The following is a 138,812-nucleotide window of genomic DNA, read 5'->3' as shown; positions in this document are numbered from 1 at the left end:
ATCCTGTGTGATACTGTCAGCTGAGCTGTGTATCTAATCCTATCGTGTAATACTGTCTGCAGGGCTGTGTATCTAATCCTATCCTGTGTGATACTGTCTGCTGATCTGTGTATCTAATCCTCTCCTGTGTGATACTGTCTGCTGAGCTGTGTATCTAATCCTATCCTTTGTGATTCTGTCTGCTGAGCTGTGTATCTAATCCTATCCTGTGATACTGTCTTCTGAGCTGTGTATCTAATCCTATCCTGTGTGATACTGTCTGCAGAGCCGTGTATCCAATCCTATCGTGTCATACTGTCTGCTGAGCTGTGTATCTAATCATGTCCGGTGTGATACTATCTGCTGAGCTGTGTAACTAATCCTATCCTGTGATACTGTCTGCACAGCTGTGTATCTAATCCTATCCTGTGATACTGTCTGCAGGGCTGTGTATCTAATCCTATCCTGTTTGATACTGTCTGCTGAGCTGTGTATCTAATACTAACCTTTGTGATTCTGTCTGCTGAGCTGTGTATCTAATCCTATCCTGTGTGATACTGTCTGCTGAGCTGTGTATCTAATCCTCTCTTGTGATACTGTCTGCTGAGTTGTGTATCTAATCCTATCCTATGTGATACTGTCTGCTGAGCTGTGTATCTAATCCTATCCTGTGTGATACTGTCTGCTGAGCTGTGTATCTAATCCTATCGTGTAATACTGTCTGCAGGGCTGTGTATCTAATCCTATCGTGTGATACTGTCTGCAGGGCTGTGTATCTAATCCTATCGTGTGATACTGTCTGCAGGGCTGTGTATCTAATCCTATTGTGTGATACTGTCTGCTCAGCTATGTATCTAATCCTATCCTGTGTGATACTGTCTGCTGAGCTGTGTATCTAATCCTCTGCTGTGTGATATGGTCTGCACGGCTGTGTATCTAATCCTATCCTGTGTGATACTGTCTGCAGAGCCGTGTATCCAATCCTATCGTGTCATACTGTCTGCTGAGCTGTGTATCTAATCATGTCCGGTGTGATACTGTCTGCTGAGCTGTGTATCTAATCCTCTCCTGTGTGATACTGTCTTCTGAGCTGTGTATCTAATCCTATCCTTTGTTATTCTGTCTGCTGAGCTGTGTATCTAATCCTATCCTTTGTGATTCTGTCTGCTGAGCTGTGTATCTAATCCTATCCTGTGTGATACTGTCTGCTGATCTGTGTATCTAATCCTCTCCTGTGTGATACTGTCTGCTGAGCTGTGTATCTAATCCTATCCTTTGTGATTCTGTCTGCTGAGCTGTGTATCTAATCCTATCCTTTGTGATTCTGTCTGCTGAGCTGTGTATCTAATCCTATCCTGTGTGATACTGTCTGCTGAGCTGTGTATCTAATCCTCTCCTGTGTGATACTTTCTGCAGAGCCGTGTATCTAATCCTATCCTGTGTGATACTGTCTGCAGAGCCATGTATCTAATCCTATCCTGTGTGATACTGTCTGCAGAGCCGTGTATCTAATCCTATCCTGTGTGATACTGTCTGCTGAGCTGTGTATCTAATCCTATCCTGTGTGATACTGTCTGCAGAGCCGTGTATCTAATCCTATCCTGTGTGATACTCCTGTTGTCCTTGGTGACACTTTAGACATTTCTGGTCACCAGGAAAATGGCTGTGCATTGTGTCCTTACATGTCATTCTCTGTTATATGTTGTAAACACTCAGATTAGGAGGGGGGAGGCATGCCATCACACACAGGAGAGCAGACTCCTCCCACTTTATGGCAGGCTGTAATATGAGCTTTTTATACAGTGGAAATTCAGTAGGATTTCAGCAGCTGCTCCCCCTAGTGTTTAACAGTGGAAAATATCACACTTTTTAATTTTTTTTTTATATTTTGCACAATTAAAAAAAAAAAATAACATTTAAACAAAACATTTAAACATTAGTACTTTACATTTTTTCAGTTATTTTAATTTTTTTTTCTTTTGACGATACCTTCCCTTTAAGAGGAAAACATTGGACTATTTTGAAGTTGCTTCTATGAGCCCTGACCTAAATCCTGTTGAGCATCTTTGGAAAGAGCTGAAAGGTGCCATCTGGAAAAGGCAAACTTCAGACACGAGATAGCTGGAGCAGTTTGCTCTTGAGGAGTCGCCAAAATACCTGTCGAGAGAAGCAGAAGTCTCATTGACAGTTACAGGAATCGTTTGATTGCAGTGATTGCCTCAAAAGGTTTTTCAGAAAGAATTGGAAACAGGAGTTTTAGGGCTGAATGTAAAATATAACAACTTTATTGGATATGAAAAAGTTAAAAAAAATTTAGTTTATATAATTACAACATCAAGGTGCAAAGAGATGGGTGAAAAACCCACATGCTAGTGAGAAAGCCCAGGCAAAAGCACCCAAGGAATGGGAAGTCCAGAAAAATAAGTCCAATGGAGGGTCATTTTGCTGCTGTGAGACGTCTAGACAACCAACCTAGCCATGTGTAAGTCCTAGGACCTCATTATTTATAACTCTATGCTGACTCACTTTGCTGCCTTCTGCATACAAATAGTCTGACACTCTTCAGTGGTAACTTATTCTACCTGTTATTCTTCTGAATATGCATTCAGGGCTCATTACTTGTCAGCTATTATAGGATTATACCTTTTTATTGAGTCACTTTTTCTGGACTTCCCATTCCTTGGGTGTTTTTGCCTGGGCTTTCTCACTAGCATGTGGGGTTTTCACCCATCTCTTTGCACCTTGATGTTGTAATTATATAAACTAAATTTTTTTAACTTTTTCATATCCAATAAAGTTGTTATATTTTACATTCAGCCCTAAAACTCCTGTTTTCAATTCTTTCTGAAAGTCCTTTATGGAGTGGCATATGCATTAAACACAAGATGTGCATTGCTCAATTATTTATGTGCCTGAAAAGGTTGTGCAACCAAATATTAAGTTAAGGAGGGAACCATCATTTCTGTCCAGGCAGATTTCAGGAGTTTTGTAGCACCCTTTAACCCATCAGGGTGCTACAAGGTTTTGCATCCCCAAAAGGGTGCAGGGCCTATCCCCTTAGGAACCCAGAACTCCAGTGCCGGTAACACCAAGAACCCAGGTAATCACAGTTTTTCCCCAACAATCCTCCATACAATGGTACTTAGCTAGGGTGGAACCAATGGTTTGCCGCCTAGAGGTGGAGCCACTACAGTCCACTAGTTGACCAGGTGGGAGAGGCAGACTGTGGAGAGTAGTCAAGGACACAGGAAGCCAGTAGCGAGAAGGAAGTCTGCAGTGAAAGGGAGCAAACATAGTCAGAACGTGTGTGACTGTGGAAGTGTGAAGGTGGAAGTGAAGTGACACCCTGACTCGGGTTGACGGTGACCTGGTACCCAGGAGAAGTGGTTGCCGGGGGAGTACAGTGGTGTACTCCCGGAACTACACACCGACGGGGTACAGGACCCTAGGACAGGAAAGAGCTTCAAGCCGACCTGTTAACACCAGCACAGCAACGGGGACCATCAAGGACCTTGCTGACCCTAAAGAATCCAAAGACTCAGTAGCAAAGGGAGAGCCGGGGACTGGACCAGACACTTCAACCCCACAGGGTTCATGCTACCGTCAGGCGGACAGAGGTGGACAAACCACAAACCGGGGACCCCCAGTGTTCCATACCATGGGGACCCACTTACCAGAGACAGGTGAAGGGGAAAAAGGTACCAGAGAAACCAGACTGGCACTGGGACGAAGGGGACCTGGAGGCGAAACCAGCCGGCCTCGGGCAACCAGTTAACACCTGAAAAGTGAGTAAACCAGTTGCACTACCTGTCTGGACTCCTTCTTCCGACGCCCACTGCACCATACACCCGCTGGGGCAATACCCTACTTGCGGATGGACTACCATACTAGCTACTCATACCATCAGCTCCAGTAGAGACATTCTGCAGCGGCGGCTCCCTACACTTAGCCGCAACACCGCAAGTGGAGTCACGAATAACTTTATTCACAAATCCCCTGTAAATATCCCCATTACAAAAAGGGTCCAGGGCACGGAACTGGGTAACGGCCACCATCGTGACATCCCCAGGACGTACACTAACCAGAACAGAGTACCCCATATCTCTGGGTGCTGCACTTTCAATTGTTCATTTTCATAGATTTTTTATTTATTATTCCTTTTGTCAGATTCAAGTTATTTCTGTGACCATTGTGGGTTTTTCTTTCATCAAATGAGAAGTACCAACAATTTTGACCACGTGTGTAAAAGCTTAGACTCACCTTACACATCAGTACCGTTCCAGCGATGTCATATGTAACGTCCTGTGAAATATTAATGGGGGGCATTACTGGAAGTCTTAGGAAACAGATGTGCCTAGACAAACTCTGAGGCTAACTTATGAACTCCCTGCAATCTTACCTGCAGACATTTGATCCAACACGTAGAGTGCCATAATCAACCCTTTTGGTCTGTGATTAGTCTTTAAAGCCCTCTCTTACGTGTCTATGCCGCCAATGCAGAATGAGGCCCACTAATTGACTGTCCGCCTCGGACTTTCCTGATGAGTACTGCACACCTTGGGCCTTGGGACTGCTCAGCCTTTCTCTATGCAGCAGTGCTGAAGGGGATGTTGGGGCCCTGACACTTCGGGAGCGCTTATGCCATCTTTGTAGGAGGCCCTCCACCTTTTCACGGCCCAATGGTGCCAGGCCCGACTCCTTTACAAACACTGTTGTCCACGCGGCCTGCACTGGACACAGACAGATATCCAGTGGTGAATTCACTCTTATTAGCCATCAGTAAATCATGCCGAGGATCTCCACATTCAGCATCTGCTGACAGTAACGATCCTCTGCTATGGTGTTTGTGGGTCCTGGTGGTGTTCTTGTTGGATGCCTCAGTTCAGCGCAGATCACAGGGTCTGCCATCTTTCCACAGAGCCTCCACTGGCAGTGCTCAGTATCCATGCTGCCCTTACTCTCTATAGGCCTGCCTGAGCTCTCCAGTCACCAGGACAACTTGAAAAGTTTCATCACAAAGATCAAAAGAGTTTTGCTGCCATCTTGTGTTTTTTTTGTAGTATTACATGCTCAAATATAAGTCAACCTAAAATAAACGCTTTCTTATGCTACCTGAATTCAATTTAATTACTGTGGAGATCACATCAGTACAGATACTAATCCACACTAATTTGCATTAAACACATTTGTTTTTCTTTTTTTTTCCTGTTTACACTGCATTTTACTCTTAAAAGAAACCTGATCAACTACCTCAGTGCATGGACGTCTGGCCTCTCAACAATGACTTAACCCACTTCTTTCTGTCTTGTTGAACGCAATGCATAACACGCTTCCCTTTTGACCCTCTTGTCATTACGACCTGAAACCCTAGTAATCCTACGCCACAGTAAGCAGCCTTACTGCTACAATTTCAGTTTATTCTACTCTCAAAATTGTGTAAAATATCATGCAAGATAACCAAAGATCCCTCAAAAAAATTGGAGAGCTCTGTTCTCATACATATGCCCTAGAAGTCAAAATATATACCACCATACCACCATTTTGGCTCTCATTGCTCATGAAAAAGAGATGGAGATGCTTCAAGAAGAAATCCACGCTCTTAATAAGAAATTGAAACACTTTGAAAATCCTGCTTGTAAAAGCAATATCCGTATATGGGGCCTCCTGGAAAAAAAATCACAGATTTACAATCAACTGTAACAGCGCTATCCCAAAAAGTCTATCAGCAATACCAATCGAGCACCTGGAGATGGACGGTATGCATAGGGTCCCAAGAAAACATAAATGTAATCGTCCTGACAGTGACATAATCCTGAAACTCCACTTCTACAGGACAAAATAACAACTATTAACAAAGAATTTCTCGTCTCTAGTGTTCCAAGGTTAATCCTATGAACTAATCCCTGATCTGGCTCCTATTACCATTGCCAAAAGACAAGCCATGAAACCGTATTTAGAAAGTATTTGATGTAAAAATAGTAAGTACCTCTGGGGATTTCTATTTAAACTGATCTAAACCGAACTTGATGTGGTCCACATTGTCCATTTAACAGAGGGCTCACACTCTGCCTCACCAGTCTGAGTACTTAATCAGACTCCTTCATAATCAAGTTCTTCACCCTCTCAACAACACAGCAGCTGTTGCTGCAGACCCAAGAACTCCCATACCCAACCCTGAACCTTAAAGGGACAGTATCGCGTTTTTTTATATTTTTATTAAAATAAGTGATTCTGAAATGAAGTATTTGTAATTCAAATTGAAATTCGTAGCTTATTTAGTTTTTATGTAATTCTAATTTTACTGTATGCACTGGGGGCCATGTTGGATTTCTGTGTCTGTAACGACAGTTACACACTCCTTTATGGCAGCCCCTGTACATAGAGAATAGTGGTCGCCATCCGACCCTATGTGTATCGTTACAGTGGGTATGGTGCTGTGATCTGGACGCGCCCCCTGGGCTGTCCATATCACAGCAAAGGGCAGATTTCAGCGCCATTTTTGTGGAGATTCAATCCATGCTCCTTGCGCCACTTTACACCTGTCAACCGCCGGGATGTAAGTCCGTGACGCCTCCCCTCCCCCCGTTACCGATCATACAACCCTCCCTCCCTCCGTTCTCACCAGCCCCCGCCCCCTGCCGTTAACGTATGTTATGAAATCACGTCCCTCCGCTGTCCCCAGCCCCATTCTGGCGGCCGCCGGTGTGTGTGTGTGTCCTCCCTGTGCTTTCAGCAGCCCCCTGCCGTTACCGTGTTATTAAATCACGTCCCTCCGCTGTCCCCAGCCCCGTCCTGTCGGCCTCCGGTGTGTGTGTCCTCTCTGTGCTCTCAGCAGCCCCCTGCAGTTACCGTCTGGTCCCTCCGCTGTCCCCAGCCCCGTCCTGTCGGCCTCCGGTGTGTGTGTCCTCGCTGTGCTCTCAGCAGCCCCCTGCAGTTACCGTCTGTAATGAAACCCCCTCCCTCCCCCAGCTGTCCTCAGCCCCGTCCATGTGTGTGTGTGTGTGTCAGTGTCAACTCTTCCGCTTACTACCCTATGTGATACTGTCTGCATAGTTGTTTATCTAATCCTCCCCTGTGTGATACTGTGTGCTGAGTAGAGATGAGCGAACTGGTCACGGTTCGGCTCGAGGTCGGTTCGCCGAACGGAGCTCCCGTTCGAGTTCGGTTCGTCGAACGTTCGACGAACCGAACTCGAACTGCATAGGAAACAATGGCAGGCAATCACAAACACATAAAAACACCTAGAAAACACCCTCAAAGGTGTCCAAAAGGTGACAAACAACTCACAACACAAACACATGGGAAAGTGACAAGGACAAATTCTCATGTGAAAACAAAACAGCGTTACGAGGAAAAAGAGGACGAGACACAGATATAGGCATGGCATGCCCTTCTAAAATCATGTAAAACACCGCAAGGTGACTCCAAGCGGAGTCTCCCTTTTTTCCAAAAATTGGGCCACACAGATACCCCTTCAGTGGCAGCACTTGTGCCCCAGTTGTACACTTCACAGCTAGATTTGCATCAAGCACATTCAAAAATACGCCATACTTAACCGTCCCCAGGATGACACCGGGGTAGGTAGCAAAGTCTTTCCTGATCCCAGCTCTGTTCATCTTGGATCATTTTTAAAAAACACAGCAAGCAAGGGTTACTCCAAGCGGAGTCTCCCTTTTTTTCAAAAAATTGTGCCCCACACACACCCACCCATTCAGTGGCAGCACTTGTGCCCTAGTTGCAAACAGGATGTTTTGATTTGCATCAATCACATTCCAAATCCACAAGCATTTACTCTCCCCAGGATGACACAGGGGTAGTAAATTCCTTGTGGATCCATGACTTGTTCATTTTGATGAACGTTAGTCTGTCCACATTGTCACTGGACAGACGCGTGCGCTTATCTGTCAGCACACACCCAGCAGCACTGAAGACACGTTCAGAGACAACGCTGGCAGCTGGACACGACAAAATCTCCAAGGCGTAACTGGAGAGCTCTGGCCATTTTTCTAGATTTGAAGCCCAAAATGAGCAAGGCTCCATTTGCAAAGTCATGGCATCGATGTTCATTTGGAGATACTCCTGTATCATCCTCTCCAGCCGTTGACTATGTGTCACACTTGTTGTCTCTGGTGGCCTTGCAAAGGACGGTCTAAAAAAATTATGAAAAGATTCCATAAAATTGCTGTTACCAGCACCAGATACGGTGCTACTGGGATGGGTAGACTGTTGAAGATGACGAGACCGTCCCATGTTTGTCAAGTTACAACTGGGAGAATCACTCCCTGCACCTGCACGGTTGTTTGGTGGAAAAGCTGAGCTAAGATCGAGTAACAGCTTCTGCTGATACTCCTGCATACGTGCGTCCCTTTCTATGGCTGGAATTATGTCACAAAATTTGGACTTGTACCGGGGATCTAATAGTGTGGCAATCCAGTAGTCATCATCACTTCTAATTTTGACAATACGAGGGTCATGTTGGAGGTAGTACAACAAGAAGGCACTCATGTGTCTTGCGCAGCCATGCGGACCAAGTCCACGCTGTGTTTGTGGCATAGAGGTGCTACCCGTTCTTTCTTCCTCTGACATCTCCCCCCAACCTCTTTCAACTGAAATTTGACCAAGGTCTCCCTCATCTGCTGAGTCTTCCATGTCCATGGACAGTTCGTCCTCCATTTCTTCATGTTCTCCTGCACCTTCCTCAACATTTCGCCTGCTACTATGCGCCCTTGTTGATCCCTGTCCCCCATGGTCCCATGCCTGCTGCGTTGGTGATGATGAACGTCTGGACCTTGGTGATGTTGTTGTCCCTTGCGCATATGAATCCTCCTGTAGTTCCTCCCCTTCCTGTTGTCCCACCCCCTGACTCCGAATAGTGTTTAGCGTGTGCTCCAGGATGTAAATGACTGGAATTGTCATGCTGATAATGGCATTGTCAGCGCTAAACATATTCGTCGCCATGTCGAAACTGTGCAGAAGGGTGCATAGGTCCTTGATCTGAGACCACTCCATCAGGGTGATCTGCCCCACCTCTGCATCTCGTTGGCCCAGGCTATACATCATGACGTATTGCACCAGGGCTCGGCGGTGCTGCTACAGTCGCTGTAACATGTGGAGAGTCGAATTCCAGCGTGTCGCTACATCGCATTTCAGGTGATGAACCGGCAGGCCGAAAGACTTCTGGAGAGATGCAAGTCGCTCAGCTGCGGCGGTTGAACGGCGGAAGTGAGCAGACAGTTTTCGTGCCCTGGTCAGAAGGCCATCTAGGCCGGGATAGTGTGTTAAGAATTGCTGGACGACAAGGTTCAACACGTGAGCCATACAAGGCACGTGTGTCACCTTGCCCAGGCGAAGGGCCGCACCCAGGTTTGCAGCATTGTCGCACATGGCCTTACCAGGCTGCAGGTTGAGTGGAGACAACCATTTATTAAACTCTGACCGCAGAGCTGACCACAACTCCTCAGCTGTGTGACTCCTATTCCCAAGACATGTCAAGCTAAAGACCGCCTGATGCCGTTGCGCTCTGCTGCCAGCATAGTAATGAGGGGTGCGTGATTCCTTCTGCGCAGTGAGAACGCTGGTGGCCTGACCAGGCAGGCTTGGGGCGGAGGTGGAGGACCCAGATGAGGTGGAGGAGGCAGAAGCAGTGGCGGAACTTGGACAGACAGAGGATTGACACACAAGTCGTGGGGACGGCAAGACTTGTGCAGCAGACCCTTCACCATCTATCACCATAGTTACCCAGTGCCCAGTCAGCGACATGTAACGTCCCTGTCCATGCTTACTGGTCCAAGTATCGGTGGTGAAATGCACCCGTTCACACACAGAGTTTCTCAAGGAAGCGGTGATGTTGTGTGCGACATGCTGGTGTAGCGCGGGCACACGTTTCTTAGAGAAGTAGTGGCGACTAGGCATCTGGTACTGGGGCACAGTGACAGACATAAGGTCTCTAAAATCCTGTGTGTCCACTAGGCGGAAAGGCAGCATTTCAGTAGCCAAGAGCTTACAGAGGGATAGAGTCAACCTCTTAGCTTTGTCATGGGTCGCAGGAAATTGCCTTTTATTTGACCACATCTGAGGGACAGAGATCTGGCTGCTGTGTGTAGCCGGTGTTGAGTAGGGTGTCCCTGGAAAAATGCAGGTTTGTGAGGAAAGTGCAGGCGGAGACATGATGTTGCCTTCATCCAACGATGGTGCTATCGATGTCTGAGAGAGCTGTACACACTCACTTGTTTCTCCTTCCAAACCAACTGACGACCTACCAAGCAAAGTGCCTGTTGTGGTTACAGTGGTGGAAGTTGTGCGTGGAAAACCAGGTGTGACAGCTGTCCCCACAGTCCTAGAAGATGAAGAGCACGCAGATGCACTGGAAGGGGCAGGCCGTGGATGGTTCGCTCCGCTAGGCCGCATTGCAGCACAGTGAGCTTCCCACCAGGACCTATGATATTTATTCATGTGACGATTCATGAACGAAGTTGTCAAACTGCTGAGGTTTTGACCTCTACTAACAGAATCACGACAAATTTTACACATCACATAATTTGGGCGATCTTTTTCTATGTCAAAAAAGGACCAGGCTAGGCAAGGCTTAGAGGGCCTGCGACCTGCTGAGCCCCCCCGACTAGTGCTCAGAGGCAGAGTGGTGGCTGATGATGCAATTGTAGACGTGCTATCAGTGCTCCGACTCTGTCCAGGAAGGCGCAAGGTAACTTCGTCGTCGGTTGCATCCTCCTCCACCGCCTCTGTTGACCTCCTCGAGTGCCTGACTGGGGGTTGACAGTAGGTGGGATCTAAAACTTCATCATCAATTGTTGTGTTTGCACTCCCCTCCCCCTCAGAACGAGCCTCTTCTTGCCCTGACCGAATATTTAAGTTGTCATCCCAATCGGGTATCTGCGTCTCATCTTCATCAGTATGTTCCTCATTGTCTATAACCACAGGTGTTACAGTTTGTGACAAAGGGTCAACATTATGCTCAGAAACCTGGTCCTCACGGCCTGAATCAGAGTCACAAAGGTTCTGGGCATCACTGCAGACCATTTCCTGGTCTGTACTCACTGTAGCTTGGGAGCAGACCTCTGATTCCCAGGCTATAGTGTGACTGAACAGCTCTGCAGACTCAGCCATCTCAGTTCCACCATACTGTGCAGGGCTGATGGAGACTTCAGAGCTGGGAGAAAGCAAGTTTGATTGGGATGACAACTCAGAGGACTGGTGTTTTTTGGATGCGGTACTTGAAGTGGCTGAGAGGGCACTTGTTGGACCACTTGAGATCCATTCAAGCATTTTCCTTTTTTGGCCATCATCTACCTTTGTTCCTGTTGTTCGTGTCCGTAAAAAAGGGAGCACATCGGATTGTCCACGGTAAGTAGTAGACATCTTACTTTTGCTGGTAGATGGTCTATCTTCAGCAGATGATAATGGAGCTTTGCCACCTTCCCCACGGACAAACCCTTTTTTTCCATTTCCAGCATGCCTCTTCCCCTTTCCACCAGCATCTGTCATTTTGCCACTCATGTTGATTGCGACAAGATTGTGCAGTGAAAATGTGGTAGTAAAAATTGAGAGGTGGTGTAGATTGCAGCGGTGGTCTAGCTTTATTAACAGCAGAACAATAAAGAATAAATATCCCTGACAATGCAACTACGGCCCTTAAACTGGCAGCATAAATTGCTAGTATAATGGCTTAGTAACTATCAGTTTGAGTGTGCAATGCAGGCAGACGTGCTGCAAATATCTGTGCACTACTGGAACTATACAGAAGTCCAATAGCCACGTTTAGGGGCACTTTGCACACTGCGACATCGCAGGTGCGATGTCGGTGGGGTCAAATTGAAAATGACGCACTTCCGGCATCGCATGCGACATCGCAGTGTGTAAAGGCTGGATGATACGATTAACGAGCGCAAAAGCGTCGTAATCGTGTCATCGGTATAGCGTCGGCGTAATTCATAATTATGCTGACGCAATGGTCCGATGTTGTTCCTCGCTCCTGCGGCAGCACACATCGCTGTGTGTGAAGTCGCAGGAGCGAGGAACGTCTCCTACCGGCCTCACTGCGGCTTCCGTAGGATATGCGGAAGGAAGGAGGTGGACAGGATGTTTACATCCTGCTCATCTCCGCCCCTCCGCTCTGATTGGCCGCCTGCCGTGTGATGTCGCAGTGACGCCGCACGACCCGCCCCCTTAACAAGGAGGCGGGTCGCCGGCCACATGGACGTCGCACGGCAGGTGAGTGTGTGTGTGAAGCTGGCGTAGCGATAACTTTCGCTACGCCAGCTATCACCACATATCGCTGCTGCGACGGGGGCGGGCACTATCGCACTCGGCATCGCAGCATCGGCCTGCGATGTCGTAGTGTGCAAAGCCCGCCTTAGGGTGACACTAGGTTCACTCAGTGTTTGCTAGTATAATGGCTTAGTAACAATGAGTTGGAGTGTGCAATGCAGGCAGACGTGCTGCAAATATCTTTGCACTAGTGGGACAATACAGAAGTCCAATAGCCACGTTTAGGATGCCACTAGGTACACTCAGTGTTTGCTAGTATAATGGCTTAGTTATAATGAATTGGAGTGTGCAATGCAGGCAGACGTGCTGCAAATATCTGTGCACTACTGGGACTATACAGAAGTCCAACAGCCACGTTTAGGATGCCACTAAGTTCACTCAGTGTTTGCTAGTATAATGGCTTAGTTATAATGAGTTGGAGTGTGCAATGCAGGCAGAGGTGCTGCAAATATCTGTGCACTACTGGGACTATACAGAAGTCCAATAGCTACGTTTAGGATGCCACTAGGTTCACTCAGTGTTTGCTAGTATAATGGCTTAGTTATAATGAGTTGGAGTGTGCAATGCAGGCAGAGGTGCTGCAAATATCTGTGCACTAGTGGCTCTATACAGAAGTCCAATAGCCACGTTTATGATGCCACTAGGTACACTCAGTGTTTGCTAGTATAATGGCTTAGTTATAATGAGTTGGAGTGTGCAATGCAGGCAGACGTGCTGCAAATATCTGTGCACTACTGGGACTATACAGAAGTCCAATAGCCACGTTTAGGATGACACTAGGTTCACTCAGTGTTTGCTAGTATAATGGCTTAGTAACAATGAGTTGGAGTGTGCAATGCAGGCAGACGTGCTGCAAATATCTTTGCACTAGTGGGACAATACAGAAGTCCAATAGCAACGTTTGGGATGCCACTAAGTTCACTCAGTGTTTGCTAGTATAATGGCTTAGTAACTATCAGTTTGAGTGTGCAATGCAGGCAGATGTGCTGCAAATATCTGTGCACTACTGGGACTATACAAAAGTCCAATAGCCACGTTTAGGATGCCACTAGGTTCACTCAGTGTTTGCTAGTATAATGGCTTAGTTATAATGAGTTGGAGTGTGCAATGCAGGCAGACGTGCTGCAAATATCTGTGCACTACTGGGACTATACAGAAGTCCAACAGCCACGTTTAGGATGCCACTAGGTTCACTCAGTGTTTGCTAGTATAATGGCTTAGTAACAATGAGTTTGAGTGTGCAATGCAGGCAGACGTGCTGCAAATATCTTTGCACTAGTGGGACAATACAGAAGTCCAACAGCCACGTTTAGGATGCCACTAAGTTCACTCAGTGTTTGCTAGTATAATGGCTTAGTAACTATCAGTTTGAGTGTGCAATGCAGGCAGACGTGCTGCAAATATCTGTGCACTACTGGGACTATACAGAAGTCCAATAGCCACGTTTAGGATGCCACTAGGTACACTCAGTGTTTGCTAGTATAATGGCTTAGTTATAATGAGTTGGAGTGTGCAGAGGACAGGAGGGTACAGTGCCAGGATTGTGGGGCTCTGGGTAGAGGAATGGAAGCCTGCCTTTCTATTCCCTCCTAATGGGGAAATGCAGCGAGGAAATCCCTGACCTTAGCTACACAGACGCTGTCATCTTGTGTAGCTGTTAAACTCTGTTTTCAGGACCTGTCACCTATGGCTCTGACCCTGCCGGTACGAGCCCTTAAAAGGACTGATAGAAAGTGCTCTCCCTAAGCTGTCCAGCGCTGTGTATGGAGCGCATACAGCAGTATCGGCGATAGGACTCAGGACGGAGCTGCGCCAGTGATGTCTGACACCAAGGAATAACGTTTGGAACACCATTCTAAGGGGCACTTTGCACACTGCGACATCGCAGGTGCGATGTCGGTGGGGTCAAATTGAAAATGACGCACTTCCGGCATCGCATGCGACATCGCAGTGTGTAAAGGCTGGATGATACGATTAACGAGCGCAAAAGCGTCGTAATCGTATCATCGGTGCAGCGTCGGCGTAATCCATGATTACGCTGACGCGACGGTCCGATGTTGTTCCTCGCTCCTGCGGCAGCACACATCGCTGTGTGTGAAGTCGCAGGAGCGAGGAACGTCTCCTACCGGCCTCACTGCGGCTTCCGTAGGATATGCGGAAGGAAGGAGGTGGGCAGGATGTTTACATCCTGCTCATCTCCGCCCCTCCGCTCTGATTGGCCGCCTGCCGTGTGACGTCGCAGTGACGCCGCACGACCCGCCCCCTTAACAAGGAGGCGGGTCGCCGGCCACAGGGACGTCGCACGGCAGGTGAGTGTGTGTGTGAAGCTGGCGTAGCGATAACTTTCGCTACGCCAGCTATCACCACATATCGCTGCTGCGACGGGGGCGGGCACTATCGCACTCGGCATCGCAGCATCGGCCTGCGATGTCGTAGTGTGCAAAGCCCGCCTTAGTCTGAACTGGGTGCAAAAACCTAAAAAAAATCACTATGGGGAGATAAGGTATGCACACCAGTGACTATGTAAGGGGAATACATGAAATAGCAGAAACTGCTGTGTGAATACTGACTTGAAAAATCCAATAGCTATATGTAAGAATGAAAATGTGAAAAATGGAATCTGCATTACTGCCATGAAAATATGAATCAAGAGAAATTTAGCTACTGAATTGATCAATGCAATAGAGCCCCAACACTCCGCCAAAGTATTTCTCTACGTTGGGGTCCCTAGCTTGTGTGTGTCCTCTCATGCAGTTAAAAAACTTACCGTGTATGGGAAGCTGAGACCCAGGCTATTTATGCGTATGATATGGATTGGCAATAGGTGTGGTTGGGGAGGGTTCATGAGAGGATTTTTCAAGTCAGTATTCACACAGCAGTTTCTGCTATTTCATGTATTCCCCTTACATAGTCACTGGTGTGCATACCTTATCTCCCCATAGTGATGTTTTTTTAGGTTTTTGCACCCAGTGTATCTAATCCTGTCCTGGGTGATGCTGTGTGCACGGCCGTGTATCTAATCCTGTCCTGGGTGATGCGGTCTGCACGGCCGTGTATCTAATCCTGTCCTGGTTGATGCGGTCTGCACGGCCGTGTATCTAATCCTGTCCTGGGTGATGCTGTGTGCACGGCCGTGTATCTAATCCTGTCCTGGGTGATGCTGTGTGCACGGCTGTGTATCTAATCCTGTCCTGGGTGATGCGGTCTGCACGGCCGTGTATCTAATCCTGTCCTGGGTGATGCTGTGTGCACGGCCGTGTATCTAATCCTGTCCTGGGTGATGCTGTGTGCACGGCCGTGTATCTAATCCTCTCCTGTGTGATACTGTCTGCAGAGCCGTGTATCTAATCCTGTCCTGTGTGATACTGTCTGCTGAGCCGTGTATCTAATCCTATCCTGTGTGATACTCCTGCTGTCCTTGGTGACACTAGACATTTGTGGTCACCAACAAAATGGCTGTGCATTGTGTCCCTACATGTCATTCTCTGTTATCCTTTGTAAACACTCAGATTGGGAGGTGGAGGCGTGCCACCACACACAGGAGAGCAGACTCCACCCACTTTACTGCAGGCTGTAACGTGAGCTTTTTCCTACAGTGGGATTTCTGTAGGATTTCAGAAGCTGCTCCCCCTAGTGTTTAACAGTGGAAACAGTGGAAAAAATTTTTTTACATTTTGCTCAATTAAAAAAGAAAATAATATTTAAACAAAACATTAAAATAATATTAGTTTACATTTTTTCACGTATTTAATTTTTTTTTTTTCTGACGATAAAGTCCCTTTAAGCATGTCAACTGTTCAATGCATTCATACAGACAATAATTACCAACCACCATTCTTCACTCTTAACTCATTCCCTTCATCTACTTACCAGAAATGTAGTCCCAGATCACTGGCAATCATATCATTTGCTCGGTGATGCTTTGCCTTATATTTCTGTGCTCTGTTTGTTGATCTATTGTTGCCTGACTTCGTTCTGACCATCCGTTTCTCTAGACTCTTTCTCTGTTCTGCTGTCTTCCTGGTATTCTGACCTCAGACCATTACCTGACTACGCCTATGACTTTCACCTTTTGTTTCCTTCGAGTTCTCTTAGTATCTGACCTCAGAATGTTTGGCTACTCAGCATCATGGCTTGTCTGTGAGCAGTGACTAGCATCATCTTATGATTACACAAATATTTTTTTTCCTCACCTACTGACCCAGTTCTTACACTGTGACAAGGAGGCGAATCTTACCCAGATGGTTCAGGATCTGACCAGGGAACACCAGAAGCTGGAAGCCTCACAGTCTCACTGCAGGGTTAGTTTTCTAATACTATGGGTGCATCCCAAAGTTCTCCACTACCTACAGTAGTTATAACTTCTGTACCTTCTAACGTGCAATTGGTCTTGCCCAAATCAGTAGTGAGTTTTCTGATAATTTTTTGGGAGAAAGACCAATTTAGAGTATTCAGGATGAGCTGTAAACTATTTTTTTTACCATGAAACACTGGTCGTTTGGGAATGAAAGTCAATAATGTCCCTATTGAAGAGGTGTCTTTAGACTTGGGCATTTTCTTTGTCTCCTCTAGCCCCAGAACGATCTTCTTTTGACACCTTTTGTGACCCATTAGGGATGACCTATGATGAACCTGAGAGGGGTTGGATACTCCACCTTGTTCCTTGGCGAAGACCATGACATATCGTTCAAATGGATGGAAGAATTTTGGAGAGACACGATGAATGAGAGGGGGTTCTTGGTCATCCTTCCCAAGTTGGTCCACTTACCTGAGGCGGAACCAATGGAGATAGGAACAGCCAGGGCCGTTAAAAAAGAAGGTGCAATCTCTCACTCTGGCTCTATTTTGGTCGTGCTAGAAATTTGCTATAGTACTGCTCAACACAATCTCAAGCAAGCAAGCTATTGAGAAATGCCCAAGTCTGGGTGATTGTCAAGAAAGTCACCCAGACTTCAAAGTACTTTTTACTGTTCATATAAAGTACTACTAAACGTGAAACTACTATTCCAAAATTAGTAATTATCAGCATTTGCTTTCATTGACTGTGGATCTGCAACTTCATTGATTCAGGACTAGTTCTGAGACTAGGATTAGGGACAGTAAGGTTGGAAGGACCCATTGAAATTGTTTCCATTGACAAGATGCTATTACTCCAGAACCTTGTCCAGTTGGTAAGGGTGGAAATCACACTTCGGGTTTGAACACTACACTCTCCTGTTGTGTATTGGATAACTTACCTGCTGGGTTGGTATTGGGATTGGTGTCAGAAGAATATTAACTTGAGCCCCAGTTGTCTAAGAGATGTCTTTTAATTCTGTACTTTTGTTATCTCCGATAATCTGGAGGGTCTGCTGGGATACCTGAATGACTTCAAAAGCTTCCCTGTTTAATTTATCATGTCCTGAATGCACTAACATGAAAGACTATGTAATAAAAGTTTATGGAAGGGTCATATGCATCATTCCTCCTCACCTGCTAGGTTTTTCTTAAAAAGAAAAGAAAAAGAAAGACCGGAGTCTCCATCCTTACCTCAATTTCCATGAATTAAACAAAATTATGGTTAAGAATACCAAATGTTTTTTTATAAGTGATCTTAGAGTGGTTTATTATTTAATATGCATTCGGAAGTGTGATGAGTGGAAGGCAGTGTTTTTAATGTCTAAGGGACTATTTGAAAAATGTATCATGCTTTTGGGTTACAATGCAGCAGCAGTTTTTCATAACTTTATGAATATTTTTTCTGATTGTATTGCAAGGTTTATCGTAGTATATCTTAGTGAAATTCTAGTTCTTTTTATCTGATCTGGATTCACACTATGAGCATGTCCATTTTGTTTTAGAAAAGCTTAAGGAAAACTCTTTGTCTCTATGTAGGAGAAATGTATTTTGTCAAAGGTCATGCTTGTTTGCGAGCGGCCTCTGATAGGTCGGCGGCCATGAAACGTCACTGCTATGTGCCTGGAACTGCCAACAGCACGCATTGCATAACAGTGATGTTTAATGACCATCACTGCTTACCGCTGTGCAGCAGAGGCTCCAAACGACTTGGCGTCAGACTGCAGAGAGAGTCTTTCATTCAAGCATAGGTCAGGGAAAGAGTAAGAACAGAGATGTTCGAAGTGCGTATATTGCAAAGATTTTCATGATGATGGACTTTTTTAATCGTTTGGAATAAAATTTTTCTACATATTTTAACCTTGGACATTGTGCTGGACCATTTTTGGATATTTGCTGAGACTGTGAGTACACAGTGAGGGACAGTGTGAGAGAGAGAGCATTGTGGGGTGGGTGGACGTGGACGACATGGAAAATGTGGGCACAGTATTAAGAAGTGAAGGAACAATATAAAGAAGGGAGGAACAGTATGGAGAGGTAAGAACTGGGGGGAACGTTATGGAGAAGTGGGACCAAAGGGGGCAATATAAATACGTGATAGTCTAGGGGGAACAATATGGATAAGTCAGAGCATAGGGGGGCAGTATGGATAAGTGGGAGCATAGAGGTGTAGTATGGATGAGTTTGAGCGTAGGAGGGACAGTATGGAGAAATTGGAGCCTAGGGGGATTGTATAGAGAAATGGGAGCATAGGGTGATCAGTATGGATACGTGGGAGCATAGGGGGCAGTATGGATAAATGGGAGCATAGGGGCAGTATGGATAAATGGAAGCATAGGGGGAACAGTATAGATATGTGGGAGCATGGAGGGATTGTGTGGATTAATGGTAGTATAGGGGAAAAGTATGGATAAGTGGGAGCATTTGAGGGATTGTATGGATAAGTGGAAGCATAGGGGAATCAATATGGATAAGTGGGAGCATAGGGGATCAGTATAGATAAGTGGGAGCATAGAGGGATCAGTATAGATAAGTGGAAGCATAGGGGGGCAGTATGGATAAGTGGGAGCATAGGGGTATAGTATGGATAAGTGGGAGCATAGGGGCATTGTATGGAGAAGTTGGAGTATAAGGGGACAGAATGGATAAGTGAGAGCATTGGGAGGATTGTATTTTTAAGTGGGAGTGTGGCACCCCAGGGTTGCCACAGTAACAACACAAAGGGTTAACTCCCCACACACAACACCAAGACCTCCTGGCCAGAAGGGGGAGACCAAGCTGCTTCCCTGTATATTCTGGTGGGGGGGAGGAAATGGTCAGAAGTAGTTTCAGTTTGGAAGTTCAGTGCAGAGGACTGAGGAGACAGGATCTCTGCAGGTTGGAGGCTGGCTTTAGCTCACCTCAGGATCCACTGACCAATTCCAGGCCTAGCTGAGGGTCTGAGGAAAGGAGACAGATTACACAAAGGAACATTCCTGGGAGACAGAGCATTGCTGAGTTCATCCCAGTGGAGCACACAGAACGGATGCTGGATCCGAGACTGCAGGTTACATACTGCACAGTTACCACCAGAGAAGTGAAGATTCCAGATCTTTCACCTGTACCACAGACACAAGCAACATAGGAGAGTTCAGGAACATACTAGGAAGGACTCGAGTTGCCTGTCAGGTCGGTACCTAGGAGCAGAGCAGAGCAGAGCCAGCTGCATAGTTCACTCAGCAGCGGGGCCACAGACACACAGTGCAGGCAAGGAAGCCAAAACGGCCCGGCTGGGTGGGAGAAACCCTGAACCCCTCACAGACTCCGTGGACAGTACTTTGCTGAATACCATCACCAGTAAAAGACAAAGAAACTGCAAAACCGTGAGTCTGCCTGTTTATTGTGCTCGTGTCCTGCACTCCCCCCATAGACTAACATACTGCCCCGGGGAAAAGGCTCTACCCGTGGGGAGCCGTCCCATCTCAAGCTGCCTTCCATCACCCCGGAGGTTCTGCAGCAGCGGTGGTCATCTCTGATCACATTCCACGGGTGGCGTCACGAACATAACCCCCCCCTTTTATTGTGGAACCAGGGAGCACGGACCGGGTCACGACACCGTGATCCCCTTTCCAGAAGCGACCCCTTGGCCCGGTTCTGGGTATCCCCTTAACCCCTGGCGAGACAACTTTGGCGTCACGAACAGGATGCGGACTGGACCCGGCTGCAACCCGGGTGACGTGTGCCTGTAAAGACTTATTGCATCGCATAAAAGACTTGCACTGTGAATTTTTGCAACAAAGAACGGACTTTAAACTTTGCAAAGATACCTGGAAAAATCCAAAAACATCATTGGTAACATTTTCCAGGCGCCATCTTTAATCGCGCCATTAGCTGCTACGCGCGGGAGAACAGCGCGCCTAAACTAAGACTCCGCCCACCGCTTGCAGAGGAGGTGCGCTCGGTGCTGCGACCCGAACGAAAACGCAGAAAAGTGTCCCAGGCTTGCTGTCAAGAAGACTGGTGAAATTAACTAAGGGGGCGCAAAGATGTCGCAGCAGGGAGACGCTGTTGTACCCGGCGGTGCAGCGGCACCTATCATGCCGTTCCTGATGCCGTACACCCCGGGTGCAGTGTGGCTGCCGCAGTACTCAGGTGAGCCCAACACACTTAATGACTTTATCGGAAAGCTAAAAATCTACTACAGCATGTACCCCCTGACAGAAGCTCAGCGTGTTGGTATGCTTATGGGACAGTTAACTGGCAATGCCCAGCGGGAGGCTACATCCTGGCCGGACGATGCAAAGGACACTGTAGAGCATATAATAGCTGGACTAAAAGCAGCTTTTGAATCCACTGCTGGCAGCCGGGCTAAAATGAGGTTCTTTGGATGCAAGCAAAAACCTAGAGAGAGCGCAAGAGACTTTGCCTTAAACTTGCAGGAGGCGCTCAGAGCACTTAAATTAGCAGAACCTGCCTTAGCCCCTGGAGCAGATAAGCTGCTGATAGACCAATTCCTGGATGGACTCTCATCCCCTTCCCACCGGGGACAACTGAGCATGATGGTGATCCAGGATCCAGGACTAACATTTGCCCAGCTAAAGGATAGAGCCATCCGCCTCCAGCAGGTGGAGGAGCCGCAGGATATAGACTCTGTTCAACACCTTACAGTGGCACCCCAGCAGCCAGTAGTGCCAGTGACATCGGCCATGTCAGCCGCTGCTGCTAACCACCTGGAGCCGATCACTAATGAGGCTCTACATCAAAAGCTTGAAGCCCTTACAGACACTGTTGCTTCCATGGCTAGAATCGTCCAGGAGCTGCGTGGATCCAAGTCTGCACCCAAGATTGAGCTGGCGACCAGCAAGGAGGATGTCCCATGGATGAGGCCTAGGAGATACCAAGCGACGAGAGGATGACCCAGCGACCGCTACCAGCCGGATGGACAGCCCATTTGCCGCCGTTGCAAGGAACCAGGTCACTTTGCCCGTGAATGTGCTTTAAATGGGGATCCCCTGGGGAGGCGGGCCGCTCCTCAGGAATGAACTCTCAAGGTCCCTCACCCTGGCACGACAAGTATGTGGGAGGACGTCCAGTCATCCCCATCGTGCTGGATGGCATTCCGCTCAACGCCTTGCTGGACACTGGTTCCCAAATATCATCAATTCCGCATGTCCTTTATAAGAGGTACTGGGCTGATTCAGACGTTAGCAGTGGTCCATCTAATGTTGCATTGAATATATGGGCTAGCAATGGTGAATTAGTACCACAGGTTGGTTTCAGAGAAATGACCATTAAGATTGGGAGAGTAGAATTGCAGAATCAGGGTATTATCATTGTTGATGTTGACCGACGAGAACGTGAACCAACTATGCTGCTAGGAATGAATGTAATTGAAAATTGTTTTGCAGAGGTAATTACTGTCTTGCAGCAGATCGTCGAGACTGCCAAACCTGGGCAACAGAGACTCCTGCAGAAGGAAATTAAAGCCTTGATGCTGAAGCAGCAGGTAGAAATGTCAGGAGGTGAAATTGGCAGTGCAAGGGTAAGTGACCCAATACCTATTGTAATTCCTCCCAAAACAGAAATGCTGGTCTGGTGTAGAGCTGCAATAGGCATCAGAGGGCGAGACTATCAGGCCCTGGTAGAACCTGTGTACTCAGACAGTAGGCCCACTGTATTGACGGCCAGAGGAATAGTTGAGGTACATCGGGGAAGAGTGCCAATACGCCTTCTAAATTGTGGGGAAGATGAGGTCACCCTACCAAAGTATGCTACCATGGCTAAGCTATATACGGTTGATAACAACGCCATCACCACCGTTGAGCCCTTGAAGCCGTCAAATCAGGCGGAGGACAATGGCTCAGAGGGAAAGCTGGAGGATTGGTGCCAAAAGCTACATGTAGGTACCGATTCTACACCCTCCCATCAAAAGCATGGAGTATACAGGGTAGTGAAGGAATATGAACAAATATTCAGCAAACACCCATTAGACTTTGGGCAGATCAAAGGGGTAGAGCACACTATACCCACAGGTAACCATCCACCCATAAAGGAGAGGTATAGACCAGTACCACCGGCTCACTACCAATGCGCCAAAGACATGCTCAAAGAAATGAAAGAAGCAGGAGTAATAAGAGACAGTTGTAGCCCCTGGGCAGCCCCACTAGTGCTAGTTAAGAAAAAAGATGGGACCATGAGGATGTGTGTAGACTACAGACGGATCAACCGCATTACACACAAGGATGCATACCCATTACCTAGGATAGAAGAGTCATTGGCTGCATTAAAATCCGCTACTTACTTTTCCACCCTAGATCTGACTAGTGGGTATTGGCAAGTTCCTGTGGCAGAGGCTGATAAGGAGAAGACAGCGTTCACCACACCGATGGGCCTCTGTGAGTTCAATCGTATGCCGTTTGGACTCTGCAACGCGCCTGGTACCTTCCAGCGACTGATGGAGTGCTGCCTAGGACATAAGAACTTCGAAACTGTCCTCTTGTACCTGGATGACGTCATAGTCTACTCCAAGACCTATGAACAGCATCTACAAGACCTGGCAGAAGTGTTTGAAGCCTTATCCGGATACGGCATGAAAATCAAGCCATCCAAGTGTCACCTTCTAAAGCCAAGGGTACAGTACCTGGGACATGTCGTGAGCTCAGAAGGGGTAGCACCAGATCCTGAAAAAGTTACCGTGATAAGAGATTGGCCGAGACCCACCAGCGTGAAAGAGGTGAGGCAATTCCTGGGACTGGTGGGCTACTATAGAAGATTTATAAAAGGGTTCACGAAGCTAGCAGCTCCCCTTCAAGACATCCTGGTAGGACAGTCAAAGAAGTCTGCAGCCCGAAATCCTCCTTTCCAGTGGAGTGATGAGAGAGAAGAGTCCTTTAAGAAGTTGAAGTGGGCACTGACAGGAGAAGAGATCCTGGCATATCCAGATTACCATCAACCCTTCATTTTGTACACAGATGCCAGCAACGTAGGACTGGGAGCGGTATTGTCTCAAAAGCAGGAAGGCAAGGAGAAAGTTATTGCCTTTGCAAGCAGGAAGCTCCGGCCTACAGAAAGAAACCCAGAGAATTACAGCTCCTTCAAGTTAGAACTACTGGCAGTAGTTTGGGCTGTAACAGAGCGTTTCAAACACTACCTGGCAGCTGCAGAATTTACCATCTTTACTGACAACAATCCGTTGACCCACCTGGACTCTGCAAAACTAGGTGCGCTGGTACAGCGATGGATAGCCCGACTGTCAAACTACAACTTTGTCATCAAGTACAGGGCAGGCCACAAGAATGGGAATGCAGATGCCTTATCCCGGATGCCACACTCGGGGAACATGGAAGAGGAACCGGAGGGACTGGAAGAAATTAAGCTGCCGGCCTTTCACCGTCCTAAGATGGGACAGTATCAACCGAGTGTCTACCAAAAACAACAGCAGGCAACTCTCAACCCATTAGCACACCACGGATGGGCTGACACACAAGACAGCGATCCAGCTGTGAAGCTAGTGAAAGAACTACTTACACAACAAGGTGCATACCCTAATCAGAATGCCCCAGCTGAGACACAACATCTCTGGAAAGAGAGAGGTAAATTGTTCCTGTACCAAGGGAAGCTCTGTAGAAGGCACACCAATCCAAAAACGCATGAGTTGGTCTGGCAGATCATCGTGCCCAAGAGAGACGTCACGATGGTTCTGGAAGCTTACCACAACGGTGCTGGTCATTTTGGTTGGAAAAAGTTGGAAGTGCTCTTAAGAGAAAGATTCTACTGGGTTGGCATGAGAAAATCAATTGAAGATTGGTGTAGAAAATGCGGACCGTGCAACCTCAGAAGAAAGGATCAACAGAACCAGAGAGCTCCACTCCAGTCCATAGTAACCAAGCAACCACTCGAGCTAGTCGCATTAGACCACGTCAAGTTGTCACCAAGCTGGTCCGGCTATGTTTATGCCTTAACCATCGTGGACCATTACTCACGCTTCTTAGTGGTGGTACCCGTGAAAGACCTTACAGCTAGAACAGCAGCTAAAGCATTCCAGACGTACTTTTGCAGACCCCATGGTTACCCAGAACAAGTCCTTGCAGATCAAGGTCCAGCTTTCGAATCACAGATCTTCCAAGAATTCTGCAACATGTATGGCTGTAAAAAGATCCGCACAACAGCATACCATCCCCAAACAAATGGCTTATGTGAGAAGATGAACCATATTGTGATTGACCTGTTGAAGACCTTACCAGAGTCAGAAAGAAATCAATGGCCAGAGAAATTGCCAGACTTGGTGGACTTGTACAATCATGTCCCGGTGAGTTCTACAAACTGCACCCCCGCTTACCTTATGCGTGCAAGGCCCGGTAAACTGCCAATTGATTTAGATATGGGAATTCTGAAGCCAGATGCAGAAGTTCAAGAATCCAATTGGGATACCCTACGTCAGCAGCAGTATCGCCAAGTACAAGAGTGCGTAGAGAAAAGTCTCCAACAAGCTAGGGGAAGACAGGAGAGAACCTTCAACCAGCATGCTCTAGCAACCCCATTGCAACCTGGTGACCAAGTTCTCAAGAGGAAACGGCGCACAAACAAATTGGATAATCAGTGGGAAACCACCCCATATACAGTCTTACCATCCAGTATGGATAATCCCAAAGTGTGTCTAATCAGTAAGGATGAAGGAAGGACATCAGCTGTCGTGTCAAGAGATCAACTCAAACCGTGTCCTGAAACCCTGAAGACACCAGAAGTCACCTTACCCATACAGGTACAACCTGTCAAGAAGGAAGAAGATGTATTCCATACAGTCTTAGGAGATTTTCCAAAAACATGGCCAAATTACTATGGAGCAGTAGTAGTCCCAATGATCGCCTTCCCTCAAGTGGTGGAACCAACATCAGAATCCATACCACAAGAAGTCCCAAGACATGAAGAACTGGAAGTTGAAACCGTAGAGGAAGAACAGATTACTGGTCCCAGTGGGCTTGCCAGTCCTACAGTCAGTACCCCATCCTCACAAGTACCAGAAACACCAAATAGGTACACTTCCACCCACACCATTATGCTAAGTACACCCAGTACACCAGCAGTACGCAGATCACAGCGTAGTACTCAGGGTCATATACCAGCAAGATATAAAGACTAATGTGGAATTGCATATAAAATGTACATATGTTATAATGTTTATATGAAAAACCGTAACAGTTTAGTGTACAGAAAAGGTGAGAGAAGAGTGGTGTAAGGTGGCAGCACGGAGAGTTACAACTTGATCACATTGTTGGTGGCCCGAGGGCCGTGAGGTCTACTGCACTTACGACCAGAGTAGAGACACCTTTAAGAAGTGTTTGTTGATTGAAATGTTTATTTAATTGCAACGTTAAGACCAAAAGCCCAGTACCTACAGAGACTATACTGTATGAACACTTATATATTTTTGAACATTTTGGACTCTTTTTGAGCTTTAAGGTTTTTGTATTTTTTCCTTTTGAGACTCTGTATATATATAATTGTTGTGATAACTTGTTTGTTTGTTTCACAGTCCCGGAGTACTGTTCTTCACTAAGGGGGAATGTGGCACCCCAGGGTTGCCACAGTAACAACACAAAGGGTTAACTCCCCACACACAACACCAAGACCTCCTGGCCAGAAGGGGGAGACCAAGCTGCTTCCCTGTATATTCTGGTGGGGGGGAGGAAATGGTCAGAAGTAGTTTCAGTTTGGAAGTTCAGTGCAGAGGACTGAGGAGACAGGATCTCTGCAGGTTGGAGGCTGGCTTTAGCTCACCTCAGGATCCACTGACCAATTCCAGGCCTAGCTGAGGGTCTGAGGAAAGGAGACAGATTACACAAAGGAACATTCCTGGGAGACAGAGCATTGCTGAGTTCATCCCAGTGGAGCACACAGAACGGATGCTGGATCCGAGACTGCAGGTTACATACTGCACAGTTACCACCAGAGAAGTGAAGATTCCAGATCTTTCACCTGTACCACAGACACAAGCAACATAGGAGAGTTCAGGAACATACTAGGAAGGACTCGAGTTGCCTGTCAGGTCGGTACCTAGGAGCAGAGCAGAGCAGAGCCAGCTGCATAGTTCACTCAGCAGCGGGGCCACAGACACACAGTGCAGGCAAGGAAGCCAAAACGGCCCGGCTGGGTGGGAGAAACCCTGAACCCCTCACAGACTCCGTGGACAGTACTTTGCTGAATACCATCACCGGTAAAAGACAAAGAAACTGCAAAACCGTGAGTCTGCCTGTTTATTGTGCTCGTGTCCTGCACTCCCCCCATAGACTAACATACTGCCCCGGGGAAAAGGCTCTACCCGTGGGGAGGCGTCCCATCTCAAGCTGCCTTCCATCACCCCGGAGGTTCTGCAGCAGCGGTGGTCATCTCTGATCACATTCCACGGGTGGCGTCACGAACATAACCCCCCCCTTTTATTGTGGAACCAGGGAGCACGGACCGGGTCACGACACCGTGATCCCCTTTCCAGAAGCGACCCCTTGGCCCGGTTCTGGGTATCCCCTTAACCCCTGGCGACACAGGAGCATAGAGGGAACAGTGTGGATAAGTGGGAGCATAGGAAGTATTGTATGGAGAAGTGGGAGAATAGGGGGGATAGTATGGAGAAGTAGGGGAACTATATGTTGAAGTGGGAGCGTGGGTGAACAGTGTGGAGAGGTAGACCTGTTTTCTGGTAACAACCTTGCCATTGTATTAAATTTTGTATTCACTAAATGTGTTTATATGCATGTAATGTGTGAGTGTGATAATATACTCACCTACTGCTGCTCTCACTGGTGTCCTGCGCTGGCCTCCTTTTGTCACTGACGCCGCTGCACTACAGACTCTCTGTGACAGGCTGCTCTGCATGCCCAGAGCTGACTTTTTTCCTCGGGGAGGAGGTGGGGAGGACCCATACACAATTCTTGCACAGGGATCAACTGAAGGATTTAAGATGGATCCAGAAAGGGCACAGACCATAATTGATTGGCCGTGGGATCTTAAAGCAGTGCAATGATTTCTAAGATTCGCCAATTACTACAGAAAATGTATTACGGGGTTTTCTTAGATCGTCAAACTTCTTACTGATTTATGAAGAGATATGTAGATGTACAGCCAAATAAAACAACTAGGGTTCTACCACTACAAAGAACCACTAATAATCAAAAAAGAGAGAAAAAATTAATGAAAAAAAAAGATGCATACACAGAGATACAGGGCAATACATTTTATTAACACCATATAACTCCAAAATTATTAACAATTAAAACCATTACCTCATAAATATATGTAAATCACTATACAACAATGCTATGCAACAATAAAGGCCACTTCACACATAACGAGATCGCTAACGACATCGTTGCTACGTCACAGTTTCTGTTACGAAACAACGACTTCACCAGCGATCTCGTTATGTTTGACACATACCAACGATCCACCCCCTGCTGTGAGATCGTTGGTGGTTGCTGAATGTCCTGGGCCGATCTCGTTAATGACCTAGATGAGAACTTAAAGTGTGACACGTAGGCGTGTAGTTGCGTCACCTTTTCCGCGCCCCATCTGCACCGATTGGTTGGCGCTGAGAACAGGAAGCAAACACTTGGGAACGAAGGAGGGATGAATCCGGGAGCAGATGCAGCTTCGATCCGAAAAGCAAGCAAGCAACCGGGAACAAAGTACGAATGAATCCGGGTGGAGTCGCAGGTTCTATCCTCAAAGCAAGGATCAAAAAGGGACAAAGGATGAAGCAATACAAAGTTGTCTTCTAGGCCAGCCGCCTAATCAGAACGCAGTATTGTCCACCAATCGGAGCGGAGGGGTGTGGAAAAGGCGACGCATATGCACGCCTACGTGGCTTACAGTGTCAAACACTATGCCCCTATTCAAGGTCGGAATCGTTACATAGCTGCTGTGTGACAGGATCCCAACGATCAACGTGATCATTATACAGGTCGCTGCATTGTTACTAAAGTCATTGGGAAAATGACTGTGTGACATCTCACCAACGGATCTCACCAACGATTTAACAACGATCCAGAAACTGTGCCGTAGTAACAATCTCGTTATGTGTCTCTGGACCCTAAGACATATATAACATTTGTTATAAGATTCCTCTAGATTAAAATATATACAATCAATAACATATCAATATGACCATAAAGCCACTAATGGGTCTTAGAGTGAAATAGGTAATAATAAGGTCAAATATGTAATAAGTACTCAAACTATATGGAAAGAAGTGAAATCAGTTGGGGAGTATATATGCAACCATGAAAATGTATGCATAAAGAATAATGCAAATAAGAGTTAGTATCCAAATCACATGAAAAATAATCAATTAAAGTGTATATTACAAAACCCATGGCTCCAAAGGGTCCAATGAGGGAACACCAGGTGTATCGTTGCAAAACAGAGGAGCTTCCTCAGGGGAGCAAAGAGTTAGAAACAGGTGCAATGCTTTTAGTTAACCCCTTCACCCCCGGGCAATTTTCGTTTTTTTTTTCCTCCCCTTCTTCCGAGAGCAGTAACTTTTTTATTTTTCCGTCTATCTTGCCATATGTATGAGGGCTTATTTTTTACAGGACGAGTTGTACTTTTGAATGAAAACCATTAGTTTTACCATATAGTGAGCTGGAAAATGGCAAAAAAAATTCCAAGTGTGAAAAAATTGCAAAAAAAAAATGTGTGACTGCCTGATAGTTTTTGGGATATTTTATTCACCGTGTTCACTACATGGTAAAACAGATGTGTCTGTGTGATTCATCAGGTCAGTGTGAGTTCATAGACACCAAACATGTATAGGCTTACTTTTATCTAAGGGGTTAAAAAAATTCACAAGTTTGTCCAAAAAGATAGCGCACCTTTTGTGCCATTTTCCACTATCTGTAGTGTTCTCATTTTTCGGGATCTATGGCTCAGTGACAGCTTATTTTTTGCGTCTCGAGCTGTTGATTTTAACGGTACCATTTTTGCACACATGCTACGTTTTGATCGCCTGTTATCGCATCTTCCACAAAATACTTGGCAACCAAAAAACGTAATTTTGGCATTTGGAATTTTTTTGCTGCTACGCCGTTTACCGATTGGGTTAATTGATTTTATATTTTGATAGATCGGGCGTTTCTGAATGTGGTGATACCAAATGTGTGTATATTTTTTATATTTTAACCCTTTAATTTTCAATATATAGAAAAACAAAAAGGAAACAATCACCACTCAGAAGGTTTGCCTGTATACACCCTTAGGCGGGGTTTGCACACTAAGACATCGCAGGCCGATGCTGCGATGCCGAGTGCGATAGTGCCCGCCCCCGTCGCAGCAGCGATATGTGGTGATAGCTGGCGTAGCGAAACTTATCGCTACGCCAGCTTCACACACACACTCACCTGCCGTGCGACGTCCCTGTGGCCGGCGACCCGCCTCCTTGTTAAGGGGGCGGGTCGTGCGGCGTCACTGCGACGTCACACGGCAGGCGGCCAATCAGAGCGGAGGGGCGGAGATGAGCAGGATGTAAACATCCTGCCCACCTCCTTCCTTCCGCATATCCTACGGAAGCCGCAGTGAGGCTGGTAGGAGACGTTCCTCGCTCCTGCGACTTCACACACAGCGATGTGTGCTGCCGCAGGAGCGAGGAACAACATCGGACCATTGCGTCAGCGTAATTATGGATTACGCCGACGCTGTACCGATGATACGATTACGACGCTTTTGCGCTCGTTAATCGTATCATCCAGTCTTTACACACTGCGATGTCGCATGCGATGCCGGAAGTGCGTCATTTTCAATTTGACCCCACCGACATCGCACCTGCGATGTCGCAGTGTGCAAAGTGCCCCTTAGAGTGAAGGGCAGCCAACCACACAGTATTTCAATTCACAAAAAGAATATCCACTGGGATTCCGTTGGAAAAATAAAAATTAGCTTTTACTGACTCATTAAAAAAATCCATTACACTGGCATCTGACATATGTCAATGTTGAAGATGCCAGTGTAATGGATTTTCTAATGAATTAGTAAAAGCTAATTTTTACTTTTCCAACGGATTCCCAGCAGATATTCTTTTTGTCATTTAATTTTCAATGGGGTGAATGGGGGGTGATTTAAACTTTTACGTTTTTTAATTTTTTTTTTTCACTTTTTAAAACTTTTTCCTTTTTTTAAAATTTTACTAGTACCCCTAGGGGATTAAAAGCAGCTCTCCTATTACAAACGTCAGTCTGAGAGTGTAACAGGAAGTGACTCATGATAGCTACAGGAGTCATCATATGACACTTTGTTACCATGGCAACTATCAGATCCACATGATCCAATTCAATGCTTACCACGGCGCGCTGTTTCATCTCACTGTCATATTTTGACAGCGAGATGCAAGGGGTTAACAGGCGCGAGTCGAGAGCAGATCCACTCCTGCTTGATAGCCGCACATGTCTGCTGTTCAAATCAGCTGACATGTGCAGGGATCGCTGCCGACTGCCCACGGCAGCTGGCAGGGATTAACCTCACACAATCCATAACGTACCCAATACGTCAAGAGTCGTGAAGAGGTTAAATAGTCAGTAGTTTATTAGCGGAAGTAAAAGTAGGTGTATGGCAATACCCAGGAATGAGACCACAATACACACAGTAGAGTGACTGTCGGTATAATCATAATTGAAGGCAGTCGAACACCCAGGGCCATATTTGTTGTTTATGCTTCCTACGCATTTTACGTTATCATTCCCCTAGTGGTACATCATGTTAAGAGTATGTGCACACAACATTTTTTCTCAGGCAGATCTGCTCCGTAATCTGCCTGAAAAAGCACTAAATAAACTCTAAAAAGTCTGGTTATGTGCCCTGCAGTGTAAAAATAACGTGCAGATCAAATGTTCAGTGTTTTGAGCTTCTTTAACCACTTCAAATTTCCAAAGATGCAAAGCAGTTTAACAAAGGGACTCAACCATTCCATTTAAGCTGCTCACTAGTTTATTTAATACAATTTAATTATTATTATTTATTATTACAGCGCTATTTATTCCATGGCGCTTTACATGTGAAAAAGGGTATACATAGTAGGGACAAGTACAATAATCATGAACAATACAAGGTACCGACTGGTATAAGAGGAGAGAGGACCCTGCCCGTGAGGGCTTACAGTCTACAAGGGATGCGTGAGGATACAGTAGATGAGGGTAGAGATGGTCTTATGGTGCTATAGCGGACTAAAGGCCGCTTTACACGCTGCGACATCGCTCAAGCGATCTCGTTGGGGTCACGGAATTTCTGACGCCCATCCCGCCGCTTTAGCGATGTCGTTGCGTGTGACACCTATGAGCGATTTTGAATCGTCGCAAAAACTTTCAAAATCGCTCATCGGTGACATGCCCCCCTATTCTCGATTATCGCTGCTGCAGCTAGCGATGTAGTACCTCGTTGCTGCGGCAGCACACATCACCATGAAGTGTAGAGGTCGGGATCCCATCCAGGGTGATGGAAACAATGGGCCGTCCCCCCACATACCGCTCTTTCTAGTCTGCTGGGCCTTAGTAATTTATTCCTGGGGATTGGCCCTTGGCCCCAGGGGTTGCCCGTTTAAAGGACAGCTCCTAGCGTAGTGGCCGGTCTTGTTACATTTATAACAGACAGGTGGTCCATACCGGTCACTGCTCCGTCCTTTATATGCCGAGGTCCTCTTCCTCATCCAGGGGACGTCCTCCGGGCAGTCAGCCAGTTGGATTTCACTTGACGGGAGGGTCCTCGACTTGAGCTGCATCACCTCCAGAATTCTTGCGACGCCATTACTCAGTTGCTGGACTTGGGCAGATGTCGCGGGCGGAGGAGGGGACGCTGCGCTCTCCCACTGCTCGGGTCCGGCCGCCGCTGCTGCTGCGGCTGCTGCTGCTCGGTGGTGGCTCGAGCAGTGGGCCGGATCCCGGGGACTCGAGCGGCGCTCCTCGACCGTGAGTGAAAAGGGGATTTGGATTTATTCGGGGGATTTATTGTCCGTGACGCCACCCACGGCTGTAGTGATAATGGTGACACCAACGCTGCTCTGGACGGGGATCCCGGGAGCGGTGACAGGGAGCAGCTTTGTTGTTAGTTCTCCCCTCCGTGGGTAGGGGGTTGGTTGTCCCGGGGCCCGGTGATGGGGTAGGGATGGATGGCAGGCGGGTTACGGGGCCTGGCGAGGTGCAGGGTCGCAGGGGCAGCGCTGTGCCGCACAGCACGGTGGTACTCACTCAGCCCAATGATGAAGACACAGTTCTCGGTAAAACACTCGGCTGGATGGATGGGTCCCACAGACGGCTGCGGTGTTGTTTCTCCCGGCAGGTTGATGGTGACTGCCTTTCCCTGCACCTAAGTACGGTTGATGGTTCCGATGGGTTCCCACCGGTAACCCGCTCCCCAGCTTGGATATGGGCTGGAGGAGCCCCTCTTTGCCCGCAGGCTCTGGCCCTGAGAAACTGTTGCCTTGGCAGTGGCGGTGTCTCCCTCTGTTGGTTGGACTGTTGCCTTCTGTCGGGACTTGACTGTTTGGAAACCCAGGAGGTCCCCTTCACTAACGGATTCGGCAAATTCACGGCGACTCCTAGCCTTGCCGGGGTCCGAAAAGCCCCTGCCAGATGGTGCTGGCTTCTCTTTGTGTACCGGTCCGGTACCGCCGGGCCACCGCCCGTCCACGTTCCTTACGGTAACTCAGATAGGCCACCGTCTGCCAACCTTGCTGTTCCGCCCGGGCCACACACCCGGACGCTGTCAGTCAGTTGCTCCACTACCACACTTTCCTCCTTCCACTTTCACTGTCAAAACTAGACTGTCTGTTTTCCCGCCTCCAGGACTGTGAACTCCTCGGTGGGTGGGACCAACCGCCTGGCCCACCCCCTGGTGTGATCATCAGCCCCTGGAGGAAGGCAACAAGGGTTTTGTGTTTGACTTCGGTGTGCCTGCTGGGAGTGTGGGGTGTGTTGATGTTGTGCTCTTTTGCCCCTGGCTTGTCCAGGGCGCCACACAGACAGATCACTTGCTCCACTCCCGGACGTTGTTAAAGGAGTGGGCTCCGGCAGTGCCAGGGTAGGGGGCTTCACTTGCATCAGAGACATTCCAGCTTGCCAGGGCGAGAGTGGAGAGTCAGGGGCCTCTGGGGGCTGCAGGGCTTTGATGGCCCGCTAAGCCCGCTCTTTCAGAGTAGCAAAGTCTAAGGCAGAATGTTCCAGGGCCCACAGCCGGAGCTGCTTGCGGTCCTCTACTGACTCTAAAGGTGGCTTTATACACTACGAGATAGCTAAAGCGATCTCGTTGGGGTCACGGATTTTGTGACGCACATCCGGCCGCTTTAGCGATGTCATTGCGTGTGATACATATGAGCGTTTTTGAATCATCGCAAAAACGTTCAAAATCGCTCATCGGTGACATGCCCCCCTATTCTCGATTATCGCTGCTGCTGCAGCTAGCGATGTAGTTCCTCGTTGCTGCGGCAGCACACATCGCTGTGTGACACCGCAGGAACGAGGAACCTCACCTTACCTGCGTCCGCCCGCAATGAGGAAGGAAGATGGTGGGCGGGATGTTACGTCCCGCTCATCTCCGCTCCTCCACTTCTATTGGGCGGCAGTTTAGTGACGCTGCTGTGATGTCGCTGTGATGCTGAACGAACCGCCCCCTTAGAAAGGAGGCGGTTCGCCGGTCACAGCGACATCGCTAGGCAGGTATGTAGTGTGACGGGTCCGCGCGATGTTGTGCGCCACGGGCAGCGATTTGCCCATGTTGCACAACCGATGGGGGCGGGTATGCACGCTAGCGATATCGGTCACGATATCGCAGCGTGTAAAGCGGCCTTAAGGGGCATTCCAGAGTATGGGGGAGGGTGGGAGAAATCTTGGATGCAATGGTGGGAAGAGGAGATAAGAGGGGCGTAGAGAAGGAGATCTCGTGAGGATCGAAGGTTACGTGCGGGTAAGTACTGGGAGACTGTAAGGAGGAGACAAGTTGTGAATGGCTTTGTAAGTCATGGTTAGGGTTTTGAACTGGAGTCTTTGGGCAATGGGAAACCAGTAAAGGAATTGGCAGAGAGGAGAGGTCGGGAAGTAGCGGGGGGACAGGTGGATTAGTCGGGCAGAATAGTGTAGAATAGATTGTAGGGGTGCGAGACTGTTAGAAGGGAGGCCAGAGAGAAAGAGGTTGCAGTAGTCCAGGCGGGAGATAATAAGGGCATGCACTAGGGTTTTTGCAACTTCTTGGGAAAGGAATTTTTGAATCCGGAAATATTTTTGAGTTGGGGGTGGCAGGAGGTGAAGAAGGCTTGGATGTGTGGCTTGAAAGAGAGAGCAGAGTCTAGAGTTAAAAACGGTCTACAAAAGATGTAAAAAAAATATGAAAGAAGCAAAAAAGTAGCTTTAACTCAAAAATTGCTGGTGTGTCTTGAAGCATCTTCTGCCTGAAAAACCCATGGAATTTATAGACTTCTAAAAGATATTGTGTGCCCATATCCTGAACATGCCCATACCCTTTGGATAGTATAATGTGTATAGAAGGAGTTGACTACTAAAAATGTTAAAATCAGCCTATAGTGACAGACTTGACCAACAGTCTAATTTGTATGTGTACCTCTGACTGATGAGATGTCCAGGGAGATAAAGATACAGAATGTTAGATTATTCTCTAAATAATAAACCTTCCAGAGATGTCTGGCAGCAGCACTCTTATAGAGAACGTAGGAGTACTCAGTAAAGTGAGTAGTCTTATGTCTGGAATCTTGAGGGGAACACCTGGCTGTGGACAGTTTATGGTAAAATTGTGTTCTTTCCAATTCAGGATTATAGCCACAACAGTGCTCACTGAAACCTTTAGTAGTTTAGAAATTCTTCTAAAAACAATGACATCAGTTTATTTGCAAGTTGTGAATGTCTTGAAATAGCTCACTAGTTTTACTCATCATGAGATGTTTATTGTGTGGCACCTTGGTCATGAGACATTTTTAAAGGCCATCAGTTGAACCAGCTGATATTATTTTTCACTAAGTGGCAGGATTACTTTCTAATAGAATTCAGCTGGCATTATGACTTTAATTTGCTTTTTACACCTATCTTTCTTTATGTGTTCAATATTTTCTCCGTGTCATGTCTTATTGTTACACATACATTTAATTTATAAACCTCTATGGTTTGATTTCTTTGCCTGTGTGGATTATATGGGTGGTTATCAACATCTGGTGAGAAATTAATGTCAATAGCACCTTTAGAAATATATTTACTTAGAAAATTAATGACGTGTTCAATTTTTTTTCATCTGCTGTATATATGTGTGTTAATACACAGCCTTTGACTTTTGTTCTCCTCTGAGTGTTTGCTCTCCTTTCTTCTGAGCTGTGGAGATTTCAGAATATAGTCCCAAACCAATATGCTCAGATTTAATTTGCTTAAATGGAATTTGTCAGCAGGTTTTTGTTATGCAAGCTGAAGCCAGCGTGCTGTATGGGTTAAGACAGAAAGTTCAGGCATGCCTGTATTATCACAGTCCAACCTTTTGTTTATTTACTGTTTGTTTTAGCAGCAGGACCCTTATCTTTGCTGTGGCTACCTGGCTCTTGCCAATTTGTATGACACGCCCCGTCCTCTAATTAACATCTGCCATTCAATGTACAATCTTTATAGAAAGCCTGGTGGGGCTGGGGACTCTGTTGCATGACTAAAGCTAAAAATGCACAATGTGTCAGAACGGCTGCATGCAGTAATCTATAGATTGTCGGATTTAGGATCTCTTTGCCTACATCATGCTGCAGATGAGGTAGCAAAAACCTGCTGACAGATTCTCTTTAAATCTCCCAATAGCTTAGTTACTTCTTAAGGTTCACCTTTATGAAGTACCATAATTTACGCATCTGAGATCTTGTCCTCTAAATTCTCAAATGCATATGTATACTGTACATTTATGTATACTGTACATTTATGTATACTGTATATACTTTTGAAGACAGGATCTCAGGTGCCTAGATTAATTCCTAAAGCAATTTCTAACAAAGGAAACCTTTGTATCATGATTTGTGATCAATTTTATGCTGCAATCAACACTGCAGCTGTATTTTCTATGAGCACAAATCATCTGTGATTTAATGCTGAGATTTGAATTTCTGCACAGTCCATTGTTTGTTTTTATTTTTGTGTCTTCCAACAAAATCTTCTTTATTGCAATGCTTTATTTGTGGCCAAAACATCTTGGACAGTATCAGTGGTTGCCTTAGAAACATTTTTACAATTCCTGCCATTGGTGGAATCACTCATTTTTCATAAATAACAAGTTGTAAAGGTTATTATTTTTTATCTCACTGACCTTATGTTGGCAAATTTCTGTTTTGTGCACAATTTTCTTTTCCATTCACGTCAGAGTTAATAGACTTTGCTACTAGGGATGATCTAATACCTCAAATATTCGGATTCGTGAATATCCGACGAATAGGTCGCCGCTATGCGAATATTTGATGCACAATGTAAGTCTATGGAATGCCCGAATAGTTCCGGATAGTTGTTATTCGGGTTTCCCATAGACTTACATTGCGCATCGAATATTCGGGAATAGTCGAATCGCGGCGACCTATTCGGAAAATATTCGCGAAGCCGATTATTTGAGGTATTCAATCATCCCTATTTGCTACCTTTATTTCAGACTTTTGATATAAACTTTCACCAGGATAACAGAAACCCAAGAAATATGACAGAATTGAGTCCTTCACTTTCTGTCCATGCTTATGATTAGCATTTCTTTTTCCAGGGACATTCTGTAGAATCACACAGGAGAGCAGCAAAAATAATTCTTTGAATATGTGGCCATCTTTCCGTATTCAGAGGTTCATCTCGGACTATATGACTGGGGTTAAATTATGATTTTGGTTAAGAAACAAGTACTACCTAAGTATGCTGTAACATTTTATTACAATACAACAAAATTAAAGAAAATGGGACAGCATTGCAACTTACAAAGTACCATGACAAGCCAGAAAAAGTCGGAACCAGCTACATTTTTTTTACTTCCTTTTTGCATTGGCAGTCAAAATGCAACTCCATTCACTTGCATTATGCTGCAATGTAGCAGCAGCATACAGCAATGTTTGACCACCAAACTATATCACGGTCAAAGTTGCCTTATAGCCTCAGCCAAAATTGAACTGATTTTCAAGTTCTTTTTCTGGAGATCAATTAATTGTCACAGGTATGACAGCTGAATCACAGGTAATCAAAATTGGTGGGTGAATACGTTATGGATCCGTTATAGGTTTTGGACTGCATGCACTAAAGCCTTCAAATTGAGAGCCACTTTTTAAATAATTTATCTGCTCTGGCTAATAATAATCCTTGCCTAGGACATCCACTATGTTGTGCTTATGCCCTAATGAGACAACCACTTTACCATTCTTTTCTTTACGTAGTAATAAGCAGTGCCATAACTAGAATCCAATGGGCCCCGACGCAAGATTTAGACTTGCCCTCCCTCCTCTTGCATAATGGTCAGATGTATGGGCCCTTGCAGCGTTCTGCATCCTTTAAAAACATGTATTGCTCTCCCTTCATTATGTAGTACTGTCCCCATCATGTATTAATGTTTACCATCCTTTCAAATACATATGTCCTCCATACTAGAAGATATGCTTCGTAATAGTGATATCACAGACATCCATGCAAGCACTGTTACACAAGTCTGAAATAGTGGCCCGAAAAAAGGGGAATAATCCTCAAATTCAAACTCATCATAAGAAGAGTCGGTTTTAGCTTGCAAAAGCATGAAAAGTAGCTAGTAGAAGATTAAAATGGGTGATTTGGAGTGATAAGACAAAAGTCAGATAAGTGCCGATGGGTTTGGAACAAACAAGGGAAAAGGGGCTAACAGATCGAGAAATTGAAGGAATTGTCAAGTTTGGTGGAGGAAGCCTGATGACATGGGATTGTTTTACAGCAAAAGGCTTTGGATATGTGACGCCCTGGGCAAGCCAGGGGTCACAGGTCATCACACCACCACACCCTACATCCCAGTTAGGAACACCAAAGCTAACCAAAAATCCTTGTTGCCTTCCTCCAGAGGCTGATGATTCACACCAGGGGGTGGGCCAGGTGGTTGGAGGAGTTCACAGCTCTGGAGGCAGGAAGTACCAGGCAGAATAGCTCAGGAGGAGCTTGAGTAAACAGTGAAGTGGAGTTGAGGAAGTGAAAGTAAAGGAAGTAAAGTGGTAAAGGAGGAAAGCAAGAGTGGTGACAGGAAAGAAAGAGAGTGAAAAGCCTGAAGTGGTCCAGCTGTGTGCAGGACGGGTCAGCAAGGTCAGCAACGACGGTGACTGTCCAGAGGGGTGACTGTTCGGGAGTTCCTGTAAGGACCGCGGACGGGTAGTGACCCGGCGGTCTGGAGCAGCGTGCAAAGGACAGTCAGCACTAGGGCAGGGGCCTCTCGGACCCCGGCAAAACTAGGAGTCGCCATAATTTGCCGAATCCGTCAGTGAAGGGGACGTAGATCCCCCAACAACCAAGTCCCGATTGAAGGCAACAGTCCAACCATTAAGGAGGAACACCACCACCGCCAAGGCACCAGTTCCTCAGGGCCAGCGTCTGCGGGCAAAGTAGAGCTCCTCCGGTCCAGCTTGAAGCCGGGGAGCGGGTTACCGGTGGGAACCCATCGCTACCAACTTAGAAACATCAGGTGCAGGTCAGAGGGACATCACCGTTACCTACTGGGAGAGCAAGTGCAGCCGTCCGTGGGAACCGTCTTTCCAGCCGTGTGGTTTACCATAAAACTGTGTCAACGTCTCAGGCTGAGTGAGTACCACAGTGCCGCAAGGCACAGCGCTACCCACGCGTCCCTGCGCCCACCAGGCCCTGCACCTCCCTCACCATCACCGGGCCCCGGGATCACCAACCCCTACCCACAGAGGGGCAACGCAACATCTCGCTGCTACACACCATCGTCCCCGGGCCTATAGAGCAGCGGTGGTGAAATCACCACAACCGTGGGTGGCGTCACGGATAATAAACAATTCCCACACCCAACAACCCCCTTTCACTTACGAGCGAGGAGTGTCGCTCGAGAACCCCCGGGATCCGGCCCACCGATCGAGCCACCACTGAGCAGCAGCCGCCGGACCCGAGCAGAAGGGGTGAGCGTAGTGTGCTGACACCCTCCTCCCCGCCCGCGACAACTTGGCGTCACGAACAGGATCTTACCGCTCTGCCGTCTGGTAGAGGTGCGCCTTGTTACCGCCGGAGGTATCCGGCAGAAAAATTTCAGAAGCCGCCATCTTTGGCGCGAAAAGTTCCCGCTCGAGCGTCTTCTCGAGTAGTAGAGGCGCGAAGGCAAAAACCCCGCCCCGAGAGAGGAGGGGCTGGAAAGAGCTAAGGGGGACGCGATGGCGGCTGGCTGCATGTAGCTGCAGCTATAAAAGCAGGGACGCCAGGACTCTGCAGATATACCGTTCCTGGAAGAAAAAGCCACCATGTGGATGCCGTCCCGCGACACCGTAGCCCCCGCGCCTGGATCCGCGGCGTGGGTGGAAATCCGGACCGCGCAGCTCTACCAACGGCTGCAGGTCAGGATGCAGCTCCTCATGGAGGAGTGGGAGACCGACATGGCGGACGTTATAGCCACCGTGCGGAGACGCGAGGAGGAAGCGGAGAAAGGGAGGGTGAGTGACCCACGTCCCGATGCCCTGGAAGGGCCGGTCATCGCGGCTGCGGGGCCCGGTCCAAGCCCTCTCCCACCGTTGCCTCCCTCGCCACCCGTCTCGGAGGCCATGACCCCGCCACTAGGCCTGCTACCACCGCAACCGGTAGCAATACCCAGCGTCCCCGCCCCGGCGGACCGACCTGTAGCCGGAGCCCGTAGTAGACCGGAGGTGTTGCCGTGGAAGGCCCCGAAAGCTGAACCGGAGGCATCCCCTGAAAAATCCCCCGAGCCGGAGCCGATGACCCGCTCCGAGCCGAAGGCCCAGCAGCGGAAAGCCCCTATGCCCATCCCCCACACCTCGGCTGAGGTAGCGCCGGGTTGTTGCTGTAAGGCAGCGCCCAAGGCCAAGACACCGCGGGACACGCCACCCAGCTTCCTGACAGTGGGCAATGTCCAGAATGTCCCGCGGGGCCCGACCCGTGCGCCGGAGCTCGCAGCAGCGCCGTATTGGGATAGGGAGCCGGTACCGCTGGGCCTGGAGATCGGTGAGAGGGAGAGAAGGAAAGCCGAGCTGGTGGCCAGAGCCATAAGAGAAAAGGAGAACCTCCGGCAAGCAACATTCCGTGTCCGGGAACCGCTGTACGTGGGGCAGGTGAGGCGGTTTGATGTCCGCCGGGGCTACGGGTTTATCTATGAACCGGGCCTGGAGGCCGAAGTGTTTGTAGCCCGGCGGGATATGAATGCCCACCTGCCTGAGGAGCATCCCGGCCGCAACCTAATGCCGGGAGACATCATTCAGTACACCCGACACTGCGGAGAGAGGGGGTGGTTTGCCCTGGATGTGAAACTGCGGGGCAGCCAGGAGAGCAGAGTGAGCCCTGCACCCCCTCCCTCGGATGAAGCTGAAGGCCTGGAGTAGGGCAGCGGATGCCCGTTGCACCGTCCCGGTTGGGACCACCATTGTGTTTTTGTTTGAAAGTTTTGAAAATGATAAGTGAAATGATACCGAGTACTTCACCAGATTGTCTGTTTGATTTGCAACCGGCTGGAGCCGGCACCGTTGTCCCCGTGGGGACCGTTAAAAAGTTGTTTTGCATGGGAACTATCCATGGACAAGCCCGTGAACTTGCAGGGCAACCACAAACGTTAAGTGGCTTGTAAATAAGTTGTTTGCCGTTACCGTTTTCCGCAATGCCGCCTCCGGAGAGGCAGGTTGGAGGGAGGGCCCTCAGCAGAGCAGGCTGGGGCCCAGCCACCACAGGAACCGGTGGCTACCCTCTGGAGGGGAAGGACAGATCCCGCTCGGGTAACTTGTGCTGGACTGTGGGTCAAGGGGTGCTGCCTGGGCTGTAGGGGTAGCATCAGGGCCAGGTTGCTTGGGTGGGAGAGAGCGGAAACCGTAACCGTAAACCGTTATGCAACGTTTAAGAAAAGTGCCTCCCGTTATTGGAAGAGTTATTAAAATGTATATATGTTACCGTTTACCATGTTATCTTTTACAGAAAAATAAAACCGGTGTTGGACGGGCAGCCCACGGACGGTCTGCATTTTGCTAAGGGGGAATGTGACGCCCTGGGCAAGCCAGGGGTCACAGGTCATCACACCACCACACCCTACATCCCAGTTAGGAACACCAAAGCTAACCAAAAATCCTTGTTGCCTTCCTCCAGAGGCTGATGATTCACACCAGGGGGTGGGCCAGGCGGTTGGCTCCGCCCACCGAGGAGTTCACAGCTCTGGAGGCAGGAAGTACCAGGCAGAATAGCTCAGGAGGAGCTTGAGTAAACAGTGAAGTGGAGTTGAGGAAGTGAAAGTAAAGGAAGTAAAGTGGTAAAGGAGGAAAGCAAGAGTGGTGACAGGAAAGAAAGAGAGTGAAAAGCCTGAAGTGGTCCAGCTGTGTGCAGGACGGGTCAGCAAGGTCAGCAACGACGGTGACTGTCCAGAGGGGGGACTGTTCGGGAGTTCCTGGAAGGACCGCGGACGGGTAGTGACCCGGCGGTCTGGAGCAGCGTGCAAAGGACAGTCAGCACCAGGGCAGGGGCCTCTCGGACCCCGGCAAGGCTAGGAGTCGCCATAATTTGCCGAATCCGTCAGTGAAGGGGACGTAGATCCCCCAACAACCAAGTCCCGATTGAAGGCAACAGTCCAACCATTAAGGAGGAACACCGCCACCGCCAAGGCACCAGTTCCTCAGGGCCAGCGTCTGCGGGCAAAGTAGAGCTCCTCCGGTCCAGCTTGAAGCCGGGGAGTGGGTTACCGGTGGGAACCCATCGCTACCAACTTAGAAACATCAGGTGCAGGTCAGAGGGACATCACCGTTACCTACTGGGAGAGCAAGTGCAGCCGTCCGTGGGAACCGTCTTTCCAGCCGTGTGGTTTACCGTAAAACTGTGTCAACGTCTGAGGCTGAGTGAGTACCACAGTGCCGCAAGGCACAGCGCTGCCCCCGCGTCCCTGCGCCCACCAGGCCCTGCACCTCCCTCACCATCACCGGGCCCCGGGATCACCAACCCCTACCCACGGAGGGGCAACGCAACATCTCGCTGCTACACACCATCGTCCCCGGGCCTATAGAGCAGCGGTGGTGAAATCACCACAACCGTGGGTGGCGTCACGGACAATAAACAATTCCCACACCCAACAACCCACTTTCACTCACGGGCGAGGAGTGTCGCTCGAGAATCCCCGGGATCCGGCCCACCGCTCGAGCCACCACTGAGCAGCAGCCGCCGGACCCGAGCAGAAGGGGTGAGCGTAGTGTGCTGACACCCTCCTCCCCGCCCACGACAGATACTTGCCCAGGATTGATGCTGATCTTAATGCTGAGCTATTTGTGAGTATCTTACAATGCGAGTTACTTTATACACTTGAGTACTATGGGCATGAAAATAACGATATCTATCTATCTATCTATTATAGAGTATATATAAAGTATGTTCCCAGTTTGATGCTCTTCTATAATTCATAAAAAAATACATTCCACTCAAACTTTTCCACTCCCCGACTGCGTGTTGTCCCCTTCTGTAGCCAGCAGCTGACATCAGCACTGCCATGCATCCCCAATGTTACATGGCACTATCAACAGCAGCTGCTGGCCTCACATTGGCTGATGACAAATAATGCGATGAAGGGACCCAAAAGATCTCTGCGCCGCAATACATTTCACCTGAATGTGTGTTCTCGGACATATATCCAGCTGATGTAGGCGCTGGGTCGGTGGGCCTCTTAGGCCCCTTTCACACAACAGTTTTTTGCCATCAATCCCAATCCGTTGAATTTTGAAAAAGATACATCCGGCGACTGATGTAGCTGAATCAGTTTTTTCTCATTGACTTGTATTAGGAACGGATTGCGACGGATGGCCTCACGTTTCATCCTTCGTTCAATGGATCCGTCGAAAAATGTTTGTCTGTCGGACGGCGACGACGGCTAATGTAACGTTTTTTGTGTACGTTGAAAAAATGGACAGCGACCGATCCATTGCCGTCCGTCATTTAGTAGAATGGAAGGCCCCTCTCACACATCAGTTTTTTGCCATCAGTCACCATCAGTTTTCTCAACGGATCATCGAATCCGTTGCAGATTGTGGTTAAACTTATGCGACGGATCCATTTTTCGACGGATCTGACTAGCTGTGGGCTAAATAATAAATTAGAACATGCTCTGTTAAAAAAAAAAAAACGAAATCCGTTGCTGGATTCCATCATTTGACGGATGACGACGGATCTTGCCCCGGATTCTATTCTACCTAACGACGGACGGTGACAAATCTGTCGCTGTCCGTTTTTTTGACGTAGACAAAAAAGTTTCCTTTGGCCGTTGTCTCCGTCCAACAGACAAACATTTTTTGACGAATCCGTCGGACGACGAATGAAACGTGAGGCCATCCGTTGCAATCTGTTGCTAATACAAGTCAATGAGAAAAAAACGGATCCAGCGTCATCAGTTGCCAGATCTGTTTTTTCAAAATTCGACGGATCGTGACTGATGGCAAAAAACTCATATGTGAAAGGGGCTGAAGTCTATGGGCGCAGGATCCATTGTTATCCGTCCAAATTATCATGTTGTACAAACTGTAAATTTTGGCAGAACAGGGATAATGCTATGGGACTTTTTTAATGGGTCGAGCTTAGGAAATCTTAGCTCCTCAGCATAGCAAGACATTTTGATAATTGTATGCTGCCAACTTTGAGGGAAAATGTTGGGGAAGTTCCTTTTCTGTTTGAGTAGGACTTTGTTCTAGAGCACAAAGCAAGGTTTATAAAGGCCTGGCTGGGTGAATTTGATGTGGAAGAAACTGGCTAGCCCACACAGAACTCTGACCTCAATATCTGTGAACACCTGAATGAACATGAAGGAAGGTTGCGAGCCAGACTCTTTTGTTCATCATTTTTTGTGACCTCACAAATGCTCTTTAGGATGTATTCAGCAAAAATTCTCACAGATACACTCCAATGTGGAAAAGTCAGAAGAGTGGAAGCTGTTACGATAGTAAAGTGGGGACAAACTCTATATTAATATCTATTGATTTAGAATGGAATGTCCTATAAGTTTCCGAAGGTTTTCGGTGTAGATGTCCCAGTACATTTTTGACTTACAGTGTATATCAATAACTACTATAGAAGGCTGGACTCACTTCAGTTTTTTGCTTTCACTAAAAGTACAGACTGGAAAAACCTCCCGATGTGTATATTAAATAGTGCCTGTATATGATGCCTAACAATGGCATCTGTTCCCATAGACTACGTTTACATGGCCATATATTTGTTTCGAGTGCTATCAGTGAAAAAAAACAATATAAAAAAATATAATTTCATAGTTTCATAGTTTTTAAGGTTGAAGGGAGACTCTAAGTCCATCTAGTTCAACCCGTAGCCTAACATGTTGATCCAGAGGAAGGCAAAAAAACCCCAATGTGTCAAATAAGCTCCAATGGGGAAAAAAATTCCTTCCTGACTCCACATACGGCAATCAGACTAGTTCCCTGTATCAACACCCTGTCATAAAATCCAATATACATAACTGGTAATATTATATTTTTCAATTAATGCGATCAGGCTCTGCTTAAATTTTACTTGTGAATCCCTCAATACAACATCATGCGGCAGAGAGCTCCATAGTCTCACTGCTCGTACAGTAAAGAGTCCTCATCTGTGATTATGATTAAACATTCTTTCCTCAAGACGTAGCGGATGCCCCCGTGTTCCAGTCGCAGGCCTAGGTGTAAAGAGATCTTTGGAAAGGTCTCTGTACTGTCCCCTCATATATTTATACATTGTGATTAGATCCCCCTAAGCCTTTGTTTTTCCTAACTAACTAACCCCAAGTTTAATAACCTGTCTTGGTATTGCAGCCCACCCATTCCTCTAATAATCTTGGTCGCTCTTCTATCTACCTGTAAGATTATGCTATTTATAACCCTCTATACTTTTGCTAACAAGAAATGCATCCATTCCTCTCTTAAATTCATTCAGTGAGTTGGCCATCACCACTTCCTCAGGAAGAGAGTTCCAGAGCCTCACTGCTCTTACCGTGAAGAACCCTCTTCTATGCTGATGTAGGAATTTTCTTTCCTCCAATCGAAAAGAATGCCCCCTTGTTCTTGTCATAGTCCTTGGTACAAACAGATCATGGGAGAGATCTCTATATGGCCCTCTGATATATTTGTACATATTTATTAGGTCTCCCCTAAGTCTTCTCTTTTCTAGAGTAAATAGACCTAATTTTGATAACCTTTCCGTGTATTGTAATGCACCCATTCCATTTATTATTTTAGTAGCCCGCCTCTGAACCCTTTCAAGTTCAGTAATGTCTTTCTTCAGCACCGGCGCCCAAAATTGCACACAATACTCCAAGTGTGGTCTGACTAGTGATTTGTACAGAGGGAGAATGATGTTTTCATCTCGTGCCCCCAGACCTCTTCTAATGCATCCCATCACCCTATTTGCTTTGGTGGCTGCTGCCTGACACTGGGCACTCCAATTTAGATTCTTATTCACTAAGATGCCTAAGTCTTTTTCCATGTCTGATTTCCCCAGCAGTTTCCCATTTAGTAAGTAATCGTAGCATCTGTTTCTCCTTCCCATGTGCATAACCTTACACTTATCTGTGTTAAACCTCATTTGCCATTTTTCAGCCCAATTCTCCAATTTACTCAAGTCCATCTGTAGTTGCAAACTGTCCTCCTTTGTGTTAACTACCTTACATAGTTTTGTATCATCTGCAAATACTGATATTTTACTCTGTAAACCATCCACCAGATCATTAATAAATATAGTAAATAGTAGGGGGCCCAATACAGACCCCTGTGGCACCCCACTAGTAACCCTGGCCCAATCTGAGTATGCACCATTAATAACCACTCTTTGTTTTCTACCACTAAGCCAGCTACCTACCCATCTACACACATTTTCCCCGAGCCCAAGCTTTCTCATTTTACTTAGCAGTCTTTTATGTGGGACAGTGTCAAATGCTTTACCGAAGTCGAGATAAATGACATCCAATGATTCTCCTCGGTCCATGTGAGAGCTTACATCCTCATAGAAGCTGATCAGGTTAGTTTGACAGGAGCGATCCTTCATAAATCCATGTTGATATGGAGTTAAACAGTTATTAACATTGAGACATTCCATAATAGTATCCCTTAAAAACCCTTCAAACATTTTACCCACAACAGATGTTAAGCTTACCGGCCTATAGTTTCCAGGTTCCCTTTTGCACCCTTTTTTGAATATTGGTACCACATTTGCTAGCCGCCAATCCAGTGGAACAGACCCAGTTTCTATAGAGTCTTTAAATAAAAGGAATAGAGGCCTGTCTATCACATTACTTAACTCCCTTAATACCCGAGGGTGAATGCCATCAGGGCCTGGTGATTTGTCAATTTTAATGTTACTAAGTCGGATCTGCACTTCTTCCTGGGTTAGGCAGGTCATACTTAATGGGGCATTTACATGATCACTCTGCATTTCCCCTGGCATATGCTTTTCCTGTGTGAACACAGTTGAGAAAAAAGTATTTAAAACATTTGCTTTTCCCACATCGCTTTCTATGATTTTACCCTCATTATTCTTTAAAGGGCCAACACCATCAATTTTAATCTTTTTTCTGTTTATATAATTAAAGAATAGTTTGGGATTTGTTTTGCTTTCCTTAGCAATGAGTCTCTCAGTTTCTACTTTTGCTAAATATATTTGTTTTTTACACATTTTATTTTTTTCTCTATATATTTTTAATGCTTCCTCGCTGCCTTCTTGTTTTAGCTTTTTAAATGCCTTTTTCTTATTATTCATTGCCCCTTTTACATCCTTATTAAGCCACATTGGTTTTCTCCTGTTCCTAGCCCTTTTATTTCTGTATGGTATGGCTAGCTCGCAGTGGGTGTTTAATACCGATTTAAAAATTTCCCACTTATTTTCTGTGCTCCCATTTTTGAGGACATTGTCCCAATCAATTTGGCGAAGGTCTTCTCTAAGTTGATCAAACTTTGCTTTCCTGAAATTCAGCGTTTTTGTAACCCCCCTCCAAGGCACCTTACTAAAGGACAAGTGGAATTGTATTATATTGTGGTCACTATTCCCTAGGTGCCCATCCACTCGTACGTCTGTTATTCTATCTGGCCTGTTGCTTAAAATTAAGTCCAGAAGGGCTGCCCCTCTAGTTGGGCCCGGCACAAGTTGGGACAGATAATTATCCTTAGTTACTGACAGAAACCGGTTTCCTTTCTGAGATACACAGGTTTCAGTTTCTATATCGGGGTAATTGAAGTCCCCCATAATAATCACCTCATTGTGATTTGCTGCTTTGTCTATTTGTTTCAATAATACATTTTCAGTGGTTTCTGTTATATTTGGTGGCTTATAACAAACCCCTATGAGGATTTTATTAGTTTTCCCTCCTTGTATCTCCACCCATAGAGACTCCACCTCTTCATTTCCCTCTTGAATATCTTCTCTTAGTCTGGGCTTTAAACTGGACTTTATATATAGACAGACTCCACCCCCTTTCCTTTTTTTACGATCCCTCCTAAACAATTCATATCCTTGCAGGTTAGCCGCCCAGTCATAACTATCATCTAACCATGTCTCAGTTATTCCTACTATGTCGTATTTCTCCTCATACATTACCAGCTCCAGTTCCTCCATCTTATTGGTCAGGCTTCTTGCATTGGTCAGCATGCAGGAAAGAAGTTTTGCTCCCCTTTTCTCAGCTTCCTTCTTAGTACCCTGTCTTGGGTCCTCTTTACGGCATCTAGTATCCTTGATTAGTTTGTCCTTCTGCTGCATGTTCTTGTCTGCTGTTTTTTCTCCCATCCCCTCTTCTTCTAGTTTAAAGCCCTCCTGATGAGTGTGGCAAGCCTTCTGGCGAACGTGTGTTTCCCAGGTTTTGTGAGGTGTATCCCGTCTCTTGCGAGAAGTCCATCGTAGAGGTAATTCACTCCATGGTCTAAGAATCCAAATCCTTGCTGCTTGCACCACCGTCGTAGCCAGTTGTTCAAATCTAGTATCCTATTCCATCTTCTGACACCATGGCCATCGACTGGGAGGATTGATGAGAAAACAACCTGTACGTTCCGTTCCTTTATTTTCTTCCCCAGAATTTCAAAGTCTTCACAAATAGTTGGCAGATCATTTCTTGCCGTGTCGTTTGTTCCTACATGTATCAATAGGAACGGGTATTCGTCCTTGGATCCGAGGATAGTTGGTATCCTGTTGGCCACATCCTTGATTTTTGCTCCAGGGAGGCAGCATACTTCTCGTGCGGTTATGTCCGGCCTGCAGATAGTTGCCTCCGTGCCTCTTAGTAGTGAGTCGCCCATAACTACCACTAATTCAATATCGCTGTTCAGATCGCTCTTTTTCACACATGTCCTTGTAGCATACACTAGTCTTCTCTATATTTCAGACCAGATGAGACTCACCTACTGAAGTCTATGAATGTGAAAAATAAATCTTATCCTATGGAGATCGTCCGATTTTAAATGACACATTGTAATTCTTTAACATAGAAAATTGTATTGGGTCTTGTAAATTTTAATAACTGATGATGGATAAATAAAGATGAAATGTGAATTGCATACAGATGACAATAAAGATGAATAAACAATATTTTTTTCTGGATGAAAATCAGACAAAGTAATCTTATGGCTGATGGATGCCTCCCATATATGTTTAACATGAAAACATACGGTATGTTCTGCAGGTTTCTATAACACCTGCTGTTTAATTTAATCTATCACCTATTTCTTTCCTTGTTAAAGAAAAGTATATGTTTAAGTTATACTTTCTTTTTACTGAAGTCTTTGAGATGGAATATCCTAGCCATTTTTTGTAGATTACTCTATGCTGACTAAGCATATTGGTTTTCGACAACCAAGAAGTTTGGACCCGACTTCTACTGGAAAGTCAGGTCTTTTATAGGCCAGTTACCATCAGTAGTGTTCATTTTATAAGCAAACATAGATACAAATCTATTTTGGGATTGACTATTGTTTATGTAATTATAATTAAAAATATTTTTAGAGATATGTATTCTAAAGAGTTTATAAAATATAAAGTTAAGTAATTAGCTAATCGCAGGCAGCAATATTGCTAATAAGAAGTTTGCATAATATTTACTCAATCTCCATTCCAGTGATGTGGCCTCAATTCTCTGCTAGAAGACTGTTCAAATTGTCGGCAGACATAGCAGTTATGTGATTGCTGCAGTCAATCATTGGCCCTAGTTGTTTCTTGCCTTGCCATTGTCAAGCTACCACTAGGGGGTACAGGGACTCAGGTAGGAAAATAACTCCTGAGTGTGGTTAGACAGAAGCCCACTAGAGGTCACTAGCAAGAGCAGGGATAGTCAGTCAGTGTCAAGCCTGGATGTCACATCGGTACTCAGGAGAAAACAAGCCAAAGTCAAAGAACAGAGCCGAGGTCAGATATCGGGAGAGCAAGTAAGCACAGTGGAGGATGTAGGGAACACAGGACAGGACAGGAGACCGGATGACAGGGAGGTATGGACAAAAAGAAGGGTAGGAGGGAAGGAGGTACAGACGAGCAGGAGGAATGGAGATAAGGACTGGCTGGGGAAACAGAGGTCAGGTCAGATTGGGGGAACAGAGGTCAGGTCAGGCAAGAGAGATGGAAGTCAGGTCGGGCAGGGGAGCCGAGGTCAGGACACACAGTACCAGGTAGCAGGACAAGAACCAGAGCACGTCTCACAGGAACGGAGTCACAGCAGAGCCGGAAATGTCACTGGCAGCGTCCCAGAGGCAGCAGCACCAAGATATGGCAGCGTAACCACCAAAACGAGGCCAGAGCAAACAAGCCCTTCCGGGAGGCAGGATACATGCACTGGCTCAGGAACAGCAGAGCTGTGCAAGAATCATGACAGCCATATAATGTTGATGCCAGTGATTGATTGCAGCTGACAGTTATAAAAATAATGCATATTTTGTGGTATACTTTTTCTTACAATTGGAACCTATTGCCTAGGGGTGAAGGGGTTATAGGTGTTGTCCAAGTTTGTGATGAAAGTCTACAGTAACGCTACGTGACAGCAGACTTCTGAAATCTCAGACCATACGCACTGTAAGGTTGGGTTTTTCTGGTGCTGGCGGTGAGTGTGTTAGGTGATGAAACTGCAAGTATACACTATATATACATGCGGTCACGAGCCGACTAGACTTGCATGGCCTTTCTAAATACAGGTGAAATGAGTGAGGCTGGATACATCTAGACACAATGCTGAGTTTTTGAACAAACATGAAAAAACAAGCTCTGAATGTGTCCTTAATAAAAGGAGATGTAATGATTCCGACACCTAAGTAGGAAAGGGTTCTTTACAGTTAGAGCGGTCAGACTGTGGAATGCCCTACCACAAGAGGTAGTAATGGCAGATACTATAACAGCTTTTAAAAAAGTGCTGGATGATTTCCTCAGTACACAAAACATTGTTGGTTATAAATGACTTAGTGACTAAATGTAGAACTGGTGGAGGAAGGTTGAACTAGATGGACCTAGGTCTTTTTTCAACCTAAGTAACTATGTAACACCATTTACTCAGTGTAAAAAAATATTCACCTTTTAACAGGGTTGCTCCCGTCAGTCTCAGACAATTTATGCCCTACCAGATTGCTCCAGTGTTTCATGGAGTGAGCCGCAGGTCACTCTTCTAGTCAAGTCTATGAGAGCCTTGCTCTAGCTCTACTTGCATTGAGAGCATGTGATATAACTTATGACTTCCAGCCAGTCAGAAGATACTGTCACAATATGACACCGTTAGTCCAGAGCAGCTCTAATAATAGGTGAAAATGTTGGAAGTGGAGTATAACACTCGGGTCAAGGACTTAAGATTAAAAGCACCACTCTAGTGCTGTCAACATATGATAAATGACTTGTTACAAAAAATGACCATGTAATGATGAAGAGTCATATTGAAGTTTAATAAGTTTATTATCATAATTGTTAAATATATTTAAACAACAGAGTCCAGCCTGAAGTACAATAGTAATAAAACTATAATATGGGACACAAACCTCCTATGTGAACATACCAACATGCTTAAGCACAAGTGCAAAAAACTCAGTTTATACAAGCAACGTCAGAGGAGGAAATAGATAACGTATTTGCACCATAAATATAAAAGTAAATATTTTAAAGAACGTTAACCAATTACTCATAAATATGGTGCAAATTATTTGCCCCCACATTTGTAACAATTTTTCTTGATATAAAAACGTCTCAGTTTTTTTCAATACAAGCCCTGAACATATGGGTTGTAGTGGTCAAAGTATAAAAAGCCAACAATGGTAATTAAAGTGCAGCAAATAAAAAGTCAATGCAGGATTCTGCATGTTATCTTTCCTGGTGGAGGAGTTTAGGAGTAATACGTTCTGCCACTGTAGCCAGCTAGTGACTGTCACCATGCAAATGGAATGTCTTATTGTGGAAACATAAAGCAGCTTATACTCTCTTATCTCTCTGGTCCTTCTTGGTTTTAACATTCTTTTTGGAGATTCCCGGAGGAGGGTTTGTGTTCTTTAAGTTCATCTTTGGGTTCCCACTACGACCAGTTCGCCCAGCATGTTTAATTTTTTCTTGTGCCGTTTTCACTTGCTGTTCTTGTAAGCTCTGCTCCCATCTCTAAAAAGTTAAAAAAATGGAAGAATTCATTGTGTTGGCATCATATAAGTCACAACATTAGGATGTAACAAATCTAACTAAAACCTATGGTGCGGTTTATCAAGACCGGCGTTGTTCGAGGTCTTTATGAAGGGAGGTGCAGGAGTTAGATGCTCATGATTCATGAAGAAACTGGAGTGAAATTTCTGGCATACAGAACACAACAGCTCATCCTAAATTAAACGAACTGTGGCGTCACCCCACCATCATGCTCCATCCAGCCATAGCTCTGCCCATTTTGTTGGAGCTGGGGGACACTGGCATGAAAATGCTAAAAGTTGCAAAATTTAAGTGCAACTCAAAGTTGGTCTAAATCTTGTGACCTTTCACAGCTTCTATGCTACCATTCTAGAGTGAAAGCTTTGATGAATTGGGCCCTTAATCTTTAACTTATAATTGTAGCATACCTACTGGTGTATTGTATTTAAATACATTTTTCCATGCATCAAGCTGACCCATCTAGCTAGTTGAAACATTTTAAAATAATTAACCCAGTTTTTATCAATTTTCGACCACACCTTGAGAAAGCTGGTCTATACTAGTAATATATCTGGGAACTATCTGACCCAGATTGTCTATTGGTTGGATCTTTATTTGCAGTGTAATTAAAATGTCTAGATTATATAATGTTAGATATCATAAACACTTTAATTTTTCATGGTATTCTTTGCTGTTTCCAAGTTATCTGTGAATTTCTTTATGATACATGTGTAAATTTTTACCGTAAGTAAATTATGTGTTTATAAAGGTGCTATTGACAGGAATTTTTTCATCAGATGTCGGTAACAACCCATCCAATTCACAAAGAATTCAAAGAAATCAAGACATAGATGTCCAAAAATTAAGTTATGTGTAATAATGAGAAATGATAAATGGATTGCAGACATGAAGAAAGAGAGGTCAAAAAGACAGGGAAAGTCATGACACCAGCTGAAATCTATCAGTTATTAGAAAGCTATTCTGCCACTTATTGAAAAATTATCTCAGCTGGTTCAACTGATGCCTCTAAAAAGGTGTATCATTATCAATGTGCCACCCAAGAAAAATCTCATGATGGATAAAACCAGTGAGCTGTCTTAAGACTTTTGCAACCTTATTGTTGCAAAACATACTGGTGGCATTTGTTACAGAATAATTTCTAAACTACTGAAGGCTCCAGTGAGCACTGTTGGGGTCATAATCAGTAAGTGGAAAGCACATTATTTCACCATAAACCAGCCACGACTAAGTGCTCCCTTCAAGATTTTAGACAAAGGGGTGAAAACAATTATGAGAAGAGGTATCCAAGAGCCAAGACAACCTGTGAAGAGCTACAGAAACTGGAATTAGCAGGTACAATTGTTTCAAATAAAACAATAAGTAATGAACTCAGCCTGCATGGCCTGTACACACGCTCACCACACAAGATTCCATATTCATGCTCGATTAAAGTGTGCTCCATAACATGTAGACAAGTCTGTGAAATACTGGGAGAATATAGTCTGGCCAGATGAGACCAAAATTAAACTCTTTGCATGCCATATTATACACCATGTTTGAAGACCAAAAGGCACTGCATATCACCCCAGAAACACCATTGCAACAGTGAGGTTTGGAGGTGTGACATCATGATGTGGGGCTTTTTTCAGTGTACGGCACTAGCAATAGCCATACAATTAAAGGAAATATGAATGGACAATTTTACCAAGACATTCTTGATAAAAATCTGCTGCCATCTACCAGGATGATGAAGAATGAGGTTGAACATTTCAACAAGACACTGATCTCAAACACACAGCCAAGGAAACTTTCAAATGGTTTCAGAGAACTAAAATAAAGCTGCCCAGCAATCACTTGACCTGAATCCAATAGAACATTTACAGAAGGAACTAAGGCTCAGAGTTCATAGAAGGAGCCCACAGAACCTTCAGGATTTGAAGAATGTTTGTGTGGAAGAATGGGCCAAAATCACATCTGAGCAATGCAAACAACTAGTTTCTCCATACAGGAGGCATCTTGAAATTGCCATCACCAACAAAGTTTAGTCCTAAGTAGTAAATACATTTCAGTAAGCATGCTCAATACTATTTCCCTGTGTCACTTCTCATTGTTACACATCACTTAAATTATCAAGTCATCAAGATCTATTGCTGGCAGCTTTCTTTGGATTTTTTTCGACCAGTGACGTTTTAGACCTAGCTTTATGGAAGACAAGTCCGCAGATGCTGAGGACTATCGTAGCACATTTAAGCCATACAGGTTGCTCATGCAAGTTGGTGGTGTCATGTTGAAAAACGGTTCTTGGGCCACGTTTTCATCCTGGCACTCATGCACCATACTGAATGTGTATTTGGGGGTTCAGTGTATCTCATTTGATGGGTTATGACCCAAACTCACCTTATGTGATGTCTTCTATTCTCTGTTACTATATGACACATCATATTGTATGATACTTTCTTTCATACTCTTGCTAGTGGATGATACAATATGAACTCCACTGTCAATTCTGTCTGTGATAACCCAGCAGTGCTATGTTCAATCCTAAGCAACTTTTTCTGTAACAATCTTTTTTTTCCTTCCCTGCGGCAACGCTTTTAATGTGATTGAATAGTTTCATTTTTGCTATTCTTATCATTTCTATTATGTTGGAGTCTTCATTGGGACTTGTAATACCACTATCAAGCAAATTACATGTAATTCATTAATGGAGTTCCCATCTCTATGAGCCACCTATTTACCCATTATTTGTATTGTTTTGTAATTCTGTTTATATAGCTGTGCATTTAACCCCTGAGTGACAGAGCCAATTTTGACCTTAAGGGGGCATTCTCACCTCCAAGATTTTGTTTCAATGTGTAGTAGGTGTAATAATAATATTAGCAAATACCTCTAATTATAAATGTAGTCTAGTTTTCCTGATAGCTAAGTCCCTTACCTCATGTGCAGGCATATAAAGTAAGTGACATGGCTTTTCAGAAGAACTATACTACATTTCTAATTGGAGGTATTTGCTAATATTATTATTATTATTATTATTATTATTATTATTATTATTATTATTATTCCTACTACATATTGAGATAGGATCTTGGAGATGGGAATATCCTTTTAATGACCAGGCTATTTTTTTTAAATCTGACCAGTGTCAATTTATGGGGTAAAACCTCTGGAACACTTCAATGTATCACAGTGATTCAGAGATCCTTTTATTCATAACTTTGTTAGTGTTAAAGTTAGCTGGACAATTTTTGTGTTTATTTGTGAAGATATCAGAATTTTGGAGAACATGTTTAAAATGTTGCAATTTTCAAACTTGGTGGTAAAATTGAAATTTATTTATTAGCCGCAAATTTGTCAGTTATACAAAGGGTTAATGGGTAAAACTTTACCCCACAATTTATTACGCAAGATGGCATTCATCTTTTTTGGCAGGCATCGAACTGTGGTTGTCCACACTTGTGAGCTTAAAAGACGCCTAAAATGGTGGGACATCACCGGAACAAAGACCAGCTGGAATCCAAATTGATCTATCTGCCTCATTATTGTGAGTGGTTGCAAAGAAGATTTTGTGTGAATCGCAGTTTTGGGATCTAAACAGAAAACCTTGATGTAAGCGCTCGGCAGAGATCACAGAATAAATATGAGCTGAGCCTTATTCCAATTTTTGGGTGGTAGAATAATCAAATAGACAGCTGTTACACGTCGTGGCTCTCTTATTGCAAGGAATGAGGTGGTCCCCCATTCCTTGTCTGCCACGAGCCCTCCTGCTCAGCAGCTCCAAAGGTCTGGGAGACTGCAGGAGTTGCCTTCTCAGAGACACAGCAGATGGGTGACACCTAGTGGTTCTCCCCTTGCAAGGAATGGAGCGGTCTCCCATCCCTTGCCTGCCACAAGCTCTCCTGCTCAGCATCACAGAGGCTCTGGGAGGTTGCACAGTGTGCAAAGAATAGATGCTCAGGGAAGCAGCAAGACTTCCCATGTCTCTGCACATTGTGAAACCGGGGATCCCGCCTTTATGACCCAGAGGCAGGAAGATGAGCATGTGCTCCACGTGACGTCTTCTGATTCGCTCACTGATATCACACGGCCCGATGACGAGGCTGGTGATGTGCTGAATCCTGACTGGCTGGGCCAGGACGTCACGAATCCTGATTGGGTCACGCCCGTCTCGCGCCGGCCCTTGGGTGGAGCTACACCTCCTTAAAAGCTCCCCCTGCCATCATGGCGGCGCGCGACCGTCCTTCTATGTTTGGATGTCTGGCAGCGTGCTGCCACACCACTGCTCAGGCACTATTGTCGTTTGTGGGCTTTGCCCTTGCTGCTCAGGCAGCACCTAGTTTGCAGGTCTTGCCCCTGCCTTGCTGCTCCGGCAGTATCCCGTTTAGCAGGCTGTGTTCCTGTCCCAGGTGAGCTCCTCGAGTCTCTGTCGGACTCACTTGGTTTCTGAAGCACACGTGCATGGGCACCTCTGTGCTACCCCCGTGCCATATTCCTGTGACTCCCGCTGGCACACGTGTGTAGGCACCTCTGTGCGTCCCCGTGCAACAGGTACACTGTACGAGAAGCCCCGAGCCATACAACCCTCACGGGTTAGGGCGGACCGGTGTACATAGATCGTCTGTGACGTTCCAGACGATCACTAGCAGCAACCCGCTCACTCTTTCCTGACCATAGCAGCGGTCCCTTACACCGCACAGTGGACCTTGACCGGCGGAAGCTGTCCATTTCCCATCTTGGCACGCTTCCCCGGGTCCCCCTCGTAACATTACGGTCGCGCCAAAGGTCTGGCTATGGCGGAAGAGCAGCAGCAGTTGCTGCGTTATGTGCAGCAGTTGGAGTCACGATTGGCAGCAGTGGAGCGGTCTTCCCCCGATAAGGCTGTTCTAGCAACAGTCGCCACCCAGGCGGCTACTCAGGCTGTGGAATTGTGCAGAAGGTCACCTCGCCTTGCGCTCCCAGAGCGCTTCAGCGGGGACAGCTCTGAGTGCCGTGGTTTCATAAACCAGGTTACCACCTACTTGGAGTTGTCCGCGACTGATTACGCTACTGAGAAGGCGAAGGTAGCCTTCGTCCAGTCCCTGCTCACAGGGAACGCGCTAAAATGGTCCACCCCGTTGTGGGAACGTGGAGATCGGGTGGTGAATCACCTTCCAGTTTATCTTGAGGCCATGAGAAAGGTGTTCCTCGGGCCTCAAGTCACCCACGACTCCGCGCTGCGGCTCCTACGCCTTCGGCAAAGGTCCACTTCAGTCGGGGACTTTGCAGTACAATTCAGGACACTCGCCGCAGAGCTGGACTGGCCAGATAAAGTCCTGGTCCCTGTGTTCTGGGAGGGTCTGGCAGGGTTCGTCAAAGACGCATTGGCCACGCGTGACGTGCTGACCACCTTAGAGTCCTTGATTCGGCTTGCCTCTCGCATAGACATCCGCCACGCGGAGCGGAGGCTCGAGGTCTCTTCGGCACCCACGTCTACCTGGTCTATAGAGCCTCTGACTCCCCTTCCCCACCAGACCGGTCTCCCAGCCAGCTCTGTTGATGACTCTGTGGAGCCAATGGAAGTCTCCAAAGTGGTCTCCTCTACCACAGGTTCTCGGCCGTCGGCCATTTGCTTTGCCTGTGGGCAGGAGGGACATGTAGCTACCCGATGTTTGAAACCTTCGGAAGAAAGTCAGTGTCTTGTTTCACCTTCAATCAGTGTGAGGAGGGTCATTTCCACTTCCCAAGACCAGGTGCCACCTGGTAAGACCCTCACTTCCTCTGACTCACGGAACGGTGTGCTGTCATGGGATCAGGCCTCCAAAGTTGGGGCCCACTTCGGGGTCGACAGGACCAGAGACCTAGGGGTCAGGCATTATTGGGGGCCGGCGGTAGCCCAGGATGTACAGAATAATATGGGAGTCCGTACGTCGTGTGCGTATAATAAACCGTTCAGGCGGAGGCCTGTGGGTCTTCCACATCCTGTGCCATCTTTCGCACCTGGTGACCTAGTGTGGCTGTCTTCTAAACATATTAACCTTCCGGTACAGACAGCCGAGTTTGCTCCTAGGTACCTTGGCCCGTTTACAGTAATAGAGCGGGTAACCCCGGCGGTATATCGACTCCAGCTCCCTCCATGCTGGGCTATTTCTAATACTTTTCATGTATCTCTTCTGAAACCCGTACGACCTAAAACCTCGGGGTCTCTGCTGTCCCAGGTTGGCTTCTCGTCCGACGACCCTGAAGTAGCGAAGCTAGTAAGAACAAAAATTGTACAGGGCAAGAGGTACTTCCTCGTGGAGTGGGTTGGTCGTGGCCCGGAGCATAGGTCCTGGGAATTGGAGGAGCATGTCCACGCCCCCGGTTTGGTGGCGGCCTTCAGGCGCAGGCGAGGGGGGGCCCTAGACGGGGGGTAATGTTACACGTCGTGGCTCTCTTATTGCAAGGAATGAGGTGGTCCCCCATTCCTTGTCTGCCACGAGCCCTCCTGCTCAGCAGCGCCAAAGGTCTGGGAGACTGCAGGAGTTGCCTTCTCAGAGACACAGCAGAAGGGTGACACCTAGTGGTTCTCCCCTTGTAAGGAATGGAGCGGTCTCCCATCCCTTGCCTGCCACGAGCTCTCCTGCTCAGCATCATGGAGGCTCTGGGAGGTTGCGCATTGTGCAAAGAATAGATGCTCAGGGAAGCAGCAAGACTTCCCATGTCTCTGCACATTGTGAAACCGGGGATCCCGCCTTTATGACCCAGAGGCAGGAAGATGAGCATGTGCTCCACGTGACGTCTTCTCATTCGCTCACTGATATCACACGGCCCGATGACGAGGCTGGTGATGTGCTGAATCCTGACTGGCTGGGCCAGGACGTCACGAATCCTGATTGGGTCATGCCCGTCTCGCGCCGGCCCTTGGGTGGAGCTACACCTCCTTAAAAGCTCCCCCTGCCATCATGGCGGCACGCGACCGTCCTTCTATGTTTGGATGTCTGGCAGCGTGCTGCCACGCCACTGCTCAGGCACTATTGTCTTTTGTGGGCTTTGCCCTTGCTGCTCAGGCAGCACCTAGTTTGCAGGTCTTGCCCCTGCCTTGCTGCTCCGGCAGTATCCCGTTTAGCAGGCTGTGTTCCTGTCCCAGGTGAGCTCCTCGAGTCTCTGTCGGACTCACTTGGTTTCTGAAGCACACGTGCGTGGGCACCTCTGTGCTACCCTCGTGCCATATTCCTGTGACTCCCGCTGGCACACGTGTGTAGGCACCTCTGTGCGTCCCCGTGCAACAGGTACACCGTACGAGAAGCCCCGAGCCATACAACCCTCACGGGTTAGGGCGAACCGGTGTACATAGATCGTCTGTGACGTTCCAGACGATCACTAGCAGCAACCCGCTCACTCTTTCCTGACCATAGCAGCGGTCCCTTACACCGCACAGTGGACCTTGACCGGCAGAAGCTGTCCATTTCCCATCTTGGCACGCTTCCCCGGGTCCCCCTCGTAACAGACAGCAGTACTGGAATAGTTCTTATTTTTATTTTTGCATGATTCATTGTGCGGTATTAGTGATAAGATGACTATTCTTTGGGACAGTGCTATTACACAGATACCAGATATATTCTTCGGGTCAGTACAATAAAAGTGATACCAGTTTTATATATTTTTTTAGTTTCCAAAATGTTTTATTGAATTTTTTAACAATACAAAATATAACATTCACAGCAGAATGATTTCTCATCAAAGGGGGGTCGCAAGTATTAAAGTTTATATATTTTTTTAAGCTTTGCGTCTTTAACACACTAAAACAATATTTTACAAAAATTAATTTGTTTTTGCATCACCATATTCTGAGAGCTGTAACTTTTTATTTTTTTTCTGAATTAGTTATAATAGGGCTTGTTTTTCGCAGGACAGTTTAAATTTTTCTTTTATGTCATTTATTTTTTTATATATGACTTTTTGATCACTTTTTATTAATAATTTATTAATTTGTTTGTGTATCAGTATAATGAAAAAATTGCATTTTTGGCGTGCTTTTATTTTTTACGATATATGCCGCACAGAATAAATAACATGACACTTTTATTAGACTTGGTCATTCCAGATGGGGCAATACCAATTATTTGTACATTTCTTTATTTTTGTTTACACACAAAAGATGGCTTTTTAGTGGTAAAACAGTTTTCCGTGGTGTGTGTGCTTTTTTTGTGTGTTTTTTATATTTTTACATATTTTATTTAACTTTTTTTACTTTTTCACTTAGTCCCTCTGTGGGACATGAACCCTGTCGGATATTCACTGTTAGACCATGTTTATAGAAGGATCTAACAGGCCATGTGCCCTATGGTCATGAGATGACCTCAGGGTAGCATGGCAACAATCGGCATCAACGAATAGAATCACTGGGGGCTGATCCTGCCAAAGGGGATCTTTTAACCCCTTTTAAACCACTTAAAGGGAATCTTTCACCTAGAATATGCATTCTGATCTATCAGCAGACGCATGTGTGCCCTAATTACACCTCCCTACCCATCCTTGTGTTGTAAAATTGTGTAATATGAAAGTAATCAAAAACATTTTATTACTTTCATATTTCCTATGTAAATTAGAGAGCCGCTGGCCACATGGGCGGCGCCTTGCCCTATGGACGTCTGCATACTTTCCGTGGTATTACGCCCCTGTGGGCGTGATACCATGGAGTCTCATGAGCGACGTCCCCGTCGCTCATTCTATCCTGCGCGCATTGCGGCAGGCTTCTTTTCTGGGTGTTCACTCGCCGGCTTCAGACGCGCACTGTGCATGCGCAGTGCGTGTCTGAAACTCACAAGGAGAACCCGGAAGAGAAGCCTGCCGCAATGGTAAGTATAAATGCACGCAGGATAGAATAAGCGACGGGGACGTCGCTCATGTGACTCCATGGTATCACGCCCACAGGGGCGTGATACCACAGAAAGTATGCAGACGTCCATAGGGCAAGGCGATGCCCATGTGGCCAGCGGCTCTCTAATTTACATAGGAAATATGAAAGTAATAAAACATTTTTGATGACTTTCATATTACACAATTTTACAACACAAGGATGGGTAGGGAGGTGTAATTAGGGCACACATGCGTCTGCTTACAGGTCAGAACGCATATTCTAGGTGAAAGATTCCCTTTAAATACCACTGTTGTGATAGCAGTACTATTTAAGGGGTTTATCGGCCCCGATAAGTTCCACAACTGGTCGGGACTAATGCTCATAGGTGTCAGCTGTCATATACAGTTGTCGCCTAGGAGAATTTCACCTGCGGGGGTTACTGAATTATTCCTCAGCGCCATTAAAAATGGCGCTGAGGAATAAGACCCCTAAAAGACAGCTGTTAAAAGGTGTATTCGTGGTTGTTAAGAAGTTAAAGGTCGCATATGTGTATTCATGACTCAATAATTATATTTAGTATACAGTATTTTATATCTGTGTTTTTGTTACTGCAATTTTAATTGGCTTATCATATGAAGATTTTGATAGGTGAGGGGTAACGTAAATATGTGGACGTGTACTCTATTTTCTATGGCATAATAAATACCTATCTTGTAAGGTCAAACCGTTGCTTTCTTCCTGTATTATGTGTTATCTTAATAACAAAGAAGATACATTTTGCTATCATGGAAGCTATTTCGCTCTCTTCACCTTTGTTACACCATAAGTATCCCAACCTCTTCTGTAAGGTTCAATTGATGGAACACTGTTAGGCTATGTGCCCACGGTACTATGTACCTGCGGATATATCCACAGGTATGTCCCAGGTTTCCCGCAGCAGCTCCCCGAAATCCGCAGCTATCCATTTCTGCGGGATTCCAGCAAAATATCTGCGGAAAAACTGCGGACATTCATGCGACTTACCTGCGGAAGTCCCGGCCTCTATCTCCATAGTGGAGAGGCGAGATTTCCGCAGATATTTCCACAGGAATAATTGACATGCAGTTACGTGTGGCTGTGGGACATCCGCAGCATATTCTGCAGCCGCACATACCGCAGCATGGACACAGCACTCCCATGTCCCATAGGATAACAATGGGAGTGTCTGTACTTGCTAAAACCTGCGGATTTATCTAGAAAATCCAGATAAATCTACAGGGTTTCCATGGCAAAATCCACGGGTACATAGTCTCGTGGGCACATAGCCTTAGAGTGCTTACAGCTGCATTGTCTGGGATTAGACCTGTTTATGCATGATTTTCTGTAATATTGGCCCAACTGACTTTCCATGCAAAATGTCAGGATTACCAGTACATTATAAAAGCCAGTAACATTACCTTGAATCTCTTGTTTAATTGGTCTTTCCACTTTTCAACTACACAGCCATCAAGAAGCATCATCCTAAAAATTAAATACAGTGATTGACATATATGTTATCATATCTAAATACAATTGTATTTAAGCAAGTTCTAAGTGCAAAATATCCAGAAATTATAAAGGTCAATACAGCAATCTAAATAACTGTATTATAGACATCTGTACATACTTTAAAAACTGAAAGGGGTTGTTCACTACTTTAAATAATTTTGCCACAACAGTCAGTATTGGGCAATCTTCTTTTTAATATACAGTGATGAGCAAAAGAGTAACAATGTTTTGAACGTTTGAATTTCAGGCTCCATATCTCACCATTCACTACAGCTTCGAATATGGGACTACCATCATTTTATAGACAATCATCTGGGCTATCTCATACATAAATTTGACTTGCAACTATTTAGCATATGATTATACAGATTCTTGTGATATCACTGCAGTGTTACCGTTTCACTCTTAAACATTTAAATTTATTTTTTTATTATTTTCTTTCAACGCTGCCTCAATCCGAAGATTCAAGCATGTATCTGTCATGAGGTGTTCTGCTCGATATTCACCCGTTGTCATGGCATCTTCTGCCCCTGTACACACGCAGAGTCTGACATGCTACCTGTTGCTTTTAAGTTACACACTCAGAGCAGGGCATCGTCCAGTGTTGTGCTCACTGATGATCGGTCTAATAGAAGTTAATTCCTGCTGGCCTGTGAATTGCTACTAGGGTCACAGGTTTCTGAAGACCTATCACACCCACCTCTGCCCCCTTTAAAAGATGGTGGAACCTGTTTCTCCATGCCTATTATAGCTCTAGCGATACCGGTCCTTGTTTGTTGAGATCCAGCTTTTGGTGAACTGCTGAGTGTTGTTTGGTGTGCTGTGGAAATATTCTCGTTGTTTGTTTATTATCTCCCTATACTTTATTTCTCCCTGAGCATGTATTGTCTTTGCCCCTGTATATGCTTGCAATGAACTTCTGCTTTGGTTTCCTCTATCTGTCTGTTTCTGTGGAATTTATCACTCCGGCCCAAGCCCTCCTCGGGGGTGGGGAGGGGGATATTAGATCAAGGCCTGAACTGGAGTCAGGGCTACGTTGGTGGTCCAGACTTCGCCACCATCAGGCGTACCTCTGGAATAAGGGATAGCTTAGGGTCCCTAGTCTGAGAGCCAGTCTAGATGTCCCCATTCCTAGTTGTTGTGTCACACCCTATAATAGTATGAACCAAAATCTGATCCCATGTCTCTTCTACAAGTTCCTAATATTGGTGCATACTAGTTGACTCATAAAGCTTTTTCTCCAACTCTACTCACAAGTGTTTGAGTTGAGGTTTGGGGCCTGTGGGGGCCAATCCAGCATCTATAACTCATTGTCATTCAACCATTTCTTTGTGAATTTTAATGTCTGCTTTGGCTTGTTATCCTCCTGGAACACGATGTCATCCTTTTCATACCCATAGTACTCTAATGTACATAGTAAGTTATCTTGTAGGATACTCACAAGTAGCTCAGCATTGAGACCACCATCGATCCTGGTCAAGTATACAAAGCCTTTGGCTGTGAAACAACCCCATATAATTAGGCCTCCTCCATCGAATCCTGACTGTTCCTTCAAGTTCTCGATACGTTGGCCCCTTTATCCCTTGTTTCTTCCAGACTCATTTGCATCCATCAAATTCTAAACTTTCCTCTCATAGCTCCAAACCACCTGTTTCCAATTTTCAGCTATCAACTTTTTGTATTTTTTTGCAAACTCAAGCCGATGTGTTTAATGACAATATTGAAATTGAGGCTTCTTCATCTTTTTTCAGGCCACTTTTCGAGACTTGTACAATGTGTATCACACAGTGTTTGTATGGACATCTGTGATCTCACCATTACAAAGCATACAAGCCACCTCCACTGTCAAACCAGAACTGATAGACTTTATGGTGAGCAGACTTGTTTACTCCGATATTTTGCCTGGACATCCACCTCTTCACTTTTGAATGGATGGATGGACTTCATCTCATTTTCTTCCAACTGTCATGGCACTTATTGTATATGATACAATCTGGCAATTTTCTTGGCCAAGAGATCGCTATCGATGAGCTGGATAATGTTGTTTCTTTTTTCTTAGGAAATCTTCTTCATGGCTGCTCCTCAATTCAAACCAGTGACCTTTCACTTATGAATCAACCTAATAAGACACTTAACTATAAGGTCTCCAACACACATCCATTAAAAACACGCACGTGCCGCGAGACACGTATTTTCCCTGCGTGTTGCGTGTGGTAAGTACGTGTCTCGGGTACGTGCGGTCCACGTGTGTTCTCAGTGTGCTATCTGCAATAGCACATGGAGAAGCGGTCATTTGCATACTCACGTGGTCCGTGCTGCTGTCCAGGGTTCTGATCTTCGGTCCCAGCTCCGCCCACTCCCCGCTGACGCTGCTTCCGGCCGAGCAGAGGGGCGGAGATTTGCGCCCGTAGCAGCACGCCCACCTCCTTTACACGCTCATAATAAGCGGTGACCAGCAGGAACATTTTGCATCGGAAGAATCTGCGGGGCTGGTGGAGGTGAGTATGTGTTTTTTTCATTTTTAAATTAATGACACGTGTTCTCCGGCGCGTGTCACACGGAACCACATCTACACTATCTCCGTGTGGTACGGGTGCAGGCCGTGTGACACCCGTGCTGCCGGAGAATACGTGGACATGTCAGCGTGAGAAAGTCACGGACGCACGTAAGTACGGAATGGACACACGTTCGGTTTCAAAATACTTACGTGTGTCCAAACAATAATGAAAACATAGGTCCACGTGTTTCCGTGCCGCTGGTACGTGAAAAAATTGCCAAACGCGTACCGGCGGCACGGATGTGTGTCTTAGGCCTAAGGGAATGTGAGAACAGGTTGTAATTTGTAGCACACAGGAAGAAAAAGATTTTTCCACCACATTAGCATTACAGTAACAATGCAGTGACATGACAAGAATGTGCATAACTAATCATATGTTAAATAATTTGAAGCTGTAGTAGATGGTGAGATATGGGGACTGAAAGTCAAAAGTTTAAACATTCTTACCCTTTTGCTCATCAGTGTATTTATTAATGACCTTGTTGAGGGTATATAGAATAGAATTTCAATATTTTCAGATGATACCAGGAAGTTAATGAACACCTAGGAGGATTGGGAATTGTATACCTAAGCTCCAATTACCTGCACATGAGGTAAGAAACATGACTATATCATGAGAACTATACTACATTTATAATTAGAGGTATTTGCTAATATTATTATTATTACACCTACTAAATATGGGGATAGGACCTTGAAGAATACCTCTTTAATGATCATTAGAACCGTGGAACCAAGCCAATGAGTTTACATATAGCGGCAGTGTGAATGCATGACCAACACTCCAATCTCCCCCACAATGGAAGGCTAATTCTAGTGATTGATCGGATCCTGGTGGTGTGCTCAGATCAGTTTATTTTTGTTGTTTTGTGGAATAACCGCTATACCAATTTGAAAAAAAATAACTTCTTTACATTGTCAAACTGACCACTATTAACAATTAACTAAAATATTACTCAAACAAATATTATTATTACAGGGCTGACACCAAAGAAAAATAACTAGATTTCTGACCTTTGCGAAACCTTAGATGTAAAATCTGACAGTTATAAAAGTGTAATTATCCAGTTCCTGCTTGGATTTGTGTCTGACAGAGTGTACTAGCATGTTGGCATTAGATGAGAATAAGTCATTTGCTATAGAGTTGTTACGGTCTAAAAAATAATGTTTATTTAGTCGAGAACTAAAAGTATTCTAGGTAAGTAATCTACATCCTGTCATGGTTCTCCCTGAGACTTGGTGATGGAAAGTACAGCTAAAGACTCGTAGAGTATTTTACATACACTTGCATGCATATTATTGAAGCCCATGGTTTGCAGATTATATATAAAGTACCACTGCAGGGTTGTTTTTTTACTTCCCTTCTGGAATGGTGTTTAAATGTATCTCCTGCCCTCTGTCTCATACTCACCTGCTGCTGCATTCATCTGTTTCTAGCATCACTTTGGTAGGTCTTTGGCTATTTTTGACTTGCTAGCTCCCATGTTTCATGGAGAGTGTTGGAGGTCACAAATCAATGCGTCTATGAGAGCCTCATTCTGGCATTGTTCTAGCTCTCATAGAGTTGCTTTGAGCACTTAAGATGTAACTCCTGATTTCTGGCCAGTCAGATGTTACAGGCCGACAATATGAGCAGAGTGACACGTAAAAAGGATGAAAACTCTAAAGGCTAAGTATAAGACAGGGGGTAAGGGACTTCGATTTAAAGCACCGCCCCAGCACTGGAGAAATAAAATGCTGGAGTGTTGCCTTAAGATATAACAAGACTTATGTCCAGATAACATTTAGACAATGCCATGACTATTTGTATATCACTAAAGGGGTTTTCCATTTACTATGTTTCTTAACCTTCACAAACCCCAGCACCAGAAGGGACTTTCAATTGCTGCTTCAGGTCTTTGTATATAGTCTTTAGGGGTGATATCAGAACTACAGCACCCAGGACTCCAGCAGAATGGTCTCATGCTGACTATACCATAACCACTGAGTCTTAAGGGGGCTTTACACGCTACAACATCGCTAATGTGAACTCGTTGGGGTCACGGAATTTGTGACGCACATCCGGTCGCATTAGCGATGCCGTTGCGTGTGACACCGATGAGCGATTTTGCATCGTTGCAAAAACGTGCAAAATCGCTCATCGGTGACATGGGGGTCCATTCTCAAATATCGTTACTGCAGCAGTAACGAGGTTGTTCCTCGTTGCTGCGGCAGAACACATCGCTCCGTGTGACACCGCAGGAACGAGGAAGTTCTCCATACCTGCCTCCCGGCCGCTATGCTGAAGCAAGGAGGTGGGCGGGATGTTATGTCCCGCTCAGCTCCGCCCCTCCGCTGCTATTGGGCAGCCGCTCAGTGACGTCGCTGTGACGCCGCACTGACCGCCCCCTTAGAAAGGAGGCGGTTCGCAGGTCACAGCGACGTCGCCGGGCAGGTAAGTATGTGTGACGGGTCTGGGTGATGTTGTGCGGCACGGGCAGCGATTTGCCCGTGTCGCGCAACAGATTGGGGCGGGTGCCCACACTAGCGATATCGGGACCGATATCGCAGTGTGTAAAGCCCGCTTTATGATGAGCTACAGTGGTCATTTAGGCTGTAATTGTGATGTCACTGCTACAGCCGATCAATAAAGACTGGGAACAGCAGCGGAGAGGCAGTGCTGGAGCAAGGGTTGGTGAGTGTAGCTGATTTTATTATCTTTCTCTGTAGCAATCTGAAAAAGAAGTAAATAGACAGAAAGATATACTACTGCATTCCACCCAAATATATACCAAGATGATAATCTCTTAGTCTTAAGGCCCTGTCACACACAGAGATAAATCTGCGGCAGATCTGTGGTTGCAGTGAAATTGTGGACAATCAGTGACAGGTTTGTGGCTGTGTACAAATGGAACAATATGTCCATGATTTCACTGCAACCACAGATTTGCCAAAGATTTATCTCTGTGTGTGACGGGGCCTTAATGCATCTGCTAACAATAGTCTATGGGCATGTTAGATGCCTTAGTTATGATTGAACACAGTATACAACTTGCCTTATACATAGATGGGAACAGTATGCATTTCTTCTGCCAGTAAAGTTTAAACAATACAATTCAACCAATAGCAATAAAGAATTTACAGTAGTTTCTTTTATATTCATTAATAAACAAAAGATGGCAACAGTGCAAAAATGAATTCCATGGAAGTAAAATAGGTGGCATTTCACTCTTAGGCCACTTCTGTATGAGTATTTGGATGACAAAACCAGTAGCAAGTCCCAAATACCAAAGAGGTAGAATTGTTTTCATTATACTCCATTTCTGTTTATGATCAATTCTGGTTTTGTCTGGTGCAAAATACTCATCAAGATACAGCCCTGACAATTGACTCATTTTAAACCCCCTTCCACCATTCCACAATTGCAGAGGAGGTAAATTGAAGTCAACAAATAAATTGATAAAGTATGGAAATTAAAAAATTGCTTAATCGACAAGTCAGGAATCATGGTATTTTTGAAAAGGGTTGTCTAACCAGTCTAATTTTTTTTAAATGGCCCCCTCCCCACCTGTTCTGACAATTACCTGGTCCCACTGATCTCTGCCTCTTGGATTCCATTGTTACACACTAGATATGGGGTCAATGTGGTGACCCCCTCATGAAGTGATTGGCAGAGAAGGCAACACCTTATGTTTCTGGTGTGTCAAGACATGACCTTGAGGCAGACACCAACTGGGACCATGTAAACAAAATAGAAGCTGCAGTTGATTCTAAGAATATTGATTGTTTTCTTATTTTATAACAGTCTGAGCTTGTTTCAATATATTTATTGGCTGGTGAACCACCTTAAGGGCTCACGAATACAAGTGTTAAAGGTCTATGTACCCTACAAGGACTAAGGACATCAAAATGGCAGTTCGTAAGAAAGAATTTTGGAAAAGCTAGCCTGATATCACTGTATTAGATCTGATACTTCTATAAAAATAGGTCTCCAGCATTAAAGGGGTTGTCTACTACTCAGACAAAAATTTGTTAAGTGATATATTCCACATCGTAAAGGAAAAATAACAGATACAGTACACAGCTTTGCGCTCGGATGTTGGAAGTGAGTGTGAGAACTGCAGTCCATTGACTGCCACTGATAGGCTGCAGGGCTAACACATCATAACAATATCACACAAGTGATGGGAAACCCAGCACCAACATCTCTCGAATGGTGCCATTGGAGGAGGTGAGTATCTGTTACTTTTATCTTATACTGGAGAGCAAAGTATTTAAGAAGGGGTTGTCTACTATTTGGGCAACCCCTTTATGTCATATGATTGTATACATGGGCCTAAAAAGTGTTTCCCTTTTACAGATACCTGTAAAAGAATGACTGAATATAGAATATTTATGAGAATCTTACAATAATACGTTTGTAATAATAATAATAATAATTGTACAGGGGTACTCATGTCTCCAAGATCTTATCTCAATATATAGTAGTTATAATAATGAAATGTACTAGAAATGTAGTATAGTTCTCCTGATGATCTATTTTGCTTACCCAATGTAGGACATTGCAGCGTAGGTATCCATGGTTACGACCACTAACAGCTAAGTGACTATCACTAAATACTTGGTCGTAGCCATGGATACCTAAGCCGATGCAATATCCTACATTGTGTAAGCAACATAGCTAATTGAGAAACTATACTACATTTCTAATTGGAGGTGTTTTCCAATATTATTATTATCACTACGACTACACATTGGGATAGGATCTTGGTGATGGGAATACCCCCCTATAAGCATTTTGTTGTTGCAACTGTTTTTTTTTTTACAAGATATTGCCATTTCTCACCTTGAACGCCACTGGTAGCACATTATTAGGACATCTTGGCTGGGAAGTAACTGTGGACATTGACAAGATGAGTTTGTGATAAGAGGCACTTGGTATCGAGGAATAGTTGTCGAAGACTTCAATGTCTCTTTCACTTCCACCACTGTAGTTATTTCATTGCAATTACTTTTAGTGACACTTTTTACTTTTGCATGGATTACTAGAAAAGAAAATAGTGGTTAAACTTCTAGAGATGGTGTATCTTTGATGTACATGTAGCACAGCACCACTCCAATACTACTTTATACAGAGACTTTCACTATTTAACTTACCAGCTGGCTATCCACCAATCTGTAGATTAGTGGGGCTGGAGCTGTCAGTTTTCCACTCATCAGTAAGTTATGACAATTCCTAGTGATACGCAATACTACAATCCATTGGTTAATACTGTTTCCCCCCATTCCTCTTTCCCAAATTCTTCCCTGGCTGACAATTAAAAATGCTGATCAATTATATTATGTTATTGTACTTTCACAAGCATATTGAGTTAATCCCTTAGTGCAAAATGACTTACATGTGCATCATCGTGGGGTCACTTTGTGTGAAAGGGGCTCGGGAGCTGAACTCAGTAGATGCCAGCTACTGTTATCCATTTAGATGCTGCTGTAAATATCTATCAGTAGTATTTCAATGGAGTTGTTGCTGCATTCACATAATTTCCAATCGGTCACCACAATACGAACACAGAACACCTATGGATTAGCATGGCAGCTAGAGGCCTATGAAAGCCAAGTGGCTGACATCTTCATAATCCTGTAAAGCTCAGTGACAAACTAAGCTTGATAGGTTGGGCATAACGATTGTGGTCACAGAGCTCATAACCGCGACTGGGCCCGGGGGTAGAGGGGACCCGCTAACTCCAGCCCCTACTTCAGCTGAAAATGCATCATAGGATACACATCCAGCTGAAGTGTATATATATATGCAGAGACTCATCAGATTCCTGGAACCTCTACGCACGTTGCTAACGAATCAGAGGCCGGCAGCTGACATCGATGTGCCTGTGTCTGGAGACACGTGGCAGTGACATCATGCTCCATGATGCTCCCACCGATGTCAGATGCAGGCTCTTGAGCTGTAGAAAAGGAGTTGCGTGGTGATGGAGAGGAGGGAGGTGAGTAAATTTATTTTTTTATGTAAAGGCAGAACAGGGACTATATATACTATGATGGGGGCGTATACACCAGCATGGGCCAAGGGTGGGGGCATATATACTAGGATGGGAGACAGTATTGAGATCTTTGAGGTTCATACATAATTTTTAGGAATCTGCTGAAACTGGAGAATTTGGAAAATTTGAGATTGACTTAGTGTTAATTGCCTTAAATGGACACAACCTTTTTACGTTACAGACAAAGCATCAGCCAGAGAACGCCCATATGACCTCAGGTATGGTTGGTTGGGCTTCCCCATAAAAACTGGCAGCTATTACATCACTAGTACAGCACAACCAATCAAGAAAGCCTATCATAGTCTCTATATAAGCAGAAGCAGGAAATGCAGCAGCCGTTTTGTGATAAATTTGAACGGTGAGAGGAATTCACAGGTCACAGCATAGCAATAGAAATAGGGAGATACAGCCATAAAATATAATGACGGTAAAGTGTGAAAGCAAGGGCAGAAGTGAAGATGATTAGTGTGTGAGTAAGGCATAAGACACACGGCATGAAAATCGGACTAAGTGGAATGCGATAAAACATTTTATTCCACTAGGTCCAATGTTAACCTATGTGCCAGCACCCATGAGCAATTATTTTCTCGGCCCTAATCGGACCGAGAAAACAATCACAGCATGCTGCGATTGTAATGCAAGTTTCTTTCTCTCGTATCCATTCAAGTCTATGGGGTGAGAGAAAGATCGCCCTGCACTCGCAGTACACTGGTGTACCGCGAGTGCAGGGCGAGAATAGCAATAGCCGGCTACGGAGGAGAGAGGGAGATAAATCCCTCCCTCCCCCCGCAGCTGAGGTCCGATCGCATAACACTCGGCTCCTGCTGTGCTGCCAGCGTGAGCCGAGTGTCATGCGAGGATCCCATTAGTCCCCATGTGGCCCCGGCCATAAAGAGAATAATACAGATTTAATTGATAGGAGCTGATAATTGTGGTTACAGTGCTTAAGAAACAATAGGAACGATATAGTTGAAAGAAAAAGGCATTTAACTTTTCTGACTGCCTCATAAAGTTTGTGCGTCACGAACAGTACTATTAATTTTTTGCACACCTGCTTCTGTATATTAGTTTAATTTAACTTACATAATTTCCACGCCATTACTGCAGCCTGTTACCACTATTTTATTTTGTGATGTTTTGTGCTATTTGGAAAGATAAGAATTGTTCTTAAAACATAGAAAAAAAAAAATAACACTGAGACTGTCTGCCAATTTTTATACAAACATTTAATTAGTCAAATTTGGCGTAATGATACATGCCATACCAACACTGTTTTCACTGTTGTTTTTATGTACTTAGCAGTTGTTGGTCCTTCATTTTTGGGAATGGGAAACTTGTGTTAAAAAAAATTTCAAAAGAAAAGTAAAAATGTAGTTTTTTACCTGTGTGAGTGTCTGTGACGCCCTGGACTATCCAGGTCGTCCCAGATAGTCACACACACAACATCACACCCCTTCCAGTTAGGTAACACCAGTCAAACATAGAAATCCTTGTCACCACCCTCCAGGTTTGATGTCCACACCAGGGGGTGGTGGAGCCAGGCGATTGGCTCCACCCACCGAGGAGTTCACAGGCCTGGAGGCGGGAACCTAAGGAGTCGAGTTCAAGTGAGTAGAGAGAGGAGTTCTGACAGTGAAGAAGGGAGGTTGTGTCGAGAAGCAGACCTGTGCTCAGGCCTGCCACAGACTACTCTGGTGGCAGGGTTGGAGCCCAGTCACCATTGGCAAGGAGGCAGACGGTAGTGGCCGCCTGCAAGAGACCGGGAATATGACCGGTGAAACCGTAGGGGACCGGGGCAGGGTAGTGGCCCGCCGGAACCGAACCGGGGAGACAACTGGATACCAGAGCACCAGGCAGGGTACTCAGACCCTGAACTAGGTTATAAGCCACCACCATAGTCAAATCAACTGATTGCATTCTGGACCTCAGGGGTTCATTCCCACCTAAGTCCCGATTGACGATTGAATGCAACAGCCCAACCATTCCGGATAAGTGCCACCGCCAAAGGCAAGAGATCCAGAGGGCCAGTGTCAGCGGGCAAACAGGCTCCTCTGACACCTACACGCCGGGGAGCGGACTACAGGTGCCTAGGCACAGGAGTCAAGATTCACACACAGGTGCAGGAGAAAGGCGGACATTGCCAACCTAACTGGAAAAGCTGCAGCCGGCTGTGGGCCTCGTTCATCACTCCGTTTGGATTACCAGCGACTCCAGTGTCGTGTCAGAGTGAGTACACAAGTGCCATCCGGCACCGCGCCGCGCTGCACCGCAACCCTCCACTCTGCACCCCGGCCCTCGCCAACTGGGCCCCGGGACCAACATCCCCTACCCATGGAGCGGTCAACACCTAACTGCACCACTACACCACTCCCGTGGGTCCCCATACCTTCACCACAGCGGTGGTGTCTACAATCACCACAACTCGTGGGTGGCGTCACAAACTATCATTCCCAAACCGAACACCCGCATTCCCCGCACGTAGCGCCAACCCCCTTGCAGAGCGATGTGACCCCCGGGTCCGTGAGAGGCTCGAGCCACCACCTGCAGTACACGAGCACGGACCCGAGCGGCTCGGTGGCCGCAGCCGAGCCCGTGGGGTGTTACATCTCTGCTTCATAAAGTGTGCCTATCACAGATTACAGATTTTTTTGCTTAATTATTTTGTTAGTAAAAATTTTACGTGTATACACAGCATACATACAGTGGTTGTTGCTGCTGTTGCTTTTGGCGTACCATTAACTTATGATTTTTAGATGCAAAGAAAAATTAGGTTTCATAATGTTTAAGATTGAGGGTAGACCAAAAGTCCATGAAGTTTAACCTCTACTCTAACATGTAGATCTAGACAACAGCAAAAACTCCATGTGGAAGATGCTTATTGCCACATATTAGGGGAAAATTCTATACTGAATCCACATATAACATGGATATCAAACTAGATCCCTGGAACAACAATCCATCACAGAATCTAATGCAAAAAAGGTGTAATATTATTTTTTTTCATTACGGCATTTAGGCATTCTTTGAACTTTTTTAGTGAATCAATCATTACGTCATTATGGGATAGAGTTCTATTGTCTCACTGTGATTACAATAAAGAAATAATGAAAAGCAAGTACTAAAATGCTTGAGTGCTTGTTACTCTAATCGAATGAGTCCGATGATCAGACATGCTAGATTCGAGTAACGAGTATAACAGAAGTCAATGGCAAATTTTTCCATCAGACCCCGGGCCGCTGGAGGCAGTGGAGGCTGGAAAAATGCATAGGAAAGATGCCTGGATGCATCTCTGACTTCCAGGTCACTGCTGGAAAGTAAAAAAAATAAAATCATTTAAAATAAAAAAGTGGAGTCTCCTTATTTTTTATAATCAGCCAAGGAAAACATGACAGCTGCGGGCTGGTATTATTAAGCTGGGAATGTCCCTGGATGTTGGGGCCTACCAAGCCTAAAAATAGCAGCCTGCAGCCACCCCAGAAATGTCCTGCCACATGAGATGCACAAATTCTGCTTCTTTACCTGGCTCTTTCCAATTCCTCAGTTGTGTTGGTAATCAGGGTAAAAGGTTAATGGGTTCTGATGTCACCTGTGATTTATCAGCTGGCTTCAAGCCCATGGGTTAGTATTGGATAGGCGTCTATCAGACACCCTCATTACTAATTCACACACACACTGAAAAAAAAAACCTGTTTACTTGAATAAAGACTCCCACACACTTTCTCTCATTCCCCAATTTATTAAAAACGTGTTGCTAGAAGCTCTAACATAATCCATTATCCAGGACATCCAACTGCGGTGTGACTACAATGCTCATCAGATATATCAAAAAGACTGACCCACACATCTAACAGGTGTGAACAGGGGCTAGCTGAAAACACAATATAACTACAAAACACATACAGCATTTTTATGCAATTTACCAAAAGATTAACCCCTATATTAGCAGGTAAATTGTATTTCTGGATATGACAGGTTCCATTTAAGCTATTTAAATCTATAGAAACATATGTTTTTATAGTTGGGAGATACTCCTGGTATGCTTACTCTCAGTGTGAATTGAATCTTATTGCTTATTTAGAGCATATACAATGTTTTGAGTACAGAGTTCTACAGCTTTAGGCTATGTGCGCACTTACCGGATTTTTCGCGGATTTTGCCGCGGATTTGCTGCATGTTTCGCTGCAGAAAATGTTCATAACATCTCTGCAGTGAATCACCAGCAAATCCTATGGAGAAAAAAAATCCTGTGCGCACTGGGCGGAATTTGACAGCTGCATGTTTTGCTGCGGGAATCCCGCAGCAAAAACAAGTGCATGTCACTTCTTTTCCGCACAGCGCTGCGGGATTTCACTCCATTGACTCAATGTTAATCAAGAAATCCCTCAGGGAATAATGCAGGCAGCAAATTCTGTGCGGTTCACTGCGTTTTCCTGCGTTATTCCCTGCGGTATTTTGCGGTTTACCTCCGGTAATGTGCATCACTTGCTTGCGGTTTTGCAGGGAAGTGATGTCATTACAGGAAGACGAAGCCGTGCAGAGTAAACACACACACATCACACACACACACACAGATAACACACACACAGACACATAGAACACATAGACACAGACACATAGAACACACATAGAAAGAAAACGGAAATATAGAAAAAAAAGAACGTGGGCTCCGCTGCATATTTACCTTCCAGCCGAGGTAAGCACACAGCGGCGGCCCGGTATTCTCAGGCTGGGGAGGGAGAGGGGCAGGGTTAATGTCCCCTGCCTCCCTCCCACCTCCCGCAGCCGAGAATATCAGCCGCAGCTGCCCCGGCACTGTCGCATGAAATATGCGACAATACCGGCGTGTCCTCGGCTCTTCTTGCCACCGTGTAGCAGTGGTGGCAAGGTAATACAAGGGGTTAATGGTGATGGGGGACCACCGCCATTAACCCCAGGCTTGATCATGGCAGCGTCTATGTGACAGCTGACATGATCAACCCGTAAGTAAAGTGAAAAAAAACACAGACACAGAAAAATCCTTTATTTTAAATAAAACAAACAAGCCTCGTTCACCATTTTATTAACCCCCCCCAAACAAAGCTCCGGCGTAATCCAGGTCCGACGTCCAGCGCTGCTTCCATCCAGCCGCGACTGTCACAGACACAGCGCTGAATGAAAGCAGCAGAGGTAATTACCGGTCATTTCCCACGGCCGGTAATGTGAACTCACTGCCGACCGTGGGAAATGCAGCGATCTGTCATCTATCTCTCTATCTATCCCTCTGTCTATCTATCTATCCCTCTATCTATTCTTCTGTCTATCTACTCTCAGAATTAAATGACTTTTTTTTTTTTTTTTTCTTCAATGTGCTTTATTGCATTGAATGCAATAAAGCACATCCCAACCCGCACGCGGCAAAACCGCGGCAATACCGCGAATAATACCGCGGTAAAACCGCAGCAAACCGCGGCAAACCGCATGCGGTTTTCGGGTGCGGTTTCCCGCGGTTTTTTACCGCGGGTGCGGTAATCTTTGAGGGCATGCGGAATTTTCTCAAGAAAATTCCACTTCCCAGTGCGCACAGAGCCTTACACCCCTTGCAATTATTAAGTACGGAAAATGAAAGAAAGCAAGCATTGATCAACTTCTTAGATAGGCAGAAAATCAGCCAAAGCAAAATGAAGTGTTTGTTTTGCTGCTATATGTACAATATATTGCTGTCACTTACCATAGCTGTAATTTTTTGCCAAATACATAGTTAGGCTAGGTTTGATTGATTTACATTTGCAACGATCTATAAAGAAAGAAAGCAAATCGTTACAGTAACAAAGATAAAAATGTAACAGCTAAATACAAAAGAAATAAAAAACAAAAAAGTTTTTGTTTTGTTTTTTAGAAAACTAGCAAATAACAAAATAGTTCTGTGTGTCCTCTAAAGGGCAAGACATTGTAAGGATCAGTTATCATAAGAAAATACAGACTTTACCAATGTTTAAACTTTTGCAATGATTCACCCTTGGTTTTTCTGGGAGTATGACATCTTGTGTAAACTCCGTCCACTTTATATCTAAAAAGAACAAGACAGGATTTGCCAATGAAAATAACAGCACTGTGCCAAACACACCAAGAGAAACTTGAGTCTTTAAATACACCTCTTGAACCGGATAAGACGGTCTCTCCACATCTGCAGTATAAATGCTTTTAGCAGTATTAAATATATGTGTGCTTTTGATGGCTCTATTACTTTATTGCTTTATTAAAGCTTTTTTTTCTAATTTAATGAAGTTTCACAACTATAGACAGGATTCCAGTGTATAGAAGGATCTAATGTGATGTGTCTGAGGTGGCCAAGCCAAACAAAAAATAACCAATGGTCCAAACATCTTCCCTTTTTCATGAGTCCAGTTATTTAAACAGGTGCTGAAGCAATTTCCGCTCATTACCTCTTATTATCACACACTTGCAAATTTACAGAAGGTTAAGTGACTTGCGCAACTGAAATTCTATACAGACGAACTTAACCATATGATTCTGGGCTTTATATGTCATATGGCAATAAATATAGAATGCCAAAGACTTAAGGGTGCTTTACACGCTGCGACATCGCTAACGATATATCGTCGGGGTCACGTCGTTAGTGACGCACATCCGGTGCCGTTAGTGACATCGCAGCATGTGACACCAAGGAGCGACGATCAACGATCGCAAAACCTCAAAAATCATTGATCGTTGACACGTCGCTCCTTTTCATAATATAGTTGCTGCTGCAGGTACGATGTTGTTCGTCATTCTTGCGGCAGCACACATCGCTGTGTGTAACACTGCAGGAACGACGAACATCTGCTTACCTGCGTCCACCGGCAATGAGGAAGGAAGGAAGTGGGCGGCATGTTCTGGCCGCTCATCTCTGCCCCTCCTCTGCTATTGGGCGGCCGCTTAGTGACGCCGCAGTGACGTTGCTATGATGCCGAACGCACCTCCCCCTTGAAGGAGGGATTGTTCGGCAGCAACAGCGACGTCACTGAAAAGGTATGTGCGTGTGACACTGCCATAGTGATAATGTTCGCTACGGCAGCGATCACCAAATGTCGCACGAACGACGGGGGCGGATGCTATCGTGTACGACATCGCTAGCTATTGCTAGCGATGTCGCAGCGTGTAAAGCACCCTTTACTAAAAGGAAAGTAAGATTATGAGTAGGGATGATCGAATACCCTATTATTCGCTTTGACGGATATCCGACAAATACTTCGCCGCTATTCGAGTATTCGCGAATATTCGACCCCCAATGTAAATCTATGGGAAACTAGAATAATTTTACTTCGGACCTGTCGGTGACCTGTGGTGACTGAGGAAAAGGCCGAAATGGATGGAAAAAGGCTGAAACAGTATGGGCACGGCCTGTAGAAGGTGCCTGACTGCATTTCTGGTGTCTTTGAATAACGTGGTCAGAGCAGCACGCAGCGTTTACGTCGCCAGAACAGCTCTCAAACCAAAGTAAAAGAGGGGAAATTGCTAAGAAACAGTTTCTAGCGCCTAATCACTGTAATAAAACATCAAATAAAGCCCCGACCTCCAAAAAAAACACTTTAGCATATGTTCACTAGTTTTGTTTTTTATATTTTACCTTCTTTTTCAATTAGAAAGGGCTGTAACTTATACATTATATTGGTGTCTGTCTCACACCTCCTTTTTTGGGACATAATTGACAGCACGTTAAAAGGTCAGCTACAATGTGCCTGTTGGGATGTTGACATTGCCCTCTTCCTCCTCCACCAGCACCACTGGCTCCAGTTGCCCTCTATTCAAATGTAGAAAGGGCCACTGGCTATCCTCAAATCTCAGACTTCTTAGGGTTCTCAGGTGGGCCCTGTAACATACATTGGGGAGGGATGGCAGTCATTTGTAGTTTTCTGCATTCCCTATATCATTAGTGTGAAAGTTGGAATACGTACTCCATAACACTTTACAGTGCTATTGCCAATGTGGCCATTTGGGTGTTGGTCTTGCCCTTCTCCTCCTCCACCAACACCACCGGCTCCAGTAGCCCTCTATTGAAATTCTATTGAAATGATTCAGAAAGGTATGTTTTATGGACAAATGAATGCCACGCTGGGATATCGAAGTTGATGTCGTTGATGATGATTGCATCTGACCAAAAACAGGTTGAGAGCAGGAGGCATCATCGCCTGCTTCCTAGACCGCAGTTTGTGAAGCATGCAGCACCGTGGAATTTGCAGTAGTTTCACTCTGGAACTCAGGCTTTATTTCACTAGCTAACATCGAGGATTAAACAAAAATTCAGTTTCACCAGGGGAAAATGGTTCAAAGACCATGTAGAACAGCATCAGAAGGTACTCCCAACAGCTTATTTTTAAAAATTGGTAGGATAAGCAACAGGGCATAACATGCCAAGGAGATTAAAACATTCTGTTTTCCTAGGCTGTAGTCGTTCAGACACCATGGAGCACTGCATCAGTAGATACTCCCAACAGCTTTTTTAAAAAAAAAATGTTTGCATAAGCAACAGAGCATAACATGACAAGGAGTATAATACATTCAGTTTCCCCAGGGGATAATGCTTCAGACACCATGGAGCACTGCATCAGTAGGTACTCCCAACAACTTTTTAAAAATAAAATGGTAGGATAAACAACAGGGCATAACATGCCAAGGAGTTTAAAATATTCTGTTTCCCTAGGGTGTAGTGGTTCAGACACCATGTAGCTAAGCATCACAAGGTACTCCCAACAGCTCCCAACAGCTTTTTTAAAAAAAATTGGTAGGATTTCCAACAGAGCATAACATGCCAAGGAGTTTAATGCATTCATTTTCTCACATCGCAAAAAGGTCGTAGAAAGCCTCTGTTCCCACAAGCCGATAGGGCAAAATCTCAAGGGCTATCAATCGTGCAATGTGTGTAGTTATAGTTTCTGCCCTTGGATGCGAAACGTGGTATTTTCGCTTCTTTTCGAAGGTCTGTGGTAAGGACAACTGAACGGAATGCTGGGATATCAAAGCTGATATCGTTGATGATTGAGTTTGGCCAACATCAGGTTGGGAGAAGGAGGCATCAGCGCCACCTTCCTGTACACCAGTTTGGGAAGCAGGCAGCCAAGGGGAAGTGGCAGTTGTTTCACTCTGGAACTCAGGCTTTATTCCACTAGCTAACACCGAGGATTTAAAAAAATTCAGTTTCTCCAGGGAATAATGGTTCAGACACCATGGAGCATTGCATCAGTAGGTACTCCCAACAGCTTTTTTTTATAAAAATTGGTAGGATAAGAAACAGGGCATAATATGCCAAGGAGTTTAATACATTCTGTTTCCCTAGAGAGTAGTGGTTCAGACACCATGTAGCTAAGCATCACAAGGTACTCCCAAAAGCTCCCAACAGCTTATTTTTTTTACAAAACTGGTAGGATAAGCAACAGGACATAACATGCCAAGGAGATAAAATAAATTTTGATTTTGCAGGGAGCCATGTGTAACACACCGTGGAGCACAGCATCAATAAAGAACACAAATAGAGACTACCTGACAAATAATTGTTCTAGGCAGTGTAGCCTTGACAGTGCTTGTGCTAGTGCATAATGTACAAAGGCTTGAAAAATATTGCCCTGGGTGATTGGGCCAAACAATAACATGGCAGCAGGATAACAAGTTACATTAGTCATGCGGTGTCATTAGATGATAGAAGACAAAATAGTCTTGAATGAGAAACAATGGAACTCATTTGAACTTAAGAAATACAAATTTTGGGGCTACACTTATTATTGGGTCTTGTTAACAGGCGGCCTGAGATACTCTGGGGCAATCCATCTATGGTTCATTTTGATCATCGTCAAACTGTCTGTACTTTTCGTGGATAGTCGTGTGCGACTAGCTGTTATTATTGACCCTGCTGAGCTGAAAACACACTCAGACAACACACTCGCAGCAGGGCAAGCTAGCACTTCCAAAGCGGTCTTGCCAAGTGTTGAGCTTGGAAACCCAATAGTTAAGGGGAACAGTAGACTCGAAAAGCACGCTGTTACGGTCACCTACATAGTCCCTCACCATCTTACTTAACTGTTCCTTCCTTGTCATCGTTCCCCCTACCGTTATCTGATTCGCAGTTGGCAGTTTGTGGAAAATTGACCCGTTTTGGCACATTAGTCCCCCGCCTGTGTTGCTCCTACTATGCGCAGCCCTCTCTTGTAATCCTGTTGCGTGAGATGGCACGCTACCTCTGACGCCAGCATGATCTGAGGGTAATCGTTTCATCAACTGCTCCACTACAGCCCTCTTGAATGTTTCCGTAGTACAATCCTTATTTGCCTCCACAAGTAGCAAAGCAAATTTATCTTTGTAGCGTGGGTCAAGGAAGGTACATAACCAGTATTTGTTGTATGACCAAAATGTGGACTAGCCGACAGTCATGAGAAAGGCAGTGTGACATGAACTGTGCCATGTGTCCCAGACTCCGAACTGGAAACCTTTGTGTGTCACTGCTAAGAATACATTCTGTCTCCCTAAACCTCCTCTCCTCCTCAGTCTCTCTCTCCTCCTCCTGCTCCTCCTCAGTCCATCCATGGTGGACATCCCTGAAGCTTGGGTTGTTAATGCCTTGGTTACCAACTTCAAAGCATTCCTGTTCTTCATCATCCTCCTCATCCTCATCCTCATGATGCTGAGCAAAGGTGGCCTGAGCTTGTTAACCGAGGTTGTGCGAATTACTAGCAACCATTGGGAAGTCTGGATCCACAGACAACTCGGGTGCATGAACACTTTGGTCAGTCAGACCATCCAGAGAGCGTTTCAATAAACAAATCAGTGGAATGATAATGCTGATAACAGCATCCTCACTGCTCACAATGTTGGTACAGTAATCAAAATTCTCCAAGACCTGACAAATGTCTGTAATCCACACCCACTCGGCAGTACTTATGTCTGGCAGCTGCGTCTGACGGGCATGTTCCAGCTGTAATTGGGATACTGCCCTCTGCTGCTCATGGATCCTGGCCAACATATGATAGGTTGAATTCCATCTCGTAGGGAGGTCACATATTAGTCTGTGACGAGGCAAGTGTAAATGCTGCTGCAGCACTGCCAGGCCAGCAAAAGAGGGAGATGACTTGCGGAAATGTGCGCTAATATGTCGTACCTTGGTAAGTATGTCTGGTATCCCAGGGTATTTCTTCAGAATGTGCTGAACTACTAAATTTACAACGTGGGCCATACAAGGAATGCGTAAAAGCTTTCCAAGCTTTAAAGCCGCCACCAGATTACGACCATTATCGCACACTACCATCCCTGGACAGAGGTCTAAAAGCTCAAGCCACTCATCTGTCTGCTCAGTTATTTCTTTCAAAAGCTCAGGTGCCATGTGTGATTTGTCACCGATACAGATGAGCTTCAGTAAAGCGTGTTGACGCTTAGCCGATGCAGAGCTGCAGAAATCCCAGCTGGGGAATGATGTCAACGGTTGGACACCGGCAGATGTTGAGGAGAATGCACAGGAGCCAGATGAAGAGTAGGAGGAGGAGGGAGTTGTTGCTATGTAGGAGGCTACATAAACTGTAATTGAAGTGGGCCCCGCTATTCTGGGTGTGGGAACTATATGGGATGTTGCTGGCTCAGACTCTGTACCAGCCGACATCAGGTTCACCCAGTGTGCCGTCAGTGAGATGTAGCGTCCCTGTCCACTTCCGCTTGTCCATGTGTCTGTGGTTAAGTTGACCTTCCCTGTTATGGCGTTGGTGAGAACCTATTTGATGTTTACAGACACGTGATTGTGGAGCACGGGGATGGCACAACGAGAAAAATAGTGGCGGCTAGGCACAGAGTACTGATGTTCTAAAACTGCCAAGAGGTTGTGGAAAGCCTCTGTTCCCACAAGCCAATACGGCAACTTCTCAAGGGATATCAATCGTGCAATGTGTGCAGTTATGGTTTCTGCCTTTGGGTGCGTAACGGGGTATTTTCGCTTCTTTTCGAAAGTCTGTGGTAAGGACAACTGAACGGAACGCTGGGACATCAAAGCTGATGTCGTTGATGATTGAGTTTGGTCAACATCAGGTTGGGAGAAGGAGGCATCAGCGCCACCTTCTTGCACACCACTTTGGGAAGAAGGCAGCCCAGGGGAAGTGGCAGAGTTTTGAGTCTGGAAATCGTGTTTTTCACCTAGAGCTGTCAACCACCTAGTGGTGTGCTTGTCTAACATATGGTTATTCATGCTGGAGTGCCCAAGATGGAAGTATTTTTGCCTCTGCTAAGCTTGGTCTGACAGATTTGACAAATGGCAACCATTTGGTCCGAAGCACTCTTGAAAAAAAACTCCCACACAATCGCACTGTGGCGCCCCTGACCTGGTCAGGCACCACAGAGTACTACACCCATCTGGGACATTGCTTCCAGGTAATTCTAAAAGGCAAGAATGAGGTGTGTACACACAGACACATAGCAGCCAGGTCTCCCATACCTTTAGAGGGGACCCTTGGGTAGCCCTGAGGGGGTTAGCTTTCAATTCTCAGCAAGGGGTGTAGTGGAGGGGCTGGAAGCTATGTTGCAGTGGCAGTCAGAAAAGGAGGAGGAGCAAGAAAGTCTGGGGCAGTGTACAGAAGTTCCTGAAGGAAGCAGACGTACAGCCACGCTAGTCAGACCCTGTATGTGTGGTAGCTGTTAGCGGGGGAGTACAGTGACCAGAAAGTCAGTCTGAAAGACACCTGAAGAGAGGAGTCAAGTACGGGGACTACTGGGGATTGGACACACACAGGGAGCAGGTCCCTAGAGCAAGACATCAATTTACTGATCTGCTAAACCTGCCGGTGAGGGGCTAGAGGTTCCTCACCAAAGATACAAAGATCAAGCCTCAGCAGCAACAGGGGGACCCATAAGGAGATAGGGCCAGAAGCCATCTCACCTGGTCCAAACAGGCCAGAATGGGGAGGAAAGGCAGTAGCGACTTCCCTGGATGAATCCCATGATACTGCAAGTCAGGGGTTATCCGAAACAAAAGAAGTGCAAGGAAGGCGAGTTAATAGCTACCCTCAGAATGGCCTGCAGGAATTCCTGGTTCCACCTGGTATAATCTCAGCATCGCCCGGGTATCTCACCAACCAACTAAAAGTGAGTAAACAAGTTGAAAGACTTTCTGGACTGCGACTGAGTTATTCTAAGACCTGTGGTTACACATACACAGCCGAGTCCCTAGGGCCCGCCTCACTCACGGGAGGCCACAACATCTAGCTGCTACCGCCATCAGCCCCAGAAGCTCATTACAAATAGCAGTGGTGGAAACCCATAGCCTGACCACAAACCGTGAGTGGCGTCACGACTCCAAATAAAGAAAACCTGACTGACCTGTCGCCAGAAGTACCAACAGGGTGGGTCCCCACGGCGTCCCTGCAGGTGGATAGATGTCCCTGGGAGTGGCGGGCGACACAGCAACACAGACCCTTGGACTCTGAGATGGGTGAGGTGGTTCACGGACCCTTGGACTCTGAGATGGCTGAGTTGGTGCACAGACCCTTGGACTCTGAGATGGCAGAGGTGGTGCATGGAGCCTTGGACTCTGAGATGGCACAGGTGGTGCATAGATCCTTGGACTCTGAGATGCCACAGGTGGTGGTGTCATGTGCACAGTCGATTGACCTCTGGCAATGGTCGAAACCCTATGTCTTACAGCCTTTTTGCGGACTATGGGTATATGCTCCTCAGCACTGCTGCTCTTGCAATCCATGCCACCCGTCCATGTGGATCAGTCACCTTATCGTCGACCAGGTCGTCTTCAAATTCCTGAAGGTCAACATCTTCGGGAATGGAGGTTTCAGGCTGACCTGAGTGCAACTGTGTCTCATCATCCTCCACACTTCCACCTGATTGCCTAGCATGTCACGGCCAACAATATGGCTTTCTTCTGGCCTTGGGTGCTCAAAGATCTGTGCATCACTGCACACCACGGCCTCACCTGCATTAGTGGTGTTGCACGGTGAGAGGCAAGAAAGGTCAAAGGGTCCCGTAAACAGTTCCTCAGAGTAACCTGCTTTGGTGTCATATGTTTTCTTAGAATAGTGATGATGTGAGGAAGGAGGACCAGGCTGAGGATTCGATGGGCCAGCCTCTGGGCTACTCAAGTCTGTCTGTGTGGACCCTTGGGATTTGCTACTCGACAAGTAACTGGAGGAATTTTCTGCTAGCCAACTCGTTACCTGTTCGCACTGTTCAGGGTGCAAGAGTGCTTTCCCACGTGGACAAGAAAATTGGGATAGGAAAACAGAGGTAGATAAATCAGGAACCTTATTCTTTGGCTCGATCACACTGCTTGGCGACCACCGCTGTCACTATCACCTTGTCCTCGGCCCTTACCGCCTTTTTCCCATTTTTCTGGTTTGATTATTTGAAGGGGAATACTTTAACGTGACCTTTTCTGCAGGCAGTGGAACAACACTTATGCCGGTTTGTTAAACTTGTGTTAATAGTTTCTCACAATAGCTGTTTCTGTAAGTTTAAAAAACAAAAGGTACCTTTATTGGACAAACTACCACTTGGATGGGTCGACAAAGATGTTGTGAATGTCTTTCAGCCCCAAAAGAAAACCGGGTTTGACAACACTTTTATTTTAGTATTGGTTTTTGGCACGCAGACTGTGTTTTAGTAAGAGCAAGGCACTATGTAGGTGCTGTAAACTATGAAGCCCCCAAAATTACACCAGGTGGCTGATAGGAAGGTACTGACCTTGAGGCACAAGTAGTGACCCTGACACCAAGTATTAATACAAATTGGGTATCACTGAGACTGTGTATTAGTTGCAGCAAGCCACTATGTAGGTTCTGTAGGATATGAAGTCCCCCAAAGTATGCTAGGTTGTTGCTAGGAAGGTACTGGCCTTGAGGCACAAGTAGTGACCCTGACACCAAGTATTAATAAAAATTGGGTAACACTGAAGGCCCCATCACACACAGAGATAAATCTTTGGCAGATCTGTGGTTTCAATGAAATCATGGACATATTGTTCCATTTGTACATAGCCACAAACCTGGCACTGATTGTCCACAATTTCATTGCAACCACAGATCTGACGCAGATTTATCTCAGTGTGTGACAGGGCTTTAAGACTGTGTGTTAGTTACAGCAAGCCACTATGTAGGTTCTGTAAGATATGAAGGCCCCCAAAGTATGCTAGGTTGCTGCTAGGAAGGTACTGGACTTGAGGCAGAAGATGTGCCCCTGACACCAAGTATTAATAAAAATTGGGTAACACTGAGACTGTGTGTTAGTTGCAGCAGGCCACTATCTAAGTTGTGTACGATATGAAGATCCCCAAAATTAGGCTAGTTTGGTGCTATGAAGGTATTTTGCTTCAGGGACATGTTGTGCCACTGACACCAAGTATTAATAAAAATTTGGTAACACTCAGACAGTGAATTGAGATGGTGGCTGACAGGCACTACACTACACCTGAACCCATTGTTTTTACACTTTTGGAACCTTTTTTTGCAAGTTGTAATACTTATTGCTAGTATAACAGACACAAGGGATGTAGCAGTGCTGAGATTGTTGATTATTAGTAGCTGATGTTAGGACAGGTTTAACCCCTTCACGACCGGCCGATTTTTCGCTTTCCGTTTTTTTTTCGCCATTCTTTTTCTGAGAGACGTAACTTTTTTATTTTTCAGTCAATATGGTTATGTGAGGGCTCATTTTTTGCGGAACGAGCTGTACTTTTAAATTAAATCATAGGTTTTACCATATAGTGTACTGGAAAACGGCAAAAAAATTCCAAATGCAGAAAAATTGCAAAAAAAAGTGCGATAGCACTATTGTTTTTGAGATATTTTATTCACTGTGTTCACTGTATGGTAAAACTAATGTGTGGGTGTGATGCCTCAGGTCAGTGCGAGTTCGTAGACACCAAACATGTATAAGTTTACTTTTATATAAGGGGTTTTCGGGATCTATGGCTCAGTGACGGTTTATTTTTTGCGACTCGAGCTGACGTTTTTAACGGTACCATTTTTGCGCAGATGCTACATTTTGATCGCCTGTTATTGCATTTTCCGCAAAAGTTGTGTTGACAAAAAAATGTCATTTTGGCGTTTGGAATTTTTTTGCCGCTATGCCGTTTACTGATCAGATTCATTGATTTTATATTTTGATAGATATGGCGTTTCTGAACGCGGCGATACCAAATGTGTGCATATTTTTTATTTTTTTAACTCTTTAATTTTCAATGGGGCGAAAGGGGGGTGATTTGAACTTTTAGTTTTTTTTTGTTTTTTTTTAAATTTTTTAAAACTTTTTTTTTACTTTTTTTTTATTTTACTAGTCCCCCTAGGGGGCTATAGCGATCAGCAATCCAATCGCTCTGCACTATCTGCTAATCACAGCTACACAGCTGTAAACAGCAGATACGTGCACTTCCTGCTTCCCTGGCCTCCGTACAAAGCGAAAGTGAAAGTGGTTCATGTCTAGCACAGGAGTCATCACATGACCCTGTGCTACCATGATAACCACCGGAAGTCACGTGATCATGTCACGTGACTTCCGGTATCGGGCGATAAGTAAAACTTTACTGCGATCGCGTTTGTAATGGCACTCTCACATATTGACAGCGCCATTACAGGGGTTAAATGGCACGAGCAGATAACAATTCTGCTCGTGCCTAGCAGGCACACATCTCAGCTGTGAAAATCAACTGAGATGTGCGCCAATCGCGGCATGCTGCTGCCGGCAGACTGCGGGCAGTAACGTTATGACCGCTAGGACGTAATTTTACTGCCCTCGGTCATTAAGTGGTTAAATCTCTCCCTGACTGTGAGTAAGGGGTGCTTCACACACAGCGAGCTCGCTGCCGAGATCGCTGCTGAGTCACGCTTTTTGTGACGCAGCAGTGACCTCATTAGCGATCTCGCTGTGTGTGACAATGAGCAGCGATCTGGCCCCTGCTGCGAGATCGCTGCTCGTTACACACAGCCCTGGTTCGTTTTCTTCAAAGCCGCTCTCCTGCTGTGACACACAGATCGCTGTGTGTGACAGCAAGAGAGCGACAAATGAAGCGAACAGGGAGCAGGAGCCGGCGTCTGACAGCTGAGGTAAGCTGTATCCAAGATAAACATCGGGTAACCAAGGTGGTTACCCGATATTTACCTTAGTTACCAGCCTCTGCAGCTCTCACGCTGCCAGTGCCGGCTCCGGCTCTCTGCACATGTAGCTGCTGTACACATCGGGTTAATTAACCCGATGTGTACAGCAGCTAGGAGAGCAAGGAGCCAGCGCTAAGCAGTGTGCGCGGCTCCCTGCTCTCTGCACATGTAGCTGCATTACACATCGGGTTAATTAACCCGATGTGTACTGTAGCTAGGAGAGCAAGGAGCCAGCGCTCAGTGTGCGTGGCTCCCTGCTCCCTGCTCACACTGGTAACTAATGTAAACATCGGGTAACCATACCCGATGTTTACCTTAGTTACCAGTCTCCGCAGCTTCCAGACGGCGGCTCCGTGCAAGCGCAGCGTCGCTTGCACGTCGCTGCTGGCTGGGGGCTGTTCACTGGTCGCTGGTGAGATCTGCCTGTTTGACAGCTCACCAGCGACCATGTAGCGATGCAGCAGCGATCCTGACCAGGTCAGATCGCTGGTCGGATCGCTGCTGCATCGCTAAGTGTGAAGGTACCCTAAGCTGTTCCTATATTACACACTGCAGTAACAGACCGTATGCACCACTAATAAGAGGACTTTTTTGTTTTGCAGCTTTAAAACAGGAACGGCTGTCACCTGAATAAGCAGTGCAGTAACACTTTCCCTATACCTATTTCTATGATTTACACAGCCGCAAGCAGCTAATGATAAATATCTTCAGCCCTTACAAGGGCTATTTTGGATTGTGCAGAAGGAACACCATCTCATAGAATGAACTGCACTGTCCCTATACCTCTTTCTATGATTTACATAGTTGCTAGCAGCTAATGCTAAATATCTTCAGCCCTTAGTATTCTCTGTACATTGTCCTGAGGAAGAGGACGGACATGTCCTCGAAATGCATAGACCTGTGAAAATAAAGGGAAGAATTTTACTAACACTATCTGGACTCCTGTGGTTTGGCGTGGTATTTAAACCTGCTTTTCTCCTGCTGTCTGATATACCTCTTCGTTGCAGGACCGCTGCCTTCCATGCTACATATATGCTTGCTAAGGGGTTGTGACTGGCACAACCCTACCAGGTGAGTGCTTCTACTTGCATTCACCCCCTTGTGTCATTACGGGTAAGACCCTATTGCGCCTTTTCTTTCCACAGCTTTTTTTGTCACCTGACTAAGCAGTGCAGTAACACTTTCCCTATACCTATTTCTATGATTTACACAGCCGCAAGCAGCTAATGATAAATATCTTCAGCCCTTACAAGGACTATTTTGGATTGTGCAGCAGGAACACCATCTCATAGAACGAACTGCACTGTCCCTATACCTGTTTGTATGATTTACATAGTCACTAGCAGCTAATGCTAAATATCTTCAGCCCTTAGAAGGACTGTTAGTTGGCTGTAAAAACACTGTCCCGCACTCAGTACAGTCTAGCTACACTGGCAGCTCAGGAATGAATGCGTGCACACAAAATAGCAGCAGCCTTATATAGCCCCTATGACGCTGTGCGGCCAAGCCAATCACAGTAATACCACAACAAAGATGGCTGTGGCGTTACTGTAAAGGTAAGCAACGTCAGATGTGTTCTTTGGCTTGAAAAAGGTGCCAGGAAGTCCAGAAATGAAAATGAAAGTACCGGAGGGAATACCATATTAGCCGTCGGATAGCGAATACCTCGAATACCCCCATTATTCATCGGACACTGAATAGTGGCGAATACATTCGCTCATCCCTTATTATGAGCACTAATGGGGACTGTAATAATGTTTATAAAGCAATATAGAAACTAATGGTGCTATTTAAGTAAGTTAGACCATGTGCACACGTTGATCAGTTGGTGATTTTTTTACCTTAGTATTTGTAACCAAGAACTAGGAGTGGGTTAAAAATGCCGAAGTAGTGCATGTGTTTCTAATAGACTTTTCCTCTGATTATTCCACTCTTGGTTCTTGGCTTAGAAACACTGAGGGAAAATACTCACCACATATTCAATGTGTGCACGTGACCTAAGGGGTACTTTGCACATTACGACATCGCAAGCCGATGGCAGCAATGCCGAGCGCAATAGTCCCCGCCCCCATCGCAGCAGCGATATCTTGTGATAGCTGCCGTAGCGAACATTATCGCTACGGCAGCTTCACATGCACATACCTGCCCTGTGACGTCACACGGCAGGCGGCCAATAGAAGCGGAGGGGCAGAGATGAGCGGGACGTAAACATCCTGCCCACCTCCATCCTTCCGCATAGCTGGCGTGAGCCGTGGTGATATTAGATATGATATGGGTGCTACTGCTATGGACAATAAGAAACACGCTGCCACTTTAAGAGACAGAAACCTCCCCGTGTTGAGGGGTAATGGAATGTTCTGCTCCCCCTGCAGAAAGTGTGCTAATGGACAGCTCGAGTGGAAGAAGAGAAGTGAGTTTCTGTTTTGATTTTAGAAGCGTGTGAAGGAACACACAGCCGGTGTGTCTCTGAGGATTGGAGTTTTTCTTCTGAATCGAGAGAGAAACTCACATATCCCAGGGAACCAGCGAGTAATCGGACGCAAGAAGAAGATTTTGATCTCCTTAAGGCTATGTGCGCACGCTGCGTTTTTTTGACGCTGCGTTTTTGTGCGGTTTTGGCCGCTAAAAACGCACAAAAACGCACCTGCGTCGAAAAAAACGCATCAAAAAACGCATGCGTTTTTCCCGCGATTTGGTGCATTTTTGGCTGCGATTTGCTGCGTTTTTGATCTCTGCGTTTTGCTGCGTTTTTCCAATGCATTGCATGGGCGGAAAACGCATAAAAACGCAGGAAAGAATTGACATGTCCATTTTTTTTTTCAAGCTCAAAAACGCAGCATAAAAAACAGTTGTGTGCGGACAGCAAAAATGAAAACTCATAGACTTTGCTGGGGAAGCACAGTCATGCAGTTTTGAGGCCAAAAACGCACCCGAAAAACGCGCAAAAACGCTGCGAAAAACGCACTGTGCGCACATAGTTTAACCCAGCCCAGGAGAAGTGCGCACCTCCGGATGAGACTGTTGTTGGGGGGCCCCTGGGACTGGATCCACGTCCCCAGCATCACTGTGAGTTGAATATTGTGCACATACAAGGGGCTAAAGTAGGCTTCAGTAGGTAGAACACGGCATCCGTGTGGCCCGTTTAGCAGAGGCCAGAGAGGTTACGTGTAGAGTAGCATTGTACCTGACTGTTTTTTGTGTTTCTTGAACCTGTAATAGTTGGAGCACCGTGCTATTGAGCGGACCAGCTAGAGAATACAAAAGTATTGTTAAATCCCGTTTTGCCACTGTATACCCCGTGCCTGAACCTGCCTTCTCCATATCTTTCCCTGCCTGTTAATAAATACACCCTTTTTGTTCGCACCTCGTCTTGTGTACTGTAACCTACTCTGCACTGCGGTGGTCCTCTCGGCCATCGTTTCAAGTGGCGCTGCGAGCAGGGTACGGTCACCAAGATGGAGGCAGCAGACAGCAACGGCGGGAACGCTAATGTTAATGGGGGTGCTGTGGGCAATGGTGGAACCCTTGCAAGGACACTTCCAATGGGCACCATATTTAGTGTGCTACCAAAATTTGATGGCACTGTGCGACTGGGTGTCCCGGCTGAAGAGCACCCTGAAAGTGTATAACATCGGCCCAGAGCTTGAGGTGGACATCGCTTTGACTGTCCTAGAGGGAGAAGCACGTAGAAATGTCTGTCTACAACCAGAACCCACCCGTAGTACCCTGAAAGAGTTAGTTGGATTCTTGGAAGAGATCTATGGCGAGACTGCTAGCGCAGGACATCTTCGCGCCAAATTTGTTTCGAGGCTGCAGCGGGAAGAAGAAGGGATCTCTCAGTATGCAACAGCACTACAAGAAGTGTTAACGGAGGTCCAGAGAAAGGAGTCAGATGGACTCGGCGGCATAGGCTCTACCGACCGGATACTCCGGGAACAGTTTATTCTGGGATTGCATAGCGTATCCTTGCAGCGAGCCCTGGCAGAATGGGTCCAAGCGAATCCGGCTCTTACTTTTCGTCAAATCCTAGCAGAAGCAGTAGCCCGAAGTAAAGAAGAAAATTACGCATCTGGGGTGGTGCACGTCCAAACCGCCACCTCCAGAGTGGACCCAAACTGCCAGGTGGGACTGGTCCAGGTGGTGCAAGATTTACAGAAATCTGTTCTCAACGTACAGGAGAAGCTGACCCAGATGGAGCAAAGAATGAGGGACTTGTCTGGTGAACATCCCTACCCAGCTGCATCCTCCTCCTTCCAACCTGGCCCATCATACTCACGCAATAATTCCTCGGCTCTACCAATGGGGGACTGGAGGCTGCAGGCTTCCTCTCGTCAGCCACCAGAGGCACGAGGTATTCCCCAGCGAGGAGAAGACATCCACTGCTGGGGATGTGGAGGTCGGGGGCATATTGCCAGGGGGTGCCGGAATAACACTCAAAGCCAACGGAAGCCATCGTTAAACTACCAACCCCCGCAGTAGTGCGGCACTCTGCGGGGGAGGCGAGAAGGGAGGCCGCTCCGTATCATAACGAACATTTGATCGCTGGTTGTCCCAACCTACGTGCTGAATTCGAGAGTGTCCCAGTGAATTGCTTGATAGATACTGGGTCACAAGTGACGATGATGCCAGAAGCATATTTCAATCAACATTTCCAGACACTGGCCAGGCCAGAGAAAGAGACCCTGATCCGGGTGATTGCTGCTAATCAACAACCGATCCCGGTCACAGGAGTTGTGTGGATGAATGTTCGAATCTGTGGGCAAGAAATGGGGAAAAAAGGGATCCTACTAGTCCCCGAGTCCATCAACGAAGATGTACCTGTAATATTGGGGATGAATGTCCTACGTGAATTAGATCAGATTATGTTCACCAAACGGGGACCCGGATACTGGAAGCAAGCTACTACACATAAGCCTACACAGGAAGCACTTCAACGGCTGATCCGCGTCTGTGGGACGCAGAAAAGTGTGCCATCTCATCAGACGGTAGGGGTCATCAGGGCTCCTGGGGAAAAACCTATAATCCTGCCTCCCGGCCGAGAAAGTATATTACACCTCCCAGTGGGAACCTATCGCAATCTCGATGGGGTAGAAGTGATTGTTCAGCCTGTAGCAACCGGAAGAGTGGACCAAGAAGTTATGATAGCTCGTACGGTAGCTGTGGTCCAACAAGGACGCGTCCCTATCAGAGCCTTGAATGTGGGCCCCGGTGAGGCCACCTTGCCTTGAGGGACGGATCTGGCCCTGGTGTACGTACATAAAGGCGAGGTAATGAGTCATAAAGAGATATCCTTATCGCCGATAGAAGGTGTGGGTTGGACCCTAGCAGTCTCTGCGAGGGCCAAAGAGATGCCATCCCCAGAGTGGAGTGGAAAGGCCATCCTCGATCAGATGGAAGTGGATGTGAATTCGCTGGGCCCTGAGCGTGTGCAAGCAGTAGAAGCTATGCTGTGGGAGAACCAGGCCTCATTCGCTCACCACGCTGAAGATTTCGGCTGCACTGAAGCCATCATGCATGAGATACCGACCGGGGAAGCTCGTCCGATTCGAGAACGGTACCGACAGATCCCTCCCAAGATGTACCAAGAGGTAAAGACGTTACTGAAGCAGATGCTGGATTCAGGAATAGTGAAGGGCAGCCAGAGCCCTTGGGTGGCCCCGATGGTACTCGTCAAGAAAAAGGATGGAACCATCCGGTTCTGTGTAGACTACAGAAAACTCAACGCTTGTACCGTTCGCGACTTGTACCCATTACCACGAATCGAAGAATCCTTGACGACCTTGGGGAAGGCCAAGTACTTCTCCACCTTGGATTTAGCAAGCGGGTACTGGCAAGTACCTGTGGCGGAAAAAGACAAAGCCAAGACCGCGTTCATCCTCCCGATGGGATTGTTTGAGTTTAACCGGATGCCCTTCGGACTCTCCAATGCTCCGGGCACGTTTCAATGGCTGATGGAAAAGTGCTTGGGAGACCTAAATTTTGAAGCGACCCTGATCTATCTGGATGACATCATCGTGTTCTCGGCCACGTTCAAAGAACACCTTGACCGGCTTGGACAGGTACTCGGGAGACTGCAGGCTCATAACCTGAAGGTGAAGCCCAAAAAATGCCACCTCTTCAAGAGAGAGATCGAGTACCTGGGCCATACAGTGTCACAAGATGGAGTCCTACCCTCCGCAGAAAAGTTGGCGGCCATTCAGAAGTGGCCAGTCCCTCGAACGGTGAGGGAACTCAAGGCATTTCTTGGACTCGCCGGGTATTACCGCCGGTTCGTCAAAGACTTCGCAAAGGTGGCGGGGTCCTTTGAACAAGCTGCTGAGGGGGACCGCCGGAGTGTCTAAGAACCAGGGCATCTCTTGGGCTCAGAGACAAGATGAGGCTTTTCAGGCTTTGAAGAATGCCCTTACTTCAGCCTCGATCCTGGCCTATGCGGACTTCGACCGACCATTCCTGCTGTACACAGATGGTAGCCTTCATGGACTCGGTGCCGTATTGTCTCAGATGCAAAATGGACATGAGAGAGTCATTGGCTACGCCAGTAGATCCCTGCGGGACAGCGAAAGAAGCACCCACAATTACAGCTTCTTTCAACTAGAGCTCCTGGCCCTAGTGTGGGCCATGACAGAGAAATTTGCTGGCTTCCTGACAGGAACCAAGATCCAGGTCCGGACAGACAATAATCCTCTGGCCCACCTTGAGAATACCAAATTGGGAGCCTTGGAACAACGGTGGGTGGCTCGCCTTGCAAAGTTTGACTTTACCATCTGTTATCGCCCTGCTACCGAAAACGCAAATGCGGATGGGCTGTCAAGAGTGACGGTGGAGACCCCAGTGGGGGATCTCGATGAACGATTAGAGGAGGAAGAAACGCCAGACTTTAGCAAGTTTGGGCCCTTGGTGGTTGCATCCCAGTTGAGTAGGCAGGCTTGCACACTGCCCCGGTCCCTGGGGAGAACCAATGAAGAATGGGGACGTGCTCAAGATGCAGACAAAGGGCTGCAACAGATGAAACACTGGGTAACTGAGAAGCAGAAGCCAGACAAACAAGAAAGGGCTAACCTGGACGCCGAGATGCAGAGTGTCTTACACCAGTGGGATAGACTGGAAGTTCGAGGATCAGTGTTATATCGTAAGAGACAACAGCCAAAAGATATAGAAGCAAGATGGCAGGTGGTCATCCCCGGAAAAATGGCTCAAGAGGTAGCTAAGGAAGCTCACGAGTTTGGCGCTCACTTTGGACCTGCAAAGACCTACCAATGGTTACAGCAGTACGTGTACTGCCCCAGGTTGGAGTCTGTGGTGGAAGAGGTTTGCCGGCAATGTCGAGTATGCGACCTCGTTAAAAGCACCGAACAAAGGGCACCCATTCAGACCATACAGACCAAAGAATCGCTAGAACTGTTGATGATTGATTATCTCCTCGTGGGACACTCCACTTGGGGACTACAATACTGTTTGGTTATGACCGACCATTTCTCCAAGTTCGCTATAGTCACTCCGACTAGAGATCAGACTGCTGAGTCGGCGGCACGGGCCATCTGCCAAGACTTCCTCCGGGTGTATGGATGCCCGAAGCGGATCCACTCCGATCAAGGTGCATGTTTTCAAGGCAAGGTGATGGAGGAATTATGTCGTATGTATGACATAGAGCAATCTCGGACTACACCTTACCATCCCCAAGGCAATGGAGCATGTGAACGCTTCAACCGAACTCTACTTCAAATGCTGAGAACATTAGAGGAAGATAAGAAGGCATGTTGGCCGGATTACCTGGCAGAACTGGTCTGGGCCTACAATAACCGAGTTCACTCCACTACAGGTTACACCCCATATCTACTGCTGTTTGGAAGAGTTGGGCAAGAAATCATCGAGCTGAATTTGGAGCAGCCAGAGGATTTCATGGAACGAACTGTCACTTCGTGGGTGAAAGAACATCGACAACGATTACAGACGATACGTCGGTTGGCTTGTCAACAGCTACAGAAGAAAGAACATATGAACCCTAAACCGATTCAAGAGATACCGCTTCAACCTGGAGATCGAGTGTTAGTCAGAGAGAAACGCCCCAAGGGTAAACTGAGTGAAAGATGGGAAGTTCAACCCTACAGAGTAATCGAACGGGTGTATGCTGACGGCCCCGTCTACAAGGTGCAAATTGAGAATGGAGCGTCCGGCCCTAGAGTACTACACAGAAATATGTTGTGACCATGCCGGTCTGAAGCTCTTTCTACACCAAGATCTCCTGCAGTCTCTGACCCACTCCCTGAACTTACGTCATCTGTGTGTGAAATCGATGATGACTGGTGGACAGCCCCCGATGCAGGGGGGATCCTCAGCCTTCCGGAAACGGAGATCCCATGGATGAGCCATTACCGCCACGGGAAGAAGAGACCAGCCAAGATTCCACTGCAGCTCCCACAGCAAGTGTTCCTCTGGAATAGTCAAGCCGGGCCTGATAGTCAAGATCTTAGAAGATCTCAGAGGTCTACTGCAGGGGTTCCACCAATCCGATATGTTGAACAATGTACTAGGTCTGCTGTACTGCCATTGTTGTCTCCTCTACAGGTTTGAACCTTCCTTCAAAACACAGTGGGCTCGAAGCTGTGATGGCCGAGGATGACCATCATTAAGTGGGGAGGCATATTGGGGGGTGCTACTGCTATGGACAATAAGAAACACGCTGCCACTTTAAGAGACAGAAACCTCCCCGTGTTGAGGGGTAATGGAATGTTCTGCTCCCCCTGCAGAAAGTGTGCTAATGGACAGCTCGAGTGTAAGAAGAGAAGTGAGTTTCTGTTTTGATTTTAGAAGCATGTGAAGGAACACACAGCCGGTGTGTCTCGGAGGATTGGAGTTTTTCTTCTGAATCGAGAGAGAGACTCACATATCCCAGGGAACCAGCGAGTAATCGGACGCCAGAAGAAGATTTTGATCTCCTTAACTCGGCCCAGGAGAAGTGCGCACCTCCGGATGAGACTGTTGTTGGGGGGCCCCTGGGACTGGATCCACGTCCCCAGCATCACTGTGAGTTGAATATCGTGCACATACTAGGGGCTAAAGTAGGCTTCAGTAGGTAGAACACGGCATCCGTGTGGCCCGTTTAGCAGAGGCCAGAGAGGTTACGTGTAGAGTAGCATTGTACCTGACTGTTTTTTGTGTTTCTTGAACCTGTAATAGTTGGAGCACCGTGCTATTGAGCGGACCAGCTAGAGAATACAAAAGTGTTGTTAAATCACGTTTTGCCACTGTATACCCCGTGCCTGAACCTGCCTTCTCCATATCTTTCTCTGCCTGTTAATAAATACACCCTTTTTGTTCGCACCTCGTCTTGTGTACTGTAACCTACTCTGCACTGCGGTGGTCCTCTCGGCCATCGCTTCAGTGACGCAGGTATGCTGATGTTCCTCGCTCCTGCGGCTTCTCACACGGCGATGTGTGCTGCCGCAGGGGAACGAGGAACAACATCGTACCATCACTGCAGCGAAATTATGAAAATGTCGGACACTACACCGATGATACGATTACGACGCTTTTTCGCTTGTTAATCGTATCAAAAAGGATTCACATACTCCGATGTCGACAGCGACGCCAGATGTGCGTTGCTTTCGATTTGACCCCACCGACATCGCAGCTGCGATGTCGTAGTGTGCAAAGCACCCCTTAGAGTACTAGCAAAGTAGATTGGATTTGTAGAAATCTCATGCCCGCTGTGCTTTTCTTTAAGTGCAGCATAAAGTGACCTGCAGTACATTTCAAATTTGTAGTTTCATTATTTCATAGTGTTTAAAGTTGAAGGTAAACGTTAGTCCATCGCACTCAACCTATTGCCTAACATGTTTATCCAGAGGGAGGAAAAAACACCATGGGGCAGACAGTAAGCTCCATATTAGGGGAAAAAATCATTGCCAACTCCACATACAGCAATCAGACTAGTTCCCTGGATCAACGCCCAATCACAGAATCGAGTGCACATAACCAGTAATATATTTTTTAAAAAAAGGTATCCAGGCCTCTCTTAAATTGTATTAATGAATCAACCATTACAACAATATGTGATAGAGACTTTTGTTCCATAGCCTCACTACTCTTATAGTAAAGAATCTGCATTTCTAATTAGGATTAAACCTCGTTTCCTCTAGATGTAGTGGATGCCCTCTTGTCCTTGTCACAGGCCTGGATGTAAAAAAATCATTAGAAAGGTCTCTGCACTGTCCCCTTATATATTTGCACATTGTAATAAGATCACCCCTAAGCTTTTCATTTTTCCAAACTGAATAACCCCAAGTTTAATAACTTGTCTTGGTATTGCATTCCCCCCATTCCTATAATAACCTTGGTTGCTCTTCTCTGCACCGGCTCAAGTTCAGCTACGTTCTTCCTTTTGGAGACCAAAATTGTACACAGTATTCTAAGGGGCACTTTGCACACTACTACATCGCAAGCCGATGCTTGTGATGCCAAGCATGATAGTCCCCGTCGCAGCTGCGATATGATGGTGATAGCTGGCATAGCGAACATTATCGCTACGCCAGCTTCACATGCACTCACCTGCCCTGCGACGTTGCTCTGGCCGGCGACCCGCCTCCTTATTAACGGGGCGGGTCGTGCGGCGTCATAGCGACGTCACAGGGCAGGCGGCCAATAGAAGCGGAGGGGCAGAGATGAGCGGGACGTAAACATCCCGCCCACCTCCTTCCTTCCGCTTAGCTGGAGTGAGCCGCAGGATGCAGGTAGGAGATGTTCCTCGCTCTTGCGGCTTCACACACAGCGATGTGTGCTGCCGCAGGAACGAGGAACTACATCGTAACATCGGTCATTTCCAAATTATGGAAATGACTGATGCTACACCGATGATACGATTACGACAATTTTGCGCTCGGTAATCGTATCAAAAAGGCTTTACACACTACGATATAGCCTGCGACGCCGGATGTGCGTCACTTTCAATTTGACCCCACCGACATCGCACCTGCGATGTCATAGTGTGCAAAGTGCCCCTAAGTGTGGTCCCACTACACTGGGTGCAGACTTATTAGGCAAGTTGTATTTTAGCGGATTTTTTTTATTATTAATCACCAACTATGTTCTCAATCAACCCAAAAGACTCATAAATATCAAAGCTTAATATTTTTGGAAGTTGGAGTGTTTTTTTTTTAGATTTGGCTATCTTAGGAGGATATCTGTTTGTGTGCTGCCCCAGCAGCGGATCGAACCGCTCAGATCCGGGGGTAGTGTCCGTTCATGGCTCGAGGGTCTCCGGACCCAGAGGCTTAGGTGCCACACTCAAAATGTAAAGGGGTATTTACAGGGGACAGATATAGTTGTGACGCCACCGGTGGTGTGCAGTTATTGGGAGTACCGCCGCTACCATTGGGAGTACCCGGGGTGATGGAGTGGGGCAGCTGGGTGACGTTGCCCTCCACGGGTAGGGGTAGGCCCCGGGACTCTGGATGGTGATGCAGGGGACACAGTGCAGGGGTCAGTCGGGTACTCACTCAGCAATGAAGCAGATGCTGACAACAGGATAAACCAAGTCTCTGAATGCCGCTGCCTCTCAAGGGGAGCTCGTCCGGGTCCCATCCCCTGCAGTGCTGCTGGTTGTCTGTAACCTGCCTCCTGGCACTAAATTTTAGAGTGTCCATTGTGGTCCGGTAGCTTGGAGCTATCTGGGCCTCGCTCCCCACTGTGGCTAAGTGGAGGAGCCTACACTCAGGGCTCATGCTTGGGATTTCAGTGGGCTGCTTGCTAGGAAAGCCCTATCCCCCTCGTTGCGCTAGTGCCCCAATTCTGGAGCTAGTGGGAACAGTCAATGAAGGCTCTGTTCTCCTCAGGTTAATTGCCGGGTTGCCTGAAGCTTTTCCCCGACCTACGGTCTGTGTACCCAGCCGTGCCTTCGGTCCCAGACCGGTGATAGGACCAGGCTGCTGACTGTCCTCGTTGACAGGTACCAGGCACCTAGTCTCAATCGCCTGCGACCGGGGGTCCGACTCCTCTAGGTCCAGACCACCGTCTGTGACCTAGTTTTCCTCTCCCCTGGGAGCTCCAACTCCCAGCTTCCTCAGAGCTCCTCACAGCTCCTCAACTCTCTACTACTGACTACTAACTGACCTTGACACCTCCCACCTCCCTATCTGACCCCCTAGGTGGGCGGCCCTATTCCTACTTAAGCAGCCCACTGGTGTGCCTGACAGGTGTGGTGCAAAGTGTATCTAGGACTGGTGAATGCTGATGGAGGCAACACTGCAGGATAGAGACCCAGATCCATGAGGGGTTGAATACTGCACGGGGAGGATAGCTTGTTCAGTACCCTGTGACGACATGAATAGTCCAGGGGCGTGACATTTGTGCAGGTAACTATTACTGTGCAGACTTATTAGGCAACTTAATAATAACCAAATATATTCCCATCTCACTTGTTTATTTTCACAAGGTAAACCAATATAACTGCACCAAATTTAGAAATAAACATTTCTGACATGCAAAAACAAAACGCCAAAAAATTTGTGACCAATATAGCCACCTTTCTTTATGATGACACTCAACAGCCTACCATCCATAGATTCTGTCAGTTGCTTAATCTGTTGACGATCAACATTGCGTGCAGCAGCCACCACAGCCTCCCAGACACTGTTCCGAGAGGTGTACTGTTTTCCCTCTCTGTAGATCTCACATTTTATGAGGGCCCACAGGTTCTCTATGGGGTTCAGATCAGATGAACAAGGGGGCCATGTCATTATTTTTTTCATCTTATAGACCTTTACTGGCCAGCCATGCTGTGGAGTAGTTGGATACATGTGATGGTGCATTGTCCTGCATGAAAATCATGTTTTTTTTGAACGATACCGACTTCTTCCTGTAACATTGCTTGAAGAAGTTATCTTTCAGAAACTGGCAGTGGGTCTGCGAGTTGAGCTTCACTCCATCCTCTACCCGAAAAGGTCCCACAAGTTCATATTTGATGATATCAGCCAATACCAGTACCCCACCGCCACCTTGCTGCCGACTGAGTCGGAGTGGAGCTCTCTGCCCTTTACTGATCCAGCCTCTGGCCCATCAAGAGTCACTCTCATTTCATCAGTCCATAAAACCTTTGAAAAATCAGTCTTAAGATATTTCTTGGCCCAGTCTTGACATTTTATCTTATGTTTCTTGTTCAAAGGTGGTCATTTTTCAGCCTTCCTTACCTTGGTCATGTCTTGGAGTATGGCACACCTTGTGCTTTTTGATACTCCAGTAACATTGCAGCTATGAAATATGGCCAAACTGGTGGCAAATGGTATCTTGGTAGCTTCTCGCTTGATTTTCCTCAATTCATGGGCAGTTACTTTGCGCCTTTTTTGCCCAACACGCTTCTTGCAACCCTGTTGGCTATTTGCCATGAAACGCTTGATTGTTTGGTGATCACGCTTCAAAAGTTTCGCAATTTCAAGACTGCTGTATCCCTCTGCAAGACATCTCATAATTTTGGACTTTTCAGAGCCCGTCAAATCTCTCTTCTGACCCATTTTGACAAAGGAAAGGCAGTTGCCTAATATGTATGCACCGATTATATAGGGTGTTGATGTCATTACACCACACCCTTCCTCATTACATTGATGCACATCATCTGATTTACTTAATTGGTAGTTGGCTCTCAAGCCTATACAGCTTGGCGTAGGACAACATGTATAAAAACTATCATGTGATCAAAATACTCATTTGCCTAATAAGTCTGCACACAGTGTAGTGACTTGCATAGGTGTAAAACTATATTTTTTTTAATGAGCATCTGTGTCTATTTTAATGCATTCCATTATTTTATTAGCCGTGGCAGCAGCTGCCTGACACTGGTCAGTAAAGTTGAGTTTGCAGTGCAACCATAAACCCAAGTCTTTATCAGTGACAGTTTTACCCAGTGTTTTACAATTAGGTACACCATTATACATTTTATTTCCTCTGTCCAAGCTCATGACCTTACAATTATTCACATTAAACTTTAATTGTCATATTTCAGCCTAAGCCTCCAACTTACATGAATATTTTTGTAATTTTAAAAGATCTTTCTCTGAAATGATTACCTTACAGAGTATAGAATCATCTGAAAATACTGAAATTCTGCTCTCTATGCTCCCAACAAGGTCATTAATAAATGTTAAAAAGAAGAGGGCCCAATATTGACCCCTGTAGTACCCCACTGTTAACTGTAACTTATTCTGAGTGTGTTCCATTAATAACCACCCTTTGTTTCCTATCACTGAACCAGTTATTATTAACCCAGTTACACATAGTTTTCAATATTCCCATAATTCTTATTTGATGTACCAACCTTTTGAGTGGCATTGTATCAAACGCCTTTGACAGATCCATTTAGAGAACATCCATTGCATTTCCCTGGTCCAGTCTTGAACTTACCTCCTCATAGAAGCTGATCATTAGTTTGACAGGACAGATGTTGATACTGGGTCATGAGGTTATTCTTTTTGAGATACTCCAGGATAGCATCTCTTAGGAAACCCTCAAGGATTTTACCCAAGTAGAGGTTAAACTTACCGGCCTTTAATTACCAGGCTCAGATTTTGTCCCCTTTTTGAATATTGGTACCACATTTGCTATGTGCCAGTCCTGTAGAAAAGTTCATGATGTTATGGGATCTGTGACTAATATAATTAATGGTCTATCTATCATGGTACTTAATTCCTACAGTACTCAGGGGTGTAGCCATACGGGTCTGGGAATTTATCGACTTTAGTGATTTTGAAACAGCACCGTACTTCCTGCTGGGTGACATTTAATGAGGAAATTAATGGTATCATTGATCATGTCATCTGTCATGGGATTTCCTTGTATAAATACTGAAGAGAAAAAGGCATTAACTAGATTGGCCTTTCCTTCATCCTCTTCCACTATTTCACCATGACAATTTTTGAAGGGACCAACAATATCATTTTTGAGATTCTCACTGTTTCTGTAGTTTAAAGAAGTTGTGCAGATACCAAAACTGATTTTTTTTTTCTGATAAATCTTGCTAATATGTGCCCCTCAACACATCTATTATGTTTTTTCAGCAAAATTACCTTTTATTGTGCACTAGCAGCACATGCTCATTGCTGGCTCCAGCTCTGATGGGGTTAATCTCTCCTCTGACTTCCTGTGTTCAGTTCCTACAAGTCCCAGAATTCTTTGGGGCTCTAGGGCGGTGTCTAGCTTATCTAACACACCCATTGTGTCTAATAGACCCACTCTGCTCTCCAACCAAACCCTCCTCCCTGCCTCTTCCCAGTGGATGTGCACTGAGAGCAATCACACAGAGACAGCAGCAGCTCTACACAGCCAGGGGAAGAAAGTGTGTGTGCGCGTATATACAGTGTGTGTGTATGTGTGCGCGTATATACAGTGTGTGTGCGTATATACAGTGCGCGTGTATGTGTGCGCGTATATACAGTGTGTGTGTATGTGTGCGCGTATATACAGTGTGTGTGCGTATATACAGTGTGTGTGCGTATATACAGTGTGTGTGTATATACAGTGTGTGTGTGTATATATACAGTGTGTGTGTGAGTGTGTATGTGTGTGTGTATGTCATACTCACCTGTCTGCAGGGTCCCGGTGCCATGCCTGCTTCCAGCCCCTGTCTCGGTCCCGCCGCTCTGGCTGTGTGCAGTCTCCCCGGGGCACCTACGAAGCTTGTAGGACCTGGCGGTGGATCACCTGATGCAGTCACCTGACGCATCAGCTGATCGATTCTCGCGGTATCGCCGGCTTTTTCGCGCCCGGCCGGCTATCAGCTGATCCTGCCGTCAGGGGACTTCATCAGCTGATTACCGGCAGCTCCTGCAGTGATGGGCCAGGATCAGACTCCGCTGCAGGAGCTGCCGGTAATCAGCACATAAGTGAGTATGTATTTTTTTTTTTTCTACTGATGCTTCAGCTGATTTATACAATCAGCTGATGTGTGATGTGATTCACATCCTTTAACCTGACACATCATCTGATCGCTTTGCCTTCCAGCAAACCGATGAGATGATATTGGATCCGGATTGGACGGTGCGGGACCCTAACCCAGGATTACTGCGGAGGGGGGTTTATTTCAATAAAGATGGAGTCACTAATTGTGTTGTGTTTTATTTCTAATAAAAATATTTTTCTGTGTGTTGTGTTTTTTTTTTATCATTACTAGAAATTCATGGTGGCCATGTCTAATATTGGCGTGACACCATGAATTTCGGGCTTAGGGCTAGCTGATAATATACAGCTAGCCCTAACTCCATTATTACCCAGCTAGCCACCCGGCATCAGGGCAGCTGGAAGAGTTGGATACAGCGCCAGAAGATGGCGCTTCTATGAAAGCGCCATTTTCTGGGGTGGCTGCGGACTGCAATTCGCAGTGGGGGTGCCCAGAAAGCTTGGGCACCCTTCACTGTGGATTCCAATCCCCAGCTGCCTAGTTGTACCCGGCTGGACACCAAAATAAGGCGAAGCTCACGTCATTTTTTTTTTAAATTATTTCATGAAATTCATGAAATAATTAAAAAAAAAAAGGGCTTCTCTATATTTTTGGTTCCCAGCCGGGTACAAATAGGCAGCTGGGGGTTGGGGGCAGCCCGTACCTGCCTGCTGTACCCGGCTAGCATACAAAAATATGGCGAAGCCCATGTCATTTTTTTTTTCTTTTTGGGGAAAAAACTGCATACCGTCCTGGATGGAGGATGCTGAGCCTTGTAGTTCTGCAGCTTCTGTCTGCTCTCCTGCATACACTAGTGAATAGAGGATGCTGAGCCAAGTAGTTCTGCAGCTGCTGTCTGCTCTCCTGCATACACTAGTGAATGGAGGATGCTGAGCCTTGTAGTTCTGCAGCTGCTGTCTGCTCTCCTGCATACAATGAACATTTTGAATAAAGAAATGACATCAGACCTTTTTTTTTTTTCATCAACAATCTTTAATGGCATTGTGCACTGATTAAAAACGCAGTGAGCAAAAACGCAGCAAAAAACTCACCAAATCGCGGCAAAAACGTGACATGCAGCACCGCAGATGACAGAGCAGAGCAAGTTGGTGACATGCTCTGCTCTGACACATAATGTGCTGCATGTCACTGTATCCACTCTGGGACTTGTTGTGCAGGTGACCGGATGATAGATGTCACTAACTTGCTCCACTCTGTGACTTCTGCTGCATTGTTCCAACTGTATACACTCTCACCTGAACAAGTCTCAGAGTGGGGCAGTTATTGACATGTATCATCCGGTCACCTGCACAACAAGTCCCAGAGTGGAGACAGATAGTGACATGCAGCACACTATGTGTCAGATCAGAGCATGTCACTGTCTCCACTCAGGGACTTGTTGTGCAGGTGACCGGATGCTACATGTCACTGTCTCCACTCTGGGACTTGTTGTGCAGGTGACCGGATGATACATGTCACTAACTTCCCCACTCTGTGATTTCTGCTGCATAGTACCAACTGTATACACTCTCACCTGCACAACAAGTCCCAGAGTGGAGACAGTTAGTGACATGTATCATCCGGTCACCTGCACAACAAGTCCCAGAGTGGAGACAGTTAGTGACATATAGCACACTATGTGTCAGAGCAGAGCATGTCACTGTCTCCACTCTGGGACTTGTTGTGCAGGTGACCGGATGCTACATGTCACCAACTGTCTCCACTCTGTGATTTGTGGTGCAGGTGACAGAGTGCAGACAGTTGGTCCCATGCAGCAGGACAGATGGCAGAGCACAGCGGTGACATGCCTGTCAGTGTCTTGCTGCGTCCTGCAGTGCTGCTGGGAGGAGCAGATGATCACACTGGCCGACACCTGCCGCTCTCCGGAAATCGCAGCAGAGCGGGCGGGTGGACAGTGTGATCACATACTTACGTGCAGGGGGGGGATTCAGCTGAAGAACCCCCCCCCCCCTGTACTGCACACTGGCACCCCGTGCCTCACCATCTGCAGGACGCCGGCTCCACACTGACGTCCTCCGGATCCTCCCCTCGATACTGGGCTGTGATGTGCGGTAGTCACCGCCCACAGCCCTGTCACTCAGTGTGAGTGGTGCCAGCCTCCTCTGACGTACCCGTATTGTTTGAGAGCCCGGAAATGCCGGGACGTCAGAGGATGCTGGCGGCCACAGCTCCAGGGGGTCGCTGGAAACAGTGACTGGAAACAGAAGCCAATGGAGAAAACGCCTAGAAAGGTAAGTAGAACTCCTACAGAAAATTAAAAAAATGGGTGAACCACCCCTTTAAGAATACTTTTGGATTATTTTTACTTTCTCTGGCAATAAGTCGCCCGGTCTCAATCTGTGCTGCCTTAATTTGTTTTTTACACAATTTATTTAATTTTCTATAAGTGTTTAATGCCTCCTCACGGCTATGAAAGGTAATTGTCTTTCACTGTTGTCAAACACCTGTTTCCTTTGCTGGGCCTGCAGGTTTCAGGGTAGTTGAAGTCCTCCATAATAATTACATCTCCCTAATTCGCTGCTTCATCTATTTGTTTTATGAGGATATTTTCTGACATTTCCATTTTATTTGGAGACTTATAACACACCCCTATCATCATTTTATTATTCTTTTTTCCTCTCCTAATCTCCACCCATAGGGACTCTACATTTTCATTAGCCTCATGTGTAATATGAGTTTTGGGGACGATTTTACATATAAACAAAAAACACACTTCCCCCTCACTAGTCTGTGCAGACATTCCTGAACAGACTATAGCCATGTAAATTAACAGCCCAGTCTAAACTCCTGTCCAATCAAGTCTCTTTTATCCCCACCATATCATATTTTTTTTTCCAACAATATTAGTTCTATTACCTTCATTTTGTTAGAGTGCCTTAGTGTACATGCACTTTATATATTTCTCTGCACCTCTATTCTTGCTTAGTGTATTGACTGTCTTCACCCCTCCCTCATGCCACTCCCAATTTCATTACTTACGCCGAGGTTACTATCTATATTATCTTCCACTCATGTACTGTACATGCCCTCCCCCCAGTCCCTAGTTTAAACACTCTTCCAACCTTCTAGCCATTTTTTCCCCCAGCACAGCTGCATCCTCACCATTTAGCTGCAACCCATGCCTAGAGTCTGTAGCCCACAGAGACGTCAGCCTAGTTCTCCAGAAACCCCAAACCCTCCTACCTACACCAATTTCTGAGCCACTTATTTACCTCTTTAATCTCCTGCTGTCTCTCTGGCAAGGCATGTAGTACATAGTACAGGCAGTATTTCAGAAAACACCACCTTTGAGGTCTTTACCTTCATCTTAGATCCTAATTTCCTGAAATCATCTTTTAGGACCTTCTACCTACCTTTAACTTTGTCATTTGTGCCGATGTGCACCATGACCACTGGTTTCTCACCAGCTCCTCCTAGTAATATGTCAACCTGGTCAGCAATGTGCCAAAATTGAGCTCCAGGAAGTCAACACATTGTTCAACAATCCCTGTGTTTGTGACAAATTGCCCTATCTATTCCCCTAATAATGGAGACCCCCACTACTAGCAACTGTCTGGCCTGTCCTGCACTATTGTTTCTCCCCATTCTAAAGCAGACATTCCTCCGGCTTTCAGAGAACATGTCTTACTGCAGCAGTGCTACTCCTGTACTGACACTGCCCTCAGATCCCAACTTAGCAAACTTGTTGGGGACTCCAAGATCAGGATAAATCTCCTTGGCACTCTTCCCTCTACTTCACTTTCTAACTATCACTCAGCTACCTGCCTCACTGTCCTGCAGCTTCACACTATCATCCTCCCCCACATCTACTCCAGCAAGCAGCTGCTCAATGAGCAGCAAACTCCTTTTCATATTGTTAATGGAATTCAGTGTTGCTAGCTGCTGACTTAGAATCAGTACCTGGGCTTCCAAATGCACAACATACACCTCTATGTAGATAACTTTTATACTAGTATCCCACTGTTCTTTTTGTTTCTAGATTATTTTCTTCTATTCTTATTTTGTTCTTTCATCTATTCTAATAAGTAAAAAAAGTTTACACCAAACACTCAGACACACGCAGAGCTGAATAACATTTGGTTATTTTACACACACACACACACACACACACACACACACACACACCACACCACACACCACACACGTGAAAAACAAAATGTCCTGCTCATCCCAAAGACGGTATTCAGCTGAGGAGGCATTCAGCTTCCTTGACTCCGACACTGATAGTGAAGGAGAGGATCCCACTTTCCTCTATTTTTTGTCTTCCTCCTCTTCTTCCTCCAGTGATAACAAACGACCACGCAGATGCCTCAGGACAGCAAATGAGCAAGTGCCCATTGTTTGTGACCCTTTATGGTCCTCACACTTCCCAAGATTGCGAACCTCAGATTCTTCATTTAGTGGCCAAACCTGGAATCTGACGGCCTCAAAAAAATCGTCTTTTTCAAAGTCTTTTTCTCTGTTAATTTTGAAAATCTCATGGTGCCTGAGACAAATGTATACAGCCAACAAGTTTTGGCTTAAACCAGACTTCTTCCTTTGCTAACTGGACTCTTATATATGCAGTAGAAATGAAGAAGCCTTGTTCTTCACATGGGTATAGTGAAGAATCCAGATGTTCAGCAATATTGGAGTGTTGTTGTTTTATATAACACTCCAATTTTTCATATGGCTTTGACCTTTAAATGTTTTGAGACCATTCACAATTTTTTGTATTTCAATGATAGTGGACAATGCCCTCCTCGAGATGATGCCATCTTTGACAGACTTTTCAAAATTTGGGTGGTCATTAATCACTACAGCAACAAATTAGCTGAGGTGCACATTCACCAAAGGAACATCTGCATGGATGAGATCCTAAAACATTTCAAGGGCAGCCTTAATTTCTAACAATACCTGCCCAGTAAGAGGAGAGGTATGGAATAAAATTGTACAAACTGTGTGAGAGTACTCAGGGCACACCCATACAGTTAGGGTTTATGAATTTAAGGACACCAGGATTTAACCCCATGAATGCACTCCTGTCTTGGGAGTGAGTGGACAAATGATGTGGGATTTGATGCACCCACTGCTGGTTCAAGGTTATCTACCTCTATGTGGATTACTTTACACTACTATCCCACTCTTCCAGTCCCTCTCTGCCAGAGCTACTGCATCATGCGGTACTGGCCGCAAAAAACAGAAAAGCCTCCCATGGTCGCTAATTCGGCAGTTAAACAACAGATTTTGGGGTCCATTTTCTCCTGATACTCTTGTGAAAAAAACAATTGGGGCTAAAGCAACATTTTTGTAATAAAAATTTGATTTTTTTTTATTTTCATGGCTCAGCATTATACAATTATGTAAAGCACATGTGAGTTCCAGGTGCTCACAACACATCTCTTTAAATTCCTTGAGGGTGTCTAGTTTTTAAAATGTGGTCACTTGTGGGGAGGTTTCCACTGTTTAGGCTCATTAGTTTCTCTGCAAACGTGACATGGCATCCACTATTGATTCCAGCTGACTTTGTGTTCCAAAAGTCAAATGGTACTTTTTTCTTTCCAAGCCAGGCCATGTGCCCAAGAAGTAGCTTCCCACCACGTAACAGTATTGACATACTCGAGAAATTGTACAACACATTGTAGGGTCCATTTTCTCCCTTGTGAAACTGCAAAATTTGGGGCTTTTTGTTAGAAAAAGTAAAATTTTCAGTTTTTTCTTTCACATTAATTTAATCCCTATGAAGCAAATAAAAGGTTAATAGACTTGAATGTGGTTTTGAGTACTTTGAGGGGTGTCGTTTTTAAAACGGTGTCACTTGTGGGGACTTCTGCCAAACAGGTACCTCAGAGTCACTTCAAATGTGATGTGATTCCTAAAAAAATGTTTTTGCAACTATTGTTATAAAAATGATAAATTGCTGATAAACTTTTAAACCTATCTTCCTTACAAAAAAATATATATATTTTTCAAAAATGATGCTTATGTAAAGTAAACCTGATGTAAATGCTATTTAATTATTTATGTGACATAACATTCTGGTTTAAGGGCATAAAAATAAAAAAAAATGAAAACTGTGAAATTTTCATCAAATTTCCAATAGTTTTACAAATAAACACAACAAATATAATCCTAAATGTACTACTATCATGAATTACAATATGTCAAAAAACCACGATCTCAGAATTGATGGGATCCATTGAAGCATTCCAGAGTTATTACCTCAAAATGACACTGGTCAAAATAGCAAAATTTGACCTGGTCATGAAGGTCATGAAAACAGGCTTGGGAGTGAAGGAGTTAACAGTTGAACTGCCTGCTTCTAATTAGTACAGTGGCTGGAGCTGTATTCCTACACTGATGGTGATTCTGGTGATGTATGAATGTAAATGTAGCAATTCTTAATTTGTCAGTCTTGACAACAGATTATTATAGGGTCAGTGTGCTGTAAGTTGCACACATGGTAGCAAGAAGAATTAAAATACAGGCATCCAAATGAGTCCATATATGTGAGCTAAAAAAGTTCTTGACTGAAATCTCCGTCACACTCTTGACAGCTGATTTGGCCAAGTGGTTGGCTAGTAGCTGTCCCGCCCAACTCTCGCATACAACGATGCGCATCTTTTGCGGCGGTCTATCTCTTAAAGAACAAAAGGATCTCGTCCGAAATCATATATGTCTTATCTCCACTGACAATCCTCTAATCATCTGTTAGGGGCTCGCATACACATTAGACTGTCAGCCAAACCCATGGAAATCTACAAGTTTAACTGACATTAATTGTGTGTGAGGCCTTAACAGTTATACTGTGGAACAAAATTTTCATTGAGTTAGATCTAACTCTTGTTTTTGACTAACTTTTGAATCCAAAAGTGACCCCAATTTTTCTCTATCACAACAACTTTTTCAGCTACAGGATACCCTCTCTTTGTCTCCCCAAAAAATACAAAATATACATGCAATGGAAAATAATGCAAATAATAGCCTGAATGTAGTGTATATATTGAAAGCTATTTTGTTCATACAAAGGATACAGTATACTGCTACTGTGAGCCTTAGGTCACATTAGCAAGAGGAATGGATGCAATATGCTAATGACAATCGGCTAAAACTCACACTATAATTTAAAAAAATAGCGTGGGGTCTCCCCGTTTTTAAAAAACAGCCAAGGGACATCAAACAACTTGGGGCTGATATTAATAGGGTGGGAAGGGCCATTGTTATTTGGCCCCTCTAAGCTTAAAAATAGCAGCCCAGAGCCACCTCAGAAGTGGTGCATCCATTACATCTGCCAATTCTGGAGCTGTAGTTGGCTCTTCCCATTGCCCTGGTGCAGTGGAATACGAGGTAATATATGGGGTTGTTGACAGTTAAGAATTCCCAGTTTGCATCAAGGACTGGGATTAGTAATGTGGTGGGTGTCTAGAAGAGACCCTCATTACAAATCCAGTAATGGAAAATAAAATTATTTGAACAAATAGTGCAGCCCTCGTCCACTAATTTATTATTTTTATTTAAAAAAAAAACCCAAAAAACTCCTCTGTAATCCAAGCCAAATAATTTATTTTAGAAACATATGTTTTTTTTCCAGTATGTTTCACACGGCGGACACATGGATGCTAATCCTTATGCTGTATGTGTTTCACATGCACCCATGGGTCTGTGTAAGCTGTCATGCCGGAGAAAAACGGACATATCTCCATGGGCGCCACATGGACACATAATCCGTGTGAAAACATGGACATGTGAGTGAAACCATAGGAAATAATGGGTACATGTGGCATCCTTTTAAAAAATGGATGCCACATGTACCAGAAACATGGACGTGTGAAAGAGGCCTAAAGTTGGGAGGTATACCTTTACTAGCCGCCTAAATATCATTTTCATGATTATTAATTGCATCGAAGAGTTAATAGCAACAGTTACATTTGCATGTTGCAGTGTATGATTCGGGCTTTTTAAATATAGTGTGCACATGATCCTACCAATACGTTATTAAAAGTTTTGGATACCATTGATTATTTTTTGCTTTTTATGTTGCATACACTTTTGAAAAAAAGGATTGGAAATGTTTCAAAAATGTTCCAGTCTTTGGCTTCTGCAGAATGACTAACACGGTACAAAGATATATTTTACCTGCATATGCGCTACAAGGCAGACTACACTATCATATTCTATACTGAATCCAGGAAACATCTCTTTCTGAAGCCCTTCTCTGACCTCTCCTCAAAAAAGTAAAACTCCTATATCATTTAGATTTTTTTTATTTTTTATTTTATTTTAAATTTGAGCATAGATTAGCTGTACAAGACATACCAACTATATTTCAAAAGAAACAAATTTGAAATCTATTTTATTCATAAAAATAAATGTAATAAGTGTTTAACGGTGTCAGCAGCCTTTGAATGGAACCTGTCAGACTAAACATACAGTCATCGGCATGTTATAGATCTGGAGATTTAGGGATCTCTCACACTGGCGTATAAAAAATCTGTCCCATTCTCATCCAGAAAAGGTGGACAAGTGAAATCTGTTTGGTATTCCATATGTTTGGCTGTGTTCACACAAACTGTATGACTCACACAAGTATCGGATCGCATCATCTGGCATGGCCGCACACTCTCCTGATAGGAGCGGGTCAGCTGCATGTATTTCTATGCAGCTGAGATGCTCCTGTCCGGAGAGTGTGCCGCTGTGTCGGGTAATGTTATCCGATACTCATGCGAGATATACGGCTCGTGTGAGCGCACCCTAAGGCTAGAGTCACACTTGTGTGTGACTAGCGTGAGGTTCACATCACACGGACTGGTCGGCCGTTCGTCTGAAAGGAGCTTATCAGCTTTATGTATTTTCATAAATTGCAATATCCATATGGATTTTAAAACAAGCAAACCTAAACTATACAATTGTGGAGGGAGAAGGGTATGGTGCATACTCCGAAAGTGTCTTTTCCTTCCCCCTGATGAAGCTGTTTTGTGACCAAACAATGTGAAACGTATATTGGGGAGCTAGCTTCTGGGACTGCATCCACGGTGACTTCTAGTGCCTGTTAAACCTTTGTGCCCCTCACATACACTGGTATGTAATTTGGAGTATTTTTGCTCCTTGTCACGTTGTGACCTCTACATTTGGATTGTTACAGGTGTCTATTATAATTTCCTTTCATACACTTTAACTTTTTAGGGCTATGTGCAATACCCTGTTGATGTGAATTATGTGCATATATATAATAATGTTATAATCAGTGTGCTGTCTATCCCAGTTCCTAAACTCTTTTTTCCTGTATATCATTGGTGATTTAACTTGCCACTGCACTTAAATAAAATACTTTTCGCATTTATTACTCCACTCCTCATGTATTTCTAGGCAGCTAATGCGCTCCTGTCAGGAGAGTCGGCAGTAGAGATGAGCGATGTTCGAGTCGAACGGTACACCAATTTCATGTTCGAGTGATTTTGGAGGGTGTTCGAGTCGTTCGACGAACTCGAACGATTTGCTAAATGTTCGGCAGTTCGAGTTACGTTCGAGAATGGTTCGATCACCAAAAAGCGTTGCTAGTTACTAGCTCACTTCTCACTGTAATAGTGTGAGCCACTGTGAATCATGATATTATCAAAATTCAGCGTATAGTGTGCGGGGGGATGGGGTTTAGATCAGTGCTGCTGCTGAGTGCTGAAAGAAAGTGAATCGCCATTTTTTTTTTTTAACGAAACCGCGCGTACAGTGGGGCGGGCTAGGCTGTCAGCAAATCACAGACACACACAAAGCAAAGTGGATTTTTGCCAGACAAGCAAGGGCATGTGTCATAGGCTGTGCATGTCACATGTCCTTGCCTTATAAGACACGGCCATTTTCCTCATCGCCGCCATTATCTGTCTGCTGTGGGTGGGTGACAGTCACAGCTCCTGCTCCCGCTGCTGCTGCTGTGTGCGCTATAGACATACAGTGCAATCTACACAGCGCTTTAGCGATTACTTGTAATTTCAGCCCTTTTCAGGGCTGCATTACAGCCGTTCATAGCCATTGTTGCTAGGCAGGTCTGTACCAACACTGTGCAGGGGTTTACAGTCAGGGCCAGAAATATTTGGACAGTGACACAAGTTTTGTTATTTTAGCTGTTTACAAAAACATGTTCAGAAATACAATTATATATATAATATGGGCTGAAAGTGCACACTCCCAGCTGCAATATGAGAGTTTTCACATCCAAATCGGAGAAAGGGTTTAGGAATCATAGCTCTGTAATGCATAGCCTCCTCTTTTTCAAGGGACCAAAAGTAATTGGACAAGGGACTCTAAGGGCTGCAATTAACTCTGAAGGTGTCTCCCTCGTTAACCTGTAATCAATGAAGTAGTTAAAAGGTCTGGGGTTGATTACAGGTGTGTGGTTTTGCATTTGGAAGCTGTTGCTGTGACCAGACAACATGCGGTCTAAGGAACTCTCAATTGAGGTGAAGCAGAACATCCTGAGGCTGATAAAAAAGAAAAAATCCATCAGAGAGATAGCAGACATGCTTGGAGTAGCAAAATCAACAGTCGGGTACATTCTGAGAAAAAAGGAATTGACTGGTGAGCTTGGGAACTCAAAAAGGCCTGGGCGTCCACGGATGACAACAGTGGTGGATGATCGCCGCATACTTTCTTTGGTGAAGAAGAACCCGTTCACAACATCAACTGAAGTCCAGAACACTCTCAGTGAAGTAGGTGTATCTGTCTCTAAGTCAACAGTAAAGAGTAGACTCCATGAAAGTAAATACAAAGGGTTCACATCTAGATGCAAACCATTCATCAATTCCAAAAATAGACAGGCCAGAATTAAATTTGCTGAAAAACACCTCATGAAGCCAGCTCAGTTCTGGAAAAGTATTCTATGGACAGATGAGACAAAGATCAACCAGTACCAGAATGATGGGAAGAAAAAAGTTTGGAGAAGAAAGAGAACGGCACATGATCCAAGGCACACCACATCCTCTGTAAAACATGGTGGAGGCAACGTGATGGCATGGGCATGCATGGCTTTCAATGGCACTGGGTCACTTGTGTTTATTGATGACATTACAGCAGACAAGAGTAGCCGGATGAATTCTGAAGTGTACCGGGATATACTTTCAGCCCAGATTCAGCCAAATGCCGCAAAGTTGATCGGACGGCGCTTCATAGTACAGATGGACAATGACCCCAAGCATACAGCCAAAGCTACCCAGGAGTTCATGAGTGCAAAAAAGTGGAACATTCTGCAATGGCCAAGTCAATCACCAGATCTTAACCCAATTGAGCATGCATTTCACTTGCTCAAATCCAGACTTAAGACGGAAAGACCCACAAACAAGCAAGACCTGAAGGCTGCGGCTGTAAAGGCCTGGCAAAGCATTAAGAAGGAGGAAACCCAGCGTTTGGTGATGTCCATGGGTTCCAGACTTAAGGCAGTGATTGCCTCCAAAGGATTCGCAACAAAATATTGAAAATGAAAATATTTTGTTTGGGTTTGGTTTATTTGTCCAATTACTTTTGACCTCCTAAAATGTGGAGTGTTTGTAAAGAAATGTGTACAATTCCTACAATTTCTATCAGATATTTTTGTTCAAACCTTCAAATTAAACGTTACAATCTGCACTTGAATTCTGTTGTAGAGGTTTCATTTCAAATCCAATGTGGTGGCATGCAGAGCCCAACTCGCGAAAATTGTGTCACTGTCCAAATATTTCTGGACCTAACTGTATATCACAGCGTCTGGCTACATCAGCTCAGGCTACTAACTTAGTGTTCCTTTGCTGTCCAGCTAGCTACAGCACCTGTGCATTCTACACACCTGCCCATTTTTGCTACACAATTTTAATTGCAAACAGTTCTGACACTTGTAGTGGCATACTAAAATTGTCTGGGATACTAACTTAGTGTTCCTGTAGCGCCTGGTCCCACCAGACCCCGTGGGGGGCGCGCTCCATCACATGTGCCCAGTCCCAGCATGGCTCCCACTAGCACTCCCAGTCATAGCCCCAAGCAGCGACGGCCTTCTTCTTACCGGTCCCATGGCTTTGCAGGCGCTGCTCCTGCTCCGGGTCCTGATGTACGTCCTGCTCCCAGGCATGCTGCAGCCTCTTCCTGTCTCCCTTCCTTACACAGAGCTGCAGTAAGTGACTCTAGGCTGCGCGCGAGGCCACGCCCCCTTTCTTAAAGCGGTATGCCCCGTTTTCTGGAAGTGACCTCAGAGGTCACCTGTTACCTAATGGGTATTTAGGTTCACCTCCCGCAGCATCAGGCGCCCAAGCAACGCTTCCATTAGAGCCTTGCCAGTGTCCAGACCCCTTGTGCTGTTTTCTGTGCATTGATACATGGTTCTAATCCCTTGTCTCACCGTAGTGCCATCCGTACCATTCCGGCTGTGGACGTCACCGCTCATACCGACAGTGAACGTCACCGTGCCCTACCTACCGTGGACATTATCTGTGCCGTACCTGCTGTGGACGTCACCGCTCATACCGACAGTGGACGTCACCGTGCCCTACCTACCGTGGACATTATCTGTGCCGTACCTGCTGTGGACGTCACCGCTCATACCGACAGTGGACGTCACCGTGCCCTACCTGCCGTGGACATTATCCGTGCCGTACCTGCTGCGGACGTCACCTGCTGTGAATATCTCCGGTGCAGTTTCCGTGTCCTGCCGGCTGTGGACGTCACAACCTTGCTACACCTGGCCCTACAGAGACTCCTACTACCGGTTCCTGGCTGCCGTGCATTTAGGCCTTCTGGGGAGGCACCGCACAGTCCCTGTATAGGGGTTCGCTGCTGGTCGCCTTCTCAGGGGAGTCCGGTGCACGGTCCAGTGGGTCCACCTCCGGACGCTCGACGCTCCTCGGTGAGCGTAACAGTTCCTTTGCTGTCCAGCTAGCTACAGCACCTGTGCATTTTACACACCTGCCCATTTTTGCTACGCAATTTTAATTGCAAATAGTGCTCACACTTTTAGTGGCATACTAATATTGTCTGGGATACTACGTTAGGGTTCATCTGCTGACAATTTAGCTATACCACCTCTGCATTGTACAGCACCTGTCCATTTTTGCTATGCTATTTTAAATTGCAAAAAGTGCTGCCAGTCTTAGGGCCATAGTTTCAGTGTCAGGGATAGTCAGTGTTGGTTCTTCAGCTGTCAATAAAGCTAGACCACCTCTGCATTGTACACCACCTCTCCATTTTTCCTACGACATTTTAAGTGTCCAATCTGGTCACAAACAAAATGAGTGGCAAAAGGACAGATGCTGGTGGAAAGGGGAACAGGCGTGTTGGAAAGGGAAAAAAAGTTTGTGTCCGTGGGGTAGGTGGTAAAGCTACAGTAACATCTGCTGAAGAAAGGCCATCTTCCAGCAAAAGTAAGATGTCTACTACTTTCCATGGACAATCTGATATCATCCTTTTTTACGGAACCGAACAACTCTAACAAAGATAGATGATGCTCAAAAAAAAGAACATGCTTGAATGGATCTCAAGTGCTCCAACAAGTGGCCTCTCCACCTCAACTTCAACATCCAAAAAACAACAGTCCTCACAGTTGTCACCACAATCACACTTGCTTTCTACCAGCTCTCAAGTCTCCACCTACCCTGCAGAGTATGGTGTAACATAGATGGGTGAGTCTGCTGAGCTGTTCAGTCACACCATAGCCTGGGAATCAGAGGTCTGCTCCCAAGATACAGTGAGTACAGACCAGGAAATGATCTGCAGTGATGGCCAGAAGCTTTGTGAGTCAGATTCAGGCCCTGATGACCAAGTTTCTGAGCATAATGTAGACCCTCATTCCCAAACTGTAAAACCTCTTGGTGGAGACAATGAGGAACATACTAATGACGATGAGACTCAGATACGTGATTGGAATGCCAACTTAACTATTCAGTCAGGGCAGGAAGAGGTTAGGTCTGAGGGCGAGGGGAGTGCAAACACACAGGTTAATGATGAGGTTGTAGATCCCACTTACTGTCAACCCACAGTCAGGCACTTGAGGAGGTCAACAGAGGCGGTGGAGGAGGATGCGACTGACGACGAGGTTAGCTTGCACCTTCCTGGACAAAGACGGAGTACTGGAGCACGTCAACAACTGCATCCTTAGCCACAACTCTGTCTCTGAGCACAAGTCGGGGTGGCTCTGCATGTCGCATGGGCTCTAATAGTTGCCTAGCCTGGTCCTATTTTGGCATCGCAAAGGATCACCCAACTCATGTGATCTGTAAGATTTGTCGCCAATCTGTAAGTAGAGGCCAAAAACTCACTAGTGTGACTACTTTGTCCATAAACCGTGACATGAATAACACGCATAAGTCCCAGTGGGAAGCTCACTGTGCTACAAAGCGGCCTAGCAGAGTTGGCCAACCACCGTCTGCCCCTTCAAGTGCATCCGCACGCTCTTCATCCTCTATGACTGTGGGGACAGCTGTCACACATGTTTTTCGACGCAGACCACCTCTTTAACCGCAACAGGTAGTTTGATTGGCAGGTCGTCAGTTGTTTTGGAAGGGGAAACAGGTGCTGGTGTAGAGCTCTCTTAGACATCGAGAGCACCAACTTTGGATGAAGGCAACATCATGTCTCCGCCTGCACTTTCCTCACAGACCAACAGTTTTCCAGGGACACCATACTCAACGCCGTCTTTGCACAGCAGCCAGATCTTGGTCCCTCAGATGTGGACAACTAAAAGACCATTTCCTCCGAGCCATGACAAAGCTAAGAGGTTGACTTTCACCCTCTGCAAGCTGTTAACTACAGAAATGCTGCCTTTCCGCCTGGTGGACACAGAGGATTTTCAAGACCTTATGTCCATCGCAGTGCCCCAGTACCAGATTCCCAGTTGCCACTACTTCTCCAAAAAAGGCGTGCCTGCGCTACACCTGCATGTCGCACACAACATCACCGCTTCCTTGAGAAACTCTGTGTGTGAACGGGTGCATTTCACCACCGATACTTGGACCAGTAAGCATGGACAGGGGCGTTACATGTCGCTGACAGGGCACTAGGTAACTATGGTGAGAGATGGAGAAGGGTCTGCTGTACAAGTCTTGCCATCACCACGAGTTGTGCGTCAATCCTCTGTATGTCGAAGTTCCTCCACTGCTTCTGCCTCCTCAACCTCGTCTGGGTCCTCCACCTCCACCCAAAGCCTGTCTGGTCAGGCCACCCGCGTTGTAACTGCGCACAAGGAATCCCGCACACCTCCTTACTATGCTGGCAGAAGAGTTCAACGGCATCAGGCGGTCTTTACGTTGAAATGTCTGGGAAATAAGAGTCACACAGCTGAGGAGTTGTGGTCAGCTCTGGAGAGCGAATTTAGTAAATGGCTGTCTCCACTCAACCTGCAGCCAGGGAAGGCCGTGTGCGACAATACTGTAAACCTGGGTGCGGCCCTTCGCCGAGTCAAGGTGACACATGTGCCTTGTATGGCTCATGTATTGAACCTTGTTGTTCAGCAATTTTTAACCCACTATCCCGGCCTAGATGGGCTTCTGCACAGGGCACGGTCACTCTCTGCTCACTTCCGCCGTTCAACCGCCGCAGCTGACCGACTTACATCGCTCCAGAAGTCTTTCGGCCTGCCGATTCACCGCCTGAAATGCGATGTGGCGACAAGCTGGAATTCGACTCTCCACATGTTGCAGCAACTGTGGCAGCACCGCTGAGCCCTGGTTCAATACGTTATGACATATAGCCTGGGCCAACGAGATGCAGAGGCGGGGCAGATCACGCTAATGGAGTGGTCTCAGATCAAGGACCTATGCACACTTCTGCACAGTTATGACATGGTGACGAATATGTTTAGCGCTGACAATGCCATTATCAGCATGACAATTCCAGTCATTTACATGCTGGAGCACACGCTAAACACTATTCGGAGTCAGGGGGTGGGACAAGAGGAAGGGGAGGAAGTACAGGAGGATTCATATGCGGAAGGGATACCAAGATCTACAAGGTCCAGACGTTCAGCATCACCAAGGCGGCAGGCATGGGACTAACATGAGGGATTAACAAGGGCGCATGGTAGCAGCCAAACTGTTGAAAAAGGTACAGAAGCCCAGGAAGAAATGGAGGACGAACTATCGATGGGCATGGAAGACTCAGCAGATGAGGGAGACCTTGGTCAAATTTCAGTTGTTCGAGATTGGGGGGAGATGTCAGAGGAAGGAAGCACGGTTATCACCTCACCACCACAAACACAGCAAGGACTTGGTCCACATGGATATGCAAGACACATGAGCGCCTCCTTGCTGCACTACCTACAACATGACTCTCGGATTGTCCGAATTAGAAGTAATGATGACTACTGGATTGCCACACTCTTAGATCCCCGGTACAAGTCCAAATTTGGTGAAATAATTCCAGCCATAGAAAGGGACGCACGTATGCAGGAGTATCAGCATAAGTTGTTATACAATCTTAGCTCGGCTTTTCCACCAAACACCAGTCGTGCACAGAGTGAATCTCCCAGTTTTAACTTGCCAAGCATAGGACTGCCTCGTCATCATCAGTCAAACCGTACCAGCAACACTGTATCTTGTGGTAATAGCAATTTTATTGAATCATTTCATAATTTTTTTAGACCATCCTTTGCAAGGCCACAAGAGACAAGAAGTCTGACACATAGTCAATGGCTAGAGAGGATGATACAGGAGTATCTCCAAATGAACATCGATGCTATGACTGTGCAACTGGAGCCTTGCTCATTTTGGGCTTCCAATCTTGAAAAATGGCCTGAGCTTGCCACTTACGCCTTAGAGATCTTGTCGTGTCCTGCAGCCAGCATTGTCTCTGAACGTGTCTTCAGTACTGCTGGGTGTGTGCTGACAGATAAGTGCACGCGTCCGTCCAGTGACAATGTGGACAGACTAACGTTCATCAAGATGAACAAGTCATGGTTCAGCAAGGACTTTGCTACCCCGGTGTCATCCTGGGGACAGTTAAGGCTGGCGTATTTTTGAATGTGCTTGATGCAAATCAACATGTCAAGTTTGCAACTGGGGCACAAGTGATGCCACTGAAGTGGTGTGTGTGGCCCAATTTTTGGAAAAAATGGAGACTCTGCTTGGAGTCACCTTGTGGTGTTTTACATGATTTTAGAAGGGCATGATATGCCTATATCTGTGTCTTCTCCTCTTTTTACTCGTCCAGCTCTTTTCTTTCAGCATGAGTATATATCCTTGTCACTTTTCCATGTGTTTGTGGTGTCTTGTGAGTTGTTTGTCACCTTTTGGACACCTTAGAAGGTGTTTTCTGTGTTTGTATGTGTTTGTGTTTGTCTCCCATTGTTTTCAATGGGGTTCGAATTGGTTCATCGAACGTTCGACGAACTTGTCCTCCGTTCGACGAACTTAACCGAACTCGAACTCTAGGGGGGTGGCTCATCTCTAGTCGGCAGCTGGTCCAGCAGTGCGATGTGATCCTTGCGCGAGTCACATGAATGCAAGTGCTATGCGAGTGTGCGATTTTCTTCTCACCCAGCACTCGTATGACATTCATATAAAATGCATTCATTTTTTTCTCAGCAACTACTACTCTACAGTCATTCACAGGTCCATTTACAGTGCTCTATGCTACATAATGGTAATGTATAGGTAAAAAAACAGATATCACACAGATTCCACACAGTCATGCTCGTGATGTCCGATTTTTTCTCGCACCCAGTGATTGCACTGACGAGTCTTGTCCGATAGATGAGTGCTATCATAGCATGCTGCAATTTTTTTCATCAGTCCAATTTGAGCTGAGGAAAAACTCATTGACTAACATTGGTTTGAGTGCAATGTGATTTTTTTCTCACATTGCACTCGTCTGTTTTATATGCAGGTGTAAGAGGACATTTAATATAAGGCTTCATTCACAAATCCGAGTGAAGGGTCTATGTGCCGTCTGACTTTTCTCGGAGAGCACATATTCTGATCTTCAAAATTGGATCAGAAAAAGGACATGCTCTGAATCTCATTACACTTGAATCTTTGATTTACACAGATATGTGAATAGATCTATGAAGCTCTATGGGTCCGTGTGTTGTCTGATGAAACATTGGACAGCACATGTACATTTCACATGGATAAATGAATACACCTTTTTTTCTAATTTACTTATTGATATCTAAACTAATAGCCCTGCAATAGGAAGAAGATGCTAATAGTAGGCATAATCAATTCTAAAGATGACGCTTATTCTTTTAACACATATATGTCATTCTATTATCTGTGACATACATACATAACCCAACACACATTACATCTAAAATATTTTGTATCAACTCTATTTTATTTAGTGCAGGCACCCCCTCATGCAGGTGAAAACTACTGTAATATATTGTTTTCACATAAGGAATTTGAGGTTCACTTACCTTCAGGAATATCAGTGACTATGGCTTCAGGAGCAATACACACACCTCGATCATATACCGGGAGGTCATCACATGCCAGGTTCTCCGGCCAGCTGTGATTGTATCTCTTCATGATGGGTTCACATCCATCCTTGGCTCTTTGGCATACCGACTTGCAAGGTTTAATAGGATCATGAAGAAACTCCAGGGTGCAGATAGGTGCATACATGGCACAAAGGAAGAAGTTTAGGACAGGGCTGCAGTTGATGTCTACCAGTTCTTGGTACTGTTCAATAGCCAGTATAGCATTCTCCTGGGTGCTGTGGTGGAGGTGGTTGGGCATCCTGGTTATATTCCAAGGCATATCTTTACATAGTGGGATTCTGACCGTCTCACAAGGAGCTGGATGAACCCCAGTGCCCATAACTACTAAACAGAGGGCAGTTATAAGCAGAAGCATCATGATGGAAAAGGATGTAGTAAACTTGCAGCCAGGTTGTTTTTCCTGATGTCAGGCTGTTCTCAGCAGATTAATAGTGGAGAACCTTCTTCCCACCAGCTCCCCACACTGCACTGTAGATAACCACCTTTATAGCAGTGCCACAAGTGACGTGCTGCATATCTATTTCTTACATGGCTGCATAATTCATTTATTTGCCAGACTCCGTTACATCATCCCCTTCCTTCAATCCCAGGACATCGCTACATTTCACTTCATCTCCAAGTTCAATTACAGTCTCCTCCTCCAACTTTTTTGTTGTAGAATTTTTGCATTGAGCAAGGAGATCAGTTTCTCACTTGTTTCTGCGCTTGTAGCCGAACAAGAAAAAGCCCTCTCAAAATCAGCTCCGCTGTCGTTTCCTTGTTCCCGAGACACCGCACTGGGAACAGTGTACAGTTCCTTGAATTATCACTAGAGGGATGTACAGCTGCTTTTATTCAGCTCTTACGCCTTATACTATCACACTATATGAACAGCCAAATCTAGCTGAATACTTCCAAAAGCATGTGCATAAAGGCACCTGGTCCCCACAGGTCATTTTATAACACGCAGGCATGATTGTAATGTTATGCATTTGCTTTATTTTAAAACCTGCTTTTTTTACCTTATGCTTTTTTTAGGGTCATTGTTATATGTCCTTTTTTTCATTGAAAAACAGCAGATTGAAGATTGTTGTGATCCAAATTCTACCCATTAGACATCCAATGCCATGTTAAACATAGTAGTGTAAGCGGTAGCGTAACTAGAGTTTGATGGGTCCCCGGTGCAAACTTCAGACCTGGGCCCCCCCAAACCCCCCAAACGTATACCAACACTTGGCTTACGGGATTATGACACTGACACTCAGGCTACAGGATAATGACGCTGACACTTGGCTCTTACCCTCAGCACCCAGGTTTCCCATGATCTAAAATCTCTCTATCAGCACACAGCTTTCCTATATTCTGATACCCATCTTGTCCTCGGCACCCAGCTTCCCCATGCTCTGCTATACATCTTTCCCTCAGCACCCAGATTTCCCATATCAGAGCATGGAAAAGCTGGGTGCTGAGAGATGTATAGCAGAGTATGGGAAAGCTGGGTGCTGAGGGAAAGAGCCTTTTTCCCTCAGCACAAAACGTTCCCATGCCCTGCTTGTATCTTTGTCGCTCTTTGTATATAGTTCTCCAAATACTATAATGGCCCCCACATAGCCTTCCATATAGTATAAAGGGTCCCACATAACCCTTCATATATTAGAATGCACCTCCATAGTCCTCCATGTATTATAATGCATTTCCCATAGTTCTCCATGTATTATAATTCACCCCATAGTCCTCCATATATTATACTGCACCACATAGTCTACCATATAATATAATGCACCCCATAGTCCTCCATGTATAAAGTAGCCCTCGTAGCCCTCCAATTATTATAATGAATTTCCCATAGTTCTCCATGTATTATAATTCACCCCATAGTACTCCATATATTATACTGCACCACATAGTCCTCCATGTTTTATAATGCATCCCCAGAGTCCATGTATAAGGTAGGCTCCATAATCCTCCATATATTATAATGTAGCAGCCATAGTCCTATATGTATTATAACGCAATCCCATAAAACTTCATATTGCATCATGCAGCCCAATACTCCTCCATGTATAATGCACCCCTATATTCCATGTATTAGGTGTCCTTCATTTTATATTATGCAGCCCCATACTCTTCCATGTATAATGCAGCCCTAGTCCATGCATAAGGTGTGATTCATGTTGTATAATGCATCCCCATAGTCCTCCATGTATAATGCGGCCCCATAGACCTCCATGTATAATACACCCCTATAGTCCATGTATAAGGTATCTTCATGTTTATTATGCAGCCCCATAGACCTCCATATAATACAGCCCCCTAGGCCTCCATGTATAATGCAGGCTCCTAGACCTCCATGTATAATGCAGCCAGCTTCCCCAGTCCTCCATGTATATTAATGCAGCCAACCTCCCAGGCCTCCATGTATAATGCAGCCCCCCCAGGCCTCTGGCCACTGTGTACTCACTAATTTATATAAAAAAAAACAACAAGTACTCACTTCTCTCCTCATTCGACCGCTGCTCTGTGCTCACCTCTCTCCTCCTTTCACCACTGCTGTCCTCACCTTTTTCCTCCGTTCCCCCGCTGCTGTGTTCAGCGTCCTCCCGCCCTGCGCTCTGTGCTGTCAGCACAGCAGTTGCACAGGAGTGACGTTACCGCGCAGGCACAGAGGAATAATGATGGAGCATGGAGCGGCACAGGCCGCTCTATGCTTTATCATTGCTGTGCACCATCAAAAGGGAGGGGGCCCCGGTGCCACCGCCGCTGACACCGGGAGGGGGGGCTCAGTATCAGCGGCGGCAGCGGGTCATATAGCAGCTGTATGGTCTGCGACAGAACAGTGCAGCTGCTCTCTCACAAAAAGGAGCTGGCTGCTGATCTGCAGGGCGGCCGCGGGCTCCTCCCAGGCCAGGTCGCAATGGCGACCCCTGTGACCATGGTAGTTACGCCCCTGAGTCTAAGGTTATATGCACACGCTGCATTTTTTTGTGAGTGCATCTTGGGGGCATCTTTTTTCCTGTGGTCACAGAAAAAGCAGCTTGTGGCCCAAAAAAAAATGACGTTTTGCTGCATTTTTGTTAATGTGTTTTTAAAGGAGAAACAAAATATGATAAGATAGGATAATTGATAGATAGCTAGAATAGATAGATACCGTATTTTTCGCTTTATAAGACGCACCTGATTATAAGACGCACCCCCAAATTTGGTGAAGGAAAAGAGAATTTTTTTTTTTAATGGTAAATGGGGTCCATCTTATAATGCCAGTGTCCCTCTAACAAATCATATAGGGTATATGTCCCTCATAGCCCCCCATCCTAAAATTAGCCCCCTTAATCTGGATATGGCCCCCTTATATTGAATATAGCCCCCTTGTGATGGCACACGTTCCCCTGTGCTGCCTATGGTCCCCTATGGATTGCACACGTTCCCGTGTTAGATAACGCCCCCATGCTGCTGCCCATGGCCCCTATAGATCGCACAAGTCCCCCTGTGTTAGATATTGCCCCCATAGTGCTGCCCATGGCCCCTATAGATCGCACAAGTCCCCCTGTGTCAGATATCGCCCCCATAGTGCTGCCCATGGCCCCTATAGATCGCACAAGTCCCCCTGTGTCAGATATCGCCCCCATAGTGCTGCCCATGGCCCCTATATAGATCGCACAAGTCCCCCTGTGTCAGATATCGCCCCCATAGTGCTGCCCATGGCCCCTATATAGATCGCACAAGTCCCCCTGTGTCAGATATCGCCCCCATAGTGCTGCCCATGGCCCCTATAGATCGCACAAGTCCCCCTGTGTCAGATATCGCCCCCATAGTGCTGCCCATGGCCCCTATATAGATCGCACAAGTCCCCCTGTGTCAGATATCGCCCCCATAGTGCTGCCCATGGCCCCTATAGATCGCACAAGTCCCCCTGTGTCAGATATCGCCCCCATAGTGCTGCCCATGGCCCCTATATAGATCGCACAAGTCCCCCTGTGTCAGATATCTCCCCCATAGTGCTGCCCATGGGCCCCTATAGATCGCACAAGTCCCCCTGTGTCAGATATCGCCCCCATAGTGCTGCCCATGGGCCCCTATAGATCGCACAAGTCCCCCTGTGTCAGATATCGCCCCCATAGTGCTGCCCATGGGCCCCTATAGATCGCACAAGTCCCCCTGTGTCAGATATGGCCCCTAGGCTGCTGCCCAAAGTAAAATAAACCCCTCTTTCCTTATCTCCTGCAGTGCTGAGCTCCCTCCTGTCTGCTCCGTGCTTCTGTTCTTCCTTACTTCCTGGTTGTCAGTGCGGTCATGTGATCGGCACAGCAGGCTGAGATCTCTGCTTGCCTGATCACACTGGAAGCAGGGGCACGAGGAGAAACGCTGCAGGGTGAGTAAAGATTTTTTATTTTAGAATGAGCAGCAGCCTGGGGGCCAAATCTAACACAGGGGTGGGCATGTGCGATCACACTGGGACGCAGGCTCATATAATATGCACCGCTCACCAGCCCCTCACTGCGTGCGATTTCAGCACCATTGGAGATGGACAGCGGCTGTGCATATTATATGAGCGGGTGCAGGAGATCAAAGGCAGCAGCCCGCAGCGTTCCACTGTGCTCCAGAGCTGCTGCCCCCACCTCCCCTGGACGCTGCAGGGTACATATATATATACCACCCCCCCTCCCCCCCCCGTATATTCGGCTTATAAGACGCACCCCCTACTTTCCCCCAAAATTTGGGGGAACAAAAGTGCGTCTTATAAAGCGAAAAATACGGTATATAAAAAAATAGAAAGGATCGATAGATAGATAAATAGATAAGATAGATAGGTATAAAAAAGAACATATAGTATACATAGAAAGAAAGACCAGATAGAATAGATAGAAGGATAAAACAGAATAGCTCGAGAAAGGGATAGCTGGGCGTTTCCAGTTGTTTTTTTTAACTATTTTTAGGGAAAAAATTAAGTGGGGCCCCCCCGCTTTTCATATGCAGCAAAGGAACAGCAGCAGCTGCAGGCTGCGACCCTCAGCTGTCTGCTGTACCTTGGCTGGTTATGAAAAATAAAGGGGATCCCACACTTTTTTTAATTATTTGATTTATTTAAAGAAAAAAAATAAATTACGTGGGGTCTCCCATATTTTTCTAAAACCAGCCAAGGTACAGCAGACAACTGGGGACTGAAATTATTAGGGTGGGAAGGGCCATGGTTATTTGGCCTTTTCCAACCTAACAATAGCAGGTTGCAGCCGCCCCAGAAGTGGCACATCGATTAGATGGCGGTGGACCCAGCTCTTCCCGTTGCCCTGGTGCAGTGGCAATCGGGGTAATAAGGAGTTAATGGTAGCCCACAGCTGCCACTAAGCCATAGATTAGAAATGGGAGTCGTCTATGAGACCCTCCATCACTAATCTTTAAGTGAAAGTAAATAAACACAAACACCCCAAAAATTCTTTATTTGAAATAAAATATAAAAAGCACCCTTTTTACCACTTTATTAACTCCAAAACACCCCTGCAGGTCCAACGTAACCAAGCGGGTCCATCAACGCTTCCAGTGCTGCTACATCTGAATTCAGACCGAGCAGCTATAGAACATGACTTTCCGCTGTGAGGCTCAGGCAGCGACTGAAGTCAGCCGTGCGTTTAGTGATGAAATCACTCAGGTGATTTGCAGTCACAGGTCGTGGACTCCAGCTGTGGCTACGGTTAACCTGAGATCCGCCCCCGAAGACACCAATCATATTTGTGTAATGTTTGTATTTCTGCAATGTTTTCCTGTGGTAAGAAGTGTTAATTCACCTGTGGCCTGCAGTACTAACCATCAACCACAAGAGATCACTGTGTTGTGAATGTCATCCGAGTGAGTGCTGGTGTGGAGCTCCCTCTGGTGGCCAGGAATGGTAATGAAGCCGAGTTTGAATCTGTGATTCAAACAGGTGATGGAATTAATTGGGAATTCAGGAAATCCTATTGCAGATCAACCTAATTTATTTAGGAGAGCATTTTGTGCCTGGCGGTCGCCAGTGATAAATGTTCCTGCCTGCTTCTGAAGATGTTCTGAGAGTGTTCCCTTCTGTTTTTACCATTGATTTGGTGCCTGAATCTACTCCAGATAAGTTTACTGTTTCTGTGCTTAATTGTTGGCTTTGCACTTAAGAGTGTTTCTGCATATTCCATTTGGTTCTGTGTTTGGTTTCTTGTTTGTGAGGCTCTGTCTTTCTGCTTTTGTGAGCAGGGCAGTGCCTCCAGCAAGAAAGGGAGCTTGCTCCCTGTTCAGATTTGGATTATTTGCACTTTAGAATATTATTTGTTCTGTGATTTTGTCTCTTCCCATTATAGCTGCAGTTCTGTTTAAAGTGTCTAGCACAAGAGTACCTGATATAGTGTGGAAGAGTCCGTGCGGTCTCAGTATTTTTTATTGTCAGGAGATTGGTATTTTTTGCAGGGTTTTTTGCTGGCCGCAATCAGTTATCTGTCCTGTCCTGTTCTCTCTAGTAAGTCGGGCCTCACCTTTGCTGATCTATATTTTCTGTGTATTGTGTTTTCTTACATCACCGTTGTAGCATGTTGGGGGCTTTCTATTTCTTTGGGGACTGCTCCGAGGCAAGTTAGGATTCCTCATTTCTATCTTTGAAATGTAGCAAGTTTCTCATGCAGTGACAAGATGTCTAGGTGTGTTAGGAACATCCCACTGCTACTTCTAATGTCTGATAGATAGGGGATTGCGGTCAGCTCAGTTTCCAACTACTCTTGTGGTTTTGTTTTTACCTGATTAATGGAATTTTTTGTGATCGTCCACGGTTACCAGATCATAACACACTGTCTTCCTCTTTACTCTTATATAAACTCTTGTTTGGAAAGGACAGGACTAATACCTAGTGAGCCAGGAAAAGGGGGGAGCTATAAAGAAAAGTTGGAGTCAGTTCCTGTTTCAAAGTCAGTTGTTGGTCAGCTAGAGAGAAATGAGGACACCCTCAGAGAAAGAAGAACAATGTTTGGTGTGTTTGTTTGTGTGATTGTATGTGACAAGGACAAGGGAGCACACCTACAGAAGCCTAAGGAGCCTACAATGGCGGTAAAGTGGGGGCACTCTGGGACGTAAACAGCTGCAATGCAACAGTAGTGTACTGGATTCTGGGGAACAGCCTTGAAGAGAAAGTGGCTTCAGTCAGAACAGTGGTGCATTTAGTAGGGTGGTAGATAGCACAAGCTCCCCTACATTAGTTTCCTTAAAGGATGCAGACACCTATTGCTGTGCTGTTCATCTGAAATATTCAAAAGTATTGTACTACCATCCGGTACCACTATGCATGTGTCTCTGTATTGTGAAGAAGAAAACAAGTGTAATACCTGCTATCCTTGGTATGTAAGTTTATTCTTCAGTAAAAAAAAAAGACTGATTTTAGAAATTTGTCTGGTTTCTCATCTTGGGGATAAAGGATTGTGGTGCTGCGCAGGGCAAGACAGGACTGAACTCGAAGGTGTCCACAGCAGCAACAGTACCACCACACACACAAACACACAGGACCCCGTGTTTCTGTAGCATGACGAGGCATGGAAAGTGAGTAACTTGACCATGGCTACTGCCCCGGGCCACCTTACAAGTGTACACAGAATGATGACAGTCACTATGTGGGCAGGGTTATATGGAGCTCAGAATTTAGTGAACTGGTAAATCTGCAGTAGATAAAACATTGACTTTATCAAAACTACGGCAAGCAGCCCAGTAAGTGACACATTGTTGGAATCAGGATCTCTGTTCTTACATTATGCTGCTCTCAAATATGGCAGCAAAAACCTGGTGACAGATTCCCTTTAAAGAGTGATAAAATTACAATGGAGCCATCTCTGAAACAAGGCAGTGATTCAAAGTTAGGAGGTAGGAAATATGTGTCTTTATAGAAATCACTACAATTACTGTGCAGGAGTACATATATATTTGTATCAATTAAGGTCTCCCCTTTTTTATTACCATTTTAAAAATACTGTTTTAATGTTTCCATGAATTTTACATTTTGTGTTATAACAGAAGCAAGCAAATAGAACCTGACATTTTGGATGCACCCCATTAACTCTTAATGGCAGGAGAGGGATCATTTAAGCCAATTCCAGGAAACAAGATGATCAATAAATTTCTCTATATATTTTATAATATAATGTGTATAATAGCTGTTTCAGGTATGAACACAGTAAGCTCAATACACGTGTGTTGTTCCTGTGCTCTCATATAGCAATGATATTGCAGTCTTTTCAGCTTCTTGAGATACGCAAGATGAGCATGGAGACTTGGTTTCAGGTGGCAGCCAGGATTTCATTCTGCACCCAGTTTTCCCAACTGTGTACTTGTAGCGCCCCTGAAGTCATCAGGAGCAACAAGGAACTGCATCCTGTCAAAGATGCAGGGCCTACTCCCAGGGACCCAGAAGACCCGGGCCGATAACAACAAAACACATACAGTGCCTACAAGTAGTATTCAACCCCCTGCAGATTTAGCAGGTTTCATAAGATGCAAATAAGTTAGAGCCTGCAAACTTCAAACAAGAGCAGGATTTATTAACAGATGCATAAATCTTACAAACCAACAAGTTATGTTGCTCAGTTAAATTTTAATAAATTTTCCACATAAAAGTGTGGGTCAATTATTATTCAACCCCTAGGTTTAATATTTTGTGGAATAACCCTTGTTTGCAATTACAGCTAATAATCGTCTTTTATAAGACCTGATCAGGCCAGCACAGGTCTCTGGAGTTATCTTGGCCCACTCCTCCATGCAGATCTTCTCCAAGTTATCTAGGTTCTTTGGGTGTCTCATGTGGACTTTAATCTTGAGCTCCTTCCACGAGTTTTCAATTGGGTTAAGGTCAGGAGACTGACTAGGCCACTGCAACACCTTGATTTTTTTCCCTCTTGAACCAGGCCTTGGTTTTCTTGGCTGTGTGCTTTGGGTTGTTGTCGTGTTGGAAGATGAAATGACGACCCATCTTAAGATCCTTGATGGAGGAGCGGAGGTTCTTGGCCAAAATCTCCAGGTAGGCCGTGCTATCCATCTTCCCATGGATGCGGACCAGATGGCCAGGCCCCTTGGCTGAGAAACAGCCCCACAGCATGATGCTGCCACCACCATGCTTGACTGTAGTTCCATAAGCCTTCCACTTCCGGATGATGCTCCCAACAGTGGAGACAGGTAGGTCCAACTCCTTGGAAAGGGTTTTGTACCCCTTGCCAGCCTTGTGACCCTCCACGATCTTGTCTCTGATGGCCTTGGAATGCTCCTTTGTCTTTCCCATGTTGACCAAGTATGAGTGCTGTTCACAAGTTTGGGGAGGGTCTTAATTAGTCAGAAAAGGCTGGAAAAAGAGATAATTAATCCAAACATGTGAAGCTCATTGTTCTTTGTGCCTGAAATACTTCTTAATACTTTAGGGGAACCAAACAGAATTCTTGTGGTTTGAGGGGTTGAATAATAAATGACCCTCTGAATAAACTTAAACAGTCCAAATCTCACAATGCAAAGTTAATTCCGAATGTGTAAACCTGCTAAATCTGCAGGGGGTTGAATACTACTTGTAGGCACTGTATATAATCCCTGTTTTTCCCTCCCCCAAGGATTGGTGACGGGCTAGGGTTGGACCCAATTGATGGCCACTTAAGCATGGAGCCGATCCAGACCTCTAGACGACAACCAGGATGGAGGGTCAGACAGTTAGTAAGTGAGTAAGTGAAAGTGAAAGGAGACGGACGTAACTGTACTGACGTGAGTGTGTAACAGTGACTTGTGAGGTGCAGGCGTGTGGTTGCCGAAGGAGTACGATGGAGTACTCTCGGAATCATAGCACCGACGGGGTACAGAGCCCTAGGTCAGGCAAACGCTCCAGGCAGACCTAACAGAATCTGCACGGTGAGGGGACCATCCAGGACCTCACCGACCGTAAAGTCCAGGGCACCAGTAGTGATGGGAGAACCAGGGACCAGAACAGAACACCGACCCGACAGGTTTCAAACTGCCCGCCGTACGGACTAAAGACTGAAAGATTACCAGGAGGGGACCCCCAGATGCTCCAAGCCACGAGGACCCACCAACCAGAGACAGGTGTAGGGGAAAGAAGCCACCAGGTTACCACACTGGCACTGGGACTAAGAGGACCAGTGGTGAGGACCAGCCTTCTTCGGGTCGCAAGCCATAACAATGCTGTGAGTACAATAACCAGTTACACTGCAATCCCTTGTGTGGCCTACCTTCTTTCCGCGCCTAACTCCATCACCTACCCCCTGGGGCCTGGCCTTACTTACAGAGGGACCAACATCCATGCTGCCATTAACATCAGGCCTTGCAGTGAGAGACTGTGCAGGGCAGCTCCATCTACCTAGCCGCAACCCGCAAGTGGCGTCACGACAAACACTTTATTATCATTCCCCTGTACATAACTCCTTTGAAGCGACACCCAGGGTCACAGAACCGGGCACAGGCCACCCAGTGACATATCCCAGCAATACACCGCCCGGGACCGAGTACCCTGTTCTGTTTGCTGTGTCTCTCAGTAATCACACTCAGTGGAGATCTTCAGGCTCTTTATTAGGTGGTATTGTCAGCCATTACATCTCCCTCTGCTGCCTGCACTCTGTCTGCAGTACCAGCGAGTTCCCACTTGCTTGTGGTGAACACATACAAGTAGTGAGACCCCCTAGAGACCATACAACATATACAGATTGCTACATCCTTTCTCTTTAAACAAGAAGAACAATCAAACTTAATAAACACAACAGTTAATCTGACCAAGTAAAAGAGAATTACAATATATACAGTTAGATATAATCCTTGAGGTGCGCAGGCTTTCTGATCATTCTGCCCGCCCTAGTAACATAAGAAGAGTCACCTTCCACCTCTGGTAGTTCTTCTGATTCTGGTAATGTGCCTTCTGATATTGCCTGTCTTTGGTTAACATTCTCACCCTGATGGTCAGCAGTCACTGTTGGTACTTGGCTTGGACTTGCTGCCTCGTTATCTTGGGTATCAGGATACTGTTCAAAAGGCCATGAATCATCTTGTTATTGTGTTTTCCTCAAATATCTCCAATTTCTCCTTAGGCGTCTTCCGTCTTCTGTTACAATTTCGTAGGACCGAGGTCCTAGTTTCTGGACAACCTTTGTCTTTTGCCAGTGTTTGTCGTATTTGCTGGTTGGCTGCAGCCGTATGTTGTCATTCCTCTGGAGATCTGGCAGATCCTTTGCAGATTTATTGTAATAGAAAGCTTGCCTATCTTGATTTTTCTTTAGTTGAACTTTGATGTTTCTCACCAACTTTGGCTTTAACAGATGACTAACGGTTGGCATAAGTGTCTTTGTACGTTTACTCATGAGCCTCTGTGCCGGACTGCTCTCTATGCCTTGGGTGGGTGTGTTTCTATGATCCAGTATAGACAGGTATACATCAGTACCTGCCTGTTTTGCTTTTTTTAGGAGTCTTTTGGCTGTTTTTACTGCCGACTCTGCTTTGCCATTACTCTGTGGATATCTTGGAGAAGACGTCTGGTGTTCAAATTCCCATCTCTTGCTGAAAGTTTTAAACTCTTCTGAAGTAAACTGAGCAGCATTGTCAGAGAACACGATATCCAGAATGCCATACCTGGCAAAATGGGCCTTGAGTTTTTTAATCACTGTTCTCGCCCTTGTGTCCTGTAACAAATCAATCTCTCAAAAGTTAGATAAATAGTCCACTGTAATCAGGTATTCTTTGTCACTCCATGTGAACACATCTGTTCCAATTTTTGACCAAGGCCTCTGTGGAATTTCATGAGGTTGCAATGTCTCCTTTTGTTGCTTATCACTGCAGGATGCACATATTTCACATTGTGCTATATAGTTTTCAATGTGGTCATTCATTCCTGACCAATAAATAGATTCTCTTGCTCGCCGTAGACATCCTTCCCTGCCTAAGTGAGAAGAGTGCAGTGTTTCCAGTATAGCGAGCTTTACATGCTACGATATATCAAACGATATATCAAACGATATATCGTCGGGGTCACGTCGTAAGTGATGCACATCCGGCGCCGTTTGACATATCGTAGCGTGTGACAGCTACGAGCGTCTGTTAACGAGCAAAATTACTCACCTTATCGTTACTCGTTGACACGTCGCTCATTTTCTAAAAATTGTACGTCCTTCTGCGCGCCAGTTGTTCATTGATCCCGGGGCAGCACACATCGCTCCGTGTCACACCCCGGGAATGCTGAACTGCAGCTTACCTGTGTCCCGCCGCCAATGCGGAAGGAAGGAGGTGGGCGGGTTGTTTACGTCCCGCTCATCTCCGCTTCTATTGGCCGGCCGCTGTGTGACGTCGCTGTGACGCTGAATGTCCCTCCCCCTTCAGGAAGAGGATGTTCGCCGCCCACAGCGAGGTTGTTTGAAAGTTAAGTACGTGTGACGGGGGTTACTGACTTTGTGCGTCACGAGGAAGAAATTGCCCATATCGCACAATTGATGGGGGCGGGTGCGATCACAAATGCGATCGCACGAGAAATTGATACGTGTAAAGCAGGCTTATGTCTCTTCTGAGAGCTTCTGGTATAACAGCTCTGTCTCCTTTAAAGATGATTCCTTGCTGCACTAACAGTTCATCTCTTATGTGGAAGAATGGGGAAACTTCCTTTGTTGCATGCTGCTTGTATTTTGGCCAGCCCTGCAAGATGACAGTCTTTAAGATCTGAAGAATGTTATCCTTCTCTGTACAAGTCTGTAATTGCTTCAACTTGTCTTTTGACACTGCCAGGTAGTCACACATATTGATGGTTTCTATTTCGTTCTCCTCATCATTTGTGACAGGTAGGTGTGCTCTTCTTACAGTATCTGCAATCAGTAAGTCTGTTCCTGGACAGTAAAAGATGTCAAAATCGTATTTCTGAAGTCGTAACAGCATGCGCTGTAGTCTCTTTGGGGCATTTAGTAATAGTTTCTTTGTAATGCTCTCCAATGGCTTGTGAGCAGACTGCACTGTTACTCGTCGACCATAGGTGTACTGGTGAAACTTCTCCATCCTAAATACCACAACCAGTAACTCCTTCTCAATCTGAGCATATCCCTGCTCTGTTGTTGTTAGGGCTCTGCTTGCAAACGTGATTGGCTGTTTGTTCTGCATTAGTGTAGCTCCAAGGCCTTTTTCTGAAGCATCACATTGTACCACCACTTCTCGATCTGGGTTGAAATACTTCAGGGTTGCTACATCTGCAATAGCCTTCTTTACTGACCGGAAAGCAGTTTCCTGGTCCATTCCCAGAGCACATCTTTGTGGGTTAGTTGTCTCTGTGGCTCACACATATCTGACAGATGTTTGCAAAATTTGGAGAGATAATTTACCATGCCCAGAAATCGTTGTACTCCACACACATCATTTGGGGTTGGCAAATCTTGAATTGCTCTCACCTTTTCTGGATCCACTTTTACACCATTTGAGGTCAGAAGATGTCCAATATATGCAACTTCTGTCATTTTCAGTTGAGTTTCTCCAAGTTCAGCTTTATTTGTTTTGCTCTACATCGGTCCAAACATTGTATCATCTTCTGATCATGATCCTTGAATGCAGATTCCATATATTCACCTTCTCCCACTATAAGGATATCATCTTCTATTGTTTTTACTCCAGGAAGTCCTTCCAAAGCCTGCATCAATTTCTGCTGGAACATCTCTGGAGCAGGTTTTAGTCCCATGGGCAGTCTCAGCCATTTATAGCATCCAAATGGTGAAGAAAATGTTGTCAATAAACTTGATTCTTCAGTCAGTTCCACATGCCAGAATCCATTTTTGACATCACATACAGAAAATATTTTAGCCTTTGATAGATCTGGGAGAACATCATCTAATGTTGGCATTGGGTAATGATTTCTTTTCAGCGCCTTGTTGAGTGGCTTCGGATCAATGCATATTCTTAACTTGCCTGATGGTTTTTGCACTATGATCAAACTGCTGATCCAATCTGTACTCTTCTGGACTGGTGCAATCATTCCTCTTTTCTGTAAATCTTGTACCTCTACTTTCAGTGGTTGCATTAAATCTACAGGCACTCTTCTTGGAGGTAATCTGGTAGGCTGCACAGTTTTATCAATTTTTAGCCTGTATTTACCTTCAAAACACCCACCACCTTCAAATAAATCAGCATACTCCATTTTTATTTTTTGGAAGTCCAAATTGCACTCTGCATTTAATTTGGGATTTTGTATATCCTGGGAAACTTCAACAGACATAATGTTCTGAGACTGTACTTTTATTAAGTCCATTGCCTGCACTGCTTTTAATCCCTGTATTGGTACATGGTTCCCACCATGCAGCACGGTAAATTCAACTCTGTAACTTTTCCTGTTACATGGGTTCCGTATTTTGAGCTTACATGTCCCCATAGGTTTCAGAACACTTTTGTTGTACATCACCAGTACCTTGTCCATTGGTTCAATGGAAACCTGTTTGTTCAGCAGAGCACTTGGAATGACATTGCAGCTTGCTCCACAATCCAGCTGAAATCTAATGGGCTTCTCATCCAACAGGAAGGTTGCATAGAGCTGTTTGGCATCCTTGACCATACCTCCCAACTTTTAAAGAGGAAAAGAGGGACAAAGTTTGCGGCGCGCGTAGTGCGCCGCGGCAAATTTTTAGGCCCCGCCCCCTAACCACACCCATTTCACAGTCACGCCCATATCCACTCCCCATCCACACCCATTCAGCACAAACACGCAGGCAGCCGGCGGGCCTCCAGCACGGACACGCAGGCAGCCGGCGGGCCTCCAGCACGGACACGCAGGCAGCCGGCGGGCCTCCAGCACGGACACGCAGGCAGCCGGCGGGCCTCCAGCACGGACACGCAGGCAGCCGGCGGGCCTCCAGCACGGACACGCAGGCAGCCGGCGGGCCTCCAGCACGGACACGCAGGCAGCCGGCGGGCCTCCAGCACGGACACGCAGGCAGCCGGCGGGCCTCCAGCACGGACACGCAGGCAGCCGGCGGGCCTCCAGCACGGACACGCAGGCAGCCGGCGGGCCTCCAGCACGGACACGCAGGCAGCCGGCGGGCCTCCAGCACGGACACGCAGGCAGCCGGCGGGCCTCCAGCACGGACACGCAGGCAGCCGGCGGGCCTCCAGCACGGACACGCAGGCAGCCGGCGGGCCTCCAGCACGGACACGCAGGCAGCCGGCGGGCCTCCAGCACGGACACGCAGGCAGCCGGCGGGCCTCCAGCACGGACACGCAGGCAGCCACAGTGAGGCGGCCGGTCGCCTTCACAGACAGGCGGCCGGCCGCCTTCACAGACAGGCGGCGGGCCGCCCGCACAGAGAGGCGGCCAGCCGCCCGCAGAGAGAGGCGGCCGGCCGCCCGCACAATGAGGCGGCGGGCCGCCCACACAGACAGGCGGCGGGGGGCGCCCGCACAGACAGGCGGCAGGGGGGCGCCCGCACAGACAGGCGGCAGGGGGGCGCCCGCACAGACAGGCGGCAGGGGGGCGCCCGCACAGACAGGCGGCAGGGGGGCGCCCGCACAGACAGGCGGCGGGGGGCGCCCGCACAGACAGGCGGCAGGGGGGCGCCCGCACAGACAGGCGGCAGGGGGGCGCCCGCACAGACAGGCGGCAGGGGGGCGCCCGCACAGACAGGCGGCAGGGGGGCGCCCGCACAGACAGGCGGCAGGGGGGCGCCCGCACAGACAGGCGGCGGGGGGCGCCCGCACAGACAGGCGGCGGGGGGCGCCCGCACAGACAGGTGGCGGGCCGACCGCACAGACAGGCGGCCGGCCGACCGCACAGACAGGCTCCGGCCGGGGGTGAGGGGGGAGGGAGGGAAATCAGCGCTGGGGAGATTAGTTTACTGTACCAGCAGCAGCACAGGCAGCGCTCCTCTCTATGCCACGTCTACTAGGATGGTAGGAGGGAAAAGCAGGGAGGCGGAGAGAGAGTGGGTGGGCGGAGCCCGGGAGCCGGCCGTCCCGCCCGTGGCAACGGGACAAACAACGTAAAGCGTGAAAGTCCCGCTGTATCCGGGACGGTTGGGAGGTATGCAGCATGTTAGAATGTGTACATAAGATCCCGCTGGTGGTGGCCGCAGCTTATAGGCCCCAAATC

At 46.0% G+C, this 138,812-nt stretch overlaps 1 protein-coding gene across 2 annotated transcripts; it reads right to left on the bottom strand.

Moving 5' to 3' along the window:
- Positions 1 to 51,678: 51,678 nt before the first annotated feature.
- Positions 51,679 to 123,506, bottom strand: SFRP4 (secreted frizzled related protein 4). 2 transcript variants are annotated; one of them, XM_075316581.1, is made up of 6 exons: positions 122,672 to 123,506; positions 77,249 to 77,329; positions 76,991 to 77,056; positions 70,074 to 70,272; positions 62,601 to 62,664; positions 51,679 to 52,328 (listed from the first exon to the last, which is right to left on the bottom strand). In XM_075316581.1, the coding sequence occupies exons 1-6, from the start codon at positions 123,111 to 123,113 to the stop codon at positions 52,149 to 52,151; spliced, it is 1,032 nt and encodes a 343-aa protein (XP_075172696.1). In that variant the 5' UTR covers positions 123,114 to 123,506; the 3' UTR covers positions 51,679 to 52,148. The 2 variants fall into 2 exon arrangements, with proteins under 2 accessions (XP_075172696.1, XP_075172697.1); XM_075316582.1 differs by lacking the exons at positions 76,991 to 77,056; positions 77,249 to 77,329.
- Between the last annotated feature and the right edge of the window lie 15,306 nt (positions 123,507 to 138,812).

The sequence above is a fragment of the Anomaloglossus baeobatrachus genome, chromosome 6 (genome assembly GCF_048569485.1).
Source record: "Anomaloglossus baeobatrachus isolate aAnoBae1 chromosome 6, aAnoBae1.hap1, whole genome shotgun sequence".
NCBI lineage: Eukaryota > Metazoa > Chordata > Amphibia > Anura > Aromobatidae > Anomaloglossus > Anomaloglossus baeobatrachus.
The sequence above is the reverse complement of the archived record's forward strand: the minus strand, read 5'-3'. Positions and strand labels throughout refer to the sequence as shown.

Bases quoted from the DNA above. Each gene is read 5' to 3' on its own strand.
- SFRP4 (XM_075316581.1), bottom strand. From the start codon at position 123,113: ATGATGCTTCTGCTTATAACTGCCCTCTGTTTAGTAGTTATGGGCACT. The intron at 70,273-76,990 runs GTAAGTGACAGC...TTTCTTTTCTAG, and splicing joins GGCAAAAAATTACAGCTATG to TAATCCATGCAAAAGTAAAA. The intron at 52,329-62,600 runs GTAATGTTACTG...TTAACTTTTTAG, and splicing joins AATTAAACAAGAGATTCAAG to AGATGGGAGCAGAGCTTACA.